Below are 144,179 nucleotides of genomic sequence, written 5' to 3'. Positions count from 1 at the left end.
GACAAAGAAAAGGAAGAGATTTCCAAGTAACGGGAAGTCAGTAGGCAAAACTCAAAGCAGAGCAAGAACAAACGGTCCAAAGCAGCAGCCGAAGCCAGTTTTTAGATGTAGAGACTTAAAGTTCAGAAGGAAGAGCCAAAAAAGATTAAGGTGGTTTCTTCTCACCGTGAGAATCAAAGCAGAGAGGAGGGTCAGGAGAGCAGTTGCTGGTCTGGGTGATGAGCTGGCGATGCCACTCCACTTTTAAACCACGTATGTTTATTACGTTGATTAAAAACACTTTTCAAGTGGCCAGGCATGGTGGCTCATGCCTGTAATCCCAGTACTTTGGGAGGCCGAGGCAAGAGGAGGTCCCTTAAGCCCAGGAGGTCAAGGCTGCAGTGAGCTGTGATCGCTCCGCTGATCTCCAAGTGCAACGTGGACCGATTTCCAAGACACATCGGCGGGTAAGGGAAGTGGCGGCCCAGGCTACACAGCAAGACCCTTCCTCTTAAAGAAACTACTCCAAAAATTGAGCATTAAGACACATCTAAAGTTCCCTTTCCCTTCTCTAAGTTTTTTCTGTTTTTATGCGTGTACATGTGTACCTATGAAAACTCCATGTTACTGTTTTTACTTAACTTTTACACAACGGACATATTTTTAAATTCCAGTGCAGTGACTGGATACAGAAATGTTCCGATTTTGCTCAAAAGCAAAAACTCCCAAACTCTTACCTTCTTCCAGAGCTAAACCGGGCAGTGTAAAATGGCTGCAGGGCCTCACGGAGTTCCCCAAGGCATGGATTTGGGGTGATGCTGGGCACCAACCCCCACTGACCTGCCTCAGGAAGGCAGCAGAGCATGATGCAGAGAGGCACCAGCGTCCCCAGAGAAGGAGCCAAGAGCATCTCTGATCTCCGCGCGTGGCCGTGGGTTGCACAGCACTGACAGGCACGTTGAGCCTCCTTCTCCCACACTGCCCTCCTCCCACTGCTTCCGCCTCCTCCCTGCTCAACAAAAAAGCTTCAACTCAGAGGCAGCTTCTTGCCCACCTTGACTCCACGGAAGTAGCTTTCATCTCTAACAGGCTTCGGGCATGTGGAACGTCATATTATCTGTACCGCTGTGATTCCGTATTATGAAACAGTGGCTGACGAAAACCCTAGTTGGTTATCAAAAGAAATAAAGAAAATACTATTGAGAAGATACAACAAAAGTAAAACAGCAAAAAGGAATCCTCAGCTCTGGCTTTTGAGGATTAAAATGTAATCTTCGGCATCGCTGAGGCACTCATCCACCCGCGTACCCTGTAAGCACAGGGATGACATCCACGGGCTGCTGCTGAGGGCAGGACTGGTGGCCCAGCTGGCCAGTTAGAGCCATGCCCAGGTGCTGAAGGTCAGCAATCCTCACACATTTATGCCAAGGAGGGCAGAGGTGGACCCTGCCTACCAGGTCCCACAGCAAGAAAACAGGTTCCTGTAGGGAGTTGACAGCCACAAGGGACCCAAACCGGCTGTAACTGCAACTTATAAAAGAGTCAAGAACAAAAGGAGAGGAACTAATTAACACGGGGCAATGCCAAGGCCCATCTAACGTTACGTTCACTGGCAGAAAGTGCTGTAGCTCTGAGGACCGGGGCCGTGAGGAATGACTGACTCCGGTTCACAGCTCCCAAGCCGCTCGGGCTTCTTCCACTGGTCATGCATCTGCAATGCGGGCTGCAGCAACTCAGGCACCAGCATCTCCGTTCAGGACAACAGAATTCCTGAATTTCCAGACACTTTGCATAGAAAATACTTTTCCTGGTTTGTCAGCCCCTCTATCAGGTAAATATCTGCTTTGCTTAGTACAGTGTCTCCCCAAACTTCATGGCATGTCCACCTGGAACCTCAGAATGTGACCTTATCCGGAAACTTATTAGGGTCACTGCATATGCAGTTAGCTAAGATAAGGTCCTAATAGAGTCGGATGGTCCCTAAATCCAATGACTGGGGTCCTCACAAGAAGAGGAGAGTGCAGAGTCCCAAACGGGAAAAGGAATCCGGTTGGTGGGACCAAGGAAAAGCAAACAGGAAAGGCAGGTAAGCTCTAAGTCTGCCTTTCTTCATGGTTCAGGATACACATCCCCCCGGGCAATTAACTCACAAGCTTCCTGTGCGCAGCTACCACCAGACCCGTGGCTCACAGAAAAATGCAGGTTAGCTCCCTGCAAGACTGCTGTTGTCAGTACTGCACACAGCTGTCCCCAGCACAGGCGCCGTGCTATACAGTCTCCAGCAAGCCCTTGTCTCCTGGTCGTCAGCTCCCCTTGCTGACCTGCCCAGTGCTTTCTTGCAATGTGTTTTCTTACTTTCTCTAGTAAACCTGCCTTTCTTTACCTACAACTGTCGTGGTAAATCATTGTTACTGCCTGCATGTCACCAGCCCCAGAGAGTTGCTCCCTGCAACAGAGACGACACACACAGTGAAACAGAACACACAGGATAGGTGCCCTGTGACACTGGAGGCAGATGCTGGAGCCATGTGGCCACAAGCCCGGAACTTCCAGGATCTGCAAAAACAGAAACTGGAAGAGGCGAAGAAGGATCTGCCCCCAGAGCCTTCACAAAGAGGATGACCTGTCGCCATCTTGACTTCCTAATTCTGGCTCCAGAACCGTGACAGATGAGCGTCTGTCGCCATAAGCCTAGTTTGCAATGACTTGCTACAGCAGCCACGGGAATTGCATCTGTTTCACACGTGCACAACAGAGAAGGGCTGGGCTTCTACAAAATCGCCACTGAATCTTCATTCAGCAAGTGAACCGTCAGTGGTTTTATAAACACGAGTTTCCAAAGGCAAACATTGTTAGGAAGAGTTGGCAAGCAGGCCCTACCCCTTGGCTTGGGACAGCTGGGGTCGGAAGGCAGGGAGGCTGCCCTCTTCCGGGGACGGGTCCTGACCAGCAAGTCCAGGGCCTCCTGCACTGGAGAGAGGGCAGGACTCACAGCTGTCATTCAAGAATTCCCCATGCTGCTGAGAACACTTACAAGAAAAATATTTTTACCAAATATTTTATTCTTCAGGAAGAGATCCACTTAATAATGGGGAAAATACAGGTTTTAGCCTGTCAAGATTATTTCCTTTGGGCTTCATTATAAATTTCTCTGCCTCATTTGAAGCTCAGAGAACTTGGTATAAAATGACCCTATTTCCCCTCTAAAGTCTATGTGGCCACATCAAAGTTAAAATTACTTTTCCAAAGATCTCATTGCCTTTTTGTTTTTCCTGTGCCGTATTAATAATGTATGGGGTGTGTACATGACTTTCCTTCCAGTTCTCTTTCCTTACTGGAATAGTTTGAAAACAACATGGAAGCCTTTAGGGCAGATGGTCGAAGACAGACACAGAAGTCAGAGCTTACATGAGATCTATGCACATACTTTCCACAGTTCCCATGGGGTGATTGACGGCTCAGCAGCCATGTCTACACACACACATGCGGGCCCGTGCACACACGCAGGTCTGCACGCACATACGCAGGCGGAAGCAGCATCCACACGTTTTCACAGAGCCTTGCTTCCAGCAACAGTGCCCTACTCCAGAGCTGGACAATCACAAGAGCAGGGTAAACACAGAGGCTGGGGGTAGAATCTGGCTCTGCCACTCCTAAAGTATGACCCCGAGAGGACACCCAGCCCACGCCCTGGGCTCAGTGCTGGGAAGTCACCCAGTCTGAGGGCGTGGTGCCCCCACCCTCAGCGAGGCTGAAACCTCATCCCACACATTCCCCAACACACCTTGAGCAAGTGTCTCCTTTCTCTGGAAAATCGCCTCAGACCATTGTCCTTCCAGGGCAAAAGAAGTAAAGTAACACTTACCGAATATTAATTGTGTGCTGGTCAGTGGCCATGGGAAGGACCTGTTTTTTCATTTTAAACGTGGTATAAGACACACAAAACACTAGTCAAGTAATTTTAATTCCAAAGATAAACCATTTCTAACACTCATTTTTCAGAACATCAACCAAACTATCAAATAAGCCCTCGATGGGAGGCTGCAGTGACCAGCTGTCCTGATGGCTAGGAACAGGAAAGGGCCCCTTGGTGTGGTGTTTGTGGCAGTGTGAACGGGCACCCATAAGCGGGGATGTTCTCTTCGGAGAGCATTTTGGCAAGGTCCACCAGTACTGTAAGTGCGCCTAGCCTTGGACCCAGAGATCTCAGTCCTCGGAGTGAATATCACGGAAACAGCTGCCTACAGGCACCAAGACGTGGGCACCATTATGCTGATTGCGTGGTGGTTTGAGATAGCGATAGAAACTGCCACTGGGGGCTTGTTAAACAAATTGTGCTGCATCGTTTACTGGGGATCCAGGCAGCCTGTTAGGACAAGGCTGTAGCTCTCCAAGAGCAAACGTGGGACACTTTTCAAGGCAGGTCGGGTGGATAAGGCAAGCGGCAGAAGACGAACGTGCACTCATGTTCTCGTTAGCTTACCCATGGTGTGTGAGCATGTGCGCCTTTGTGTGCTGCCGTGTGTCTGCAATGACACCCATGGACCATGGACCCTGCTTGCTCTCGGGAGATGCTGAGGTCTGCAATAGGCGGAAGGCTTTATCCTCTGTTCCTAAATTGCAAATGATTGTTTACCAACCTGGTAAAAAAAAAAAAATAACTAAACCATTCATTTGTTTGACAAGTGAGCACATCTAAGTGTGCAAAGTCGTGAACTAGATGAGCCAAAGTGGAGCCCACAGCACTCTGCCCAGGGGAGTGCAGGCTCCTGTCCACGGAAAGCACCTGCAGAGTTGCTGGTTTAGGATTGCTGATTCACTTTGCTTCTTTGGGTGGATTTCATGCTGGAATAGAGAGAGCGGTGGAGGTGACCCACTTCTTTCCCGGGAAAGATGAGAGTGCAGGGCTCCCCACCACATGCATAGGCTTAAAACAACACACACGCTGAGGAGGACCAACACACACGCTGAGGAGGACCTTAAAACAACACACACGCTGAGGAGCACAATGCAGGTGCTGAGGAGGATCAGGGCTGGAGCGCCCCCGCCCCTGAGTATGACAGTGGTGTTGTCTTTCAGAACCAAAAGCCTGCATTTCATCTGTGGCATTATTCGAGTTACCAAAGTTTAAAGGATGGTATTGCTTTGTGTACCAAAACAGTCCCCCCCAGGCCCCACAGAGCTCAGGCATGGGCCAACTGCAGAATTTAGATTCAATTCAGAAAATGAATAAAGGTGAGATCCAGACAATTCCATTCTTCCCTCATTAAATAGGAAAAAAATGCATTGTGGCTTTCTTTGAAATAATACATATTTAGAGGAAAATTGTCACCTGCCATTCATGGGGTCCTATAACTCATTTATATAAAGGTGTGCAGTTTGAATAGTGTACCCCAAAATTTGTGACTGCCTGGAACCTCAGAATGTGGCCTTATTTCAATTATGTTATTTCAAATCTGCAATTCCTGTTGCCTTGGTCCTTAAAAAGCTTGACTGTTCTGCTCTAACAGGTAAATTCATCCGGATCTGGTCTGCTCTCTGCCTGGGGTTTGCAACAGTCCAGCTTCCTCTCCCCCCGAAGCCCCCAGGAACACCCCAGGCCTCTCCCTTCCATGACCAAACTCACCCACCCAGTGACCTGCCTTCTGCTGAACTGCACACTCAGGGACCCTCTTCAGATGGCTCCTTGACAATGGGATTGAGGGGCTGACCTCCATCTGGAGTCCTGAACCCATCAGGAGAGAAAAGGGAGGAAGGAGAGGAAGACAGAAGGTCTGCCTTGTTGCTATTGGAGAAGGTGGCTTGGTCCCCTGCCACAGGGGCTTCCTAATCCCACACACGAGAGGGAGGTGACCCCCACCCAGGCTGCTTCAGCAGCCACAGGCTCCCCTAGGGCCGGCCACAGGCTGGTGCCTTTACTGTCTTCACCCTCCAACAACTGGGCACAGCCTGCAGACCTCATCTGGAGTTGCATTTGGTGCCAAGGGAGGCTCTTGATGAGAAAACCGCCCTCCACAAGCAGAACAAGGGAGGCTCTTGATGAGAAAACCGCCCTCCACAAGCAGAACAAGGGAGGCTCTTGATGAGAAAACCGCCCTCCACAAGTAGAACAAGGGAGGCTCTCGATGAGAAAACCGCCCTCCACAAGCAGAACAAACCTTTTGACATAGAAAGAAAAGCTGTAAAACTGAAACAAGATGAGGAGCCAGTCTCCATCCTAAAGCCCTGCTGCCCCCAGGTGGGGAAATACTTGCGGAATTCGTCTGCATGGCCATGCACAGCCACCTCCACCATCAGAGAGCAAGGGGGGCTGGGAGCCAGGAAAGGGGATGAGCCCATTCTCCTCAAAAAAGAAGCCTAGTCTTGCCTTAGGCGTCTCAGGAAGCCTGCTCTAAGGTCCTGTTTCCACCCTAAACTGTTTTTCTAAATTGGCAAAGAGCAAATGAGAAGCAGGAAGTGCCACTGCACTGTGGTGCCTGGGGGAACCAGCACACAGACAGCCCCACAGACAATGGCGCTGGGAACACTGGGGCTGCAGGAAGAGTGTGCCCAGCCACAGGCCAAAGCCACAGCCACTGGCGGCTGGGTGTCTTTCAGAGGGAGCCTGTGACACATTCAAAGACCGGAGTGACAGCTGGAGCTCATCATGGCTTGGGTAACCATAACTACGCATTCCCCCAAGAAGCAGTCAGCATTTGGACACTTCTTAAATGTTCAGGCCAACTTAAAAGCCAACTTGTTTATCACCGCAACCCCCTGGGCAATTCACCAGGGAAGATTAGATGCATCCCTGGCTTGCCATGCCTGAGACAAAGCACAGAACTCAGACTGCAAAGGAAACTTGGTGCTTGCCAAGTTCAGAAGAAGTGACAGTTTATTAAAAAATATAGGCTATGCCGGGGAAAAGTAATATCGGATTTTATGATTATTTCATATTGGGAATTGTTACATAGTTCCAGGCCTGTTTATTACATAACTACAGATTGCAATAATACATTTTGTAGCTTATAAAGGTCTGAACAAGCAATTTTTACATAGCTACGTTTAATAGGTTGATATTTTTTAAAGGGGGGGAATCTCATGTTAAGAGAGAAAAACAAGCCTTTGAGAGAATAGAAAGTAGAATGTTTTTTTACACGACCTTCTTGTAGTTTGACAGAACCTGTCTTAAGAGTGTCTATGCTGACACTCACGTGTATCAAACAGTTTGCAATTAGATCAGTGGGTCGGGTGCTGGAATTGGTCCTTCCTGGAGCTTTTGTAAAGCCAAGAGGCAAATGCTCAGCTCTCTCTGGATTGCGGAGCTGTGGGATACTTTTAGTGTATTCACAAAAGTTCGTAAGCATCCCCCACAGTCAGTGGCCATGGTGGACATTAGGCACATAATTCTGAGAAACACACACACACACTCACACACACATACACACACACACACACACACGACCCTATCCTTGCAGGGTTTGTAGCTGAGGGAGAGATAAACATCAGTCAGACACATCATGCGCCGTGAGGCAAGCTTACAGCTGAGATCCTTTCCTGAAAGGCAAGTACACGGACCATTAGGAGCCAGAAGAGGCTGTCAATCAGTAACCAGCCAGTTCCAAATTCTGACTGAAATGCGTCCTTGTTGGTGGCGTGGACTAATACGATTCTCCAAACAGGAAAGAGAATTTCCGTAAACAACAACATCTCAGTACAAAATGGTGCTCCAAATCACTAATCCTCTCGTTAGGAGAACCTAAGCCTGTTCGCGGCATTGACAGCAGCAAGAAAAGAGAGAAAAGTCATCTTAAATCTCCCAACAGACCCGCAGGTTCTTATCCTAGAGTCTCCCTAACACATCCACCTCCTCACACAGCCGGCCACCGCCAGTGTGGGCCCCTTCGAGGAAGCCCTTTCGTGGGAGTTAAAATAAATCACTCTCTTGGTTTGAGGAGAGAACGAGATACAAACGAGATCACATCCAATAATACTTTGCCCTGTGCTTTAGTAAGAAAATCAGCCTTGTTTGCGAGGATACCTGTTTTAAGACACATGAACTCGGACCAGAAGACGACACGGGCACTGCTTTTCAACACTTCCGACTGTCAAGGGCTCCTCTTCACAGCCAGGTTTCTTTCAGGAAGAGTAAACGTTCAGTTCATCCAGGCTGGGTGAGCACAGGGGGTCCCTTTGGAATGAACTCCAATAACAAGCGCTGTTTTGGGATGATGCACCAGTCATCACGAACCCTACTTTACCAACTGCTGCCCTCTTCGAGCTGGGGGTGCACCAGGCTCCGAATCCACTCTCACGCCCTCTGACGCGGACTCACTTCGACCTCAGAAAAGCGTCGCGCTCAAGGCTCTGCTGCGGCCACCAACATGCATTCACTTGGGGGGAGGGATGCCTGTGTTTTGTTCAGGTCGGACCTGGCACAGGGAGGCCGGGAGCCTGAGTGAGAGGCCAGCCAGCGCCAGCGCGCTCTGTTTCCAGATCAGACGTCAGACCACACACTCGAGAAGCTCCACGGCTGATTAATGGCCACACCTCCATCATCACCACCTTCCCCTCAAAACAAACACAGCTCTAAACTCAATGCAAAAGGAAGGGTCACCAGGTGTTTGTGACAAGTCACTCTGCAAACCAGGCTGAAAGGCAGTCGGGGCCCATCATTCTGGGGGTTGACGAGGCCACACATCTCAGTGTGTGAGTCAGCCCTGCAGAGAAATTCAGAGGGTGACAGTCAATGTACCGCTGTCTAAAAGTGGGACAGCTGACTGGGAGCAGAGCTTCTCCTCTATTGTGGGTAAAACTGTGCCCCCCAAAAAGATATGCTAAAGTCCTCCCCAGCACCTGTGAATGTAACCCTAATTTGCACACAGAGTTTTTGTTGATGTAATGTCAACTTATGATGAAAATATAATAGAGCTAGTGGGTCCCGAACCCGGTGACTGGAGTCCTGACCGGAAGAGGGAGGTCTGCAAGTGCAGACACACAGGGAAGGGGCCGTATGACAGCGGAGGCAGAGACTGGACTGAGGCAGCCACAGGCCAGCAAAAGCCCGGGATGGCCAGCAGCCACCAGAAACCATGGAGAGGCAAGGACGAAGCACAGCCCTGTCAGTACCTTCATCACAGACTTCTGAGCTCCAGAACTGGGAGAGAATAAAGCTCTTTTGCTGTAAATCACCCAGTACGTGGCCATTTGTTACAACAGCCTCAAGAACTCACCTGTGTGCATGTTTACGTGTATTTCCAAACGTGTGAACAAAGGAATGAAAAAAACAAAAACTCACAACAACAACCATAAAAAAAGCATTCACTATAGAGTGGGGGTGAGGAGACAGAGGAAGGGATGGGGAGGGAAGCCAGCCTTTCTGCATATGCCTGATATGTCTTGAATCTAGAACGATGTAAATGTTTTCTATAAAATACAAAAAATAAAAATGGTCATCTTTAAAAACCAAAAATAAACTGAAACCAAAAAAAACCTTAACGGCATATCAAGTAGGCGGTACCGCCACACGAAGGAAAATTACTGTGAATAAACCTGAAACAGGGTGCCTCGGCTGCACAGCCCCAGGTGGCATGAGAAGGGCTATGGGCCAAAGGGTCTTATCTGTATTAATGATGCCAGCACCCTTGCGGGCTGTTCCCCACCCTCCCTGATGGAAGACCTTACGTTCCTGTCAGCACCCTCATCGCAGGCTCCTGGGCTCCAGAACAGGGAGAGAATAAAGTTCTGTTATTATAAATCACCCGACGTGTGGTCATTTGTTACAACAGCCACAGGGAACTCATGCATCCTCCAAGATCAGGCTCCTCTGTGTCAGGAGTGTTGGCCGTGTGATTTGCGGGCCCTTTCTGCAGGAAGATGAGAAGTTCCCACCCTTTTGCACTCAGGCCTTGTAACGGGATGCAGCCAAAAAAAAAAAAAACGTGGATGGAAGCAATGTTGCCAGAAATGGAACAGCCAAGTTGTGGTTCACCACATGTTTCTTCTTGCCCAGGACCATGGACCATGGTATAGAAACGGTCTTCACCAGCCAGGCCTCTGGGCCTAGCCCAAGAAGCAGGGCCACAGCCAACTCAGATGGACACAGAGCGGGAGCACTAAATGAACTTTGCTGCCGCCACCCACGGAGATTCGAGGGCCATTTGTCCCCACAGCTTTATCGAGCTTGTCTCTACCGATCACGGCTGGGTACACAGTGAGCAGTGTAACTATTATACACAGTTAGGAAGGTCAGCATTGAGCTCTCAGTGCAAAAGAGAAACAAACAGAAAACCAGAGTAATTGAATTTAACACATTTGAACTGTTATTATCAGTATAAGCTCATAAATTTTAATTTATAAAAAGTATGCATTTCCTACCTTCATTCATTGAAAAAGCCTCAAACAATGAAAACCCCACAGCAGTGAGCACCCCAGCGCTCAGAAGACGACCTCTAACTACCACTGCTCTCTACAAAGAACAAAAGCTCCTTAGAGAAATGGCTCCAATCGGGCCTGGAGCAAGAAATGTTCAAGGTAAGTTTGAGAATGTTTCATTGGCCCAAACACACCACACACATGCATTTGCACACATACATGCACACACACGTATGTGTACACACACCCACAGACACGCACACACAGACACACACACACACAATCAGAAGCCACTGGGATTTCATTTACATGATGAGCAGATCAGATAGGACCCTCACCAGCCAAACAAGGAAAGATTTGAACATCAGAAAGATCAGCGTCGATTGTAATGTGGTATCTTGAACTGGATTCCTCAAACAGGGGCAGTGGTGGGAAAACTGGGAATATCGAAAGCAGTGTAACTATTCTGAACTCAGGACTTCGAACTCCTGACCTCAGGTGATTCAGCCGCCTCGGCCCCCCAAACTGGAGAGACTCAAACAAAGCCTGGAGTTTAGTTGGGAGTCACACAGCCATGTGAATTTGCTGAGCTTCACAACGGCCCCATGGTGATGTGAAATGGCAAAGACGAGAGGCTGTGCCAGTGTGCCCAGACTCAGCGCTGCTGTGGAAACCTTTCTGCACACTTGAAATGATCCCAATAACAAGTGTGTTTTTAAAAGTATAAATGACTTGAGTTAAACTACAAGAAATATTTATAAATTCATGGATTCATATGATGCCGAAAAAGACTCATTGACCCCCTTCGAAGACAGCCAGGACACCAGCTCAATCTGAATATGGATATATATTCTCTGTCTCTTTACTCTTTTCGAGTAAGGCGCCTCTCCTGCCTTTTTTATGGGACACTATTTTCAGGGCAATCAAACTGTTAATGAAGGCAGGATTTCCCTTATTAATAGTGTACGACCAGCAAATGCAAAAGGAGTCACAGAAGTAAAACTTCCATGTCACTGCTATAGCCATTCTAGAGCACAGAGGAATGTGGGAATATTTAGAAGAATTACACATGCAATTATTCTTTTGCACCCTCAGAAACCTATCCTGGTGCATGTTAGACTTATACACCAAGCTATTTTATAGAAAAAGACAGGATTTAACTAAAGTGATCATTAATGGAGGACTGGTTAATTATACAATGATACCTTCACAAAACAAAGTGCCGCACAGCTATAAAAAAGAAAAGAGCCATTTCTCTATATAATTCTATGGTGTGATCGCCAGTATGTTATTAGATGGAAAAAGGCAAGATTAACAACAATGCATATAATACGTTCTTTTAGGAAAGAAGACTGTAACATATGTAAATCTATATCTGGATATTTAAAAATAAAGAAAGAATAAATGAAAAGATCATTTTAATGCTAGACTTTGGGAGGACAGAGTAGAGGAGACACGGAGAGAAGCCTGACTCTGAAAATAGATCTCGTTTATAGATATGACTTCAGAAACAGGTACATGTTCTATGTATCTATAAATGAAATTAAATTATAAATCAATCTCTACAATTCAAAGTTGAGGGTCAGGAGCGGTGGTTCACACCTGTAATTCCAACACTGTAATTCCTCAGGGCAGATCATCTGACGTCAGGAGTTTGAGACGAGCCTGGCTTATATGGCAAAACCCCATCTCTATGAAAAATACAAAAGATTAGCCAGGTGTGGTGGCGTGTGCCTGTGATCCCAGCTACCCAAGAGGGTGAGGTGGGAAGATCGCTTGAATATGAGAGGCAGAGGTTGCAGTGAGCTGAGATCATGCCACTGAACTCCAGCCTCGGCGACAGAGCAAGACTCTGTCTTAAAAAAAAAAAAAAAAAAAAGTCGAACCATTTGAAGATAACCGTGTTTTGATTCAGTGGTACCCCCAATTAGAGATAAATTATTTCAAGTCATTTTAAGTCACAGTAAGATAATGACATATCCCTAGAGGGAGAGAGTCTAAGGACAAAATCCACGAGAAACGCTTAGACTGACTTCAGGAATCCCCTCGTTAGTGGCGGTGGCGGGGTTGGAGGGGGAGGGATGAGATGAGAGCTGTGTGCTCCTGGGACCTGTACATGTGTGTGTGCTGTGGATGTCAGCGTGACAGGGAAATGGGTTTCCCGTGGAGAAAGGAGATGCAGCTATGACACTGCAGAGGTGAAGCGAAAACTCTACAGTCTTTAATTTTAATTGAAACCACAAGTATGAATTTATAACTTCTTTTTTTCCCCCCCCCGCCTCAGCCTCTGGAATAGCTGGGACTACAGGCGTGCGCCATGACGCCAAGCTAACTTCTTTTGTGGTATTAGTAGAGACAGGGTTTTGCCATATTGGCCAAGCTGACTTTGAACTCCTGACCTCAGGTGATTCAGGCACCTCGGCCTCCCAAAGTGCTGGGATTACAGGTGTGAGCCACCGCACCTGGCCTATAACTTCTCTATCTCTAAAATCATCTGTGTGTGTCTTTGCCTGGCCACTGAAAAAGTCTAAAAACAGTGAGCAGCTTAGTGGCAGTTAGCATTCCTACTCCCCATTTCCTGTACTGCTGCCTCCCACTAACACCAAGCAGCGTTTCTCAGAGAACGATCTGATTCAGTAAGATGTGCCTGGAACATTTTGTCTCAGCAGAAAGCAAAGTGGGTAAAAAAGATGGGGTTTGTGTCAGATGTACTCAGAATCCAACTGGAAGATGTCCCCTAGGCCACAGATGGAGCAATTTTAGAATCAACAGAGATAACAGTGCGGCAGCTCAAATACATCAAATGGCTCAAATCCATAAGCTCGCAGCAGTGATTTTTTAAACTCAGTGGTCACCTTTGGAGGATGTTAGAAAACCAAGTCATTATTTTGAAAGCTGGTTTAAAAACAAAGAAAGAAGTAAGCATTTGCCCAGCCTTCCCTTTACGGATGGGATCTGGTTCCTGGTACAGATCAGAACTAACAATCAATGAGAAGTTTCTTTTTGTAAAAGTACCACATCTAATAAAGGAAGAAGCAACAATCGTTCATTAGAATATCACCATTTGTCAATCTCTAGTAAATGGACCTGGGCAACGATTACCATGGATTGTGACATCATACCAAAGAGACCACCAGACACTCTCACTCTGACGGAGGTGCACACAGCAACCTGCTGCTAAAAAACACTGAAGTGATTGAGCCTCTAGATCTAATTACTAACTTATAAGAACTGCAGAGAAAACGTAAAACATACACATACAGGCACACACACACTCACACACACACACGCCCCACTACAAAACAAGCAGCCAGCAAAATACACACTGGGAGACTCTACTAATGAAATGGTGTTTTTTCTTTTTCCCAACAATTAAATTACAAGGGGTACGAGAGGGTAAGAAGGAGATGGAGACAGAGGAGAAGAAACAGAACACACAGAAAGAACGAGAAGAAGAAACGTGCAGAGGAAAGAGGCGTATCAGCTGGTTGAAGTGGATTAAATTTATTCAGATCAAACAAAATAAAAGCATGAGACAACCAGGAAAATGTGAACTGTGAGGACGGCATAAAGAATTTAGTGTCGAAATTTTAGGTGCGATCATGGCGTTTGGATTCTATGGAGAGAGAGAAACAAAAAATGAAAGAAGTGGTCACCAGTCACCATTTCACATCCCCGATGACCAAACAGATAAAGGAAAGTTCGAGGAAGATTTTATAACAAGGTTGCTGGTGAATATTGAGTGTCGACTGGATTGAAAGACTCTAACTATTGTTCCTGGGTGTGTCTGTGAGGGTGTTGCCGAAGCAGATTAACATTTGAGCCAGTGGCCTGGGAGGGGCGGACCCACCGTCAACTGGATAAGCACCATCTAATCAGCTGCCAGCATAGAAGCAGGCCGGGAGGGGAGTGACTCAGGGTCACAAGGCGAAGCCCCACAGTAGACCGTGCGAGCTGAGGAGCTATGAAGCCGCTGTCAGCTTCCCTACCTTTGAGGTTTGGGGACTTGGACTGGCTTGATAGCTCCTCAGCTCGCACATGGTCTTCTGTGGGACTTCGCCTTGAGACCCTGTGAGTAAATAAGCTCCCCTTCATATATTCATCTATCCTACTAGTTCAGTCCCTTTAGAAAATGCTGACTGATACCTAAGGTGATCAGGCTGCCAGCATTGAACAGCAGGCCTGCTCTATCTTAACATCCCCAAAGGTGAAACAGCCAAACCCACTCAGTGGAGAGATGGCCGACCCTCACGTCCTGATGCATCCCACATGAGGGTGACCTGATGGAAGACCTTGACTGCAAGTTATTCAGATTCTCGGTGCATTGAACCAAAAACCGAACAAAATGCACAAACAAAGCAACAAAAGAAAGAAGCAAGGAAAGTGCAGATTTACTGAAGTGAACGTACACACCATAGAGTAAGAGCAGGCGGAGCAAGCAGCTCAAGAGCCACAGTTACAGCGTTCTTTCAGGTTTTTATAAAGCTAAAAGAATTTGGTGGCCGGGCATGGTGGCTCATGCCTGTAATCCCAGCACTTTGGGAGGTCAAGGTGGGCAGATCACTTGAGTTAAGGAGTTCAAGACCAGCCTGACCAACATGGTGAAACCCCATTGCTACTAAAAATACAAAAACTTAGCAGGCCTGGTGGTGCATGCCTGTAATCCCAGCTGCTTGGGAGGCTGAGGCAGGAGAATGGCTTGAACCCAGGAGGCAGAGGTTGCAGTGAGCAGAGATCGTGCCATTGCACTCCAGCCTGGGGGACAGAGCAAGACTCTATCTCAAAAACAATTTTAAGAAGGGAATTTGGTAACACCCCTAAGAGCCCTTTAGAGGCCTCCACCTGGTTACATCCTATGAAGGACTGGCCCACAACCAATCAGAGGCTGAGGTGGAGACATGTCTTGTTCTCTCGGGAGTGAGGATGTGGCCTGTGTGTTGCCCAATCTTGCCTAGAACTGTCTGCACCTGCCGTTCTCTTGCTTATGCCTTAACCCTTGGTTACCCTAATTCTCTATATTCCTGCCTCAGGAGGACGTATCGCCCCTGGAAGTCTCCTTTCCACCAGAAGAAAAAAAGGACACTGAATCCAAACTAGACTCTGGTCAACTTCTAGTTTACGGAAAAGAGATGTGACAATGGAACACGCCAAACAGATTCACAAAACACCATTTTCAGAGCGGGAGCCCCGGAAATGCTGCACACACATGTCCCGCCCAGCAAGGGAGTGAGGTGAGCAAAGGGAAGGCGTGATCGTTCTAAAAACACACTTGAGAAATATTTCTGATAAAAGGTGTAGACCTTGCTTGGTTCCTGATTAAAAACAAACCAACTGTAAAACACATTTTTCAAGGAAATCAAGGGAAATTGAACAGAGCCTGAAAATATGTTATATTAAGAAATGTTATTGGTAATTTTGTTGAAGGTGATAATGGAATTATGTTACATTCTTCTTAAGTTTTTTGTGTTTTGAGATGGAGTCTCGCCCTGTAGCCCAGACTGGAATGCAGTGATGCAATCTCGGCTCACTGCAACCTCCGCCTCCTGGGTCTCCGGTTCAAGCAATTCTCCTACCTCAGCCTCCCAATTAGCTGGGATTACAGGCATAAGCCACCATGCCCAGTTAATTTTTGTATTTTTTAGTAGAGACAGGGTTTCACCATGTTGGCCAGTCTGGTCTTGAACTCCTGACCTTGTGATCTGCCCACCTCGGCCTCCCAAAGTTCTGGGATTACACATGTGAGTCACCATGCCCGGCCCTGTTCTTAAGTTCTTATCTGTTAAAGGAAGATATTAAAGTATTTATGGGAAAAATCCTATGATGTTTACAATTTGCTCTAAAATATTCCAGGGGGGTGTGGGGAACTTTTAAAGAATGTACAAGAAAAAAATAGTACAGCAGAGTCCTGGTGGCATAAGGCTGAGCGGCAGGGATGACAGGTGCCTCTGCCTCTCTCTCCTTGGGACCATCCAGGGCAGATGCCACCTGGCTGCCACTTCTGTCCCTCCCCTCCCGGCCGCTGTACTGGAAAGGTCTGCAGCTCAGGACAGGCTGGCTTGACCCCTGCATGACGCCATTCAAGGAGCACAAAGAGCATCCCCTTGACCAAGATGCTTTCCCACAGCCCTGCACTGACCATGTCATTCTGCGGGGTTTGGCGGTATCTTCTGAAGGTGGCTTGGAAAGGCTTCCACCTGGGGCAGCTTAGTTCTTTCAGAGGGTCCCAGTGGCAAGCCGAGAAAATCCCACTGGGGAAAAAAACTTCCACCAGGAAATGTCATAGTCAAGGCAGGTAACAGAATGCCACTCACTCTACAGTCAACACAACCAGAAGGGGCGGCAAGTCCTCCAAAGGAGGCGGGTGCTCCTAGGACTCCAGGGCAGCACCCCCGGGGTTCTCTGGGCCCTGGAATCAGGAAGAGGAGAGCTCCTGGCAACGTGGGGGACACGTCAGCGCTGGAGAAGGAGCCCCCACCGCTGCCTCCCTAGAGGGTCTGCTTTCCCTTCTCCCCTGGAACCCAAAGAGGAGTCCCAGCACCAACAAGGACACAGACCCTGCCCACAACACATCTGTCCAGCCAAGGGCACACAGAACCAGACACAGACCCTGCCCACAACGCATCTGTCCAGCCAAGGGCACGCAGAACTAGATTCAGGTCACCCATCACCACGGCACAGATGCCCATTTCCACGTGACTCTTGTGACCATGAAACACAAATGCAAACGCTCTCTGTCCCTATGAGAGAATCTGACCTCCACACCAGTTAGGTGAGGGGACAACAGGGGGAGGCGCTGGCTTTGCTGCTCTTCCTGCTGGTACAGAACAATGACCCTCAGGTGGCCCCACAGCAGCCTCCTGCTGCCCCACCACTCACCCATGGGGCAGGGTAAGGAAGGGCTGGGTGCACCAGGAGAAGGGGAGGAGGTACATTGCTTTCTTCCCAATACAAATGGTAGTTTAGCATTTCCATCATATCAGAAATGGGGGCATCACAAATAAAATAGGAAGCCAAGCCCAGGTGACCAGACTCAGCTACTGGGGAATAAAAGGCAAGGGCCAGGCTGGGGACTTGCCTGACACGAGGGAAGGACCTCTGTTAGGGACAACGTGTGGCTGCCTGGCCCAGAAGAATGCGGGCCTGGAAATCAGATGCAGTAGGCCATGTCCAGCGCTGAGTTCAAAGGCATCAGCACCCACCCAGCAAATGGGACAGGCCAGAGGTGACCACATGCTTGAGTCAATTTGTACAAGTCCCTGAGCCCCGGAGCCCAGGGGAACAAACCATATTGTTAGGGCACCTGGACCTGCAACACCACTAGCAAGTTCCTAGAGGCTGGAAGGTGCTCGGGAAACACTGGGAAGAAAACAAGCCTGTCTTTCGCAGGGGCTGCCTTGTGTCCCGAGCACAAGTAATACCGCATCACAGGCCAGAGGGCAGGAACATTCTCACCTGTCAGTGAGGCCCAGGGACACCTGTCAAGAGCAGGGGCAGGTGAAATGTCGTGCCCAAGTGACTGCAGACTTCAGGAACGACATGACATGATCTTTTGTAAATATACACAGGTAGGGAGCCCAGGAAGTAACCAGAAGGGACAGTAGCCAAGAAAGAGGCCAGAGGCCAGAGGTTGAGGCTGGAGGCAAAGGACCACAGGATGGAGCATCCTTGCAACAAGTGTGGCCTCAGTGGTGCTCATGGAGCCCTTTCAGATTTCCAGCAAGCAGCCAGGGCCAAAGACACACAGCACCCCAGGCCTGGGGATCCAAGGCCCACTCGGCTCACATGGGGAGTTCCTCCATGCTTCCTGCTGGGGTGGTGGCTGGTCAAGGGGCTGGAGCAGCCCAGCTCTGCGTGCCCCGATGACCCACAGCCCCTGCCACTCAGTCTCACCTGCAGACCATCAGCTCCTGAACGCCAGATGGCACTTTCTCTCTACGTCCCTGTGCCCAGCATAAGACCCTCCACACATGGGGCTGGTAAACACTAAACCGAGCTTCCACATTCTCCTAGGCTGCTTCACACACATGGGTCTCCAAAATTGTAATAATATCATCCACACTTCTTTCTTCACCTGCATCTATCAATTGCCCGGGTTCAAGGTAACCATCAAAAAGGCAGAAAACAAAATAATACAGCACCCTGCAAAGGGAAAGGAGACACCTGACCGTCTCATTTTAGCATGTCCAACCTAGGCCCAACAACAGGGTATGGTAACTCTGTGCATTAAGGCCCAGAACAGTACTGTCAAACCCCGTTTGGACTGAGACGATTCTGGGACTTATTCTTATTTTAGTATTTGCTTTTTTCCAAATTCCACTTGTATTGACTACTAACCAGTAGGAAAATTTTACTTTGTGTAGGTCACTGGTCCCAAACCCGGTGGCAGATGAGAACTGCCCACAGCATGTGGGACACACACCCCAGACCTTCTCATCTAGCTGGTCTGAGACGCTTGTATTGGAATGAGCTCAGCAAGTGCTCTGGAAGCAGCTGGTCCTGAAAGGTGTTTGGGAACTGCTGGGATTGCCGGTGAGAACTGCCCCATTGATGGAATCATATCAGACTTTGCCCTGTGTGAGTGAACATCTGTGGCCAGGGACAGCTGTACCTGTAGTGACATCGGCAAACATTTGAACTTTTATGCTTCCAGGCACTTTGTAGGTACCATCTCATTTAACCTTCATCATAACACCCTTGAGACATTTCTTACTATCTCTTTTTATTATTATTATTAATTATTATTATTATTATTTTGAGACGGAGCTTTGCTCTTATTGCCCAGGCTGGAGTACAATGGTGCGATCTCAGCTTATCGAAATCTTTGCCTCCCGGGTTCAAGCAATTCTCCTGCCTCAGCCTCCCGAGTAGCTGGAATTACAGGCATGCACCACCATGCCTGGCTAATTTTGTATTTTTAGTAGAGATGGGGTTTCTCCCTGTTGGTCAAGCTGGTCTCGAACTCCCAGCCTCAGGTGATCCATCCACCTCAGCCTCCCAAAGTGCTGGGATTACAGGTGTGAACCACTGCACCTGGCTATTATCTCATTTTAATAATGTGCCAACTGAGATCAGAAAAGACAATAAGCGATTCGCCCAAGATCCACGAGCCAGTAAGAAAGGAAGCCACGACCCGAACTCAGCCCAGAAAACCCAGGGCCTGTGGACTTACTAGTATGCAAAGTTAACTTTGAGGGTTTCATATACGCTATAAAAGAACAACTAACTTCATTTAAGAATCATTTGCCAGTGTAATAAAATGTAATGCTCCCTTTCTGCAGTTAGCAAACTTTCCAAATACATTGCTGCTGCCAAACACTTTGGCAAAGAAAAACATATTGTTCCTTTTCCCCTTGAATGTAAAAAGGAGAGAGAGGGAACTCACTTGAGAACGGAATGTATCTGTCAGTTTTTATACCTAACGCATCTTCTACCTCTACTGGAGTGTTCCCAAATTCTTAAGCACTTAAAGAGCATCAAGTCAAAGCCTGCAGAACTCAGGGAGGAGACAGCCCACACATCTGAATGTGGCACCTCCACGGCGCACTTTCCATCTCCCCAAAAAGACAAATCACCGCCGACTTCCCCATGAGGATTTGTTTCCTCTTTCCTGCTTAGAGCCTGGGGCTTTTGCACACCTGCAGGGGGCAGGGGCCACTTCCAGCTCAGCAGCTGCCATCTTCCAAGAAGACAAGAAAGCTTTGCCATCATAAAGGACTCAGAAAATCCTTTTTCAAAATTAACTGCTAAGCACTTCTGCTGCCGGCCACAAAGGATTGACGGCTACAGGAGTTGCCCTCCTGCCATAAACAACTGGAAAACCTGACAAATACATAAAACAACTGTTTTCAAGGGAAAAAGTAGAAAAAAGACAGTGCAACACTGTTGACCCCTGATTGAAAGGAAACAAATGAGGTGAATCCCAGATTAGTGTCTGGGTGGTAAACTGGCTGCTTCCAGGTCACGGTGCAGGTGGGGAGGATCCAAGAGAGCACAGGGGTCTCTGAATTAAGGAGGTCAGAGACTGTGGAGGGTAAAGCTGCTAGAATCTGAGGAGCTGAATCCAAACTGGAGGGAGCTCTGCTGAGACAGACCATCCACAGTCTGCCAAAGGGCTCCCTCGCATCTTTGGCTAAACACAAATCTGACATAGAGCCCCCAGGCTGGGCAAGATCAGCTCCTCAAGAGGAAGAGTGATCAGAATGCCATCAGACCAATAATTCCCAGAGCTCACACAGGGTTGGAAATTGTCCAGCTTTCTGCAGACAGATTGGAGAAACCTCACACACATTCCACTGAGACCCAGAAGTGTAGTTCTTTAAAAGTGGAGCTGAATTAGCTGTGCAGTGAAGCTACCTAGACCTTCTCTAAAACAGCTTAAAACTGAACCTAGAAAGATGACACTAATCCAAAGGTAATTTATATATCTGCCAGAAAAAGTCTACCACTCTCAAAGAAATGAAACAAAACCCTGAACTCAACAATAGAAAATGTCCAGCATCTAAGCAAACAGACACACAAAAAAGCAAGAAAATGTGACCATAATCAGCAGAGAAATCCATCAATAGAAAAAAACACAGAAAAGACAGAGATGATGGAGTTAGCTGATACGTGCATTAATGCAACCACTATAAATCTGCTCTACATGCTAAAACAGGTAAAGAAAATAGGAAGGCAATGGGAAATGAAAGATATTTTTTAAAACCCAAATAAAACTTCTAGACATGAAAAATACAGCACGTGAAATTTTAATAATACACAGAATAAGAATAGTAGATTAGACACTGTAACATGGCAAAACCCCATCTCTACTAAAAAATACAAAAATTATCCAGACATGGTGGCAGGCACCTGTAATCCCAGCTACTCGAGAGTCTGAGGCAGGAGAATTGTTGAAACTGGGAGATGAAGGTTGTAGTGTGCCAAGATCACACAACTGCACTCCAGCCTGGGCAACAGACAAGGACTCCATATCAAAAAAAAAAAAAAAAAAAAGACATCGATGAACTTGATTACACAGCAATAAAAACTATACAAAACGAAGTACAGGAAAAAAATATTAACAGTCTCAGTAACCTGTGGGACAATAGACAATACAAAGTGGTTTAACACATGTGTAATTGGAGTCCAATGAGGAAAGAAGAGAGAAAAGAGACAAAAAATAAATTTGAAAAAATCATAGCCAAAAATTTTCCAAATTAAGAGAAAACTATAAACCCAAAGATTTAAGGAGCTAAACGAATACTGCGTTTGATAAATATAAATAAATAATTAAAATAACACAGGTATATCATAATCGAACTGCTGGAAATGGGTGTTAAAAAGAAAAAGTTCAAAGGAGACAGAGCAAAAACACATACTTTGTGCAAAGGAATAATGGATGATAACAGATGTTGCGAACTGAACGCGAGCCCGGGAATCTCGTCCAACGAGAGGGTCCCAAACCTGGAAGAGAGCGCGCGCCAGAAAAAAGGAGATAGAAAAGAGCGAGGTCTGGAGGGCTACATGCGCTATGCTCATGCAGCAATTTTATTTCTGCAATGTGTTTCATTATATACTTTTCTGAAGTTAAAGTTGTTTACGCCAGATCAACGTACTTAAGTTACAGTAAGCAAGTTACGTCCACTAAGTTACGCCCAGTAAGTAAGTTAAGCCCAGTAAGTAGGTTACACCCAGTAAGTAGGTTACGCCCAATAGGTCAAGGTAAGTGAGTTACAGTCACGCCCAGTAAGTTATGGTAAGTAAGTTACAGTTACACCCAGTAGGTTACGGTAAGTAAGTTACCAAGTGTAAATACGCAAGTTAATATTTTACAATGAAGGTAACAAGGGTCCAAAATGAACACAATGAGACAATAAACCATAAGGAGCCGAAAGTAGACACAATGCCTCCCAAGTCCTCATATCCATAAAGTAATGTCTGTTAATTATTTTGAATAACATATAGTTCCTCTCTCGGTTCCTGCTTTCCCTCAGCTCGACTTCCCCAACTGGGGATCTGTGTCCGGGCTCCAGCTCACCGTATGGTGAGGCCCATTTCCCAGGGGCCTCACACGGGAGCGATCCCCACAGATCCCTCAAACAGAGTTCTCACCAAAAATCATACAAGACAAAGGACAGTGAAATTATATAATTAAATTGCTGAAAGAAAAAAATGTCAACCTAGAATTCTACACCCAGTGAAAATATATTTGAAAAAGTAAGGCAAAATACGGACTTTATGAAAAAAATCTGTGAGAATTAATTGGCTCTACAAAACTTAGAAAACTCTACAAAAAATATAGGCATCTCTTCAGGCAAAAGGAGATGTTCTTACATTATACATAAATCTTAGAGCAAACAAATCCTCATCATCATTATTATCATCATCAGAGAAAAACAAGTAAGCTAATAGTGGAGATAAAATTAAAGATTAAGACTACTCAGTCTAAAAGAAGTACAGAAAAGAGGGTGAAGGAGCAAAGAACAGAAAGATAGAGGAAAAATAGAAAATAAATTAAAACATGGAAAACTTAAACTCAACCATATTGATAATTATGTTAAATGTAAACAGTCTAATCACTTCAATGGAACGCATACATTTTCAGACTTAAAACGGAAAGACCCACCATATGCTGTCTACCATAAATCCCAGAAATGTAAAGTCACCAATAGGTTAAAGATAAAAGACTGAAAAAAAAGACACACCTTAAACTGTAAGAAAAAAAATCTCTAGTGGCTATATTTCTATTCAACAAAGTAGACTTCAAAGAGAAATACTACCAAGAATAAAGAGAAACTCTTAGAAATAAAAACAGGACCAATTCATCCAAAAAATGTAAAAACCATAAGTATTAAACACCTAATAACATATATTATTAGGTGATTATTAGGTGAGATTGAACATATATGTAGTGAAACTAACGGAACTGAAAGGAGAAAATAAATCTATAAGTACTATTGTTTCAGTAACTGGTACAAGGATATAAAAAATTGCTAAGGACATAGAAAACTGAACAACACTAACCCACTAACTAGAACTGACATTTATAGGATACTCTACCCAACAATAGAATTTGCTATGGAACATTTACTAAGATAGATCATAATCTGAGTAATAAAATAAGCTCCATTTACTTTAAAAAATCAAAATATTACATAGTATATTCTCTGGCCACAACAGAATTAAATTAAACATCAATTACAGAAAGCTACTGGAAATAACTTTCAAATACATAAAAAATAAACAGCACACTCTACATATGCAGTGGGTCAGAGGAAAAATCGTGAAGGAATTTAGAAAATACTTTAACTGTATTAAAATAAAAATATGACATTAAAATGTGGTGTGATACAACTAAAGCAATGTTTAAAGAGAAATTTAGAGTAATAAATGCTTATATGAGAAAAAATGAAAGATTTAATGTTAATAAACTAAACTTTCAACTGATAGAAACAAACTAACAAATTGGACTCAGTATGTAGCGGGAAGGGAATAATAAACATCACTGGGAAGCAATGAAACAGAAATAGACAATCAACAGAGAAATCCGATGAAATAATAAAGATAAAACAATGAAACAAAAAGCTGATTCACTAAGAGAAAATCAGTAAACTTGATCAATGCCCAGCCAGACTGATAAGAAAAAAGAGAGAACAAATTAGTGTTATCAAGAATGAAAGAGAAAATATCACTGCAGGCCTGACAGACATGAAAATGACAGGAAGAGAATATAGTAACGGCTCTATTCCCATACATTTGAGGACTCTGATGAAATAAAATTATTATTTGAAAGACATAAACTAGTAGGGCTCACTCAAGGACAAATAGATAACCTGAATAGTTCTTAACCAAAATTGAATTTAATAGCTACAAATGTTCTTAGAAAATTCCAAGCCCAAATATGTTCACTGGTAAACTCTACTAAAGATTTAAGAAAAAATGCCCGTTCTACATAGACTCAAAAAATAGAAGAGAATAAAACACATTTTATGAGGCCAGCATTACTGTGTTACCAAAACCAGGCAGACATTACCAAGAAGAAAAAAATAGACTACGATTCAATATGCTTATGCATACAGACTTAAAAGTCCTTAACAAAATACTGTAAAATAAAATACAGCATTCTGGAAAAAGGATGATAAATCATGATCAACTGGAATTTAAGCCAGAAATATTAGCCTGGTTTAGCATTTATAAACTGAGCAATGCAACGCCTCATAAACAATAAAAAGCAAAACCTCGATGGAGGCAGAAAAATCATTTGATAAGAAATTAACATCCATTGGTAATAAATGAAATCTCTGAGCAAATTAGAAATAAAAGGAAACTTTCTCTGCCTGATAAAGGGCATCTATAGACACCCACAACTAACATCATACTTCATGATGAAAAGTTGATTCTGGGATCAGGGCCAAGGCAAGACTGTCTCCTCTCACCACTTCTATTCCACATTAGAGTGGAAGTCCTAGCCAGTGAAAAGGCTAATAATTAATAATAAAATAATAATAAAAAGGCATACAGATAAAAGGAAGAGATAGAACTGTCTTTATTCACCAACATAATTATCTATATAAAACATTCTGAAGCCAACCAAAAAAGCTACTGGAGAAAATATTGGATTTATGAAGGCCTGAGGATACAAGGAATCCTACAATATATGATCGTATTTCTATTAGCACGGTATCAATGAACAGTGGAAAACTGAAAGCTAAAATAAAATACCATTTACAACTGCAACCAAAAAGAAAACTCACGAAGTCTTTAGAGAGCCAGATATGTTCACAATTTGTACATTAAAATATAAAACACTGCCAACGGAAATTTTAAAAGACTTAAATGAGGACCTGCACCATATTCATGGATCAGAGTACTAAATATAGTTAATAGCTAAATACAGCTTCCCCACATTGATACATGGATTTAATACCATGTATTTTGACTGGTAAGTCAAAATCTTTGCATGTTTCTCTGGTAGAAATTGACAGGCTGATTCTAAAATTTATGTGAGAATAGAAAAGATCAAAAATAGCCAAAACAGTTTGCAAGGACTTTTTAAGTTGAGACTCGTCCTTCCTCATTTCAATAGTTATTGTAAAGCTTTAGTATTGAAGAAAGTGTAACATTAGCAAAAGGGTAGGCAGATAAATACCTAGGAGAATAGGAAACCCAGAAACAGATCCACACGCAAATAGACTTGGTTTTCAGCAAAGGTACAAAGGTAATGCAGAGAAGAGAGGGCAATACTTACAAAAGGTATTGACATCATTGAATATCAACCTGGAAAAAAAGCCCTCGACCCTACCTCACACCTGATACAAAGTAAACTTAAAGGCAATGATAGACCTAAACACAAGAACTAGAACCATGAAACTTCTGGAAGAAAACATGGGAGAGTCCCTGTGATCTTGAGTTAGGTAAAGATTTTTTAAATAAGACACAAAAAGACAACAACATGGATGAATCTCAAAGGCACTAAGTCAAGAAAAAGAAGCCAGACGCAGCGGAATAAATACTGTATAGTTCCATACGAGGTGAACTCTAGGATGACTCCGGTAATCTACAGGCACAGAAAGCAGATGCGTGATTGCCAGGCATGGAGGAGATTGCCTGGGGACTTGTTGCAGTGAAATAAATTTTCGGTATCTTTACTGAGGCTGTGGTTGCATGGATGTGTAAGTAAAAGCGTCAAAACTCATCGAAATGTACATTACAATAGATGTGTTTTACTCTCTGCAACTGTACCTTTGATTTTTTTGGAAATCAGGTATCAAGAATCTGTAAACTTGACCTTTGGGTTGATTCACCAAACCTAACCCCAAGAAAGGTTAGGAGTGTCCAATCCGGTTTTCCTTTGTGGCAAAAGGGTTGATTTCTGAGCTGCCAGTTATAGAGACTTATTTGAACTGAACATAAACCTGTGGTCATTCGATGACCAGCTGCCCGTGAACAACGCTACGGTGCTGGAATTGCTGTAGCTCTTCCCTAAGGATATATAAGTGATTTGTTTAGAGTGAAACCATTTTGTTAACAAAACCCTATTAATGTGGGTCATAAAAGTGGCCATGCTAAGTGCCCTTTACAGGGAAGGTGGGGACAGCCAAGTCTCCGTGAGGACCTGGGTCCCCTTTCCCTCACTGCATGTCTCAGGAGGTTCCCTGCAGGCATGGAAGTCCTGTGTGCATAGCCTCAAGTTGTACTGCCACGGGGCTGGCTCCTGGGGCTGAGCCCAGTGGACACACACCATCCCCACAGCACCCAGCCCTGCTAAAACCAGGACACGTTTATTATGCCCATTGAAAACTGAGGCACGAAGATTCTGAGGAGTCTTCTGAGTGGCATATGCAGCACTTGACCAGGTTCCTCAAGTCCTAGTCCGGGGTTTTTACTCCGTGCCAGGGTTTACTCCATGCCGGGGTTTACTCCCCGTCTCCACTGCCTCCCCACCAAAGCGGCCGTGTCATCACATCATCCTTCTTCAGCTAAGACTCAATCCTACAGTTCTCTGTGACCTTTTCCATAAATCACCTTATTTCTTAACCAGTCAACAACCCCACACACACTCCTTCCAGAAGCTGAAGCCCCCTCCCCTGCAGCCACATCTCACCTCTGCAGCTGGGATCTCAGTAACCAGCCGGCCCGCCTCCCACCACCCCAGGTGCAGACAGATCAGGTCATTTCATGAGCAGAATCTCAGCTGTCTCTTCTGTATTTCATGCTATAAATCAAACTTAATTCTGGAGAATTTTTCCTTAAGGCTGGCGATATTTACCCTTTAAAATGAAGTTTTCCCTACTACCCATCAAGGATAAGCTGATACTCCCAGACACACAAAGGAATCTCTGAGGAACGAAAACATCAACGGAGCAAAGGACCCCACTTCAGACAAATCCAGGAGGCCGCTGCAAGCCCATCTCCATCACTGCGGAGTATCCGGGGCTTCCTGAAAGAAGACTGTGGAAATGCAATATACTCAAAAGGCACGTGGCTGCTGCCTGGGGTTCCCCACAGGCAGAATTCATTTAAAAAAAAAAAAAAAGCTTTACAAATTGTGGTATTCAATCACCTTCTCATGCTTGAAGGAAAACCCTGTATGGATGGCTGTGCGACCTCAGCTGTTTTGCCTTTTCTGATGGGAGGCTCACTACACCCACGGCAGCATCAACAATTTTGGTCCACACAACCCACTGAAAAATTGTTTCCTGACTTCATGCAGAAATGACTCCACGTGGCCTCCCAGCTTTGGTTCTGAATTGAGGTTTCAGTCCAGGCCGGGGCTAGGGAGAGGGAGGTGGGGCAGAAGAGAGGAGGAGGCGCCAAGGGGAGGTTTGGTCAGAACTCTGTCCAAATCACAGTGTCCAAGACCACAGAGGCCTGGGCACCTGTCATGCCTGTAGGGGTTGGGGGGTGGGCAGCTGAGGTGGGGGCACTCTAGCAGTGAATGCCCACAGTGACAGAAAGAATTCAGGGCCCATGACCTGTGCCCCCGGCATCACTCCATGATTCTGTTACCATACCATGGAAAAGAGGACTTCGTGGAGGTAATTATGGTTACTAACCAGGTCATCTTATAATAGTGAGGTTGTCTCAGAAAATCAGGGTGAATTCAATCACATGAGCCTTGAAAAGCAAAACAGAAGAGTGAAAGAGGAAATCAGAGAGAATCGAAGTGCAAGAAGGTCCTGTCCCATCCTGGCAGACTTGGAAAGAAGGAGAAGAAACTGAATTCCGCCAACAGTGAGCAAGCTGGAAAGAGGACCTCGAGCCCCGGGTGGACGGCGGCCCCAGCCAGCACCTGCTTTCAGCCCAGTGGGGCCCTGGGAAAAGAGTCTAGCTTTGCCATACTGGAATTCTGATTTACAGAACATGGGATGATAAACGTGTGTTACTTAGGCTGTTAAAATTGTGGTAATTACAGCAGCTAGAGGAAACAAATGCACTCACTCTTGGAAAGTTCCAACCAGAGCAGAGGACTCCAGGCAGGGACTGAAGGCCATGGACGGTGGGCAGGTCCAGACCCCGGAAAAGCAGCTGGCACCAGCTGGGCAGAGTTCCTGGCGCAAGGTCCCGCTGGGGGTACTGAGTCTGGCACAATGTGCTAATCCCCCCAGAGGTAGGAGTGTGAACCCAAGCAGATGCCCAGCCATGGGGGCAAAGCCTCTTGGCAGGATGGGTCAGCTGCAGGTCCATAACCCACCCCAGGAGCAGTGCGAGGACAGGAAACTCATTGCAAACAGTACCACTGGCCAGGGCTGGGCAGGGTGGCGCCGACGGTGGGAGGTGGGCCTGGCAGTAGCAGCAGGGTGCACTTGAAGGCACGGCTCACCTGGCTCCCAGCACTGCCTGTCACTAGCAGGCCTGCAGGAGTCATCACTCACCAGCTCACAGCAGGCCAGGGAGTAGCCGGCAGTGCGAAGGAGGCCCAGGCAGGCTCTGGGGCCACTCTGCGGGCTCTGTGCATTTGCCTGCTTGGCACCATAATGGCAGTGGTACTGACCTCCACTTCCCCCACTTCTCTGACAACGTCGGGAATGGTCTTCCTGGGTTTGCATCTGGGGACATAGCGGAGCACAGAAAATATTACATACGCAAGCACCTAACTACGCACCAGATAAAGGTACAGCTGGCAGGGTCCGATGGGCACAAGGGGGTGGCCCCTGAGTGGCCAGGTCACCGAGTGGCCTGCCTGGACAGGAAGTTGGGAAATGGAGAAAGCCAGGGAAGAATGAGGGGATGGGAAGATGCAGCTTGCCAGCTGCCCTCCCGCCAGCTGCGCACGGACTCCCCTCGCTCTCCCTCAAGCCATCCTTGTTCTCACGGGGTCCTCTTGTTTGCAAAATGCCTGTTTGTTTTAGGAAATCTTTAAAATATAAACAAACCCCAGCAACCACAATCACCTGCATGCTGTCACCCAGAAACAACCACAGTTCCTATCGCAGAGTGTTCCAGGATTTCATCCCACACTACCCATCTGCATTTTTATATTGCTCACCTTGGATCACAATGATTTAATGTTCTGTATTTTTACTTAACATTTATCTGTGTTGCACCACATTCCTTGCATTAAATGAGCTTACTTTCTCATCCAGAGCCTTCTGGAGCTCCAGTCAGCGAGGCAAGCTCCAGAGTTCTTGTCTAGAGTCAGACCCCATTCCCCGCAGGCGAACTCCAGAGCATCTTTTCTCCGTAAGCCCTCTGTCCTGCAGGAAGTGCAAAGCCTCATTTACAAAGTCTTAGCAGGATGAGGCAGCCCCACGTCCATGGCCCACCCCAGGAGCCTCATTTACAAGGCCTTACCAAAATCCCAGCCCTGCAGCTTCTGGGAACCTACTAGACCAACCCCTGCTCTGCCTGGGGTCACCGTGGGTGGGACAGCAGCAAGCATGCCAGCCAGAGGAGGAGGTGGCCACCATGGGCTGGAGCCCCAAGGGCGCCACCTGAACACACCCCGCGTCAGGTCACGTCCAGGCGTCACCATAATCTGTGGGTGAGATGCCCCTGTCCTTTCTGCACGGGCTCTCTCTGCCTCCCTGCCCTATTCGGACTGATTTTATAGGACATTGTACGAGTGACCACTGCTGGGTGTGAGCCAGGAAAAACTGGCCCTTGGAACGCACACATGTTTTTACAGTGCTTCCTTCACATTTGATTTCTATTTGTCTAAAATGACCTGTAATAAAATGAAAACGTGCATTGTGAAGCCTCGAGATTGTTCACCCTTATGGTATTTCAGGCAGCAGCAAATATCCACAGACCTTGTTACCTGAAGCCTGGACCCAGCGCTCAGTGGAGTTGCCTATAAAAATTAACGACACACAAACAGAACCTGCACAGACTCGGGAAAGGACAGAGCAGCAGGTAGCATGAGACACAGTGTCACTGACTTCTGTGTTTTAAAGATGCCTCTCGGCCTCCAGGGCCAGGAGAAGATGGGAGCCTGCACAGCCAGAGCCATGGGAGGCTGCCAAGGACTGAAAGTCAGCCCCGCCGGGTGCAGAGTCTCCCGCCACCCTTTCGGGCACACGCCTTCTATGCCAACACCCTCCTTCCCTTCCAAGCCCAGTCTCGGTGCTGACATTTGGCATCGCCATTCCTGGGACCTGCCTTCCTGCTGGTACCAACTCCGCTCCCACCCACAGCCAGCCCTGAGAACCAGCTCTGCCAGGCACAGAGGAGAGAAGGCCTGCCCCATAGGGTGGCACGAGGATCAAGGCAATGGCGGGGGACAGCACTTGGCATAGTGCCTTGTACACAGTAAACACTGACCAGCCTCATTACTGCCATCCTTGCTGCAAGCCAGGACAGCCCTGGGCTGGACCTCATCGCGGCCTCCACCATCCTCCCTGTCTCTTTCCCTTGCCCGTGGCAGCTGGCATCTTCCTAAAGCATCAACTTTAGGAATTCCAAGTCCTGTCTGCCAGGCTGGGCTCCAAAACCGCCTCTGCCTCTCCCTGCACATCTCTCACCACCCTGTGACCACTGGCATCAGCAGCTCTGAGCTCCCACTGGGATGAGGGGAGGGAGGCCCGGAAGTGTCCAGTGGGGCTGCAGCATCTAAAAGACAAGCATCACATCCAGCTGGAGCAGCATTCGTATGCAGACTGTGTTCCTAGAGAAATTTTACAACAAACCTCTGATGTCACGTTAATTTTAAAAGCTCTTTTGTTTATATTACAGCAACCTGCCTGCTCGGCGAAGAGGTTCCTGCTCCTACATGAGAAATGTGTTACAAATTACAACAGAAAACATGGTTCCCAGCCACGAGGAAAACACCGTGTGACCCCCAAATAGGGGAAGATACGCTGACATTGTAAAAGCTGAACAGAGAAATGAAGAAAGGAAAAAAAGCAGTTTATGCATACAGACTAATTTATGTCTGTTGTGTACGTGTGAGGCCCCCAAATCCGCTGGCTCCTCTGCAGAATGAGCGCCTCCACTGCGGGCTGCCAGCATCTCCGGCCCAGAGGCCAAGAGGACAGCTTGTGGACGTTGCTGACGCTGAACCTGGCAGAGATGTAGGCTTTCATTGACTTTATATTTCAATTATGGCCACTTCCAGTTACATAAGCTTTAAAAGCAGTGGCCCGGCAGCCTCCTCTAAAACGAGCTGTGATGGTTTCCTCTAGTCTCCAACCTCAGTAGCTTCGCGGCTCAGATAGGCATGTGCCGGCCATGGGAGCCAGAAAACTTCCCTTTACCCCAAACAACTAGCAAAGCAGGATTCCTGTCCCCTGTATGCACATCAGGAAGCTGAGCCCCAGGGTGAGCAGGGGCCAGGTCACTGAGACGGCAGAGCCAGGCCTGGCCTGCAGAAGGGCCTGGCTAAAAGTCCTTAAGAACAGGAGGCCAAGTGGCCCTGGGTGCAGGAAAAGCCTGGAGTGGAGTCAGAGCCAGGCCGGGATGCAAAAATCTGCGTCGCAGGGGGAACTGCACAAATCAGTGTGGTCAGTGGAAATACAGATGCCCATGATTCGACACCCAGGGCCTGTGCACGCGTCACCTCACGTGGAAGCAGGGACTCGGCAGCGGTGGCTGAGCTGGGAGAGGGTCCTGCATCATCTGGGGGCCCAGTGCGATCACAAAGGCCTCCTCACAGCGGACCAGGAGAGTCGGGGCCAGAGACCCGATGACAGCAGAGGCAGAGGGTTGGGGCCAGCCCCACGCTGAACCTAAGGCCTCCAAGAGCTGACACTGCAAGGAACAGACACCGCTCCAAGCCTCAGGGAGCACAGCCTTGCTGCCCCAGTCTGGATTGCTGCCTCTTTTTCAGTAAGAGCTGTGCTGTCTGACACTACTCGGTGTGTGGATATTTGTCCCAGCAGCTCCAGCAGGCTCCCATGGGCATCAGTGCCGTCTTTGGGGTGTTTTGCTGGAACCCCATTGGGCACAGAAGGGAGAGCTAAGCTTCCCCTTGCCTCTCCAAAAGATACCAGGTCAGCCCCCTCACCCAGGCAGATCTCAGACTAGTCTCCAACCTCAGAGGCACAGAAACAGAGCTTCCCAGGGGTAGAAGCTTCCAGCTTTGCTGGGACTCAGACTGTGGCCACATGGAGACAGGTGACCCCCCCAGGCTAAGAGGATTCAGGGTCTGGGAAGCAGGCAAAATGAACCCATTGGGCAGTCAGTCGCACCCGGGGTTGGCTGTGGGGCTCCCAGGGAGAGCTTGGAGGGGTGCCTCTTTATTCAGGTGGGGGCAGGTAGAACCTCTGGGCTGTGGGGGCACAGCCACAGTCACTAAGGAGCAGGTTCCCTGGAGGACACAATTGGGGTAAGGGCTGGATAAAGGGCTGGGTAAAGGGCACCTGCCCTGCCCACCCTTCAGTGGAGTCTGGCTGAGCCTCTGCAGCTCCACTCCCAAGCCCATGGGAGAGAAATTTGCAAAGCCTCCCTTCCCATTTTGAGAAGTGAGATGCCCATCCCCAACCCTCACCTTAAAGATTGAAGCCTCTCATCTTCCCTGATGATCTTGGACAGATGGATAGCGTCCTTTCCAGGTACGGGCATTGAGCAGGGTGGGGCTGGGGTGCAGTCTGTCTATTCCTATCACCTCCTTGGAGTTAACCCTGAAAACCCTGCTGTGGGGATTTCAGGGAGATTGGAGGAGGGAGAGCTGTGGGGTTGGCTCAGAGCAGAATGTCATGGAACACACAGCCCCCAGCAGAAGCCCCACCCTGCCTGGGGACAAGTGAGTGGACACAGCTGTGGGAGTGTCCCAGGTGGGCTGATCTGTCTGCCTCAGCACAGCCACCCACACAGGACCCTCAGCCACCTCTCAGCTCTCACTGCTCTTCTCATCGCTCCCCTCCAGGAATGTTGAGGACTAAAATGTTCTTGACCCCCACACCTATTCTTCTGAAATGTGCATTTTAGAGAAGGCCCTGGGGAAGTGATGACAAAATCCCAATACCCGGTCTCCAGTGGGGGAGGTTAAGTCCTCACATCTGAGAAACAGGGGCTGTGGGACGTGGGGACGGGAGCCTTCTGTCCACTTCCTGATGGCCATCTCCCCACAAGGACTGAACTGTGACCTTTTTTCCTTGCTCAAATACCTTTCTAAGAAGTCTGGGGAAAGTCACCCTTACGAGCCACACAATCGTGTTAAATGGGTCTCTTCGGCCCAGTACATCATGGCCTGCTCCAGCCCGAATCTGGCCTGGCCTCACATGACACACAGCAGACTCCCGAAACTTAACTCAAGCACTTCTTTCTACTGACCCAGCTTTAGACAAAGCTCAGCTTTCAACCAAACCCACCTGACTTGTAAGTCTCCACTTCAAGATGTCCCAGCTTTGAAGACAGATATATGCCAAACCAGTGTGTATCTCCCATGTATTGATTTGTGATTTTACCTGCAATTCCTGTCTTCCAAAAAGGTATGAAACCAAGATGTAACCCAATGGCCTCGGAAGCTCTTTCTCAGGACCTCTTGAGTCTGTGTTTCCCCAGGCCGTGATCATTCATATGGCTCAGAATAAACATCTTTACATATTTTGGCAGAGTTTGGCTTTTCCATTGTTACTTCATACTCTTTCCTCCTTCCCATCTCCCCACACCGACCCCCTCCTGTTCCCAATTGGGGGACCCCAAAATGCCCTTCACTGACCTCCCATACCCACACTGTACCCCTGGCCCCGCCCCTAATCCGGGATGACATAGCCAGAAAGTCAGCCCAAGTACGGGGTTCCCCTCAGCCAAGACCTTGGAAGCAGAAACATCCAGCAGTAATCGGCTTTGGAGGTTTCTATCCAAACAGAAAAAATGAGCCTTCCTAGTGGGGCAATATTAGCTCAGCACCAAACAAAAAATCACCCTCAGACTGTAAATGAATGCTTTGCTCTCAGGGCTGCATTCCTGTCTGGGTCTAAATAAATAACAAGGGCATTAATAGAAAACACAGCTATTTACCTTCAAGAATAGAATTTCAAATCCCACAAAACGGTTGCTGGTGTTTCAAGCTTTGATGAGAAAAGAATAAGTTTGCACCAAATTGTATTTTCAGTATGTTAATTAAACCAATAAAGAGTAACTATATTTGAGTTTTCTGATCTAATAATAAAATGATGTGCCTGGCTGACTATTTAAAGTGCTTGATGGAATATTTTACATGCTTTATTTGCATACTGAATAAATGCAAGACTAACATTTCAAGTTTAAGTAAACTGTTCAGAATTCCATGGACAAAAGCTCTATACAATTGCAAATGACACCCCCCTGTAATTAACTCTTGTTGCTTAGAAAATCAAGGCTATAAAAGTCTATTTAATCAAACTTCCCACCATGTGCTTTTTTTAAAAATTACACTTAGAAATCTATGCACTGAGATTGTCATTTCAACCATAGTGAGATCATCTGACTAACTTGTATAGGAGAATCACAAATTGAAAAGAAGACAATTAGCAAAACTGAATTCTGAAACTAACATAAAAACATCAGAGACCATTAGGTTTGATTAACGAGCACTACTTGTTACAAACCCGCCATTTCTAAACTTGCACTAACACCGGCTCCATGATACGCTTTGCCCATAAATCAGTGGGAATATGAAAAGCACAAACCACACAGAACCAACCGTATTTCATGTCTTCTGTGTCTTAGACTCACTAAGCTTAAAAATCACCATACAATAAAGTTTTCATTCCCTGAAGCTGGAGAGAAAACAGTGGTTCAAATTTCCATTGCTGCACAATGAATCATCCCCAAAATCTGGGGGCTTAAGACGAAAACAGGACTTTATGATTAACTCTCATGCTGGAGATCGACGGGGCTCAGCTGCGTGGTTTTATTCTGGGAAGCTCATTCAGCCACCTCTCTGGAGGCTGATGCTGGCTGTCAGCCAGAACATCCACACATGGCCTCTCTGTTATCATCTCTGTCTCCTCGCAGCATAACCGGGCCCCAAGAGCAAGTAAAACAGTGAAACAGCAAAGAACTAAGGTACCTAACATCATTTTTGTATAAAGGGACTTTATCCATTGATTTTTATTACTAAGTTTGGGACTAAAGGGCAATTACATATACAACTATGTTTTGTTAAAGATTCATAGGAGCAATGTGGCCTGACTACGGGCAAAGTTCCCAGCCTCCTTAGACCCTGGTTTCCACCCAGATGTCAACCCCCTCCCGTTCCTCCACTTCTCCTGTCCTTAACATAACAGGAGCCTACAATTTGTACTGGCCTACAACGGTACTTTCGGACGCTAGTTCACTACCTTCTCAGTTTCCCTGGCTCTCCAAATAAACCTGCTTTTCCTCCCACCAACCGTTGTCTCTCGAGTCTGCCTTTCCAGAGGCAAGTGGCTGAACTTGGGTTCAGTTACATCCTGAGCAACCTGAGATGGAAGACGTAACGCTTTTTATGACATAGTCCCCCAAGTCACATAATGTCACTTTCCCTGGAGACACAGTCCCATCCAGATTCAAGGAGACGGAACCCAGACCCTGCCTCCCCAGTGGAGAGTCAACCCACATTGTAAGCGAAGCAGGCAGGAGGGAGACCAGTTCTAGTCCCTTCAGGTCATGCACTGCCTGCCCCAGCCCCTGCCCCGGCTCCAGGCCTGCGTCACCACTCCAGTCCAGTTCCTCCTGCGCATCCTACAGGCTGCTCTAACTCCATTTATAAGTGTTATGGGCTTAACTTTGTCCCCCCAAATTTTACATGTCAAAACCCTAGCCCCGAGTACCTCGAATTGGGACTGCATTTGGAAACAGGATCTTTAAAAAGACGGTCAAAACTAGATGAGTTCATTAGGGTGAGCCCCTAGTCCAATAAGACTTCCATCCTTCAGAACTCGGGGGAAGAAATCTCCACGGCTGAAGGCACCCAGGCTGCAGTCCTGTGCTGAAGTCACCCAGGCTGTGGTCCTGTGTTGAAGTCACCCAGGCTGCGGTCCTGTGCTGAAGTCACCCAGGCTGTGGTCCTATGCTGAAGTCACCCAGGCTGTGGTCCTGTGCTGAAGTCACCCAGGCCATGGTCCTGTGCTGAAGTCACCCAGGCTGCAGTCCTGTGTTGAAGTCACCCAGTCTGTGGTCCTGTGCTGAAATCACCCAGGCTGCGGTCCTGTGCTGAAGTCACCCAGGCTGTGGTCCTATGCTGAAGTCACCCAGGCTGTGGTCCTGTGCTGAAGTCACCCAGGCTGTGGTCCTGTGCTGAAGTCACCCAGGCTGTGGTCCTCTGTTGAAGTCACCCAGGCTGTGGTCCTCTGTTGAAGTCACCCAGGCTGTGGTCCTGTGTTGAAGTCACCCAGGCTCTGGTCCTGTGTTGAAGTCACCCAGGCTGTGGTCCTGTGTTGAAGTCACCCAGGCTGTGGTCCTGTGTTGAAATCACCAAGGCTGCGGTCCTGTGTTGAAGTCACCCAGGCTGCGGTCCTGTGCTGAAGTCACCCAGGCTGCGGTCCTATGCTGAAGTCACCCAGGCTGTGGTCCTGTGCTGAAGTCACCCAGGCTGTGGTCCTGTGCTGAAGTCACCCAGGCTGTGGTCCTGTGTTGAAGTCACCCAGTCTGTGGTCCTCTGTTGAAGTCACCCAGGCTGTGGTCCTGTGTTGAAGTCACCCAGGCTGTGGTCCTCTGTTGAAGTCACCCAGGCTGTGGTCCTCTGTTGAAGTCACCCAGGCTGTGGTCCTCTGTTGAAGTCACCCAGGCTGTGGTCCTCTGTTGAAGTCACCCAGTCTGTGGTCCTCTGTTGAAGTCACCCAGGCTGTGGTCCTGTGCTATGGCAGCCCCAGGAAACTCCTACCCCAAGCCAAACCCATCTCCCCACCATTGACCACCTTAGAGAATGGACATGTCTCTTAGCAAGAGCCTTAGAGTCCTTCCAGATGACACTTGTTCCCTCCCACAGGTACTTAGCCACCCACTCCTGCCACAGACTGCCCACGCCGTAACTGAGCCCATCTTCCTTCCTCCCCTGCTGTCACAGCTCTGATCCCTAAGTGGACAGCTACAGCCCCTGCCCCAGATAGTCAGCCTGCACCTCCAATCCTCCAGAGCCAGGGTGGCCTTTCTGAAAGACACAGCCAATAGGTCACTCCTCTAATTAAAATGTCCCCATGGCTTCCCACTGCCTTTGCAAACTTCTCAATGCCCAACCCTGACACCCCGGCCAGGACAGACAGTGATATGTGGTGCATATGGGTATGAACATCAGAGCCCAGTTGCCAGCTCAGATACCAGCCCTACCTTCACCAGCAGTGAGCCCTTCTGTGGGTAACTACCCCTGTGCCTGCCTCGGTTTCCTCAGCAGAACTATGAGGCTCATCCCACCCATGCAGAGAGTTGCTGGGCCATTAAGTAGCACATGGAGAGTGATGGTGCCATATGCTGGCTGTCGTCACTGATGGTCTCACTGCTGGCTCCTCTTGTGTCATTCCCTCGGGAGAATCAGCTCCTTCACACCACATCACTGTGGTCACCTCCTGTGTCCATTCTGATTCCTTCAAAGGCCAGTCCATGGGAGAGGCCTTCCAGGCTCCTCTGGAGGGGCAAACCCCCACAGCCCTGCACAACCCTCTGCTCACTCAGGACCAGGAAGCCAAGCGGGGCAGTGTTGTGAGGGGTGTCCTCTCCAACTCAACGCTCTTCTTTTCTGCCTCAGAATGTCCCCCAAAGATCTGGAAGCCCCCATAGTTCATGCAAGTCACAGTCCCAGACTGGACTCACTTATCCCAGAGAACTTAAGACTTTTTTTCACATGGAAACCTGTCCAATGTTTATAGCAGCTTTATTCATTACTGCCAGAAACTGGTGGCAAGCAAGATGTCCTTCAGTCTGGGAACGGGTAAACACTGGCACATCCATGCCACGGAATACTGCCGGGGCTCCAAAGGGCCAGGCTATGAGCTCATGCAGCAACAGGGCAGGTCTAAGTGGAAAGAGCCAGCCCAGCAAGGCTCCGTCCTCATCATGTAGATCCCACCCATGTGGCATCAGGAGGGGATGGGAAGCACGTCTGTGCTGGCAAAGGGCAGCGTGGCTACTGCAAAGAGAACCTAGGGCAGAATTCCAAGGGCACAGAACTCTGTGCAGAACTCGCTCGGTGGAGGCACAACTCTAGGCAGTTCTCAAAACACACAACCCTGTGCATCTCGAAGAGTGAAGGTTCACACACACAGGCATTACAACAAAATCTGGCAGATCTTCTGTCTGCCAGCCTAGAAGACAGAAGGTCCAGGAAGGAATGCAAACTGGGGCAAGTGAGGAAAATTCCTTTTTTTTTTTTTGAGACAGAGTCTACCTCTGTCATCCAGGTTGGAGTGCAACGGCACGATCTCGGCTCACTGCAAACCTCCGCCGCCTGGGTTCAAGCCTCAACCTCCTAAGTAGCTGGGATTACAGGAGTGCACCACCATGCAGAGCTAATTTTTTTTGTATTTTTAATAGAGACGGGGACTCACCATGTTGGCCAGGCTAGTCTCACACTCCTGACCTCATGATCTGCCCACCTCTGACTCCCAGAGTGCTGGGATTACAGGCGTGATCCGCCACGGCTGGCCCTATAGGGGAAACTCTTGAAAGCTCACAGCAGAAGCTGTCGGAGGAAGTGCAGCAGGCCTAAGGCGCTTTTGAAAATGGTGTTTTGACTGGAAGCTGTAAGGCTGCAGAGAAAAGCAGCCACAGATAACCTCCTTGGAGAAGTTGTTTCCTGGGAGCTGGGCTGAAAAATCTCAATCTGCTTTACGTGTATGTGACGTGGAATAAACAAGTAAAAGAATGGTGGGTGGTGGCAGCCAGGTCCTCACTGGCAGAGAGGACAGTGACAGATAAGCACGGAGAGTGCCGGGATGGGCCGTGCACCCCTGGATTAGAGGTGAAACATCCGCACGGACTCAGGTTGTTCTCACTCTAGACACAGAGGGCACCTAGAGGCTACAGCAGCCGACACACATGCTGTTTTCTAAATGCCATTCTTCAATCACAGGAGCTGGGACTGCTTGGAGAAATGGCTGATTCTCGGGTCAGGACGGAGAAGATCTAAGATGGGCATGGAGCCTCTTCTGGTGCCAGAAAGCAAGAAAGTGCTTTAAAGAACACAAGGATGGAGACAGCAAAGGGCCAGGAGCCGATCTGAAGACCACCCATCCAACAGCCAAAGCTGGAACAATGTGAGCAACAAAATAAATAACACAGGACTGAATCATAACCAAAAGTAGCAAATAAATATGCATGAGTCCCTAGTGATATAAATAAATGCATGATAAATGGATGAATAAATAAATAAATGGGAAGAAGAGAGATCCTCTTTACAGAAGAATTGTTAATAATTTACGCAGCTGTTTTCCTCTCCAGGGAGTGGAGCTTACCTCCCCTCTCGACTCTGAGCAACGGCTGAGCTCAATCGCTTGCTTCCAAAGGATAGATTCTGCCTCGGGAGGAAGTGACCGGACAGTGGAGAAACCTGGGCAACGCGACCTTGAATAAGTGTCAAGGTCACTATCCCCAGGGATGAGTCATGTTGAGAGTACAGACCCTCTGGCATTTCACCTCCATGATGAAGGAGGTGATGAAGAGGACATTTCACCTCCGTGATCTTCTTCCAAAAAACAAAACAAAACAACGAAAAATGGAGGGAGAGTCTGTGAATCCATGGCCAGTGCTCAGAACTACTGAGCTCAGTGAAGACAAGCAAAGTCTGATGAACTGTGACAGACCAGAGGAAACTGAATTGGATCCTGGAAGAAAAAACCAGCTAGTGAAACCCAGATTAAACCTGGAGCACAGCTCATCAGAATGTGCCAACATCCCGGAAGAAGATGTAACATCAGGGGAAACAGGGAAAGAGGCACATGATACTTTCAGTACCATCTTTGCAACCTTTCTGTAAATGTAAGATTATTCCAAAATGAAAAGTTTACTTTGAAAAAGCATACACGTTTTAGCATACTTGGGAGGTTTTCCAAGTCTGGTTTTGTTGAGAACCACTCCCACTTCCTTCCCTAACAATAACCAAAAAATAACTCTCGGTTCCCCCACTCAGCCCCCACTCAGCCCCCACTCAGCCCTGCCCGCCCCCACTCAGCCCCCACTCAGCCCCCACTCAGCCAGCCCCCACTCAGCCCCCACTCAGCCCCCACTCAGCCAGCCCCCACTCAGCCCCCACTCAGGCCCCACTCAGCCCCCACTCAGCCCCCACTCAGCCAGCCCCCACTCAGCCCTACCCGCCCCTCCCCAGGTTCACACAAGGAACTGGTGCCGACATTATTCAATAAAGCAACCTGGTAGACTGCTTAGTTTTGTGTTTGTTTTAATCCAAATGATTAAATAAGCTGCATTTTTTTAAAAAAGCGGGGGTGGGGGGGGAGGGGGTGGCCAAACACGGTGGCTCATGCCTATAATCCCAACACTTTGGGAGGCCGAGGCAGGCAGATCACGAGGTCAAGAGATTGAGACCATCCTGGCCAACAGGGTGAAACCCCATCTCCACTAAAAATACAAAAATTAGCTGGGCGTGGTGGCGCGTGCCTGTAGTCCCATCTACTCAGGAGGCTGAGGCGGGAGAACCCCTTGAACCTGGGAAATGGAGGTTGCAGTGAGCAGAGATCACACCACGGCACTCCAGCCTGGCTACAGAGCAAGACTCCGTCTCAAAAAAAGAAAAAGGTAGGTTTTGATAGCGCATTAGACTCCCCCGTGCTCTGGAATCTTTGTAAATGGATGGCTACAGCAGTTTCCCAGGAAGACAGGGAGGGGTAAACAGTTCCCTGTAGGTGCTGCCCTGTTGCATAATGAGACCATGGTGATTTTGCAGTCACATGGGACACAGGACCCAGGGGACAGGGAGAATCAGAGCAAGTTGGAGACAATTATATAATTGGCACTCTAGTGTCTTTTTGAAAAGACATAAAATGTAAATTACCTGGTTGCAAATTACACTTTGACTATTTATAAAATGTGTGACTTTGAGTGCTTCGCTGTAATTCTCCATGAAACGAGGACACCAGTACCGGCAGCAGCAGCAGGCCTGACTCACAGATGAGTGGCTTTGGGCTTTTAGAGAATGGCCAGAGAGCGCCCCTCCAGGGTGAGAGGATTCCAGGAAATTGTTGGATACATAATCCTTTTGTATGAAATCTGGATGCCAGCCACCTGGGTCTGGCCTTTCAGAGGACAGAAGGCCACACAAGCATCTCCAGGTGCCTGGGGCAGGGCTGCAGACCCTGCCAGAGAAGACCGCCTGGGTCCGGTCAAAACCACATCGCTGGGTGGACAGCACATCCTACCCTGGCCCCTGGCAGAGCAAGCCCTGATCAGGTGTTAGCTACACCGTAACACAGCACAAGCAACAGGAACATTTCCATGGCACCGTGAACTAACCGTGATGGCCGAATGAGCTGAGATCTGTGAGTCGCTGTGCCAGTCAGGACCCACAGGGGACAGAACTCACCCTACAAGGTCCAGAGGAAGAGTCACTAATCAAAGCACAACTGTGTTACGAGAGAAACTTGGGACTGTAACATCCTCCCCCTAAACTGGAAAGATGCTCAGAAACCAAAGAATGACGGGACAAGTCCAGCCTGGTGAGTAGACACGTTGTTTATGGGATTTACCTTTGGGGCACTCCTGGGTGACAGCAGGACTGCTCTGGAGACCAGCACTGCCTTCCATCTCTAAGCTGCTTTTAAACTAATTTTCTGGCTCTTTGCCTCCTGTGTTTGAATGACGAGACTGTTTTTCTTGGTAGGTTCTCAGATCCTCTCTAGGCTGTTTGGTTTCTCAGGGACACCTGCTCCTGGGCCGGGCACCATGACCTTGATCACTGTGGGGCCTTCAGGGTTCAGGCAGTGGACATCGCCCTTACATAACCCGGTGGGAGACCTGTCACACCACGGACTGGGATGGAGACAACCCCAGAGGCTGGCCACTGCCTCCCAAGGCAGAAAAGCCAAGAGCCAAAGGAAGAGCATGTCCAGCAGTGCAGGGAAATCCAGCCGTGAGAAGGAAGGGCTGCCAGGGGAGGCTGGCACCGCAGCACAGGGGGGCAGGTAAAAACACACCCCACACTCTCCTCCTGCCCCCATCATCCAGCTGGCCTCCACATAAACTCTGAGCCCAACCTAAACCCCTCCAGTGACAGACCAGAGCCCAGGAGATGCCATCCTCAGAGGCTGGGCTTCAGGGGCCCCAAGGAGGGCAGAGAGAAGTGGAGAAGTATGGGCAGGGGGCTTGGGAATGACTCCTGCAGGCTTTGTGTGTGGGGCATGAAGACTCTGGACTGCCAGGGATGCAGAGCAGTGGCGAATGGGGGAGTCCATCCCCGCCTTATGTGAATGTATGAGTCAAACTCACACCAAAAGCGAAGGGGGCCGCCACATGTGCTGGGATCCCAGGGGAACCTTGGCTTCTTCACACCTTTCTCCAGCTCCATATTCTCACCCGAGATTTATCATATTCTACATTCAGAAAAAAATTGTTTCTAAAATGTAATACAAAACATACACACATACACGCAGACATCGTAGATGGAACCATAAGCAACTGCTATTGTCATAGGTCAACATGGTTGAATCTTCAGCTTAACATACACATACATATGCATTTACACACAGTTACCTACACACACACTCACACACACATACATATGCATTTACACACAGTTACCTACACACACACATACATATGCATTTACACAGTTACCTACACACACACTCACACACACATACATATGCATTTACACACAGTTACCTACACACACACTCACACACACATACATATGCATTTACACACAGTTACCTACACACACACATACATATGCATTTACACACAGTTACCTACACACACACTCACACACACATACATATGCATTTACACACAGTTACCTACACACACACATACATATGCATTTACACACAGTTACCTACACACACACTCACACACACATACATATGCATTTACACACAGTTACCTACACACACACATACATATGCATTTACACACAGTTACCTACACACACACTCACACACACATACATATGCATTTACACACAGTTACCTACACACACACATACATATGCATTTACACAGTTACCTACACACACATACATATGCATTTACACACAGTTACCTACACACACTCACACACACATACATATGCATTTACACACAGTTACCTACACACACTCATACATATGCATTTACACAGTTACCTACACACACTCACACACACATACATATGCATTTACACACAGTTACCTATACAGACACACTCACGCACACACGTGTTAGACACACACATCCTAAAATCAAGATGGAGCAACAAACGCCAACTGGTGCGTGGGGGTTGGTGAGACAATTAGCTGAGTCTCGTGTCTGTGCCCATGCCTTCATTGACTTGGGATGCTCAGGCCGACCCTCAAACCGTGAGCCCCTCTGTGCCATCAGAGCTTGAACTCCACGGGGCTGACCAGGACCAGTCTTCCGTTCACCTGCCAGCATCTGTGATGCCTCCGGACTCAGCCTAACAGAGGCATCCTCCTCCTCCAGTGCAGGGATGCTTTTCTGCTGTGACTATTGGCCGCAGGACCGAGTTTTACCCAAATGTGTGCCTTGTGACCACCATCATCCTGAGCACAGGGATGGGCTGGGGCTGCGATGGGGACACCACTGTGTTCCTTGCACTAACAGGCTTTGGGAGGGGGCCCCTTCCATTCACTGCACCCCCACCTGTGTGGTCACAGCTGATGAGGGCTGGCAGCCCAGCCAGAGTTACTGGAAACATCACATAATTAAAAAGATACACCTTGTGATGGGGAGCGTGCTACACAGCCGTGATTCTGCAGGAGGTTCATGGCAGGGTACTTTCTCAGCCCAGAACAAATGTCTTCCTGGTCACACATTGTCAGGGAGCGCAGTTTCCCTGCTTGAAGATACGTGCTTGCTGTGGAAAGTTCCCTGCAGAGGTGATAGATGGCCATCCCCATCAGGCCCTGCTACAGGGAATGTGTCTTAAATCAACGCCCATCAGGTCTGCCCATTCACCATTTGAGAGACGCCTCTCAAAGACCCGCAAACGTTCTGTCTGAGTGCCTCGGGTCCACGGGTCCCAACGGCAGCAGAAAGCCCTTGGCCCTTGCACCTGCTCTCAGCCTTTCACCAACAAGCACATGGCAGAAACTCCGGGTCAGCCCTACATGCAGAAATCCCTCCACGCCCAGGGTCCCCTCGGGCCTCAGGCTGGCAGGGCCAGCATCAGCCATGGGTCTTCCAGAGGACAACTGTGTCTCCCTGTCTGGGGTGCTCTTCATGGACATGTGTTTATTCTCTGTGTCTCTCTAACCTTTGTTGCAGCCCTTCAATCTCTTAAAACTATAGACAAATTGAATTTTCACAGAGTTTGAGCAATTTTAAAAAACATTTGCAAATGAGGCAGCCTGCAGAATCACAGCAGATTCAGAGAAACTCCAAGGATGCCTTGTGGCCAGAGCAAATTTATAGACAAAAAGGAAAAGCGACACACAGAAAATAAAAGTAACGCACAGACACGGCCGGGTTGGTTACAGCGTGGCGTTCACCTTATTTGGACACAGTTTGAACAGTGGGCTGCTGTACATGGTTGACATGTGGCTGCTGGGATTGCCTGGGACCCAGCGATGGTTACAGAAGCCCACTCCCAGGTGAGGTTTTCGGTCTGTCTACCTACTAAGCCAGGTTACAGTTCATCCACGAGGACTCCGCAAGTACAGAAGCAGAGAGCCTGTCTCAGGCCGTCTGCACTTTAACACGTCCTTCCCAAGCACACTTTTTAAGAACGTAAACTAACGTGAGGCCCAAGACTGACTCGAGGGCTGCAGGTCAAGCAGTCAGCCTCACGTTGGAGCCTAGAGACCATCGGCTCGGACACCTCCCAGCTGTGTGACCTCGAGCAAGGAACTGCACCTCTGTGGCCTCAGTGTCCTCACCTGCAAAAGGCAGTTAGTGCTCGGCCTGCCTCCCAGGCTGTTTTGAGGCTTGGCCCAGTGCCAGGCCTGAGTGAGACCTCAGAGAGCACCTGCTGTCACTACCGCTCCTCCAGGCCCCCAGCACAGGACTCGCCTGAACACACCGCGGGCTGGCCAGTGAGCGGAATGTGAGCGGCCCTGACCCTATTCACAGTGCTGCATGACCCTAGACAGGCCACCTGTCCACGATGGGCCTCAGCTTTCCCATCAGCAAAATCGAGGGCTTGTGTCAAATCATTTGCAAAGTCCTGCTCAGCCTTCACTTTCCTGTCAGTCAGCTTGAGTTGGATCTGGTTTTGTCTCTGCATCTACAGCTTGGTTACAAAAAAAAAAAAAAATTTTCAAAAATGAGCAAAATCCAGATACCACAATTCATCTGTCGATCAAAGTCATAGGCCCAGATCAGATGGAAAATTCCAGTGCTCTAGGGCAAGCCACAGCTTCCCAGGCCAGGGAGGGGACCTCAGTCAAGTCCCGGTGTGGCCAAAAACAAGCGCCACCATGGGCATCCACAGCTTTAGCCACTCTAGACGAAACCCCACAGCAACCGCTCCCTTGGGAAGTGCCCTCCATAGAGGCTTCTGGGACAGAGAGCCCCCAACCCAAAGTGGCCCTCCTCTCAGCCAGGCCCTGGCCTCATGGCCCGAAAGCAGGAGCAGCAGGCCTGGTCACCATCTGAGCGCCAGCGCAGCACCCAGAGCAGTCCTGCCAGGTCTCAGGGGCCACAGAAGAGCCGGCCAAGAAAGCTGCTGGCGTCTACACTGTGTCCTCCCACCCGCCTGGACAAAGGCTTGCTGTAGGCACCGCAAAACAAACACAAGACAGAAATGTGCAGCATGTGCAGGCAGACTGTTTCAGACCCGCGCAGTATGGCCACCAAGCACCCCTCCTCCACTGTCATCGCAGGGAGACTGTTTCAGACCCACGCAGTGTGGCCACCAAGCACCCCTCCTCCACAGGCATCGCAGGGAGACTGTTTCAGACCCGAGCAGTGTGGCCACCAAGCACCCTCCTCCACAGTCATCACAGACACTGTTTCAGACCCGTGCAGTGTGGCCACCAAGCACCCTCCTCCACAGTCATCGCAGACACTGTTTCAGACCCGTGCAGTGTGGCCACCAAGCACCCTCCTCCACAGTCATCGCAGACACTGTTTCAGACCCGTGCAGTGTGGCCACCAAGCACCCTCCTCCACAGTCATCGCAGGGAGACTGTTTCAGACCCGCGCAGTGTGGCCACCAAGCACCCTCCTCCACAGTCATCGCAGGGAGACTGTTTCAGACCCGCGCAGTGTGGCCACCAAGCACCCCTCCTCCACAGGCATCGCAGGGAGACTGTTTCAGACCCGCGCAGTGTGGCCACCAAGCACCCCTCCTCCACAGGCATCGCAGGGAGACTGTTTCAGACCCGAGCAGTGTGGCCACCAAGCACCCTCCTCCACAGTCATCGCAGACAGACTGTTTCAGACCCGCGCAGTGTGGCCACCAAGCACCCTCCTCCACAGTCATCGCAGGGAGACTGTTTCAGACCCGCGCAGTGTGGCCACCAAGCACCCTCCTCCACAGTCATCGCAGGGAGACTGTTTCAGACCCGCGCAGTGTGGCCACCAAGCACCCTCCTCCACAGTCATCGCAGGGAGACTGTTTCAGACCCGCGCAGTGTGGCCACCAAGTACCCTACTCCACTGTCATCACAGACAGACTGTTTCAGACCCGCGCAGTGTGGCCACCAAGCACCCTCCTCCACTGTCATCGCAGACAGACTGTTTCAGACCTGTGCAGTGTGGCCACCAAGCACCCTCCTCCACAGTCATCGCAGGCAGACTGTTTCAGACCCGCGCAGTGTGGCCACCAAGCACCCTCCTCCACAGTCATCTCAGGGAGACTGTTTCAGACCCGCGCAGTGTGGCCACCAAGCACCCTCCTCCACAGTCATCTCAGGGAGACTGTTTCAGACCCGCGCAGTGTGGCCACCAAGCACCCTCCTCCACAGTCATCTCAGGGAGACTGTTTCAGACCCGCGCAGTGTGGCCACCAAGCACCCTCCTCCACAGTCATCGCAGGGAGACTGTTTCAGACCCGTGCAGTGTGGCCACCAAGCACCCTCCTCCACAGTCATCGCAGACACTGTTTCAGACCCGCGCAGTGTGGCCACCAAGCACCCTCCTCCACTGTCATCGCAGACAGACTGTTTCAGACCCGCGCAGTGTGGCCACCAAGCACCCTCCTCCACAGGCATCGTGTGCTACGGCCGGGAGTGGGAAATGCTACCGTTGCTGTTGAAGTGTACAGCAGCTCCTCAGAAAATTAAAAACCGCAAGGCACCATGAGTCATGCCTGCAACCCCAGCACTTTGGGTGGATTATCTGACCTCAGGAGTTTGAGAGCAGCCTGGGAAACATAGTGAGACTTTGTCTCTACAAAAAAAAAAAATTTAAGCAAAAAATTAGCCAGACCTGCTGGTGCAAACCTGTGGTCCCAGTGACTTAGAAGGCTGAGGTGTGAGCATTGCCTGAACCTAGGAGGCCAAGGCTGCTGTGATCACAACACTGCATTCAGTCTGGGTGACAGAGAGAGACACTTTCACAAAAAATAATAATAATAATTAAAAACACAACCACCTTATGATCCAGCCATTCCACTTCTGAATATATACTCAAAGAAATGAAAAACAGAGCCTTGAAGAGACATTTGCACAGCCGTGTTCCTCACAGCACTATTCACAGTAGCCCACATGTGGAAACAACCTAAGTGTCTATCAGTGGAGAAATGGATACACAGAACGTGGTACATCCATAGGATGGAATCGTGTTCAGCCTTAACAAGGAAAGAAATTATTACAAAAATTAGCTGGGTGTGGTGGCGCGTGCCTGTAGTCCCAGCTATTCAGGAGGCGGAGGCAGGAGAACTGCTTGAACCCAGGAGGCAGAAGTTGCAGTGAGCCGAGATCGTGACACTGCAATCCAGACAGAGCAAGACTCTGTCTCAAAAGAAAAAAAAAAAAGGAAATTCTAATACATGCTACAACTTGGATGAACTTTGAAGACATTATGCTAAGTCAAATGAGCCTGTCACAAGAGACAAATGTCTTATGATTCCACTCATCTGAGGCCCTAGAGTCATCAAATTCATAGACAAAAAGTAGAGTGTGGCTGCCAGAGACAAAGGGAGGGGCACGGGGAGCCACAGGGAGGGGCGCGGGGAGCCACAGGGAGGGGCGCAGGGAGCCACAGGGAGGGGCGGAGGGGCGCGGGGAGCCACGGGGAGGGGCGCGGGGAACCACAGGGAGGGGCGGAGGGGCACAGGGAGCCACGGGGAGGGGCACGGGGAGCCACAGGGAGGGGCGGAGGGGCGCAGGGAGCCACGGGGAGGGGCGCGGGGAGCCATGTTGAATGGGAACAGAGCTCCAACCAGGGAAGAAGGAAGCATTCTGGAGGTGGAGGACGGTGATGGCTGCTCAGCGTTGTGGGTGTGTTGATGCCATATGCAACTGTACATTTAAAATTCATTAAAGTGGTACATGTTGCATCATGTAAACTTTACCACAATAAATAAAAGAAAATCGAAAAGAAAAAAGAGAAGAGACAGGCACGCAGGAGGAACGGAGATGCTGGGAAACAGTGAACCTGGAAGAGGAGGCACAGTGGGGCAGGGCACAGGGCAGCCGGAGGGAGAGCCCAGCAGCTGCGGGTCCAGAGAACCACAAAAGCACCCCCAGAGAAGAGCTGGCACTGGGCAACATTCTTCAATTCCCACAGAGAAAGCTTGGTGCCAGGTGCAACCATGCCAGTCCAGCAAGGACGTTCCCCTCCCCATCCCCAGAGTGAAGGGCTGAAAGCTGCAGCCAGCAAGGGGTGATGACAGGGCAGCCACCCAGGCACCAGCACCTCCCTCCCTTCAGCATAACACCATCTTCTGCCTAAGAGCTCCAGAATGTGCTTCCCCAGCACCCGCCCATCACAGCGCTCAAAAAAAGGGGGGGTTCTAAGCTGGGCATGGTGGCTCACACCTGTAATGCCAGCGCTTTGGGAGGGAGAGGCAGGAGGATTACCTGAGGTCAGGAGTTCGAGACCAGCCTGCCCAACATGGTGAAATCTCATGTCTACTAAAAATATAAAAAATGAGCCGGGCGTGGTGGTGGGTTCCTATAATCCCAGCTACTCGGGAGACTGAGGCAGGAGAATCGCTTGAATCCGAGAAGCAGAGGTTGCAGTGAGCCAAGATCGCACCACTGCACTGCAGCCTGGGCGACAAAGCAAGACTCTGGCTCAAAAAAAGGGGGGATGAATTCTAGAAAATGATACCTACTGCACGTTATTTCTGCCTTGCAATTTTAAAACCTACATTTGTATTATAGAACATTTTAAAACACACAGAAAAAATGGAAGTTGTAACTACACTACCCAGAAATGCCCCTCCAACACTTTGGTGAATGGTGTGTATACACTTCCGCAGACTCAGCGGTGTACACACATATGTGTAGGCACCCACAGACATATTCACGTGTACTATTTTTATTTCTCATCTTTAACCAAAATGAGATTTACTGTGTCTGCTCTTTTGATTTAGAGCTTTTCCCAAATGACTAACTCTTCCTTTTTTGAATGTTGTATTCTAATGACCGCATAATACGCCGCTATAAGGCTCAGCTGTGTTTCATTTGGACTAATGCATAATGGAGAACACTCGGGCTATTTCCAGTTTCCGATTCCAACACTGCAGAGCTGTGCACCCTCTCAGCCGAGCCTAGAGGACATTCAGAATTCATTCCTAGCTGAGAAATCCATAGCTCAAAGGGCACTTGCATGCCCCTGGATGTATGTCACCCTCCAGAAAAGCCACGCCAAGTCCTACTCCAGAGGCAGTGTGTGACAAAGTCGGAAAGGAAATCAACTTTGACTCAATTAAATTGGCTAAATAAACCCATACGAAGCAAGGGAACAAAATGAAGGCAGCCAGGACAGGATGCAACACCCCAGGGCCTGTGGGGATTCCCAAGGTTGTCTGTCCAAAAACTCACTGGATTTTGCTGTCAACTTGGAACTGATGTTCAGTGCAAACAGGCTGCAACTAACTGAGGAAGCAACTTCCAGTGAAGAGCCTGTGCCCCTGCTGGGCTCCCCCACCAGCCAAGGCCACAGCTGGCCAGGCCAGGCTAGGACACCCAGGAGGGCCAGGCCAGCCATTCACCTCTTGGGTTCTCTTGACCTCCGGGGAATCTGGAGCTGGTTTTTGTAGAGCCATCGGTGAGCGGGACCAGTCCTGCGACCCCAGCCTACAGGGGCACATCAAAGGCCCCACCCCCCAGCCTACTTCTGTGGTGCTGACAACATTGATTCTGTGTCAGAAGTTACCAGGATTCTGTTTCAATGGATGATCTTGCAGCTGACCCCTGGAATATATTATTAATGAACGCCACATCTCCAACAGCTGGTACAGCCCTCTCAGGGCAGTGCACATCTCCTGGGCCCCAGGGCACAGAACCAGAAGCCCAGAAGGCCCAAGGAGGCAGCAGTCTCCAGTTGTGTCCAGCACCACCATCATCAGGCCCTAACCCAAAACACCCATCCCCAGCTACTGCATGTGTACCTCCTGGGCTGAGGCCCTAGCGGTGAAACGCATGCACAGCAAGGGCTCCACCCCAGAAGGAGCACATACAGTAGCTGGGGATGGGGCCCAGGAACCTGCGTTTTCCACAAAGCCCCTACTAAACCAGGTGGCCCCTGAGTTGGAGTCCCCACCTTCGGGGGCACTGCTGCATGTCAGCTTTCTCTCTGGTTTTCTTCTCTTTTTCCTTTTTTTCTTTTTCAAATTCAGCTGGCTAAAACATCAACCAGTATTTTTGAAATATGTGCACTATATACCAAGGGCCAGCGACAATAGGACTGCTAGATGGACACACTATATACCGAGGACCAGCGGCAATAGGACTCTTAGATGGACACACTATATACTGAGGACCAGAGGTGACAGGACTCTTAGATGGACACACTATATACTGAGGACCAGCGGCGACAGGACTGTTAGATGGACACACTATATACTGAGGGCTTTGAATTCAGTCCTGTTTTGGGGTCTCCGTTCTAACCTCCGCCTGTTTCCTTGACATGCACAGTAAAACCCAAGGAGGAATCCACCACATGGAACATTGTGTCCCAGAAAGTCCTTCAGGAAAACAGCTGCTGGGAGGGCGAGAAACTGGACTTCACTCCCCATCCCGAGGCCCTGCACAGACCCTCCTGGTGACCTCCGTAGCAGAGGGAGTTCATCTAAGCCACAGAGCATGAACCAGAGGAGGTCAGGGACGAACAGGGTCCTATGCCTTTGTTTGAGTTTTACAATTGCATGGTATGCCTTTCATTCGGAGTCAATTCAGAATTCGCAAAAGGACATGGGTCTATAGACTTAGGAAAGGCCCCCGAGACTCCCCTGTAATCTCACCGGCCGTTCCAAGCCACACTGGGCCTGAGACCCTGCAGGCTGAGGGTCCGGGTGCTGGAGAGGCGCCTCCCTCCCCAGGCCTGTCCCAGGCCCAGCGGCATCCCGCAAGCTCAGGAGGCTTAGCGGGAGCAAGGGTTCTGGTGGGAATGGAGTGAACTCACAGGTGAGCAGCCCTAGCCCCAAAGGCTGAGTTCCTGACTCCGTCCACCCACAGTCTAAAGCAAGCGGTGACACAGCCCCGGGCGGTGAGACCTCGCGAGTTCTTTAGCTGTTTCCCCCCTTCACTTACCAGTCAGAATGGGCCGTGATGCCAAGTTTTCTTTTTCTTGAGCCTAGGCTGCCTGTGACAAGGCCCAAGTCACAGACGGGGTGGCTTAGGGTCTCGTGTTCCCTCTCCCCTTTGCCTCACCCCTTTCTTCCTTTCAAGGATCCAAATTCCACTCAATCTGACCACGCTTCCTGAGCCCTCGCTGCTCAGCGCCCCAGAGAAAGTCCAGGCCAGTAACCAAGTTCCCCTCCAGCTTCCCCCAGCGTTGGGGAAAATTTTCAGGCAGACAAGCTCTGACTGTACCAGATGTCCCAGCAGGACCTGCTAATACGAATCCATTAGTGAATATTTACTAGAAGTTTTCAAGTACATGCCCTTAATTTTGCCAGTTAAGTTCCCAACTGCTATGGTAATGGGCACTGTAAAATCCTAGGGCAATAAAAGCCATTAGATTTACCACAGCTGGGAAAGGCCCGGGGTGGGGGCGGGGCTGTTCAGGTCAGGACTCATTCTCACATTTGTTTATTCCAAAGAGCGATGTCTGTTTCTGTGTCCAGCCCTGTGCTGGGTGCTGGGGACTAGCGGGGGACGATGGGAGATCAGTGAGCCCCGTCCTGCCACAGGAGGTCAGAGCAGGAGAATGAGGGGACTGTGAATGCCCCTGGGTGCTGGAGGCTGTCTGGAGGCAGGGTCCCCAGTGGGAGGGAAGGTGGGCCTGATGGGAACGTCCCGCCCCCCCCACCTGGGAACCCTGTCCATCAGGCACAGCAGATGCTGGCTGGGGCCCCTGGAAATGCTTCATTTCTGGCAACAAACAAAATACTGAACTTCTTCACTATGCTCGTCTTTGCACCAATGCAGACGTAAAATACAATTTTTAATGTTTTTGTAGAGGAAGGGCCCAGGAACGTCATCAGGAGGCCCTGGGAAGGGTCCAGGCAGGGGTGCGAGGAGAACTCTGATGCAGCCCAGACCACGGAGCTCCCCCACCTGCCCCCACCATGCCTCCTGAGAGACACGGGGAGTCTCCTCCGGAGACACGCCTCCCGAGAGACATGGAGCATGTCTCCAGCAGAGAGAACAGTGTGAGAGGGCGGACACTCCCTCAGCGGCGCCCCCAAGGAGGAAGAGCCGTCCAGAGCAGGGAGCTAGTTCTGACCTGGGAGAGTGTTGGAGGAAGCAGCCCCTCCCACTACTTGCATCCTGGGGTCTCCAGGGCTACCGACCAGCCCCAACAGCACATCACCCACAGACTGGTGTGTTTACACAAAGCAGGCAGCCCCAGGGCTGAGTGGCCCCCAGGGCTGTGTGTGGCTGCAGGCAGGGTGATCACCCTTGCACCCTCATCCCTCCAGACACACACATCAGCCAGCAGCCTTGGAAGAGAATCGGCCTCCCCAGGGACCAGCAGCTCTACAGAAAATACCCCAGCTCACCCACTCCAGGCCAAGGGCTGGAACAAAAGGGGAGGGAATGGTCCACACAGGCACCATTGAGGGTGGGGTCCCCACCTTGTTACACCCAAAGTCAAGCCAAGCCCATTAAGGGGAATTAGGCCCAGCCTTGTCAAGGACCAAGCTCTGGAAGTCAGGCTGGCTGCGCTGCAGGACGGTCAGCACCTGGAGCCCCACCCCAGGTTGAGGCAATCCATTGGATGAAGGACAAGCACCTGTGGGAAGGGCTTGCAGGAGTAAGGGGCGGCGGAGGCTGACACCGGAGTTTCTCGTCCCACCTCAGTCACTGCTAGGGTTTTCCTTTGCCTACGAAATAAAGTCCTCTTGTTTCATCATGGGGTTGAAAATCAAAGAAAAATGGCCCGTGTGCGTCTCAATCAATTTAGAGGTTTCGTTTGCCAAGGAAAAAGGCACAAAACCACAGGGCCGTGCTTTTTCCAAAGAGGGTCTGGAGACGCCAGCCTTCAAAGGGGAAACTGGGCAGCGGGGGAAGGAGGAAACAAAGATAATGGGCTTGCTTTTGAGGCTTTGATCAGCGTTCACTGCATCCATATTTTACCTGGAAAAGAGTGGGTAGAGGAGCAGTCAACTGTGCATTTGTCTGGCGCTCAGTGAAACTGCATTTTTACATAAGATAAACAGAGGAGCCGTCAGATGTACATTTGTCTCGGGTGAGTAGAGGGATGACTTCTAGTCCATCTTTGTCCCTACTGTGCAGATAAGCTGTTCATTTACACTGTCAGGGCGAAATTCAACAGAAGTTTGTTTTAGGGTAAAGATCTCGGGGACTGAAAGGAGCTTCCTTGTGAGGAGCCCCCACGGGGAGGTAGGCGGCCTCCATCTTTGCAGCTATTTAGGAACAAACTGGGAGGCGGTTTTGCACGGTCTGGTTCCCAGGCTTGACTTTTTTCTTTGGCACAGTGAGTTCGGGGTTCTGAGATTCTAGCTTTCCTTGCACAGGGTTCACATCCTCAGCCCAAATTATCTTCCCTGCCTAACAAACTTCACCTTGTTCTCTTCCTCCGGTTCCCAAACGCTGGATGTTCACCTACACTCTCAATGCCACATGCATCTTGGTTGAGGTGGTGAATCGAACGGTGGCCCCAAAGGGACACGTCCACATCCTACCCCCAGAATCTATGACTATGACCTTATTTGGAAATAGGGTCTCTGTAGATGTCATGAAGGGTCTCAAGGAGGAATCATCTCAGATTACTGGGTGGGTCTGCAATCCAATAACAGGTGTCCTTTTAAGAGACAGAAGAGCAGACACTGTACAGAGGGCCCCATGAAGACGGAAATGGAGGTTGCACTTCTCCTGCCAGGGCCAAGGATCGGCTGGAGCTCCGGCTGTGGGAAGTGGGGAAGGACCCTCCCCTGGGCCTCCGGAAGGGGCACAGCCCTGCAGACACCTTGACTTCAGACTTCTGGCTTGCAGAGCTGTGAGAGAATAAATTGCCATTATTTTAAACCACCCAATTGTGATAACTTGTCATGGCAGCCCCAGGAAACGAATACAGTTGACAAACATGCAGCGCGGCCCGGGTGAAGCCAATACCTGTCATTAGACTCCCGCCGAGACAGGCACACCTGGGGAGGGAAATACCAGGAAGAAGGTACTCACTCCCGCACCGACCCCTGAGCAAGTCGGGAAAGGAAGGAGGCCTATTAAAAGCAGGAGGTTGCAAAGCCCATGGTCTTGGGGGGGGGGGGCAAATTCCAGGGCCTCTTTCTGCAACCCACATGCCAAACATTCAGAATTGCTTGTTCCAGGGAAGCACTGTCATGGACTTGGGGTGTTGTTTTTAAAACAGCTATAGAATTGCAGAACAACACACATTTTAAGGTAACCTAAAATCACTGGGCCTGGTTTTGTGAAATCTGTACAGGCTGCTAGTGAAGAGGGGCTGGGTCCAGGTGGCTGGCCCCCGAACTCTGGGTTTGGACCCCTGATGGCTCCGCACTGACCATCCCCACAGGCCACAGACCATGTGGCCTGCAGAACATCTGGGAACACTCAGGCAGGTGCCTTGAGCTAAACAATCCTCTCTAAGAAACACACACAGAGTCTTCTGGGATTGCCATCCATTTCAGGCTGTATTACTTTGGGGATTTTTTTTTCAGAGCAACAAATTTGTATTTTCTAAAGATGTGAAAAATTTCAAACAAAAGCAATGATGAAATATACATGAACATTGCCGTACATGGCTTTTCAGTTGGGAAAATGTCCTCATACTTCCAAGAGCTGTTTCACAGGGTTGTGTGCTGAGAACCATATGATTAGGTTATAGTACAAGAGAAACAACATTCACAGAAAGCACGAATCCAATAACCACATCAGGATCGGGAAACAGCCTTGTACTAACCAACAAGGAAATGCGAGAGCTGGACCCTGGGCACAAAACGAGGAATCGGTGACCCTGCACTGAAATCACTGCCTGAGCCAGGCACTGAAGCTCAAGCCTGGCTGGAGGACATTGTGCTGCCCAGGAGGACACATGCCCCCTGCTTCACGGGGGACACCTCTGAGCACCTCCCTGTCTTGTTGCAGCCATGTCACAGTTCAACCCTCACTCTGCCCCGACTGCTCCCATGCCTCTCACAGGCATCGCTCCTGAGCCTTCTCAATAAACACCCTATGCAAATCTTCATCTCTGAGTCTTCTTCCCAGGAATCAGGCCTGTCCTAGATGAATAATGCACATTCCAGTTTCAGGGATTCTGTTTTCTCCTCAGTCTTCCTTGAGATTCTGAACTCTCCCTCCTTAAAGTTGTTTTCACATTGTACTGTTATTTCCATTTCCTTGGGTTTCCCTTTTCCCACCTGTACTGTCTCCTGATTGTTTCTCAGGGCTGTGAGTTTCCTCTTGTGATTGGCAGTTTTTGTTTGCAGTATCTCACGTGGACATTGCTCCTCTCAGCTGACTCTGTGGTCGCCTCGGCCTGGCCCCACAGGTTGCATGGTTAACAGCAGCTCCTCCGATAAGCATTTGAGGCTTGGAAAGCCTGGCTGGCCACTCCATCTGGCCCCCAGTCCCTTGAACCCACTGCTTCAGCCTCTGCTCACCCCCATAGGCCTTCTTGTGCCTGGGCCTGCAGTCTGCCCTTGCTTTTAAATGTGGTTCTTTCTTCTTTTTTAAAACAGTTTACTTATCATACCCTGTGTTAGGAGCAGAGGGGAGAGGATGACTCCTGGCTGCACTCCCTCACCTGGGCTCAGAAGTCCAGCCCAGTCTTCAACAGACAGATCTCCATGTTAAAAGCTTCACCTGCACTTAGAGTCAAAGTCACCCTGCCTCCTCTAAGTTGTGGCCATCAGTCTTACTTCTGCCCTCCGAAGCCGCCTGGAAAAATTTCCGCTCCTCCTGCATGTGAAGTCCTTCCAACAGGTGTTGGCTGATGGTGTTCCCCATGCCTTTCCTCGATGAAACATCCCCATTCTGCCCAAAGCACGGGCAGAATGAAACCTTTCATCCACGTGGAATCCTTCCCTAGATGCACTTCCATTTGTCAATTAATATTTAATTCTCTTAATGTAATTGTCTTCATATAATTCTCAGTACAGGCATTTCTATCTCTACTGGAAGACTCTCAATTTCATTGCCAGAATATTTCCATGTGCAAAGAGTTGTGCACCCCAGCCTAGAAACACCCCACACCGTCCCCAAGAGATGGCCCACCTGCCCTCATCGGGGTATCCCAGAGATGGGACATGCTGACTCACCAGCCAAGTCTCAGGCCACTGGACAGACACTGAGCATATTGGTTTTTTTCTTGTTTTTTGTTTTCTTTTTTTTTTTTTTTATTGAGACGGAGTCTCACTGTCACCCAGGCTGGAGTGCAGTGGTGTGATCTCGGATCACTGCAACCTCAGCCTCCCAAGTAGCTGGAACTACAGGCACGCGCCACCACACCCGGCTAATTTTTGTATTTTTAGTAGAGACGGGTTTCACCATGTTGGCCAGGCTGGTCTCAAACTTCTGACCTCGTGATCTGCCCACCTCGGCCTCCCAAATGCTGGGATTACAGGCGTGAGCCACTGCTCCTGGCCTGGTTTTGAAGTCTTCCTCCAATCTGATGATGAACATACAAGAACATCTGTTAGGACATTCCTTCTCAGTGAAAAGTGAGGGCAGGAGAGGGGTGGGGAGCAGGCACCTGAACACCCATCAGGTAAAGATATGGGGAAACACAGCGAGGTAGATCACGCCATGGCAAAGAGCAAATCCAAAAATGCTGACAATGTCTCTCTAGGGACACAAACATGTCCACTGCATGCTGCTGCCCTGAGAGAGAGAGAGGGGGGGAGAGAGAGAGAGAGAGAGAGAGAGCGGGGAGAGAGAGAGAGAGAGAGAGAGAGAGAGAGAGAGAGAGAGAGAGAGAGTGAGAGTGTGTGTGCAGGCGTTTTTATACATATGTCTTTGTGTTTGTAAATACATAGAAAAAAAGATCTCAAGTCTAGATTCTAGATGAAGCCTGCCCACAGCTGGAGATCCTTTCTCCCTGCAGAAGACCAGAGTGGGCAGAGCAGAGAGTGCAGCTTTCCATTCGTTTTATACATAATTACCTCGGTATTGTCTGAACTTCAATGAGCATGCATTACCTTTGGAATTTATAAAGAAAAAGGAAAACATATTCTCCAAGGCCACATCCCAATGAATAACAGTTCTAATAGCACAGTGAGTGCCTGCCGTCTGCAGACCTGAGCTGAAGGCACCACGTGCCCGCACCTGCTGCCCACCCCACCGCGCAGCCTGCAGCAGGAACCACTGTTCCCTTCAGCAGAAGGAAAAGCGAGGCCACGTGGTTCACCCAGGCTACACAGCACAAGGCGTGCAGGGCCGGGACTGGCATCCCAAGAATCCAACCAGGAGCCCATACACCCGATCTCTGCTTCCCGTGACCCCAGGACTCCCTGCCTGCTGAGGGCCTCTTCAACCTGAACTTGAGCAGAATCCAACCAGGAGCCCATACGCCCGACCTCTGCTTCCCGTGACCCCAGGACTCCCTGCCTGCTGAGGGCCTCTTCAACCTGAACTTGAGCAGAATCCAACCAGGAGCCCATACGCCCGACCTCTGCTTCCCGTGACCCCAGGACTCCCTGCCTGCTGAGGGCCTCTTCAACCTGAACTGGAGCAGACAGCTTTTAACCAATGCACAAGAGGCCTGGAGTGTCCTGCACAGCAGCCCCCTCCTCAAGTGGCACCCGCACACCCAGCTCGCACATGGGCCCTCGGGGCCCTGGTGACAGCCTCACACATCTGTGTTCAGGGAACTCAGCACAGGGCCCCACAGCAAACACATGAGAAACCCACATTCTGTAATAGAATGTTCTAAAATTAATTCCACAAATGCCTTGACAAACATTCTGTATGAAGCTCAGCACATGAATATCCTGCTGTTTCTGAATATGCACCTTGGTCATGTGACTTTGATCAAGATTCTCAGATTCTTCGCTTCTCAGATGTCTCCCAAACATAATGAAGGACACCTCCCAAGGTTGTCCTGAGGAGCCCTTGAGAAGTAAAGCTATGGGAGGACATGGCCCGAGGAAGCGTTTCAATAGCCCGCATAGGGTTCATGGTTGTCGTTCAGCTGGCCCCTTGTTGAGAGCTGGGGGTGGCAGGTGCTGGGACCTCATGAAGCGTCATTGCCATTTAGTGACATGAACCTGAAGCCTCACTCCCCCAAAGCAGACCCCAGGCCTCACAGAGGGCAGCGCTAAGTGACATTCCCCATGTTTGATGACTGTGACACCAAAATGCGAAGGCCAGGCATGTTCCATGTGACAGTCCCTCTTGTCTTAAACATGGCCACAACAGCCTGCCTACCCTGATGTAGTGCAGAAATCAACCTTGGACGAGCACCCCCCTAGGCAGAATGGAGAACCCTGGACCCTCCTGTAGAAAGAAATAGGGAGGGCCCCGCCCCAGCCTCAGCAGGTAGCATAGGGAGAGCCCCGCCCCAGCCTCAGCAGGTGGCATAGGGAGGGCCCCGCCCCAGCCTCAGCATGTGGCATAGAGAGAGCCCCGCCCCAGCCTCAGCAGGTGGCATAGGGAGGGCCCCGCCCCAGCCTCAGCATGTGGCATAGAGAGGGCCCCGCCCCGGCCTCAGCAGGTGGCATAGGGAAGGCCCCGCCGCGGCCTCAGCAGGTGGCATAGAGAGGGCCCCGCCCCAGCCTCAGCAGGTGGCATAGGGAGGGCCCCGCCCCAGCCTCAGCAGGTGGCATAGAGAGGGCCCCGCCCCGGCCTCAGCAGGCGGTCATTCCACCTACTCCTCTCATAACCACCTCTCCAAGCACATCCCAGCCCAGGCACCTCTCAGGTGAACGTAAATGCTGCTCTGCACGGAAGATTCCTGACTCCGGTCCAGGCACCGCATCTGCTTGCTGAGGTAATTAACAGAATGAGAGTAATGAAGCAGACAAAAGAAGCGAACGCCACTCACTATGGCAGCAGCGAGAGGAAAACAGAGCCCCTTGAAGTTCTGAATCGGACTCAAGTGAACCTACTTATCAGCGTCTCATTTAATACCCCCATTCCTTTGGAAAATAAATTTCCATAATTCTTTCCTCAATTAGACCAATAAACTGTTACTTAAGTGTCTTTCTCTTAAAAGTTTTTCTAACTCCTCACTCTCAGCTCCTAAAGCCAAATGCCCACATTCAGAAACTTGGTGAGGCAGGGATGGAGATTTTAAATTCTCTCTGTCCTCAGTCCCCTCCTCCCTCCTCCCCTCCTCCCCTCCTCCCCTCCTCCCCTCCTCCCCTCCTCCCCTCCTCCCCATCCGGGTCTCCTCCTCCCCTTTCTTCCCTCTCCTTGGACCAAGGCTGGGCCTGGCTGAGGCACTCAAGAGGCACTCAAGAGGCCCTGGTGGGAGAAGGCCGGTGTGAGGCCCAGGCCCTCTACTGACCAGCAGAGCCACTGACCACTGCCCGGCGGAGCATGAGTACCCCAAAAAAGTGGGAGGATGCACACGGGCTGCTGTGAGAGCCCAGGGAGGCCACAGGTGAGAAATACCTGTAGTGCATTCAAACCAAACTCATGTTGCAAACACCCAAAGTGTTCCTGGGACCAGCACGCTGCTCTGCCTCACCCAGTCCCCCTCCCACCACCCCAGGGCTCAGGGAGGCCTGGGCTCTAAGGGAAGCCGTCAGCACGTGGGGCTCAGATCAGCAGACCTGGGCTCCACCGCCTGCTACCTGCCATCGCACCTGTCCTTACCTCTCTGAATCTTCATTTCCTGTCCGCACACCAGGAGTCCTGGGCATCCCTAGTCATCCTCAGTTCTGCTGTGACACTAAAGTGCACACAAACTGCCAGCTTGGTGCCCGGAACGCCCAAGCCGTGAAGTGGCCCCAGACTAAGTCTGCGCACCCTGAAACGCAGACGCTCCTCTCACCTAAGTGCCCGGAGGAGGCAGGGTCAGCCGGGGACTTGTCTGCTGGAAGCATCCAGACCCTCAGCTGTTGACAGAGAAAGGCCGAGCAACCCGCACTTGATGAGGAGGCTTTAACTGCTAACTTTGATGCATCTTTCCAATACCCTAAACCCCTGATGAAGATGTGCACAAGAGGAACAGACGCAATTAGAAAGAGAGGCTCTTGTTTCATTCTATTCAGAATCGGCTTTATTGTACTTATTTATAAAACCTGCACATTTTCAAAGTCAAGGAACACAGAAAGGGAAACACGCTGTGCCAGAGGACATCACATGCCCTTATCTTTGCAGGAAAATGAGGACAAACGCATGAGATCAATCTCATTGCCCACTGAGTAGTGAACCTCCACAAGAAACAGAAAGATGTCCCAAGTTTGTCTTTACAACAAGTGCCCTCATAAGCTCCTTCACAAACACTTCGTGACCTTCAGCAACTTGGCAAAGTCTCCTGTCCAGGATTTCCGATTGAAATAACAGGACTTAGGATGCTGTAATGTCAGACTCCCAACGTGCTCTCATGCCTTGGCTGCCAGGGTCAGAAGGCCGGGCAGCTCAGGAGCACCGTGCCCAAGCATCTTCATCTGGGGCTGGCTGGGGCAGGACCCACCATGCCCAACCTGCTGTGCCCTGCCCACTAGGACTTTGCAGCACAGCACAGTGCATTCTGGATGCCACCAGGAGGGCCTATGTGATTGCCCCTGCCAAGAGCCCAGGGTAGTCAACAGACCATGCCCATGGCACCCAACTTAGAAGAAAGGATGCCTCATGCTCTACCCACTGCCCACTATCCACAGTGGTGTGGAGGGCACTGCCACCCTGAACACAAGTGAGGTAACCATTCAAAAAAATCAATGAACCCCTGAGCCAGAACAGGCACTCTGGACTTCCAGCCCCTGCAGCACACAGAGACCCTTTAGCTGACCACCAGGTCTGAGACAGCTGAGCAAGCCCATGGGCACAGGGCACAGGCCTTGCCTCTGCCCACCAGGGCAGAAGACAGCGGCTGAGCCAGTGCACAGAACTCAGAGGGTGAAGTGACACTCTGCCCTTCAGAGCACCAGACATGAGACAGAATCACACATGCAGGAGCCACTTCATTACCAGCCTGGTACCTGCAAGCCCCAGGGGCCCCAGGAGGAGAAGAGGAGACAGAAGGAGAGAAGTGGGGAGGGAGGGTGACGGTGGCCAGTCTTTGAATCGACCAAGCAAAGAGAAAGAACAGCCTGAAGAGGTTTCCCTAGTGCCGCCTCACACATGGGGCATTACAGGCCTAGGCTCGGGGTCTCCAGAGGACTGAGGGGAAAACTCACGGAACCCCAGCAGTCGCAGGCAGACAGGCCAGGCAGGTTGGGCTGACTGCCGACAGAGCCACCCCCGGGGACTCGGGGATAACTGAGCTCATCCCCTCTTCTGCCTGGGGGTGGGAGTGGCATCTTCCAGGGGCTCTGGCTGATCCCTTCCTCTGACAGACCCAAGAGCCACTGCAGCCAGGCCGGGACCAGCGTCCAGCCCCTCCCCGGTGCCCCGTGACCACCACCTGCTGGGTCCCTCTGTTTCCTCACCTGGGAAACAGGAAGCTGACCCGCCACCCACGGTGCTGCATTCTCTGAGTCTAAAACAAGAGAATATGGAAAGGTCTTGGTGCATCATCGTCAGGGCGACATTGTTACAACGAGGCACTGGAACAGAAAACAAAACCCACTGGTGCATGCTCCCGGCACGCCACTGCTGCAGACCAGGCCTGCAAGCCCTCCCGGAAGCTGACCTAGAAATGCGCCACCTAGACCTAGACCAACAATCTGCACCTGCAGCTGAGTGCACGAGACCTGACATTCCCGGGCAGCAAAAACAAAGCCAGGGCCAGAGGGGAACTGGGTAGTGCCGGCTTCAGATGTGTGTGCAGGAGTGAGAGACAGAGCTGCATGAAGCCTGCACCCGCTACGGTCACCTGCCCTCCGTGGAGAGGACACTGGGAGGAAAATCCCCAGCAGTGGAAGAAGACATCAAGGAACTTACTGTGTTTCTCCTGGCAGGGGTTCCAGGCAGAGGAAAATGCTTTCTGTGAAAATTCAGAACCATGGCCCTGCTGTAAGTGTGGGATTTAAATCCACACCTCTACAGGGCCTGGGAAACCCCACAGAGGAGAGTGAAGTCGGAGTACCCCAGGCAGGTGGTGGCCTCAGGTACTTGGCAGAGGCAACATGTAAAGGGCTCATCCTAAACCCAGGCTTCACACCCTGTCACAGACGAAGCGAGCTACCTTGAAACTGCCAAACGCACAAGGAAACAGACACAGCGAGTGAGTCAGGGAAACAGATCATAGAATCTGGTCTCCAGGAACCCCGGAGAATGGAGTCATGAAATATGAATATAAACTCCATATATTTACGATCTGTAAACCAATAAGGGATGTGCTGGGAGGCCGGGCGTGGTGCTTCACGCCTGTAATCCCAGCACTGTGGGAGGCCGAGGTGGACGGATCTCCTGAGGTCAGGAGTTCGAGACCAGCCTGGCCAACATGGTGAAACCCGCCCCCATCTCTACTATAAATACAAAAAAGAATTAGCTGGGCATGGTGCACACACCTGTAATCCCAGCTACTTGGGAGGCTGAGGCAGGAGAATTGCTTGAACCCAGTGAGCTGAGATCACACCACTGCACTCCAGCCAGGGCGACAGAGTAAGACTCCGTCTCAAAAACAAGAAAAGAGCTGTGCTGGCGGAAGGGCTCAGGCTGGCGCAGAGTCAGCAGAGGGCAGCAGAGGGCAGCAGAGGGCAGCAGACTCCCTCTTCCCGGAGAGCAGCGCTTCCCAGACTCTCCACTTCTGGATTCCAGGTCAGGGGGCCACCTCCAGGCTGTCCTCATTTCTAAACTCTTCCGTGACAGCGGGAAGGAATGTGGGCATGAGGATGGCCCTGATGGCAGAGGCAACTTCTTGCCCTGATCCCAGCTGCCCAGGGGAGTCGCACAGAAGCGGCCCCGCGGGAGGTCCAGAGCCCACATCAGTCGCAGCCACGTCCTTGTCCACCTGCCCGGATGAGGTCTCCCAGCCTTTCCATGGGCCACTCTATCTGCTGCTCCCAAGGTGGAACTGGAAGTATGATAAAAAGGACAACAAGTCATCAAGAAAAGGCCAAGCAAGATGTGGAAAAATCACATAGAGCTTTTAGAAGTGAAAAATACAATGATTAAAATTAGAAGTGTCATGATGGGCCAAGTCAGAGACTGGGCCCAGTGAAGGGAATCGGCGAGCTACAAGGTCAGCCTGAGAACGTTTCCCAGAGAGAACAAGAGACGCAAAATACAACACGGAGAGCAGAATGCGGAGGCCGACCGTAAATCCAACGGAAGTCTCAGAAGAAGAGAACCGGGGAGAGAAGATAGCTAACATTTCCCAGAACAGATGACACATGAATTCTCAAATGCGGGAACTACCTCATGTCCCAAACAGAGCAGGTTTTTTTAAATTCACAATTAGACACATACTGACATTGCTGAACACCAAAGACAATGAGAAGATCTTACAAACAGCCAGAGAAGAAAGCTCACCCACCCAGGAATGACAGTTACGACCACCGACTTCCCCACGGCAGCTCTGAAGGTATAAAAGAAGAGTCTCAAATGGCTCAAGAAAATAACCAGCAGTCCACGTTTTCACATACAGCTATGTCACAGTTCCAGAAGGAAGGGCCGGTAAAGCTGTATTGATGCAAACGACACTGAGGAAAATGGTGCCAGCAGATTCTCACTATGGAACTTCTAAAAGATTAATTCAGGAACACGGAAAGTGATCCAGGAGGAAGGTCCGAGCTGTAAGAAGGAATGAGATGTTCTCAGAAAGGTAAGTGTGTTGATAAATGTAAGCAAATGTCGCCTGAGTAAAACAATAAAAATGACTAACATGAGACATTTAAAGGCAAGTGGAGACAGAGGATGGCAGAGGCGAAGAGAGGGCTAGCCGGACCCTCCAGCACCTGGAGGGTGGAGGAGCTCCCACTGCACACGGCCACGCATCACTCGCCTGCCAGCTGAGTGTGGTGGGGGCGGGGGGGACTGTTTTCTTCCAATATTTCAGAACACATTTTTAAAAGAAATAGAGATCACATGAAGGAAAAGAATAAAAAGAAAGGAAAAAGCCACCGTGGACATGAATGAGAAAGATCTCAGGCAGCCACAGAAAGAGCAGGACAGCAGACGCCCGGTTGCTCTCACACCTGCCCTCCCCAAGGAAAAGGCACCACCAAGATCCAGCGCCATCTTTCCTCCGTTCTCGGGCCAGCCAAGGGGTGCCCAGGGCAGAAGGATGGAGAGACAGACCAGGGTTTCCCCGTGCAATGGAGCAGCACTCAGACCTGAACTTCAGCTGGTCCCGAGGCATCTGCTGTGTGGAGGCAGCTCCACAGTGCCAGGCTCAGCAAAGGAGGCTGCATGCCGGGGTATCCCAGTCAGGAAGACCCGCAGAGGCAGGAATGCACTCCCAGCTTCCGGGAAGCGGCGGCTTGGTGGGCATGGGCTTCTCTTTGGGGTGACGAAAGGCCTTGGAACTAGACAAAAGCGGTGGCTGTACAACACTGTAAATGTACAAGAAGCCCCCAACTTGCTTGCTTTAAAATGGTGAGCTTTATGTTATGTGAATTTTACTTCCACTGGGGGGATAAAATCGAAGGCCCTGAGGGGAGTCCACTTGGGGAGGTGGAGAGTGGTGGGTTCTTCAGCCCCTCCACTTCTAGGATTCTGGGATGCCGCTTGTCAAGAAAACCTGGCATCAGATCCTTAAGGCAGGGGCTGGAGAAACCCTCCCATCAAGGAAACCGCCCTGGGCTCTTCCAGCAGCAGCCCCACCTGAGACTGAATGATGGCGGCAGGCTCTGGTGGAAAAGGTTTTGAGGTGAAAAGGGCGGAAGGAGGCAGGAGGTTCGTGATGAGGAAACGGGGAACAGGTGCTCCCCTCCCCCCAGTCACTGACCCCAGGTAAACAGGCCTCGTGCTGGAAGTCTTAGGAAACCTATTTTTGGGTATTTGCTGTGTTTAAATGTTTCCCTCCTGACACAGAAATTCTATCAGGGTGCCAGCAGCAAGGCAGGGGCCAAGACCCAGGGAAAGTCCCCGGGGAAACTAAGGCAGGGGCATGGTCTGTGAGACGAGGGCCATCAGCTGTGAAGATGCCTAGTCACAGGCATGCTGGTACCTGTCACCCTCCCTTGCACTGTCAGGGCTGGCGAGGGCCTGGGGCAGACAGAGCCTGAGAATGCCCATCCTGGCAGCCTGGGCTGGTGGGGGCAGGCAGGCAGTGTGGGGCAGGTGGGCAGAGATGGACAAGCCGGGAGGGCAGGGATGGACGGAGGACAGCCAGGGCTGATGAGAATGGACAGGGGCAGGCGGAGGCGGGAGGGGCAGGCAGGCCTTTCTCGAGCCAATCTTCTGCAGCTTAAAGAAAAAAAAAAAAACTACATCTGCTGAATATTTTTGTACAATTCATACAATAAGAGCATTAAAAATAACCAGTGGGAATTACTTTGACTTTCAAGAAGCCCTCTTAAAAGGCGACTGAGCTGAGAAGGTCCTCATGGGAGGTTAACAGTAAGATCTTCCATATATTAAACACTGATTAAGCATTAGTAATGAATGGGAATTCTCAGTTCTCTATTGGAAACAGGTTAACTGCAGAGTTTGAAGAAATCAGAGGAGGTCAGGTGTTTCTTCCCTGCTACCATTAGCAATGGGCCACAGCCACCAGCAGCATGTGACAGTTTGTCAGTGACGACAAAACTGACAGAGGACTCCCAAGGGACCTCAGGGCACTGCACAGCAGCGAGGGTACACCTGGCACCACAGCACCATGTGGGCTGTGTGGGCACCGTGTGGGCCATTCAGGCTGTGTGGGCTGTGCAGGGGCTGTGTGGGCACCGTGTGGGCTGTGCAGGGGCTGTGTGGGCACCGTGTGGGCTGTGCAGGCACCACATGGGCTGTGCGCTCTGTGTGGCTACCGTGTGGGCTGTGTGGATTGTGAGGGTACCATGCGGGTTGTGTAAGCTATGTGGGCTCTATGTAGGCTGTGTGGGCTGTGCGGGCACCGTGTGGGCTGTGCGGGCACCATGCAGGCTGTACGTTGTGTGGGCACCACGTGGGCTGTGCTCTCTCTGTGGGCACTGTGTGAGCTGTGCGCTCTGTGTGGGCACTGTGGGCTGTGTGGGCATCACGGGGGCTGTGCTTTCTGTGTGGGCACTGCAGGCTGTGTGGGCATCATGTGGGATGTGCACTCTGTGTGGGGACTGTGTGGGCTAAGCAGGCCTCATGTGAGCTGTGAACTCTGTGTGGGCACCATAAGGGTTGTGCGCTCTGTGTGGGCACTGTGAGGGCTGTGCGGGCATCATGCAGGCTGTGCGCTGTGTGGGCACCATGTGGGCTGTGCGGGCACCATGCGGGCTGTGTGCTCTGTGTGGGCACCATGTGGGCTGTGCGGGCACTGTGCAGGCTGTGCAGGCACCATGCAGGCTGTGTGGGCACCATGTGGGCTGTGTGGGCTGTGCAGGCACCATGCAGGCTGTGTGGGCACCATGCGGGCTGTGCGGGCACTGTGCAGGCTGTGTGGGCACCGTGCGGGCTGTGTGGGTACCATGCGGGCTGTGTGGGCACTGTGCAGGCTGTGTGGGCACCATGCGGGCTGTGTGGGCACTGTGCAGGCTGTGCAGGCACCATGCAGGCTGTGTGGGCACCATGTGGGCTGTGCGGGCACTGTGCAGGCTGTGCGGGCACTGTGCAGGCTGTGCAGGCACCATGCAGGCTGTGTGGGCACCATGTGGGCTGTGTGGGCTGTGCAGGCACTATGTGGGCCGTGTGGGCACCATGTGGGCTGTGTGGGCTGTGCAGGCACTATGTGGGCTGTGTGGGCACCATGTGGGCTGTGTGGGCTGTGCAGGCACCATGCGGGCTGTGTGGGCACCATGTGGGCTGTGTGGGCTGTGCAGGCACTATGTGGGCTGTGTGGGCTGTGCAGGCACCATGCGGGCTGTGTGGGCACCATGTGGGCTGTGTGGGCAGTGCAGGCACTGTGTGGGCTGTGTGGGCTGTGCAGGCACCATGTGGGCTGTGTGGGCTGTGCAGGCACCATGTGGGCTGTGTGGGCACCATGTGGGCTGTGTGGGCTGTGCAGGCACCATGTGGGCTGTGTGGGCACCATGTGGGCTGTGTGGGCTGTGTGGGCACTGTGCAGGCTGTGTGGGCACCATGCGGGCTGTGTGGGCACCATGTGGGCTGTGTGGGCTGTGCAGGCACCATGCGGGCTGTGTGGGCACCATGTGGGCTGTGTGGGCTGTGCAGGCACTATGTGGGCTGTGTGGGCTGTGCAGGCACCATGCGGGCTGTGTGGGCACCATGTGGGCTGTGTGGGCAGTGCAGGCACTGTGTGGGCTGTGTGGGCTGTGCAGGCACCATGTGGGCTGTGTGGGCTGTGCAGGCACCATGTGGGCTGTGTGGGCACCATGTGGGCTGTGTGGGCTGTGCAGGCACCATGTGGGCTGTGTGGGCACCATGTGGGCTGTGTGGGCTGTGTGGGCACTGTGCAGGCTGTGTGGGCACCATGCGGGCTGTGTGGGCACCATGCGGGCTGTGTGGGCACCATGTGGGCTGTGTGGGCTGTGCAGGTACCATGCAGGCTGTGTGGGCACCATGCGGGCTGTGCGGGCACCATGTGGGCTGTGTGGGCTGTGCAGGCACTATGTGGGCTGTCTGCTCTGTGTGAACCCACCTTCCTCCAGGGCTGGTGCCAGCTGCCTGATGAAATCCAGCTTCCAGATCCTGTCTTGGTGTCTGCCTCTGGAGGCCACTCCCAGGGACACTGACTCTGGCATGGAAATTAGCCCAGGGCTTTATCAAGGACACGGTAGGACAAACAGGGTAGCAGTGTGGGGGGAGGGGGAGGCAGCAAGGAGCTGGGGCAGCCCACTGTGGGTGGCCCACCAAGGCCCCACCTTCCTCTTTCAGAGCAGCCAGGCTGGGTCTCTGCACCCCTAGATGACTCATCTCGGGGTGCAGACACCTCAGGCAGGGCGGGGCAGTTCTGCAGCCTCATGAGTAATGGTGCCCCCCATGGACTAAGGTGAGCTCGCCAAGCAGGAACGAGCAGTCACCACCCCTGCATTTTGAGACCTAGATGAAAACACTCACATGACCTCACCAAGCTTCCTGCCAGCGCCATTCCTAAGTGTCGGTGTTCGTCCTCACTGCTGTCAGCAGCAGGAGGTGGCAGTGCTGTCCCTGTTTGCTGAAGGAAACACAGGGATGAATGGGCAAGGACACACCCAAGGCCCTGAGACCTGAGGCCTGACCTGCTTGCCACGGACGCGCTCCACCTCCTGCACGCGCTGCTGTGAGAATCAGTAATAGCACCAGTCAATACGTTCCCAGGTTTATGGGAGACACAGGATTAATGCTAAAACGAAACAGACCAAGGCATATGGATTTTCAAATGTTTTAAATTGTGGTAAAATGCACAGAACATACGTGTTTCCAACTTAACCATTTCAAGTGCGCAGCTCAGTGGCATTCAGGTCATCCGCGTTTTCAACCCTTGCCACCACCCCCCTCTAGAACCGCTTCATCTTCCCAAATGGAAACTGTCCCCGTCAAACACCTGCTCCCCGTTCTCCCTCCCCGGCCCCAGCAGCCACCCTTCTATTTCCTATGAGTCTAACTCCTCTGGGACCTCATGGAGGTGCAATTGAACAGTATCTGTCCTTCCTGACTGTCTGGTTTTCCAGAGCAGAGTCCTCAGGTGCACCCACGTTGCAGCCTGGGTCAGAGCTTAATTTTTTTAAGACTGAATAACACAGCATTGTGTGTGGGCATGCACATATTTAAAAACAGAAAGCAGTCCTCAGCCTTCAAGGTTGCCACAAGGCCAGAGCTCCCCCCACCTTCCCACACCCCCCAACTCCCAGCCCATAGGAAAGGCTGGTGAGGGCACAGGGCCTCAGGCCAGGACAGCTGTGACCTTCGGCTGTAGATGATCCTCCCCCTTCCCCCTCCTCCTCCCCCACCTCTCCCCCGAGACACCGTCCTCTGGGACCACCGCACACATGGCCCTGAGAGCAGCCTTCAAACTAATAAAAGCAAAAGAGGTTCTAGGTTGCTCCTGATGAAATGTGGACCCCTGACATCTGTTGGAAGGAGCAGCTCATTCCGAAAGGTGGCACTAACTTCCTGTTATCCTTGCAGAAAGAACTGCATCGCCCTTGGGCTGGTCCTGGCATTGCCCATACCCAGTGTGCCACTGACAGGTGGGGACAACGGAAATGATGACTGGGCCCCTCTCTGGCCCTGTTGCCATGGCCAGGCCCTGGGCCTTCCCCAAGGTGGGTGCTGCCAGCTGCAGAAGCTGTAAGACCCCCAGACAGACACGGTGTGAAAAGCGGCTTCCGAGGCCACAGCCAGGAGGCATTGTGGGAGCAGGGGCAACGCTCGATGCCCAGGTCTTTTCATATTTGAAAAAGCCGAAAACCCATAACCCCACGCCCCTGCAGAGCACCATCTGAGAAAACTCTGGAGTAAGGCCATCTACAAAGCAATGGACTCCAAATTAGACACAGTGCCGGCCCCTGCCTGCCTCCGAGGCTGCCCCTGCCCCACGAAGTTATGGTGAACATGGCTAAGGGCTGGGGTGCGGCACAGGTGGCTTCCCTGCACCAACCCCTACTGCCCGAGGCTGCCTTGCCACTCACTGTTTTGGGGCAAATCTTATTCCTTCAGTAACACAGGAGATTTCTGAAAGCGGGGAATGTCCTATCTTTTTCTTTCTTGTTTTTCAGAGACGGGGTCCTACCACATTGCCCAGGCTGATCTCGAACTCCTGGGCTCAAGGAATCCTCCTGCCTCTGATTCCCAAAATGCTGGGCATTACAGGCATGGGTCACTGCATCCAGCAGGTCTTATCTTTCTTTTCACTCCCTGAAACTCACATGGAACATGCTAGAATGAAATAAATTCAATTGCCAGATTCTGCACTTTCCCCTGCAGCTGCAGATATTCTGAGGAAAGGGGCACTGACTGGGATGGCAAATCAGAAGGCCATGGGGAACAGTTTCTGCCCAGCTCTGCCAGCAGCTCCCTGGAGGGCCTGGACAAGCCACCCGCCTTCTCTGGCCTCAGTTTCCCCACATGGGTCACCTCTCATCTAAGACCCTCAGATACTCCATCTCCTGAGTGGCAGGAGCGCTGGCCGCCCCATGCGTGGATGGCCTCCTTCCTTTCGGGCAGCACATCATCCGGGGAGCCAGGCCCTGCCCTGCAGGGCTGAATCGGCACCATCCCAGATGGTCACGGGGTCCCCTGCCCTTCCGCCAGAGATGGAGTCGGGGCAGTCACCCCAGATGGCCAAAGTCAAGGGAAGGCTGCAGGTACCCAGGGTGGCTGGTCTACCTGCCTTTCTGCCTGGAGTGCAGCTTCAGGAAGAGCAGAAGCCTGAAGGATCACTGACGCCTCCAGACTGATGAGCAAGGTGACGCAGGAGCTGGGAGGACCCAGGCCCCAGGAGTAGGCACACTGAGGCCAGAAGCTCTCCCACGTCGGTGTTCCCCCACACGCTCCATGCTACCTGGCATGCATCGCTCAGCACTGCCCCGGCTGGTCCCCCTAAGATGTTTGAAGAGGCTCCACCCCACCACCCCTCCCATCTGTGGATGCGACTGCACAGGGCCCACTGCACAGGTAAGTCCTGGCAGGAACACAGCAGCCCTCTTCTCTCTGGGCACAGACACTCCCCAAGGGCAATTGAAAGCAGAAATCTGCTGGAATGGGGTGAAGGGGTCTGTAGGGGGTGTGAAAACATGAGTTCACACCTCAGCCAGCCATCCTGAGATACACAGATACCTTCGAATCGGACCTCACTCTAGGTACAAAGCAGGTAGAATGTGATCACGGCAGTGTTCCGACTTTCCACCTTCAGGGATGCCTTGTAAGTCCCTCTGGGCATGGTGAGATTTTTATAAGGCTCTCAAGTCTCCCTTTTAAGTGAAGTAAAGGCTAAAAACCAGTGCCTTTTACAAGCAGAGCTTTAAGACCTGAAGCCACCACCTGCTTTTGGTGCAGTCTTTCAGGAAAAGGAGGGCCTTCGGTGGCCGCCTGGTGATAGCACACTGGGCAGAGGAAGAAAGGGGCCAGCCAGGGCCACCTGGAGCCCATGGAGTCAGGACCCCTGGAACCTGGTCCTGGGGCAGCAGTGCATCGTTGCAGCCTGGGTGTCCAGGAACTCATGATTAAAAGGTAAAGGATGTGTTAGGAGTGATGAGACTTTTATACACATGTTTATGAAAAGAGCATCGGGGACCATGTCCCTCTAGTGAAAGGGCATTTCCATTAACTCGCCCGACTCTGTAATGCACAATGCACTTACAAGTAATGAAACCAAATTGCTTTCAGTGTTCTGCAGCTCAGACTTTTCACTGAGACCCAGTGAGCTTTTTATCGGAATATCATCTTACTGAGTGCCTCTTTAGAGGAAGTTGCCACAGTAAATCCAGGTGTGCTGTGAAACCTCTAGATGAAATTTTCTTTCCCTACCTGTAGCTTAGGGATGAAACAGAATATGTTTCTCAAAAAGATCCAACACATTTGCCACTGGTCAAAAATTTGGTGTCTTTTTCACAATTTGTATTTTTACCTATATTCGAAATCAGTTATATTTTGGCACAGGGAGCCAAATATGTTGTTGGCAAAAAAAAAATTTTCTTTGAGAAGGAATCTTGCTGTTGCCCAGGCTGGAGTGCAGTGGCATGATCTCGGCTCACTGCAACCTCCACCTCCCAGGTTCAAGTGATTCTCTTACCTCAGCCTCCCGAGTAGCTGGGACTACAGACACATGCCACCTCTCCTGGCTAATTTTTGTATTTTTAGTTGAGATGGGGTTTCACCATGTTGACCAGGCTGGTCTTGAACTCCTAACCTCAGGTGATCTGCCCACCTCAAAGCACTGGGATTATAGGCATGAGTCACCACACCCAACCCGAGCAAAATTCTTAATGAGCAGCTTGTCACTATGTTGTTGACTTTTGTGCTTAGGGGGAAGGATATGCCACCATACTTGGATTTAAAGGACAACCACAGAATCTGGCACCTCAGCCAGGTGATTCTCCCCCACCAGGTGATGCTCCACCTCCATCACATGATGTTCCCCACCCAGGTAATGCTCCCCCACCAGGCGATGCTCACCGCCAGGTGATGCTCCCCCACCAGGCAATGCTCCCCCCCAGGTGATGCTCCCCCACCAGGTGATGCTCCCCGACCAGGTGATGCTCCCCCCCAGGTGATGCTCCCCCACCAGGCAATGCTCCCCTCCAAGGTGATGCTCCCCCACCAGGCAATGCTCCCCTCCAAGGTGATGCTCCCCCATCAGGCAATGTTCCCCACACAGGTGATGTTCCCCCCCAAGGTGATGCTTCCCCTACCAGGTGATGCTCCCCCCTCAGGTGATGCTGCCCCCCATGATGCTCCCCCACCAGATGTTGCTCTCCCCGAGGTGATGCTCCCCCTCAAGTGATGGTCCCCCACCAGGCGATGTTCCCCTCCAAGTGGTGCTCCCCTCCAAGGTGATGCTCCCCCATCAGGCAATGTTCCCCACACAGGTGATGCTCCCCCCCATGATGCTCCCCCACCAGATGACGCTCTCCCCAAGGTGATGCTCCCCCTCAAGTGATGGTCCCCCGCCAGGCGATGCTCCCCCCCAGGTGGTGCTCCCCACCAGGTGATGGTCCCCCGCCAGGCGATGCTCCCCCCCAGGTGGTGCTCCCCACCAGGTGATGGTCCCCTGCCAGGCGATGCTCCCCTCCAGGTGGTGCTCCCCACCAGGTGATGGTCCCCCGCCAGGCGATGCTCCCCTCCAGGTGGTGCTCCCCCCTAGGTGATGCTCCCCCGCCAGGCGATGCTCCCCTCCAGGTGGTGCTCCCCACCAGGCCATGCTCCCCTCCAAGGTGGTGCTCCCCCACCAGGTGATGCTCCTCCCCAAGGTGATGCTCCCCCTCAAGTGATGGTCCCCCGCCAGGCGATGCTCCCCCCCAGGTGGGGCTCCCCCCAGGTGATGCTCCCCCGCCAGGCGATGCTCCCCTCCAGGTGGTGCTCCCCCCTAGGTGATGCTCCCCCGCCAGGCGATGCTCCCCTCCAGGTGGTGCTCCCCGCCAGGCGATGCTCCCCTCCAGGTGGTGCTCCCCGCCAGGTGATGCTCCCCCCCAGGTGATGCTCCCCCACCAGGCAATGCTCCCCCCTAGGTGATGTTCCCCCCCCAGGCAATGCTCCCCCGCCAGGCGATGCTCCCCCCCAGGCGGTGCTCCCCCCCAGGTGGTGCTCCCCCCCAGGTGATGGTCCCCCGCCAGGCGATGCTCCCCTCCAGGTGGTGCTCCCCCCCAGGTGATGTTCCCCCCCAGGTGGTGCTCCCCCCCAGGTGGTGCTCCCCACCAGGCGATGCTCCCCCCCAGGTGGTGCTCCCCACCAGGCCATGCTCCTGTGTGGTTTCTACTCTGCAGAACAGCTACTCAGTTGAGCTGGAAGATCACTCCCCATTATGGCTGTTAGTGGAGAAGGTGGTAGCAGCATTATCCCTCTCCAACAGAATAATTTTTATGTCAAGCATCTCTGCCATAAGCAGTAGAAGAAATCAGTCCCCAGTTTGTATCCTAATAAAGGAAAGCTTTTCTCTGCTCACACTGTGATGAGGCCCTGCCCAGAGAAGAATGCTCCATTGAACCCCCCATTCAAGGCTGACCTAGAGGACTGGAGGCAGACAAGGAATGTGAGGGACAAGGAATGTCCCCTCCCTTGGAGAGGGGCAGCCTGTCAGCCCTGACTGGTGCTCAGTCCACACCATGATGCTGCTACTGGGAGAGCTGGAATGCTCTGCAGGTCATGGGTTGATAGCGGCCAGGCTGGATGCCCACCACGGCCTGTGTCAGGCGAGCTCAGGCCTTGGTGCCACACTCTGGCCTGCTGTGTGGTGCCATGGATGCCACAGGCTCCTGGAGTGGAGGACAGCCACTCCCAGATAGTGGCTACACAACATGCTCCCTGCAACATTCTGCAGCTGAGGGTGCTGTGTGAGCATCCCTGGAGTCTCTCCTAGGCAGCAGAGCCATCCACGCTCTGTCAGGGGTGGACACTCCAGGCCTGGACCCCTGCCCTGGCGCCCATCTGGGCTCAGGTCCTGGCACTCCACAACATTGTAGGGGTCACCAGCAGGATGCTGGAAACGGGCAAGCATCTTCTCACATACATGTATGCACACGTAAAAACACACTTGTGCGTATGTGTTTTTACGCACATGCACACACATCCATACACCCACGAGTTTACACACCCACGCACATGCATGGGCACCCACACACACATGCGCTCCGGTGCTGCTCATCTCCCCGCAGCTTAGCTGTGCTGGTGAGGAGAGCGGCCACCAGGCTTCTCTCCCTGCAGCCTGACACTTCCCCAATGCACCTTCGCAGCCCCGACTAAGAGGCGAAGCCGCTCCCCACCCCTGGACACTGGACATGGCACTAGCTGCAGCCTGGGCTCCAGAGGCTCACACATGCCCACTTGCCATCCTGGACCCTGTGAGCTCCCTGAGGACAAGCCCAAGCCAGCTGGGGGGAGGAGGAGAGGCCTCATGGAGCCCAGCTGAGCTGTCAAGCTGGGGCTGTCCCCGAGCAGCCAAGCCAGTGTGAGTGCCCTGCCAAGCACAGTCCCCAGGCCTAAGCTGGCAGCAGACAGGAGCAGAGAACCAGGGCAGGGGTTCAGATCATGGTTACTATGGCAATGGGTGCGTGATACAGGGGGTGGGGACGGCAAACCCCTATTGACATGAGAGTATAGTGAACACCGAGCACACCCAGAAAGAAGCAAGCCTTACTAAATGCCTGGACTGTGCAGGGTGCTGCCCACTCCCCTGCTCCGCAAAGCAGAACCCCGGTGTGAGGGTCAGGTAGGCCCCACCTGTCCCATGCAGCTTTTTAACAGGGGCCTGATGAAGTGCACAGAGAGCTTCTGAGAAGACCCGGCCTGATGGGCAGTGGGAACCTGGCTCCCTGTCCTTTCCCACCCTTCGGGCCTGATGCAAACAGGATGCAGGTGCCTGTGGGGCTCCTGGCACTGACCCATGGTACCCTGGGCCAGAAATGGCTTCAAGGACCATCCCTTGGGTCCAGCCAGCCACCTGGGGTCCTTCTCAACATTTGGCCTTGGCCTCCTCCTCCAGTCCATGTCAGGTCACTAGAGCTGCAGTCCTTGCACCCTCTGTCCGGTGGTCAGCAGCCACCACCCACATGGCCTGCCCGCACCTGGGTTTCTGGCCTGCACAGTTCCTCCTGCTGAAGTGGCCCAGGCCAATGTATTTCCAGCAGTATTTCCGTTTCCATCAGCCCTACCCTGCCCAGGAGGGGCTCCCAATCACTCTAAGGAGCAGCCCCACACTTACGATGGACCTTCATCCACTGCAGGCCCCTAGTGCCAGCTGCATGGGGTCCCCTGAGTGACCAAGTGACTTGGCAGGGATGCTGGATGTGCACAAGCAGATGGCATCCGGAGCCTCCATGGAGCCAGCACTGGGGAGCAAGGGGACATGGCAGGATGAGACCTGTACCCAGGAGGGAGCGACGAGGGACCACTGAAGCCAGAGTGCCACCGAGGAGCCAGCATGACTCAGGGACCCCAGCAGAGCCTCTCCACAGACCCATCCCCAGCCTTCCCTGTCCTGGAAGGCACCACGTTCCCAGCTCACCCACAATGGCCAGAAGGCAGGGGCTGAGCCTGCCAGTTACCTGAGAAATGATGGAAATGGACAAGCCTCAGATCACCCTCCTCACTTTAAATCTGTACCAGGGAAGGATTCAGAACACATATTCTGTCGGCCTGGAGGCGCCCGGCTGGGAGGTCTGGGAGAATTGCAGAGCCTCTGTCTGTGTCTCTCTCTCTTGCTCCCTCTTGCTCTCTAGCAGCATGCCACATCTGACTCAAAGCCCAGTGGTGACAGCCAACGGAGGCTAAGGCTCTGTGGAGACAAAATCTCTGGGTACGCCAGTGGTCACCCTGCCGCTCTGTCCCTGCTGGACCCACACACAGCTCGGCCCAACCAACACCTGGCCATTTTCCAGGGGGTGCTTCCAGGATCCCTGGGGCTCCTCCATCGTCTGCCTGCCTGCCCAGTCACTAGCCTGGGACCTCCAGGGGCCAGCAGGGCAGCGGGCGTGGGCAGGAGAGGAGGTGAGAAAAGTCACAGGTCCCCATCCTGTCCCCCAGCACAGCCCCAAACAGGCTCGGGAGAAACTGAGGCAGGGAGCAGTGAGCTGAGTCACCGAGCACCCACTCTGCTCTGAGCACCGCTCTATACCCCAGGGATGCAGGAGGGAGGCAAGGGCAGCCAGACATCCTAGTGGGAGGAAGAGACAGACAGTGAAGTAGAGATATACAGAGACATTGAGGCAGAGATACAGAGACAGAGACACAGAGAATGAGAGAGAAAGAGACAGAGAGAGGGGCAGTGAGGCTCCTGAGAAACCCTTCCCATAGTCAGAGAGAGAGCCTGGTGGGAAGGGGGCTTCAGAGGGGCAGGAGTGTGAAGGAGGCAGTTGAAGGGGGGTGCCAGGCAGCATCCAGACGTGGGTGAGGAGGGCCTAAGAGAGCCGCGCAGAGCGAGTGCACCTGCTGTCACTCAGGGGCCACTTCTACCACCATTGTGGGGAGCCCTGCAGACCCAGCCTGGGAGGGCCTGGGAGAGGCCCCTGCAGGCTGGAGGACGTGTGACCTGCAGTGTCATTTGAAAAGACCCATCCCCGACCTGGGAGAGCTGGGTGGAAGGGGAGGTGGCTGTGGGCGAAGGGCAGGAGGGAGCCTTCAGTGATGGCTGTTCCCCGTCTGGCTGTGGGTGCTTGGGGTGGAACTGTCTAGAAGTCTACGTGCCCACACACGCGCAGACGGGCACACACAGAACTGAAGTCAGAACGAGGCTGGTGGTATACCGGCAGCCATCCCGCCTGTGCTCCCACATTCCGATTTTGCAAGATGCCCCCGCTGCGGGGAACAGGGCAGGGTTCACCGGGTCTCCCAGTGCCATCCCTCCCCATTGCCTGTGAACCCACAGCTCTCTCAAAATGTATTTTAAACTCCCACCACGGGCACATGGAGAAGAGGACATAACAGCCCACATGGATGCCTGGAAATGAGGCAGCTCCACAGACCAGGACCTGGGCAGGAAGGGCATGTGGAAAAGGGGTCAGGGCAACACTGGGACCCATGGGGACTGTGGGAAGAGGGAGTGGGGCTTCAGAGAAGCAGGCACGGGGTGGCTGCCAGGGGCTCTCACAGGCAGGAAGAGACAGGGAAACAGATTTCCACCAGGGCGCCCAGTCCCAGGGCTGTGTCGCCCTAGACTCCGGCTGAATTCCCTCCAAATAGCAATGCTTTGTGTGGAAATTAACCAAACTTACAAATTTGACAAGTCATTTGAGTTTGGGAACAATGCTAGTTTGCCAAAATGACTCTTCCCTCTTTAATTAAAATCTTTTATTAACTGCCAAGCTAATACCTTCCCCCAAGACAGACGAGATAATGAGCTCACATCCATCAGCCCAGGAGGGCAGCCGTCCACAGAGGCTGGGGTGGGCTCAGGAGAGGAGCACCAGCCCCACAGGCACCCCTCACTCTCCCGCAGGGACAGCCCCAAACGCAGGCAGGAGTCCCATTCAGGACACATGTCAGGCCTACCAGAAGGTCCCTGCCAGGATCAGGGTGGCCCAGCCAGTGGCCTCCAGCCCAGCACTTTGCAGGTTCCAATGTCCCCCACCACTGCTACTGCCACACACCTGGTGAGGCTACAGGGCCACCTGGAGGGCAGAGCCCTGTCCCAGTGGGTCCCACCATGCTCTTTTGGTCACTGAGTAGGGCAGGTTTTGGAGGCCAACAGGAACCACCCCTGGACACCAGAAGCCTCTGTAAGGACCTCAGCCAGTAGCAGTCAGGGCACCAGGCAGGGACAAAGACCCAACACGGCCCAGTGCAGACCCAGCCCTCCCCGACACAGGGGCAGGCTCTGAAAGGGGCTGTCCACCAGCCTGGTTCATCCCTCAGTGATGGTCCAAACTCCATCTTTATTTCCCTTCATTAGAAACACTTCAAACACAGACAAGAATAGGGATCCAGCCAACAAGAACCCAAGCGTACGCCTATAGCTGCTGCCTTCTACCACACCCTCCGAACGCCTGTACAATACCCGTTAAGTCCACACTGATAGAACGATCGAATAGCCGGGCGCGGTGGCTCACGCCTGTAATCCCAGCACTTTGGGAGGCAGAGGCGGGAGGATCACGAGGTCAAGAGATCGAGACCATCCTGGCCAACATGGTGAAACCCTGTCTCTACTAAAAGTACAAAAACTTAGCTGGGCGTGGTGGTGCGTGCCTGTAATCCCAGCTACTCAGGAGGCTGAGGCAGGAGAATTACTTGAAACCAGAAAACGAAAGTTGCAGTGAGCTGGGATCGCACCACTGTACTCCAGCCTGGCAATAGAGTGAGATTCTGTCTCAAAAAAAAAAAAAGAATGATCAAATAGATTGGAAAATGGAGAGAAGGTTGTGTGCAGTGGCTCACGTCTGTAATCCCAGCACTTTGGGAGGCCAAGGAGGGAAGATCGCTTGAGCTCAGGAGTTCAAGTCCAGCCTGGGCAACATGGCAAAACCCCATCTCTACAAAAAAAATACAAAAAAATTTGCCAGGTGTGATGACGGCTGTGGTCCCAGCTACTCAGGAGGCTGAGGTGGGAGGATCGTGTGAGCCCAGGAGGTAGAGGCTGTAGTGAGCTGTGTTCACACCACTGCACTCTAGCCTGGGTGACAGAGACCCTGTCTCCAAAAGAAAAAAAAAAATGGAGAAAAGAGACGAATACGCAGAAGTCTCCACGTAGACCTCAGTAATTCACGGGATACTCCCTCTCAGGGACACTCATTCAGTGCGGGCTGCACATGGAATTGCCAACCCACCCTAGAGAAGGAGGGAGGAGGAGGCACTGTGCGGGAGACGCGGGAGGGGACCAAGGTCAGTGTCGTCAGCAGCCTCGACCCTCGACGTGACAGAAGGAGGGTGGCGCTTTGCCTGTATGGGCTTCCCGGCAAAACAGCACTGCCCCAACCTGACCGGGAGAAAACCCCAGTCGAGAAACGGTCTTCAAAATACCAAAATACTCTTCACACCGTCAAGGTCACCAGAGACGAGGAGGGTGGGAGAAATGCTGCAGCCAGGGAGCCTGGGGTGGCGGCGGAGACCCGGTAAGGCGGGGTCCCGGGACAGAAGGGGACGTCCGCTCTATGGACTCCAGCTAATAGTACCTGTCACTATCTGGTCATTCGTTATAACAAATGCACGACACTCGTGCAAGATGTTCACGGGGGGGGGGGCGGGGGCCGGGGGCAGCAGGGGTGTAATAAGAACTCCGGACTACCTGCTCAATTTTTCTGTAAATCTCAAACTGTTCTAAAAATAAAGCCCATTGATGTCCTAAAAACCCAAACCTCAACTGTCCCCAAGGTCCCTTGGCTCCCGTCGAAGGGACACAGAAGGTTCACTGGGGCTAAGGAATAAAACACTCGCGGGGAGGGCCGACCCCGGTGGGGCGGAGGCCAGGCCCTGCGGCTGCAGCCCGCCCGGGCTTGGGGACGGGGCAAGGAGCCCGGATGGGCCGGGGCCGGGGCCGGGGCCGGGGCCGGGGCCGGGGCCAGCTCCGCTCCCTTCTCTCCGTCTCGAGTCGCAGCCCAGGCAGGACGGACAGGGTGTCCCCTGCACAGCCGCGCGCCCCGGGCCAGGATGCAGCAGCACCCACCCCGAGGAGGCTCGACCCCCAGCCAGGCTGCCCCCGGGACTCCGGGGACGGGCGGGCAGGGCTCGGAGGTTCCGCCCTGCTTCCCCCCCACCCCACCCCCGCCGCTGCTCCCAGCACGACCGCCCCCAGGGCTCGTGCGCGGCCCCGTTTCCCGGTCGCGCTGGAAAAGGCTCAGCAGCCACAGGCAGCGGGGCAGGGCTCTGGGCCAGACCCGGGGGTTCCAGTCCCGGCCACGCGGCACCGCGGACTCCGCTCCGCTCCTGCAGGTACACGCGGGACTTGCAGGTAACGCCCGGGCTGGGCCCAGCACCAGGTGACCCCGGCACAGGTGTGCATGCGCTCGCGCCGAGAACCTTCCAGGCGCTTCACGTGCCGAGGAGGCCCGGGCAGGTCAGTGCCGGCCGCGCGCCCTGGACCCCGTGCACCGTGGGGGTCGCGCGCTCCGGGATCCGGGCTGACTCCTGCGCGCTCCGCGGTCCTCGCGCGCCCCCTGGCGCCTGGAGACCGCCCCTGCAAACGGCGCTGCCCGACTGGAACGCGGCGCACAGCGCCCTCGCGTGGACCCGCGCCGCCACCGCCCGCCACGGAGGTCTGCAGCCGACGTGGCCTCCCTGGGACTTGCCGGACCTGGATGCTGCAGCAGCAACCAGGGGACGAAGGCACCCTGGGCCATTTTGCATACGTAGAAACGGAGGCTTTGAAGTCCTGGAGCGGGTGCATTGACTCCGCCTATGACAGAAGATTCAGTTCGTGCCCCGGCCTTGTCCCCCCGGTCACACCAGGCTGCAGTGGCAGCAAAGCTCTCAACTGGCGGGCCCCTGGGCATCACCAGCGGTTGCTGACCCCAGGGTGTCCCTGCAGCCCCCACGTCCAGGGCACCCCGGGGGATCCAGGCCAGGCAGTGCTCGCGATCAGCTTCTGCCATGGCGTCTGATTCCAGGGCTGGTTCCTGCACGCGCTCCCCCCACCCCCCGCACCCAGTGGCATCACCTGGACCCTGGCACCAGGGGCTGCACACCTCCCCAGCAGCGCAGGGCAGCCGCCTCCAGAAGAGACGTGCACCGGCCGCCCCCAGGAGCACACGCCCGGAGCCTGCGCAGCCCCTCCCGGCGTGGACCCCTGACCCCACCCGTGTGTTCCAGGGCCCGGGAATGGGGACAGAAACAGTGGGAAGCGAGGGGGGCACGCGTGGGCGGGGCGATCTGTCCCATGAAGCTGCCAAGGCCCCAGACTTTCTAAATTCACAAGGCAGCCTTCCCGGCCACTGGCAGGTGTATTTGTCAAGGTAAGAGGACAGGACACATTTTAACGTTTGTTCGCTTTACTTAAAACTTCCAGTGTTGGCATACGGCATGGGAGGGTCTCAATCTGAACTGCTGCTCCCAAGGTGCCCAGGGTGACCTCACCCTCTGAAGACCCAGGTAATGGAGCCGCTGTAAGGCCCCGACACTCCCACCTGTGTCAGACCTGCCTTCAGAGAGAATCCGTCCCCCTGCCCCAGGCCTAAACATAGGGCTTCTGTGGTCCGGGAGAAGCAGATCTGGAGCTGGGTTTGAACCCTGCTGAGCCACTCGCCCCTTGGGTGAGAGCTTTGGCAAATTCCTGAGCTTTTCCCAGGGGCAAAAACAACACCCAAAGGCCATGGTGCTGGAGGAGGGGTGTCTAAATAGGCACTGTGCTTCGGGTAGGGCAGAGCCTTCACTGAGGGCTGCTCTTGTGATGCCAGTGTTTTCTCCTTCCTGCAGAGCTGATCACCCTCTCTGCCTACCACTAGGACCAGTATGGGAACAGCCCAGCACTCCTCCCTCCACTCACTGCTGTCCCTGGTCACCCACAGGAACCCATGTCTCCCTCCCAAGCCACAGGAACCAATTCCCTGACTCCTCACACTTTGTGTGGGTTAAGAGCGCAAACTGCAGCCAGGAGACCAGGCTCCAATCCCAGGTCCACCAGGTACTATGACCACAAGCAGTCTGCTCCACCCAATCCCAGGTCCACCAGGTACTATGGCCACAAGCAGTTTGCTTCACCCAAGCCTCAATTTCCCCATGGGTCAAATGGGACTGATGACGCCTACCTCATCCGGTTGTGGTGAGAACTCAATGACAACATGAGTCATCCATTCAGGACAGCACCTGTTTGCTGTGGTGGTTTCAGCATTGGGTGGAGTGTGTCCCCACAGGAATGCATATAGAATAAGGGGTCACAGGTAACTGGGTGTGTGAATTTCTCTAGTGAGCAGTTCAAAGCAAGTTCAAAGAGAAGATTCATGGTTAAGCTGAGTGTCCCTTTAACAGAATCTCCAAGAAAGGAGAACCCGGGGGTCAGGGCTCGAGCTCCCCAACCTCCTCCAGCCACACTCCTTGAAGCATGGCTGGCTTCCCAGGCTTGCCACCTGTGTGGTCCCGTGGGGCCCTGCACTCAGACAGACCACACTCCGTTTCGGTTGCATGTTCTGCTGTCACCATCTCAAAATTCTTAATAATTTTATCTTTAACTTGTGCCATTAGTGCAGAGGGACCACAGAGCATGCATGTGAGCAGAGAACTGGCTGCTCCTTGCCACCCGGCTAACACACAGGGTTCACAATGTGCCAGAAGCAGCGTTCCACTGGGCCACAGTGTCGGGGGTGATGAGACTCTCGGCGAGGGCAACGTCGCCATGTAACCGGCTATGACGGGAAAGCTGGAGCTGACAGTTCTGGCGCCATGCATTCCAATCACCCCAGAACTTGCTTCCAGCCCAGAACGAGAGCAACTGCATTCTAGGAAACATGGATGACCGAGGAAGCCTGTATATCCTCTCTGCCTTGTCTCCTGCTCTACTAGCCAACTACTCACACCGAAGATGGCACAGAAGGCGGGCAATGAGAGGGCAGCCCACAGCTCCTTCTTAGCCCAAAGGCAGCACTTGCTGGGAGAATGTGCATGGATCAAGAGCATTTCCTTGTGTGCGGCGCCTCCATCATCCTGGCAGAAGCTGAGATACACAGATGGGCCAGCTCAGGTATCCCACACACAAGCTAAATGCTCTTACATTTATATTTGAAATTCCCACTGCATGGTGTAAAGAAAAGCAGAAACATTCATGTAATAAATTAAATACCTGATTTTTTTTTACTTAGAATATTAAGTAGCAAATCAAAAACACCCAGGGGAGAAGGTTTTATATCTTAGCACCTTCAAGGGTACTTTTTGCCTGCTTTCTAAACAAACCCTAAAGTTTATGCACCTGCTCGCAAGCCCTACCCAGCAACACAGGAGGCTCCTTCCCTGGGCGGACCAGGGAACAGCAGAGTGCCGCAGCCCTGACGGGAACCCAGGGCTCCAGGGCTTAGCTGCAGGAGGAGGGCAGAACCTACCGTCACCCCAGAGCATGACTAGTGGGATGTCCTCTTCAACAGGAATATGTGTTCTTACATTTAAGTTTGTGAAATTACACACGCTTCCTACACCTTAGTGCATGGGGTTTTCAGGGATGAAGACAATGCTGGCATGGAGGCTGGCCTGGAAAATCCAGCACGCTACCCGTGGGCCACCACCTGCCATCTCGGCCTCTCGGCTCAGGACTGTCCCTGCCAGGTCTGCTCTTGCTTCTCACCAGCAACTTTGGACAGCCAAGCATGCTGCAGCGTGGAACACGCTCCTCCCCACCAGGAGCCTTTGATTCTAGGACAAGACTCCCGACATGAGGAGACCCGCAGATGCCCCCTACCTGCACCCACCAAGAGCAAATGCCCTGGCCTGCCTCCAGACCTAAAGGTAAAATGGAGGGATATGTTGGGGCTCAGAAAATGCTCCCCTAAGGCCTGGGATTTTGACACACTGAGTACTAGGAACTGTAGGACACCGGAAGGGCTCAGAAGCAAGGGCTCTCCGCCCTCTCTGGCCACTTCGCTTGCCCCCCACCACACCTCCCCTCAAGGCAGGCCACAGAAAGTAGAATCCCTCTTCCCCAGTGCAGGTCATAGAAACCAGAACCCTCTCCCGCAAAGCCAGCCTCAAAACCTAGAAATACGACTCTACCCTCCCCTGGCCTTTGTGCAGGAGCGTAACCAAGCAGCTGCACTTCAAATGCATTTGGAACTTTTCCCTTTTTTCTTTAATCTTGACATGTAACCTTACAGCAAACAGCAAGAGCCTTTTCCTTTAATCCTAAAATAAACTCCATACCCTCCCTTTCTCGCCGACACCCTCTTCAGGTGTGTGTATCCCTGTGCTAGCCTCTAATTACCTGCTTACCTCGAAGTTTAGGGGCTAATCTTGAGACAGAGCAAGCCTGGAAACCCAGCTGCAAAATCCCAGAGCTGACCTCAAGGCGGCCAGTCCAATCTGGCCACCGTTGAGATGACGCCAGCCTGCACTCCAGGGGGACTGAGGCCCAGGGCAGCCCCCGGAACAAGACACACATTGTACTCAGCATGACCCCTGCACGCCTCCCATCTCAAGCCCCGCCGGGTGCCCCTGTTTAAACCCTTGCCTTCTCCCCCAAAATTCAAAGTTGTTACTTGGGGTGCGAATCCGGCCAGCTCTCCATGACTAGTTCTGGTTAATAGTCACTTTCTACCAGACCTCGCTCTTGTTAACTGGACTCTAACTGGCGAGCAGCTGGACCTGCATTCCACTACAGGAGCTGGCCACAGAGGCATCCTCCACACTCCTTTATCTGAAAAGTAGATCCCAGACCCTCATCCCAGAAGGGCCCTGCCCAATACCTGGAAGGAAGGAACATTACACAGGGCCAAGGTTTCCCCATGCATTCAACGATCAGATTCTTCCTTTCATCCGGTCACATTTCTGCACGGTCACCCACTCTCAGATCTGAGTATGAACATGCAGTTTCTCTTGGGTCTTTATTTCTAAAGTCTCCTGTGTCACCTAAGTCTTTAAATAAATTTTATGCTTTTCCTTGTTAATCTATTGTAGGAGTGTTGGCTGTGCCCCTGGTGATGGGTGAGGAAAGGTATCCTCTTTTCTGCCCTTACAGAGACACGTGATAGGGCTCTCTGAGGGCATCCAAGCTCCTTCTGGCTTTTCTCTATTATACTGGGGCTTGTCCTTTTACGCACAGAACACCAGTCAAGAGCATAAAACTCCACTCTAATTCCTTTATAAATTACTACACATGCCTTCTCCCTGAATAGATGGCTCCCATATCCAGGTTATAAGCTTGGGCTCAATGACAGGGCTAGTGGGTAGGGAACTCGCTCCTGGGGACAGCAGGCTGGGAGATGAGGGGCCAAGAAACTCTTACCTCACCTTGGGCCACATGACAACCCCGAACCAGGGCAGGCTCTCTCTCTAGGAGTTCATATAGAAATCTTTAACTTCCTCAAATAAAACTTGATTTTCTGGGAAGAGATTAAATACAATTAACATTGTACCACTGACAACCATTTAGATGAATAACCATGGGGGAGAACAGGAGTCCTGGCACTTAATTTTTTATTTTTATTTTTTCCCAGAGAGGTTCTCATTTTGTCACCCACGCTGAAGTGCAGTGGCACAATCACTGTAGCCTTGACCTCCCCGACTCAAGCAATCCCACCTCAGCTCCCCAAGTAGCTGGGACTACAGGAGCACACCGTTTTTATTTTTTGTAGAGATGGGTTTTGCCATGTTGCTCAGGCTGGTCTCAAACTCCTGAGCTCAAGCAATCTGTCTGCCTCTGCCTCCCAAAGTGCTGCGATTACAGGCATGAGCCACTGTGCCCAGCCTGGCACTTAATTTGTAAAAGTCACACCATTCCTAACAGGAAGGTAAACATACAAGGTCACTTCAGAAGCCCCAGACTTTGGCAACTTCAGTCACTGGCACGCAGCGTGCTACCTCAGGGTGGCACAAGGCTTCAAGCACAGTATGGGCTCCGCACTGGATCCTTGTTCAAATCCTAGCTCCCAGCCCTAGAACCTACAACGTGGCCTCAATGCACCAGGACCCCTTCCTAAGGGATTCTGCTGCCTCCAGTGAGTCAGTGCATGTGCCCAGCCCATGAGCTGCCTGAGCTGTTCTGAATCTGAATGTCTCTAAATAGCAGACAAAGCTGTATGAAAAAAGGCCCCAAGACTCTGAAACCAGAATGGGATGCCAGTTATAAAAGCTTGTTTTTAAAGTTACACATCCTGGTGAATGAGGCATCAGGAAGCTAGTGCAGCTTGTGTCTGATTCGGAAAAGTGGACACCTTTCCTCACCCATCACAAGGGGCATAGCTGACACTCCTGTAACAAAAGAGATAAACAGGAGAAAAGCATAAGATGTATTTAATTAAAGTCTTAAATGTGACATGGGAGCCTTCAGAAATGAAGACCCAAAGACCCAAGAGAAACTGTCCATGTTTTCTTTTTTTTTTTTTTTGAGATGGTTTCGCTCTTGTTACCCAGGCTGGAGTGCAATGGCGTGATCTTGGTTCACCGCAACCTCCACCTCCTGGGTTCAAGCAATTCTCCTGCCTCAGCCTCCAGAGTAGCTGGGATTACAGGCACGCGCCACCATGCCCAGCTAATTTTTGTATCTTTAGGAGAGACGGGGTTTCACCATGTTGACCAGATGGTCTCGATCTCTTGACCTCGTGATCCACCGCCTCGGCCTCCAAAAGCGCTGGGATTACAGGCTTGAGCCACCGCACCCGGCCCAGAAACTATCCATGTTTACGTTGATTGATCAGTGGACAGCCGTGAGGAAATGTGACTGGACAAAAGGAAGGATCTAGGTCCTCAAACTCAACATCTGAAATGTGTATAAAGCAAGAATTCACTGGGTCTGGTGGCTCACACCTGTAATCCCCACATTTCGGGATGCCAAGGAGGGCAGATCCCGAGATCAGGAGTTCAAGACCAGCCTGACCAACATGAAGAAACCCCGTCTCTACTAAAAATACAAAACTTAGCCATGGTGGCACACGCCTGTAATCCCAGCTACTTAGGAGGCTGAGGCAGAACTGCTTGAACCCAGGAGGCAGAGGTTGCAGTGAGCTGAGACTGTGCCATCACACTCCAGCCTCGGCAACAGAGTGAGACTCCTGTCTTAAAAAAAAAAAAAAATCAAATCAAATTGTTTTTATTTGGAAAGGTTTGAATTTTAAAAGTAGCAATTGTGAAATTAAGAAAACTCATTTTAGGTCGGGCATGATGACTCATGCCTGTAATCCCAACACTTTGGAAGGCTGAGGTGGGAGGATCACTGGAGTCCAGGAGAGTGAGACCAGCCTGGGCAACACTGGGACTTCACCTTTACAAAACACACACACACACACACAGCCGGGCACAGTGGTGCCTGCCTGTCATCCCAGCTACTGAGGAGCCTGATGTGGGAGGATCTGGAGCCGGGGAGGTCAAGGACACAGCAAGCCATGATTGCACCACTGCACTCAAGCCTGAGTGACAGAGGAGACCCTATCTTAAGCTTGTAATGTTTAATTTGACTGTCGAGATAGGTCTTATTTGTATAATTCTTTTCAATAAGGCAGGTAATGATTGCAAAGTGTTTAAAATGTATTAAAGTTGTTTCAGATATTACACTTCTCTTTTTTTTTTTTCCTTTTAAGACGGAGTTTTGCTGTTGTTACCCAGACTGGAGTGCAATGGCACAAACTCAGCTCACCACAACCTCCGCCTCCTGGGTTTAAGCAATTCTCCTGCCTCAGCCTCCTGAGTAGCTGGGACTACAGGCATGCACCACCATGCCCAGCTAATTTTTATATTTTTAGTAGAGACGGGGTTTCACCTTGTTGACCAGGATGGTGACCTCATGATCCACCCGCCTCGGCCTCCCAAAGTGCTGGGATTATAGGCATGAGCCACCGCACCCGGCTAAACATTTTTTAAGTTATTAAATGAGATTTTCTAATTATTAAAATATGCTATTTTTAAAAATTAGTCTACTCCTCAGTAGACTTAGACATTTTTGTAAAGAATGGAAATGGCAAATAATTTTTTTCTTTCCTTCTTAAGTTAATGATAAATCCAGAGGGACCAAGGGGGACTTCCTGATGGTTCTACAAGGCTCAGTGTTCAACCAAAAAAGGCAAAAACATGTAAGTCACACATAGGCAAAGCCAACCAAACCCGCCAGGTCCCGGTAGTTCAACAAAGAGCATTTATATTATGATAGCAAGTTTCAACACATTCATCAACAAGGCAGTCTCAAAACAGTCAGTCAACCCCCAGAGTTTAAAAAGTAGAGCCCTGAGGAAGGGCTGCTCGGCTGTACCCTCTAATGTGGCTAATGCTCTCTAACCCCCAGAAAAGGGGCAGACTTAAGCCCGAGCCAGAATCCTGGCAATTCACCAGTTTCTCATCACAGCTGGAAAGGTAGCTACATCCCACACAGCTCTGAAAGGGAGGCCTCCGGGGAGGGGTAAGCCTCAGGTTTGGGAGTCCCAGACCCTGGATGCAAGCCCCAGCTCCAAGCCTGTAGCTATGCCCTTGAGAGAGCTGCTTTCTCCCCTCACCTGCAAAGGAGAATTCCACAAACTATCTAGGCCTCTTTCACTGGTTTTTGTTTTTCTTTCCATTTTTTATTACAAAGCAAAATCAAGAGTTTTTATTAAAAAAAAAAAAAGTTCATTCCTGCAGGCTTATTTCCACTAAACAGATACCAATTCCCTAAGAAGCCTTCCTACAAGGAAGCACAAACATGCAAGTCAAGCGGAGTTAACTTAGTATGAGGGCCTGTCTGGTTCCTATTCTAGAAGGGAAATTCTGACATGTGAGGTTTGGTTTCTAAGTTATCAGGCAGATGGAGAGCCTCCCACAGCACCAGCTCTATCCTAAGCACCACACAGCTTCAACCCATCAGATGCCACACGGAGCTCCACTACAGACTCAACAGAGCAGGCAGAGGAAGGGAGGGCAGGCAGAGCTGGTCACAGGCTCTGGCCAGGGTCCACGCTCCCCAATGCGCAGTGGTGCTTCTAGGGACAGAAATATGTCCAGACATGAAAACCCTCCATACAAAACCTGCCTGGAGGGTCCCTCCCGCCACAAGCACCCCACAAAGCCTCACGTGTGGGACAAGATCCAAATGACACATTGTCACCTTTCCTTGCGAACTGAATAGATTTCTCCAATTCAGAAAATAACTTTGTCTCTAGAATTTGAGATTCAGAGAGGATTTCAATTCCAATACAACAAGGGCAGGCTCAAGTATACACCCATTCACAAACTCTCTTTTGTTAGAAAATTCAATAAGGGAAGTTCAGTTGGGCTCAAGAATCTTACTTGACTTCCTAAAATACACTAATAAAATCAGATTAAGAATAGCCATCAATCCCCTTGCATGAACAAGATCTCTTGATTATTCCCCCATGTCTGGCCAGAAACAACTGGAAAATAGAAATATGCTGCACTGTCACCCCAACCTACCTGGAGTCAATGGAGCCAATGACAATCAGAATTTAAGAGGATAAATTCATATAGGACAGTGGCAACTCCACAAAAACTCTCAATACTCATCCTGACTCAGACCAGGATGGCTCAACAAAGGATGACGTCCCTGCTGTCTTCCGTCCTGCAGGAGTCAGCCAAAGGGAAAGGGGTCTCCCTAACGTGCACTGGCCAAGTAACATTATCAGAGCCATGGCCTCCGGGCCAGAGCAGTGTTTCCCAAATTGTAGGTAGCCATTTGTGTTAAAAGTTGTGCATTCTGCACACACTGGTATTTACAATGCATAATTAAGAAAACCCACTGGTGTATGTTTTTCTTGTATACCAATAATTAAGCCACTATTGTTGGCACTGTGTTTTTCTATTTGAACACTGAAGGAGTGAAAGTACTTCCCACATGTATGAATTTACTACTAAAACCTTGGCAAAAAAAGAAAAAAAATTGTCTAAAATGTGTGGGTGAAACCTGTTAAGCAAGTGTGTTTCTAGCCCCCCCAACTCCACCCCCTGAAAGCTGGACATCAACTGTATACCCTAAGTTGCTTAAGGGGATTTCACTATTATATAAAGTCAACAAAAAGGAAGTAGTTGTATACATGTAACACTGTATACAGACGGGAGGGGAGATAACGAATATTAAAGAAACATTCTCGTCTTCCTCTACCTTTTGTCCCCTGATACCTAGTCTACTTTTTAAATTTTCAGACTTCACTGCTTTTTGAATTCCTAATTCTAATTTTCACATTATTAAGGGAAAAGCATATATAATAAAGGTTTTAGTTATTCCCATGCACAGTATGAAAACAAAAGTTGTACATTTTATTTGTATGAGCATTAGGAAAAAAACTGGCTTATTGAATCTGTGATGGCAAAGATATTCTTGCTTAGGATAAAGTTAAAAGCTGACTTAGAAAATATACTAGGACAGAAAAAGCAGTATGCAAATGATGTGAGTCTGAGATAAATATACAAAAAAAGTATGGAGTGCTCCTCCATGACAAACATCCCTGCAGCCAATGGCTTCATAACACTTCAGTTAAATTCTACTTCTGTCTGCATTCTACAAGTTTTACTTACACAATGATTTTCATGTAAAACAGAAACAAGGAAGTTCTCATGGACCAATGCACTAAATTTAGAGCCTAACTACACACAATGCCAAGAAAACCCACCATCACGGGCATCCTAACTCCTAGCAGAAGGCAAGGCCACATCCAGCTTTATAACTTGTACAGACCACCCTGTGTAACACACAGTATAAATCAGTGCTCTACTCTTTACACAATCAAAACAGAAGAAAACAGCCTGAGCTCGAGACATCAGCAGTGCGCAGGTGGTGGGCTAATCTTACCTAGGAATAGATTCACTCGGTCCTCTGTATTCTTCTAAATTACTGACTTCTGCTTCCCTTTCCTTGTTGCCACCAGACAGTACCAGCGTCTTAACTACCCAGACAACAGGGTGGGGTAATATAATGAAGGGAATGTGCCACAAGCACAAAAAAACTCAGGACCATGAGGTGAATTTAGCCATCCTATTTAAAGCCTGAACTGTGGAAGCCTAGTGGAGCAACTATTTCTCAAGTATGTTAGATTCAGGATGAAAAATTGTGTTAAAATGTTCAAGAACTTCAAACTGCTCTCAACAAGGACCAAAGGACTGTGAGGACCAAATCAACATTTATTGTAAGTATGTGGGCCAAGTGCAGTGGCGAATGCCTGTAAATTCCAGCACTTTAGGAGGCTGGGGCAGGAGATCTCGTCTCTACAAGAAATAAAAAAATTAGGTGGGCACGGCGGTGCATGCCTGGTGGTCCCAGCTACTCAGGAGGCTGAGGCCAGAGGGTCACTTGGTCCCGAGAAGTCTAGGCTGCAGTAAGCCATGATCCCGCCACTGCCCTCCAGCCTGGAAGACAGAGCCAGATCCTGTCTCAATAAGATAGACGAGAGAGAGAGAGAGAGAGAGAGAGAGAGAGAGAGAGAGAGAGAGAGAGAGAGAGAGAGATAGACAGACAGATTGATAGATAGATAGATAGATAGATAGATAGATGATAGATAGATAGATAGATAGATAGATAGACAGACAGATAGATAGACAGATAGATAGATAGAGGCTTACAACAAATGATAGCACTTTCTGTTCTTTTTGTCATGACTACCCATTCTTCTAGGCCTTATGAAAAAACTGCTTGCTGGGCCGGGCGTGGTGGCTCACGCCTGTAATCCCAGCACTTTAGGAGGCCAAGGCAGGTGGATCAGGAGGTCAAGAGATCGAGACCATCCCGGTCAACATGGTGAAACCCCGTCTCTACTAAAAATACAAAAAATTAGCTGGGCAGGGTGGCACGTGCCTGTAATCCCAGCTACTCAGGAGGCTGAGGCAGAAGAATTGCCTGAACCCAGGAGGCGGAGGCTGCGGTGAGCTGAGATCGCGCCATTGCACTCCAGCCTGGGTAACAAGAGCGAAACTCCGTCTCAAAAAAAAGAAAGAAAAAAGTGCTTACTGTACCATATCCAATGAGAAATCATTTTCCTCTTGGGTTTCTTGAGAATTCACTACTAGGGCCTTGTGAAAGGAGTCTCTGAACCTGCAAACATCCCATGCTGCCTGTGCAGTTTAACCAGTGCGGAGCTCAGCAATGACATCAGAAAAAATGCCAGTTGTTTTTCCAAAGCTGTAAAGAGATCTTTCACCAGCAAGGGGAGCCATTGTGTAGGCGCAGGAGTTGTTCTAAATACTGCTGTGTACTGCAGCCCGCCACCGTTCTCCATTTTCTGAAGACTGCCTTTCTTAACTGCTAGAAGGCACTCATGTACTAAGAAAAAGAGATTTAAGGTGGGTTAACTATAGTATATAGTAGCTGTAAAGACACACTTTTTTCATACAATTATTGTTAATAATTTGAATTTGTTTATTGCATTCTATTTTTGGTGGGAAAAAAATGTAACATACATTTTATTTAGCACGACATTGTGAAATACACAAAACATGTAACTGAGTCAGCAGGATTTTTCTATTCCTAGTCCATCTCTGAGGACTAAATCATGAACTGCTCCCAATGTTATTAAATATGTCTTGCAATAGTTGGGCACCAAGTTTAAGATTAATTTTCTCCTCTCAGTATAGGCAGCAATTCACCATTTTCTTTCAGTTCCTAAAAATAAAAAACAATAATAATATGTATATGCATATATAAAAAGATGAAAACATCTAAAAATCACAGCTTATATGTAAATCTGAGGACCAAAAGAAACACCTATTGGATTAAAACTCGTCTTTTAACACTCTCAAGCTAAATAATGCCATAAAAATTAACAAGGTATTCTTGGCCGGGTGAAGTGGCTCACACCTGTAATCCCAGCACTTTGGGAGGCCGAGGCGGGCAGATAACCTGAGGTCAGGAGTTCAAGAGCAGCCTGGCCAACATGGTGAAACCCTGTCTCTACTAAAAGTATAAAAATTAGTCAGGCATGGTGATAGGCGCCTGTAATCCTAGCTACAGAGGCTGAGGCAGGGACAATCTCTTGAACCCAGGAGACGGAGGTTGCAGTGAGCCGAGATCATGCCATTGCACTCCAGCCTGGGCTACTGTGAGACTCCATCTCATAAATTAAAGTAAAGTAAAAGTTAGGTCGGGCGCGGTGGCTCAAGCCTGTAATCCCAGCACTTTGGGAGGCCGAGGCGGGTGGATCACGAGGTCAAGAGATCGAGACCATCCCGGTCAACATGGTGAAACCCCGTCTCTACTAAAAATACAAAAAATTAGCTGGGCATGGTGGTGCGTGCCTGTAATCCCAGCTACTCAGGAGACCAAGGCAGTGGAACTGCCTGAACCCAGGAGGCGGAGGTTGCGGTGAGCCGAGATCGCACCATTGCACTCCAGCCTGGGTGACAAGAGCGAAACTCCATCTCAAGAATAAAAAAAAAAGTAAGTAAGTTAATGTATCCTAAAACCAACAGATTATTTAGTATTAAGAAATGCAGCAAATGGAGCTAATGAACCCCTATTTAAACTATAGCAATAAAGAAGGAAAATAAATCAAGAGACTTTCAAGGCTGAAGAATGAAGCAATTTGGCTAGGTGCAGTGCCTCACGCCTCTAATCCCAGCACTTTAAGAGGCCAAGGGGGCAGATCACTTAAAGTGAGGAGTTTGAGACCAGCCTGGCCAACGTGATGAAACCCCGTCTCTACTAAAAATACAAAAACTGGCTGGGCGAGCATGGTGGCATGTACCTGTACTCCCAGTTACTTGGGAGACTGAGGATTGCTTGAACCCAGGAGGTGGAGGTTTCAGTGAGCCAAGATTGCGTCACTGCACTCCAGCCTGGGTGACAGAGTAAGACTATGCCTCAAAAAAATAAGTAATGTGATGTTAAAAGCCCATTTAAATATGATGCTTGTTCCCTCCCACTCTGCCACTCACAGAGAGGAAACAGCCTTTGCAATTGAAACCCAACCTGGGAAACATTTCTGTCTCAGGAAAAGCTATAGTACCAGTAACATGGAAAGGCAGAAACTATTAAAAAGACCTAACAATTCAGAAACAGACACGGTATCAAAAGACCTTGACTGGAACTGCAGCACAGGCTCTACGCAGGCTCCATGCTCCTTGTGCCTATTTTCCAGATTTAAAATCTGGAGTGTAGACACCAAGGTTGAAACGGGACAAGTGATAAATAAGATTTTCTGGTTTAAAACAAACATTTAATATGATATAACATTTCGGGTTATTGCTGAGCTGCATAAACATCCATCAATAAAACCATTACAACCCACACGACCTCCTCTCTGGATTAAAATCAAATAGGAATGATGCTGTTACACCAAACCCAGACCGCTTTCAGTAATGTCTAGGGATCTTCTTCCTACTTAGCAAGCAGACACCCTGCCGCTCCAAGGGACCCATCAGGACTTTTCAGAGGACACACTCAAGAAGGCAGAGGACCAAGCAGCTCAGTGGGAAAGGGCGGGTGGCCCTCAGGAAGAATCTGGACGCAATGGCTTACTGGTTATGGGATGGTGGACAACTCATCTGACCTCTCCATGTCTCTGTTTCCTCATCTACTGACTGAGAAGAATTCTGCTCTCTGAGGCTGCTTGGGACATTACATGAAGCAGCCTCTTAAAAGCACCAAAGCAGTGTGCCTGGCATATTGAGGGTGCTTCAAAAAGGCAATCCTCACCAGCCTCACTGCTGTTAATGTGAGCTGGCAGGTGGAACAGCTAGACCTAACCAACTCTTTTAAATCTCTCTCAACAAACTGTCTTAAGTCCAAACATGCTGTAACAGCAGTAGTGAACGGTTTACACTTCAGAGGCAAGAATAATTCACAATTTTCTCAGGACACTAGATTGACCAAGTAACTAAGTCATTAGTTATTCACTCATTCAACGAAACAAATGCTCATTGCTCCAAAGAGGCCACCCAGATTAGACCGTTTCAAATATCTTTTAACTGAACTAACCATGAACTACTGCATTCTGCATCAAAATGGCATCGTAAGAGCTAGTCCACATATCTTCTCAAGGAAAAATGTTAACAATATCACACATTTCAAATGTATATGTTCTTAGCAGGTAAACATAAAAAAAATCATATAACACTCTGTTATATAACTAAAAAGAAGTTACCCACGCAGCTTAGCTTTAGAATTAAATGAGATTTATTGATTGTATCTTCCCAAGAGTTACCAATGGCTAAGGTACAGGCTATAAAACATTCAGACAAGAACAGGCTCAAGAGTATTTGGGGTTTGAGTACTGTTTGTGTCTTACAAAAATACAATTATATACAGAGAGAGAGAGACAGAGAGAGGGAGGGGGACAAATGCAGATCTGTTTTAACTGCTTCAGGGCTATTCAAGAGCTATACTATTAAACATTTTTTCCTCCAGCAGAGAGGCCATTCCCCAGGAAAAATGTCTCACTGGCTAGTTTAACAAGTATGATATCAAACCTAGAACTCCACAGGAAACAAAAGCTGCACAGAGGCAACCACAGAACAAAAACAGCCTCTGCAATCAATGGAGCTCAAGCTTTGTTTCTATGAAACATGTTGGTCCAAAAAAGTGCTGATGTTATTTCAGTGGTAGGCCAGTGCCTTCACTTTACAAAAGCATGTGTTAAAAACTTTTACTCTGGCTGGGCATGGTGGTCATGCCTGTAATCCCAGCACTTCGGGAGGCTGAGGTGGGTAGATCACCTGAGGTCAGCGGTTTTACCATGGCCAACATGGTGAAACCCCATTTCTACTAAAAATAGAAAAACTAGCCAGGCAAAGTGGCAGGAGCCTGTAATCCCGCCTACTCAGAAGGCCGAGGCAGGAGAAACACTTGAACCTGGGAGGCGGAGGCTGCAGTGAGCCGAGATCATGCCACTGCACTCCAGCTGGGTGACAAGAGTGAAACTCTGTCTCCAAAAACAAAAACAAAAAACCTTATTTTACAACATAATTAGAAGCAGTACCACTTTCTATTTGTTTTCTACATAAAAAGTCAAAGATCTGATCTCAGAGAAAATTCTCTAATGGATCAAGGCAAGAGGAAGGCCTGAGGGTAGTCAGCAACCCACCTTTTGGGGCAATTTTGTTCATGTTCCCAAGCAGAACCTGGCATTCCTGCCCAGCATTCGTCTAGCTCCTCTCTATACCCATTTGGCTACCACCCTCCTCCTTGACACCACCATGCCCACAGTGGGCCTGGGGTGCAGTGAAGGGTTTGTGGGTAGATATTAAAGCTACAGTTTCTGTTTCTTGTTTTGGGCTAATCAAGAGAGCTATGGAGTACACAGGTGCTAGTTGGTGAGCCTGCCCTAAATTCTAGTCATTAAATATAAGCTAAGTCACATCCATTTAAAACACAATCAAAGTTTACTTAAAGCAAGAAGTAAATTAAAGGCATTTATCCATCTAACAACCATTTACTGAACTCCTAAAATAAACAAAGCATCAGGAAGGACTTGAGGTATTTAAGAAATGGTGTCTTCTCTAAAAGACTTATAGTCTAACAGATAACAGATTTCCAAATATCTGAAAACCAAAAAAGGACCTACATTTCCGGGGGCAGTGATCCTCAGTCTCTGTGGCACGGATGGGCACCACTGGGCCACAGGCCTCGCACTACTGTCACTCCACACACCCAAGGGCAGGGGAGTAAGGCAAGAAAAAAATACTTTGTTGGCCAGGAGCTGAAGCAGGATCTAACAGGGTGACAGGGAAGACCACCCCATGGAAGGAGGCGCAATGGCTATTCAGGTGTGGAAGTTAAGAACACGCTGCCACGTGCAAACAGTGAGAACAGCAGGATTCTGAGGCACACAGAGATGGTGATACTGGTCCAGAAATGCCTGAGAGTCAGGCTGGAAAGAGGAGTCAAAAACAACTCTCAAGTTTCCATTCAGGAAATAACCTTTACACATACCAAAATCTTTTCTGTTCTGTGGAATAGCGAAAGAGTTAGCCTTACCTTCACGATATCCAATCCTCCCACAAGCTCCCCTTTCACATAGAGCTGAGGGTATGTTGGCCAATTTGAGTAAGCTTTTAATCCCTGCCGAACCTAAAGAAACAACAGGAATTCTGAAACCATCCCATCAGACCCTTATGATTCAAGCTAAGGCAAGGGTGAAACATCAAACACAAAACTTACTTCTTCATCCTCCAATATATCGAATGTTTCATATTCAACACTGCAAAAAAGAGAAGACATTTTAACAGGAAATACAGTTGAATAAAAATTGTAAAACCTCTATGCATTTGATGTTTTTTAAACAATCAAGAAAACTACTTCATTGCTAACAAAATGTACTATAAACCAATGGAAATGATTTTACTTCTTAATCTGCCAAGTACTACACAGAATTAGTCATTCCAACATATGACTTTACCTGGACTTTTCTCCAGTCAATACTGAGCAAACTTTTTCTTATAGAGTGTGACAGTAGCCTTTTCAGGCTTTACAGGCCAGACAGTCTCTGCTGCAAGGACTCAGTTCTGCTGGACAGCACAAAAGCAGCCACTGACAACGTTTAAATGAAGGGATGTGGCTGAGTGCCAATATAACTTTATTTACAAAAATGGGCAGCCAACTGCAACCTGCCAACCCCTGGGCCAGACTGACACGCCCATCGCACAAGCCTTCATTAACTGAACACTCTCACCCACTTTTCGTATCTGCCCCACCCCAGGCTGCTACTTCTTAACCTCCTGGAAGCTGCTCGTGGAGCAGGATGGAGTAGTGCCTGTGGATGGAAGCTGTAGGGGCTCGGCAGCCAGATGACAGCCACACTGCCAGCTCCCTCCACCTTAGCAAGACATGCTTTCCAAACTTAAATCAACTCATGTCAAAGACAGTGCTGTTTTCAATGTACAAAAGACCAATGAAAGCTTTGTGGCTTTAAGCTGTACAATGAACATTATATGTACAAAGAATGAAAAATCACTACATGAATATCCAATTGTATCTACTCAGAGCGATTTCACTGTTAGACAGTCAGGGATTAGCAAGCATGTATGCCTACATCCTTGCAGGGTGACTAACGGTACAGGTGCAATTTCCAAAGGTGGCGAAAGAAAATGCTACAGGTGCTGGGTGCGGTGGCTCACACCTGTAATCCCAGCACTTTGGGAGGCCGAGGCGGGTGGATCACAAGGTCAAGAGATCGAGACCATCCTGGTCAACATGGTGAAACCCCGTCTCTACTAAACATACAAAAAATTAGCTGGGCATGGTGGCACGTGCCTATAATCCCAGCTACTCAGGAGGCTGAGGCAGGAGAATTGCCTGAACCCTGGAGGCGGAGGTTGCGGTGAGCCGAGATCATGCCATTGCACTCCAGCCTGGGTAACAAGAGCGAAAGGGAGGGAGGGAAGGAAGGACGGAAGGACGGACGGAAGGAAGGAAGGAAGGAAGGAAGGAAGGAAGGAAGGAAGGAAGGAAGGAAAATGCTACAGGTAAAAAACTAGACTTTCCATAAAACTGAAACCATCATAGGGAAATCTTGTTTATTTAGTAAACAAGTTCCCAAGGAAACTGTCTGTGGGTGCAAGGAACAGTCAAAAAACTTAAATAACCAGATAAATCAGAAGCAATTACCAAAAAAAAAAAGGAATTCTTAAAAAAAAAGACCCAATGTAAACCTAATTTCTTTTTAAAAAACCCAATGTAAGTCTTCGCTCAAGCTGAACTAACTAAAGGTGGCAAATCTCCTAACATTGTGATAAAAACAATGAGTTATAGAACTATTCATAAAGGATACAGGAAGCACTGGGCCCAAGTATATGTATGGGGAGTCCTAACAGCCAATACATTTCCTAAAAGTCCCTTTCTTTTTTTTTTTGAGACGGAGTTTCACTGTTGTTACCCAGGCTGGAGTGCAATGGCATGATCTCGGCTCACCGCAACCTCCACCTCCTGGGTTCAGCCAATTTTCCTGCCTCAGCCTCCTGAGTAGCTGGGATTACAGGCACGCGCCACCATGCCCAGCTAATTTTTTGTATGTTTAGTAGAGACGGGGTTTCACCTTGTTGACCAGGATGGTCTCGATCTCTTGATCTCGTGATCCACCCGCCTCGGCCTCCCAAAGTGCTGGGATTACAGGCTTGAGCCACCGCGCCCGGCCTAACGGTCCCTTTCAAATCTCAATGTATACTTGGTTCTCAGCCCCTCATGCATGTGTATTTTGGCTACTAAAGGAAAAGGTAAGAAATGAGAAAAAGTAAAAAAGAGCTTTCTCCACATACTTATGACTCCCAGCAAGAGCATGGTCTGCTCAAATTAAAAGAAGCTGAGGACCTGAACGGCCTCACTCATCCTACAGCCAATCATACTTAGCACGTCCAGAGCTGGGAGGTCATTCTCTCCCAAGGCAGCCACTTGCTCTGGGACAACAGGGTGCTTTCAATACAATGAAGATTAGACAGATAAAGGCAAGAAAGCCTGTTAGGACTCCCCATACAAGAACCAAGATGTTCCACCAAAAACACAGGCTGGGTCAGGCCCACTGTGTTGGCTCAGAAGACACTTGTGCCCTGAGGAAGCTGGTCCTGCTCTGGAGGATGAACTGTGTGTATCTCACTGTAGACCATAGCAGAGGGTTGACAAAGAAAGGGGGAAATAAAAAATGACCAAAAGCAAGCCAGCCTCTACTGTATGGCCCAGGCCAGGGATGAAGAGCAGGCTTGAAGTTACAATAAACTGACTGTGCTTGCCTCTATAAAATGTCACAATAATCTGAAGAAATCAACCATAACTTTTTATTTTTTTTAGACAGAATCTCATTCTGTCACTCAGGTTGGAGTACAGTAGCACAGTCTTGGCTCACTGAAACCTCTGCCTCCCAAGCTCAAGTGATTTTCCCGCCTTAGCCTCATGAATAGCTGGGATTACAGGCATTCACCACCACACCCAGCTAATTTTTTATTTTTAATAGGATAGGGTTTTACCATGTTGGCCAGGCTGGTCTCAAACTCCTGACCTCAAGTGATCTGCCTGATCTAACTGTAGCTAAAAACTACAGTTACAATACATGATTTTTAAAAGATGCAATCATGACATGAAATAATGAGAAACAAACAAAAGTATCTGACAACCCTGTGCTAAATATTTAACACAGAATATGTGCTAAGTATCTCCAAATAAGGGGTTTTGTTTTTAACCACAAAAATCAATAGCAATTTTTTTTTTTTTTTTTTTTTTTTTTTGAGACAGAGTCTCACTGTGTCGCCAGGTGCCAGGCTAGAGTGCAGTAGTGGGCTCTCGGCTCACTGCAACCTCCTCCTCCTGGTTTCAAGCAGTTCTCCTGCCTCAGCCTCCGGAGTAGCTGGGACTACAGGCGCGCGACATCACACCCAGCTAATTTTCGTATTTTTTAGTAGAGATGGGGTTTCAACATGGTCTCGATCTCTTGACCTCGTGATCCGGTCACGACCCCACCTCGGCCTCCCAAAGTGCTATGATTACAGGCGTGAGCTAATGCACCCGGCCTAATGGCAATGTTCTTACCTGACAGCTTCACCACTGAGCACATCAAAACTAGGAGCAACTGCAATCTAACCCGCGCTACCTCGCAGATCCAGGTCGGACGAATTCTGTATTGTTTAGCAATTATGATAACTGAGAAAAATTTAAAACTACCTATATTATCCCTGAAAGAGCTTCATGCATGGTGAACTCAGTTATTCACTTTCCTCTGGGAAAGCAGACAAAACAGTTATTCCAAAGACTGCCTAAGGACCTCCTTTATGTTACTAATACTATGACACTGGCCAGGAAATACCATTTTGGTCTAAGTTAAGACATTCACAAAACAATACAGCAAAATATAATGAAAGATACAAATATTTGTGGATAGATATAGATATTACAACTGAAAAGCATCAATGGCAGAACTGAAAAGTTGGAATATTTGGTTTTTTTTGAGACAGGGTCTTGCTCTGCCACCCAGGCTGAGTCCAGTGGTGCAATCGCGGCTCACTGCAGCCTCATCCTCTAAGACTCCAGTGATCCTCCCACCTCAGTCTCTCAAGTAGCTGGGGCCACAGATGGACGCAACCATGCCTGGCTAATTTTTTTATTTTTTGTGGAGATGAGGTCTCACTATGTTGTCCAGACTGGTCTTGAACAGCTGGACTCAAGCAATCCTCCTGCTTCAGCCTCCCAAAGTCCTAGGATTATAGGCGTGAGCCGCTACACCTGGCCAGGTTGGATTTTTTTTAATACACCATTTGAAAACAATATTTACATACCCAGTACTATTTAGTATTTCCAGAATTTGTTTGCTGAATCCACATTTTGCTTCCTAGATGAAAAAAAAAAAAATTGCGAAGATTATATTTTTTATATGACCCAAGCAGAATGGTTAGACCTAATACTCTGTCAACCAGCACAGCACTTGTCCAGGGTAGCTGCCACTACTTTTACTTAGCTCCCAGGGCTTCTTCTCATCCCCTCTTCAAGTACAAACCCAACTACACATCAAGCCAGGCACACGTGACCCACAGACTTTGGTTTGTAACCACTTAAGATGACATGTGTTCCAACAGTTTATAATCTTTGTGGTCAAAAAGTTCCTCTTAGTGAAACCTAGGTTTTCTACAGAAATGTCAGTTCATTCTTTACTTCACTCACACAAAATGATCTTAACTCACTTAGTCTTTTTGCAATGATTATGACAATCATTTTCCCATTTCCAACTGGACCCTGACTCCCATCTTTTTCTTTTCTTTTTTGTTCTTTGAGACAGAATCTCGCTCTGTCACCCAGGCTGAAGTGCAGCAGCACAATCTCAGCTCACCGCAACCTCCGTCTCCCAAGTTCAAGCAATTCTCCTGCCTCAGCCTCCCGAGTAGCTGGGACCTCAAGCGCGAGCCACCATACCCTGCTAATTTTTTGTATTTTTAGGAGAGACGAGGTTTCACCATGTCAGCCAGGATGGTCTCCATCTCTTGACCTGGTGATATGCCCGCCTCAGCCTCCCAAATTACTGGGATTACAGTGGTAAGCCACTGCGTCCAGCCTCATTTTATTTTTACATTACAGAATACTAACTTTTTTGAGGTTATGAAAATCATAAGCTTTTTTTATGCCACAGGACTCCAAATTCCAGCACTCTTGTAGAAAAGATATGGTACCATGTAAACAGTTTAATAGCCGTAATAATACTGTTTCCAAAATGCATTAATACTTTCTAGGCTTCCAGAAAAAAAAAAAAAAAGTTTTGAGAATAAATATCCGCCTAAACAATCACCAAGAATAAGAAAAAACTGTCACTTTATCATTACTAGAAATTATTAACGTGCTCTAATAATCTAGGCTTTAACCTAATGATCCCAAATATGCAGAAATGCATATTAACATGTTCTTTGTTACAGTTACTTTCATTACTGAATTACATTAACTGATTAGTTATGTTAACTAATTAGCTTCATTATAATTAGTTATATTAACTTACACACTAGTTACGGCAACCAGAGCCTGCCCTGTGAAGCACTGTGTCCCTTTACCAATGAGGAAGGTTCAGTTCTCCATGCGCTACCTGCCCAGTGCAACCTGGCTAACAAGTGACGTCTTTCCGTTATTCCAGCGGCCTCACCCTTCAGAGCTTTAGTGTCTTTATCTCTGACACAGGCCAGACTCTGTCCAAACCTGCCTACTTCAACAACTGACTGAGAATGAAGTAGAGGTTCAATTGCTATGAAAACTACAAAATTAGATATAAATGTGTATGGCTGGTTTCTGGAAATTACCACTCTGATCTCAATCTGAAAGAAAATTACTTTTGCTCAATCTATTAGTGGAAGTAATCTATCAAACTTGATATTCAAAATGATGCACAATCCATATGCACTTTCGTCAAAAAACTACAAGAACCATCCCATTACAAATGAGAATTGCTCATCATTTCACTCATTCATCAAACACACACACAGCACACCTGCTACACAGCCAGGGTTTGCTCCTCCACTGTCACAGAAGGACAATCATGGGGTGCAAACTCAAGCACTGGACATTCAGGAAGTCCAGTGACTCAGCTGCACACTCCAGCAGTCCACACACTCAAACAAAAGGTAATGAAATAACAATTCACGCAACCAGTGAAGTGTTACCAGTGTTGACCAGGCTAGCTGACACAGTTCGGCAGCAGAAAGAAACGCACCCCACTGAGATGCTGATGATAAAGTCCCGCAAAATGTAGATTGCTTTGTTTGCGCCCCGTAAGCACCAATTAAGGCCTGGATAACTTCCTGATACCGCTACAGCTTCATTAGCTAAAGCTAGGAAAAAAGGTTTAACTGTCCCCTTGTTGCAGATGTTAACATCGAAAGAAATTACAAATAAAACCATTTTTAAGTTCTTTACCTGTTTGTTTCCTTTCATAAAGAGCATCACAGAAGCTTTATTTGTCAGCACTTTGAGCCTGAAGAGAGAAAATTGATATAAAATGGCTCAGCTCAATTATGCAACAGCACTTTTCCTCTGCTTCGTGAGTAACATGCATATTTGAGGGATGGCAGCATGACAGTTCACAGCTTTGAGTGGTATTAAACAAGCAAATGCATTGACATTTTCCTTGATTTCATTCTCTCCCTAAGCCACTGTAAAACACAGTATGGCTTTTAAGGCAATGAATGTTCCTTCAAGTTGCAATTTAAGCCCATCAACTCACAGTAATAAAAAAATAATAATAACCAATTCAGTAAGGAATTGTTCAGTAAGGGGCTTATATATTAAGCCCATCCAAAACTTCCAGAACTAGATCTTGTGTACACCATCTTCCAACACGATGCTGCATAGCACTGTACACGTGTAAAGCTCACAGGGTCAGACTGCAGGGTGACAGTGTTAAATAAACCTCAGAACATCAGCTAATGCCAGCTACTAAACTCAAATGCTCTCAACACTATGTTTTATATTTTATATAGTCTTTCAAACATCATAATCTAACGTGCCGTCAGGAATTTTACTTCTCTGTATACAGCCACAAGTTCAGTCACAAATCTCAGGAAAGTCAGTGTTGGGACAACGGGTCACCAAAGAACCTAAGCCCCATAGGGTCATGCCACCATGTTCTCCCGACTCATGGCTCAAAAATCTCCTTATAAGCGCATCCCAAATGAAATGCGTATATCACACTTACATTGCCAACCGAGTAGCGTTCGCTCAGGTTCAGAAAAACATAAACAGATACAGGAGTACAACAGTGACCTGACAACCCAACTAACCCAGCCACCTGGACACAGGGAACCACAGGTCACAATGTACTGCCAAAATACATGTCACAAGTCCACAAACTCCACTTCCTGCACTCTGCTGCTCCCTCAGAGCTCTTCAAATTATTACTCGAAATATGCTGGTTTTTACTTTTGACATAATTCTAGCCAGTTACCTTTTGGTGTCTGAAAGCACAGGAGATTTAGAAGCAGCAATTAGGAAAATGGAGGTCTGACGGACACAAGGCCATAAGCAGCAGCAAGTGTACTCAGCAGAGAAGGAAAATCAGCTGAACAGCAAACACAAGCTTATAAAAAGCACAGTTGTCCTTGAAGACCACAGGGCCTCAATGGGCCAAGGGCATCACCAGGCGACAGCCAAGAACCACACATGAAGACAACCAGAGTCAATAAAGGGATGAGGAGCATCACTTTCTCATGAAGAAGACAAGAAATGGTGCAAACCACAGGACAGAATGCGGCACTCAAAGATCAGCCTGACATATGGGGAATGGAATGTGGTTTATAGAAATTATTAATTAAGGACAGACAAATGAGACATTTATTACTATTAAACACTTTCAGAAATTCTCAAGATGTTACACGGCAAAAAAAAAAAAATTACCAAAGGAAGATTTACAAATCACTGATTGCTGACAGACCAAATTCCTTTTTAAAGTTCTACATTAATTCACATTTACTGCAATAAAAATCCCATTAAGTCGTCTTACACACCAAAGTCCAACATTTCTGTAAGAAAACGTCTCTAAAAGCCAAGTGAGATCCCTGATAGAACAAACATAGGTTTCACAGCTCCAAAACCTGCTCGTGTAAGTTCCCGTGGTCTGGAAAGGCCATGAGAAGTGTCCAAAGCTTACTGCAGGTGGATTAGCTTTTCACTCTCACCTCTTGTCAGTGCCCTGGCACTGGGGCAACACCCGCAGCAGTCACCAAGGCTGCACCCAGGAAAACATGAGTGCGCTGAGGTTACGCGAAGGAGCAGTGATAAGCTCTGAAATGCAGACAGGTAAGCAAAATCTGGTTGTTCCACAGAAACAATGACATTCCTATAAAAGCAAAGAGCAACCTCCACATGATCACTAAGTTGGTGCTCAAATTTCTCCAATCCAAATTACAGCTGCCCAAGTTTGCATGGCTAGTTTGATGGCAAACAACAAAATCATGACCTCTGGCATACAGATACCAAATCCTTGATTTCTACACAGAAAGAGCAACGCAAAACCTGAGGACTTTAAAGTATTTTTAACATATTAAATGATAGGCTATTTGAAACTTTCTAAAGCACTTACCTTTCCTCTAATTTGGGGGCTTTGGGACAAATTTTATCTAGTTCTTCAGATGCTTCTAGCTCCTAAAATAAGCACACATGTCAGTTTTAAGAAAAAAGTTATTATAATATAAATCTCCTTGGTCATACCATAACATAGAATACTGATCAATCAACTAATCAGAAATACTGTGTATTCACTGCAGGTTCTTATTAGTAAATATAGATTCATAAAAATTTGTACCCTAAATGTATCACAAAATTTTAAACAGTGTGCTTTAAATGGAACTTCTTTACAAGGCACAGACTTCTCAATTCTGACCTTAATTATATCAAGTCCTCCTATGAGCTCTCCAGAAACATAGAGCTGAGGATAGGTAGGCCAATTGGAATAGGTTTTGAGCCCCTGTCGAACCTCTTCATCTGAGAAGATATCAAAACTGCTAAACTGAATATTATGTTTGTGAAGAATTTCCACCATCTGCTTGCTGAAACCTGTACACAAAAAAAGAAAATAAAGCACTTAGCTTCTCTCTCTCTCTCTCTCTCAAAACACATACACATGATAATACATTAGTTCAGCATACATATTATCTACTGGACATACAGAGACACCTGCTTCTTATTTTGCCGGTGATTTAATTAGCACGGCTGACGAGTATACACAAAGAGAAAATATATTCCTGGATCCCCTTATTTGACCTTGAACCATATCACACATTCAGATATGACTTAACTTTTTGACACAACTATGAGTATTAAAAAAAAAAAAAGTGGTGTATTTATTAAAGCTCCTCTTCATTATCATGGACATTTTTTTTTTTTTTTTTTTTTTTTTTGGTCACAAGAGAAACAGCACTAGCCAAAAAGCAGAGACCTGGGAGTGATGGTACACATCTTGAGCCCTGACGTCTGAGGCTGGAGTGAGCTCTGAGACTGCTACTGCACTCCAGCCTGCAGTCTGAGTAAACAGCAATACCCTAGCTTTAAAAAAAAAAAAAACAGAAATCTGAATCCCTGACACCGGCTCCCTCCACCCACCAAGGTGACACATGATGAGGCCATGGCCTCCACTCAGCACTTTCCTAGCAATCAGGAGACTGACCTGACACTCTGGACAGTCCCTCCCAGCCTTCCTATTGTGAATCTATGAGAATCAACTCTGGGCAGAGGAAAAACAATTCTACAGTTGTTATTTTAACTACTACTTGACTATACTGAAAACCCAATGCTGTTTCGTTTCTACTGCCATTTAACTACCTCCTGTGTACCCACTTCAGTAGTGCTCTATCTTCACTATCTCTAAGCAGGATAAATTAAAAATCATGAAGGATGTGTTCTCCTGTTGTCTAAAATAGGCACAGTACATTGAATTTTAAAGCTATCTTCTCTGTTACATATGAACCATCAATAGATTGACGGTATTCTTTCTCTTCTCATGTCATAACTTGACAGTTTCTTTTTTAAAACTATTTACATTCCCTAAAGTATGTAATGTAATTTTTTTACTACACCATAGTGGCAATTTTATGTTCCATGATTTTATTATACTTTTGTGACACATTTTTATTCTGTACTTTCTTGACATCATCTTATTATGACATTAGAACTGAAGAATAAGAGTGTGAATATCAGTCTTTTCTAAACCTATTAGTCTAGTCTGAAAAAAAAAAGTATTTTTCTTTCCATAAGCTAATTCTTCTCCATTGTTCCCAATACTTCGTATGGCTCTACTCTTTCACGTCTCATTCTTCTTCTCAAACACAGTTGTAATTCACTGGAAAAGAACCTATTCTTCAGATTCAAAATTTCTATAAGACTTAGCAGGGCCAGCAATTATTTTGAAATACAATGAATCCATAAAATTCAATATAAGATTAATTGCAAGAATGGGCTTTACCTGATGTCACCCAAAATCACATTTACTATTAAAACATGGATCTACAACTGAGCTGTAAACATTTTCCAAATCTGCAGTTTATTGAGATGAAGCACTAGTGTTTATTTATAAGTTGCTTTTCCTACATCTAAAGTGTTAAGTTCATGTACAGCCTGAAGTAAAACACTGATTCTAAAATTTTTTTAATTCATCTGGGAGTTCATTAGTAAACAGCTAACGGCTGATTGCTGATGGTTATTCTGTTGCCAATATATTAACTTATTTTTACTGGAACTGGCTGAGAAAAAAGCTTTATTTTAGCTTTAGGCAATTACATGCAGACTAGAAAGATTGACTGGTAGTGTTTCATTTTTAAGGGTTAAAGTGGCAGACTAGAAATGTTATGCTTAAGGATAGCAAGAAGGCTTTATTCTGGTAACAAAATATTTACACACTTTCTTTTTAAGAAAAACGCATGCATGCAATAAAAACATTTAAAAATAGAAAAGTAATGTTTAACTACCACCGAATCCCCATTTCCATTCCCAGTCATTTCTACTCATGACATGCATAGGTGCCTAACTCCACATCTCATCACTACCTAACAATAAACCCTAAAAAACATCTCTGAATCCTGCTGATTTTGTGGCTGATTTAAAAGTAAGAGCCTGGCTGGATACCTCTCACTGCAGGAGGAATATCTCCTCTGTGACTATGCTTCAAATGCCTTTTGCTTTCCTACAAGCTTTGTTAACTGAAATAGTTGTAAAAACTCCCAAATAGTTAACCTGCTCAAGGATTTAAGATTCTGTTTAAAATGACATACACCTCAGTGCTCCTGGAAACACTTCCTAAAACATTTTCCTGTCTTAATGAGGAGCACAGAATAAGGACAATTCAATTCTTTTCGACTGAGACCCCAACCACATGTCAGGCTCATAACACACCATACAATTCTGCAGGTAGAGTCCACGTGGAAAATAAATAGATGGAGATGACCTGTGCAGAAGCTGCGCTGAATCCAACAGGGCTCCAGGAGAGACCCTAAAAATAGCTTTCAAGGTTTTCTAGATATACGATTTAAATGTTATTCGTTCATGTTTTTCTGATTAGCAGAAAGCAAGGTGGGGACCAGCTAATCAAAAAACAAATACTGTTATACTCCGCAGTGGGAGTCCAGCAGTGTTACCAGAGGTAGCACCTTCAAAGCTAATTTGGTGCAAAATAAGAAAAGAGCAGCCACATGAGTGTTCACCAGATTAGATGGCCAGTGCTTCTATAAAGGGGGCTTTGCTTACACCCTTCTCTAAAATGCCAACGGAAGGGCAAAAACAATGCTCTACTAAGCAGGCTTGGAAAGGAACAGCAAAGGGTTGAAGTGACTTATAGTCCCTTAAGAAAACAGTTTAAAAATATTTTCCAATTAATCCTAAGTAGGTGTTTTATTAAAAAACAGCAACATCCTTAAATGATCTCTTTACTGTACATGACAGAAAGACAATGTAACAGCAAATATCAGGAAGCAGAAAAGCTCATTGAAAATGTAGTTAACACAAAATATATAGAAAGCAAGTACTTTAAAAGAAGAAAGTGTAACTGTTAAATCATATGTAACTGAAAATCTTTCTTTATTCTGTCTTTTATTAATTGAGTATCTATAATCCATGTTGTCAGACGGCTCTGAAACGTTTTTGTTTTGTTTCTGTTTTTTGAGACAGAGTTTCACTGTTGCCCAGGCTGGAGTGCAATGGTACTATTTCGGCTCACTGCAACCTCAGCCTCCCAGGTTCAAGTGATTCTCCTACCTCAGCTTCCCAAGCGGCTGGGACTACAGGTGTGCGCCACCACGCCCAGCTAATTTTTGTATTTTTAGTAGAGACAGGGTTTCGCTATGTTGGCCAGGTTGGCCTCGAACTCATGACATCCAGCAATCCACCCATCTCAACCTCCTGAAGTCCTTGGATTACAGGCATGAGCCACCACACCTGGCCCTGATATGTTTCAAAGCTTTTTTTTATTCTAGTATTTGTACAGTCTTCCAAATGCCACTTTGTTAATATAAAAATGTCTAGAAGTAAATTCTAAATTCAGTTTAATAAAGTAAAAGGGAAGCAGAAAAACTATAATTTCTAAGTTTCTCTCTAATTTACTTGAATAATCATACAATATCTGCACTGAAAAGGCCCCCCAAGATTGGCTCCACCCTCAGCAGCACTAGAAGGAATTAAAGGCACCAGGAGGGTAGCTGACTTGTCCCCAAAGCTGCTAAGGCTGCAGGGTTGGCCTGAGGCTCACCTGGCATGACATCCAGTCTAGCATACTGCCCAGGTTATCCTTCTCCTCTGAGCACCTTCCCCAAGCTTCCCCAAGCTTGCCCTTTCATTAGGTTTATCATTCAGAAAACACTGAGACTACTACTGTTCAACTCCAAAGGAGAGAATACTGCAGAGATTCCACTGCAGGTATTCTTCACCCACATTTCACAGCCAGTTCTACCGTACCTGCCATCTGAGAGAAGGTGGTAAATACAATCCACTCAACTGAAGTGGTAAGTTCCCGTTATTAGGCTACCACATAAAGTAAAAGAAATGAGTCTCATGTTTCATAGAAGAAGGTGAATCTGAACCATTTGGGACCCCCATTAAAAGCAAAATAACAAACACGACAGAGACTATCTGTTCCTACCTTTAGTTTAGTACAGACCAAGTTAGCTTTACAATACATAAATAGTAGGCAAAATACTGGCAAGGAAATTTTTTAGGCAGAACTAAGAGATACTTTTAAGACAGAATTCATCATGAAACTTTATTTTTAAAACTACACATTATCATAACCTAATATGTAATTTAATAACCCCACAGGGAAGAATTTAGAATTAAATTCACACTGGAAGCTTGGCTATCTTTGTAAAGTCACAGTGGACATGCTGTAATCATATCAAGAGCATACTCAATGTTACTGCCCCTATCTTAATAAATTCCCTCCTGTGTAGTTGATACAAATTCTCTTAGAGTCTCGACAGCATCATCAAATGGTATTAAATGCTCAATTACGCAGCATACTAATGTACTAGGCACAGTAAAAAGAAAATAACCCAGTACCGGAGGGGTCAAATAACTCTAAAACTTACTTAAGGACAAAATTACAAGCATTCATGTGTACAGAAAAGAAGAGTGACTACAAGCCAAGAAGCTGGCACCTTTCCATTACTAGCAGCTATAAACTGGAAATGACAGCAAAGGGGGAAAGAGAATCATTCGACAGTGATGGCACAGGGAAGGCAAAAGCACACAGGGTGGACACAAAAACAGGATGAAAATTCTGCAAATGTTTTAATTGCTGAAACTAAACTAGGTGAAAAATAGGAGGCTGGCAAGAAAGAAAAGGCAACTGCTAACAGCAAAGCAGCCAGTAACAGGCACAAGGCCTGCTAACGGGGACAGTGATACGGTACCTGAAACCTAATCCTAACTGCGTATCAGGTGACCTTGGGCAAGTCACCTCTATCTTTGAGTCTGAGGACATATGTATAAAACAAAATTCTGAATTAGACGAGTTCTGAGGCTCCTTTTGGTTCCAACATTGAGTCTATAATGCAAACTAATTCTTATCACCTAATCAGAATCTCCTTGGAAATTATAACCTTTCTGATTTTCTAAGGGTATGCGAACACAAGTATAAGATGTATGGTGTAGCTTGTAAAGAGGATGCCCATCTCAACCACACCCTATTCTGGGAAAGCACCCATTTTGTTTAGATTATCTTAAAGGCAGCTTCTTACCACAGCGTGGTTCTTGAGGAGTTCCTTTCATAAACAGCATGCAGGGGGCAGCACGAGTCAATTTCTTCAAGCGCAGGTTGAGATCTTCTTTAAGATGTTCATTAGCGCTGGGTGGGAAGGAGCCACTAGATGCATGTCGCTGAACTTTTTTGGTCAACTCTGGAGCATGTGCACCATCTAATCGGTCGATTTTCTGAGAATTCTAAAGTTTAAAGAGTTATTTAGAGTATGTGCAGCATTCCAAACAGTTACATAGTTCAAATTTTTAAAGGAAACAACAGTATTACCGGAGATGTGAAAAAAGAAACCCTCATTGCCAATTGCCTGCACTGCAACTCAATTTTAGAAATACATAATAATTTTTTTCTTTTCTTGGATAAACACTGAGAAAACACTGCAACATCTCAAAGTCAAATCAGGTCAGTCTAACCAAATACAAAAAAGACTGCCCCTACACTGGCTGGGATGAATCTATTAGGTATAAATGAGGTATTTGGGGAACTACCATAACACCCCCGGGTGCCCGGAAGCTCAGATTTGCACCTGCTTCCTAGAGTCATTCATCAAACCAGAACCAGCCAGAGGTTCCATTATGTCCAGGCACAGGCTCTAAACAACCAATTCAACCAACTCAGGTAGCACTGCGGTTCCACAGCCACATATCTGGATTTTGATCAAGTAGCTAATTCTGGCTGCTGGCACTACACAGTCCATGCCACTTTCCTAAGATGTTGGCAAGCAGCTGACATGGTCTTCTTTCTCAGCATTGGGGTAAAAATTGAGACTATCAGAAGAAAGGCAAAGGGCCAGAAACAGCCAAATAACCTAATATTCGGGGATTAGACAGAGGGTAAAGAAACAAACAGGTAGCCCCACGGCACCCTATAAATGGATGATCTCTTGAGCCACCTTTATACGTACCTTGAAAAACAGAAACGTGGGAACAGAGCTAATTTCATATTTTTCAGATACTTCAGGAACACCTTCAGCTTCCAACTTTAAAATGAAAGAATTCAAACTTGATTATTACAAGGTCCTTTTTCACTACTTCAATATGTAAATCAGTTTCACATGCATTATCCCTTCAAGTAGCTGGCATTTTTAAAGAGTATGGTACAAAAGTTTATGACACATTTACATTTAAATGAGACTCACTGGGCTGGCATGTCATCCACTGAGTCTGCAGTGTCAAAACAGGTTCAGAGGTTTTTATTTTGTTGCACATTTCAAAAGATGCCTGGAGGCTGTGAATAAAATTTTTGGTGCACTAGTGACCTAGTAAATTTTCAATCATATGCAGCTACTACTATATTGAAATCCATAAATCACTGACCCCAGTTATGTCATGATTACAGTGCTTATTTTCTGCCCACAGCAATTCTTGCTGTTTGCTCTATTGACTAATTTCAAGAGGCAGTACATCATGACTGACAGTTGCAGCCTTCTGCAAATTATGAAGCAAAAAGGACTATTTCTTCAATAAACTATTGATGTCTAATAAATTTTGCTTTTAACTCCTGCAAGGCTGCTGGACACTAGGCAGATACCTTGCTAGGTTACTTGTTTCCAGTCTATTTATAATGCAAATGCCTTTTAAATAAGACGATTGCATTGTATTTGATAATTTCCTTGAGGCCCCTCAACAAGACAGGATGTGATATCTGATGCATTAATTTAAACCTATTTAGTAACACCATTTCCAAATTATTAGAGCACAATTACTGCAAGCTATCTATGTAGATCTTTATAAACGATATACTTTGTGAAATACCAAGATATATCCTTCCCTCATAGGACTGTCAATTTGATATAAACTTCTTGAAACCAATAAAACTCTGTATTCACATTATACCTATAGGAAATAAAATTTATTGATAAATTATATTGTTAAAAGTTTTTAAAGTATATATGCTATAATTTTCCAAGAGTGAAAGATTTCCACTGGGCCTGAAAGACTATTTTTACCCAGAGCCTTACCCGGTCAGGTTATATCTATCCAAATAAAGCTTGCAGACAAAGTGGGAAGCAGAGTTACCTGTCTTTGGTTTTTCTCTTCTATCTGCTACATTCTTGGGCGCTCTTTGACTATCTTAATTTTTAATTTTTTAGAAAACTGCAGAGCTGGGTGCAGTGGCTCATGTCTGTAATTCCAGCACTTTGGGAGGCCTCAGTGGGTGGATCACGAGGTCAAGAGATCGAGACCATCCTGGCCAACATGGTGAAACCCCATCTCTACTAAAATTACAAAAATTAGCTAGACGTGGAGGCACATGCCTGTAGTCCCTGCTACTTGGGAGGCTGAGGCAGAGAATCGCTTGAACCCAGGAGGTGGAGGTTTCAGTGAGCCAAGATTGAGCCACTGCACTCCGGCCAGTTAACAGAGCAAGACTCTGTCTCAAAAAATAAAAAAATACAAGAAGAAGAAAACTCTTTTGCAACAGCATTTTTAACTATTTACATTTTTAAATGTACTTATAGGAAAATTCTATACATTTTAAATCAACAGGCAAATAATCTGAAAAAAAGAACAAAAAGATAAAGCATTCAGAGACAGCTATTTAGAACAGACTCTCAAAAGTTTTAAAGACATTTGTGCTACTTTCTTTCACATACACAACAGCACACTCAGATCAAAAAGTTGATGACTAGGACATGCCTACACTACTACCCTCCAGCTCGTTATTTTCTGTCTTTCAACTAACATACATGGAGTGCCCACTACGCACTGGGCATCGTACAAGAATCAGAAAAGGGCCCTTCCTATAGTACTATTGAATTCTAAGCAAAAAGTAATACAAATCCAAAAAAGGGTAATAATAAGTAGAAGGAAGGTAACATGGTCTTAAACCAGTACAAAACAGGCAGTACCCTGAATCAGAAAAACAACTTCCTATCTTCTTTTAAATCTGGTTTCTTAGCCAAGCATGATGGCAGATGCCTGTAATCCCAGCTACACAGGAGGCTGAGGCAGAAGAATCACTTGAACCCAGGAGGTGGAGGTTACAGTGAGCTGAGATCACACCATTACACTCCAGCCTGGCAGACTGAGCAAAACTCTGTCTCAAAAAAAAAAAAATCTGAATTCTTCTTATATTCCTGCTGGTTTCCAGTGGAGCAGCAATTCTTCTGGAAAGCAAATGACCTCTTACAATTCCTGCTGAAGGCTGAGACTGCCACAACTGCCTCCACTCAGTCAGCTCCCAGAAGGAGATCTTCATAACCCAGAGGCAATGGTAACAGACAAATCTTCAGAAGATGGGAACAGGAATCCCATTTAAGGCAAAAGAGTTCTCCGGAAGATCAAGGGCATCTGAAGTCCTAAACTTCTGCAGTACTAAAATTCATTAGAAATATTTTTGTTGGATTTAATATAACAGTTTTAACAATGAAAATAGAAAATAAATGTATAAATATGTTTAAAGGATCTGCATTCAGAAAAGCTCAAAAGATGATGAAAAATAGCTATCATCCAGGGGCGACCTACTCTGTGCCATAAACCATGAGAAGACCTTAACATGAAACAGCCCAGCCTACAGACAATTTTGAAAGGTGCAAAATTTTACCATGTTATCATCTCAACTTAATAAGTGGTTCAGGAGGAGGTGTGATGGTTGTTTAAGGTTTCAACTTGACTGGGTTAAGAGAGATCCAGACAGCTCTTAAAACATTACTTCTGGACATGGCTGTGAGGGTGTTTCAGGAAGAGACCAGCATTTGAATTAGTAGAGTGACTAAGGAAGATCCATTCTCACCCAGTATGGGGGGACACCATCCAACAGGCTGATGGCCTGAAAAAAACTAGAAAAAAGCAAATTCTTTCTCCCTCGTTCTCTCTCTCCCTCCCTCTCCTCTGCACACATCCCTCCCCCCAACCCCCCACGCCTCCTGCCCCATCTCTCCCTGCTGGAGCTGGGCTATCCACCTTCTCCTGTCTGTGGACATCAGAGCTCTAGGTTCTTCAGCCGTTAGACTGCAGCACTTGCCCCAGAGGCCCCCCAGGTTCTCAGGCCTTTAGACTTGGACTGAGCTATGCCACCGGCTCCCCTAATTCTCCAGTGAGTGGAGGGCAGATAGTGAGACTTCTCAGCCTCCTAAATCCCCTCTCATCTAACTGTACCTACCCTACTAGTTAGTTCTGTTTCTCTCGAGAACCCTAACACAGAAGGTAACTTGGGTAACTTGCTCAACGATACATGGCGAGTAAGTGGCAGAGCCGAGAAAGAAACCAAGTGTGTTTGACTGTAGAATCTGTGCTTTCATCACTAAACCACGGTTCATTTTTCCTACGACTACAATCAGAAAGATTTACATGTCAAAGTAGGATTTATAAACGACTTCAACACCAATCAAACACGAATATTTCCAAAATAAAATTGAGATAAAATGCCTCAAGTGGAAACCAATTGCTTCCTACACCAAGAATCCAAGCTTTGGGACCAGTCCCACCGGCTGTGTCTTTGTAGGACAGAAAGTGCAACAGAGGCAACAGGTAAATCCAGAGGTGGGGAATCCTCTCTCTGTTCTACTTTTATTGACCAGGGGTCATCAGGGACCACTATGATAGTAACAGCAAGTAGCTACAATTTACTCTGGGTCAGACACTGTTCTAAGTGTGCTTCATGTGTAGACTCATTGAATCCTCACAATAAAAGGAACTGTCTTTACCCTCCATTTTACAGAAGAAACTGGAACTTAAAGAGGTTCCATAACTTGGCCTAGCACTGCCATGGTTTGAATGTATATGTCCCTCCTAAATTCATATGCTGGAAATTAACATCCAAGGTGACAGCAATTAAGAAGGGCCTTTGGGAGGTGATTAGGCCATGAAGCCTCTGCCCTCATGTTGGGAATAGTGCCATGATAAAAGGGTTTGAGGCTGGCGAGTCCCTTTTTGCTCTTCTTCTCCTGCTACCCTGTGAGGAACACAGCAACAAGGTGCCATCCTGGGAGCAGAGAGCAAGCCCTTGCCAGACACTGAATCTGCTGGTGCTTTGATCTTGGACTTCATAGCCTCTAGAACTGTGAGCAATAAATCTGTTACTTAAAAATTGCTCAGTCTAGTCTGGGCGCAGTGGTTCACACCTGTAATCCCAGCACTTTGGGAGGCCGAGGTGGGCAGATTACAAAGTCAAGAGATCGAGACCATCCTGGCCAACATGGTGAAACCCCGTCTCTACTAAAAAATACAAAACTTAGCTGGGCATGGTGGCGCGCACCTGTAGTTCCAACTACTCAGGAGGCTGAGGCATGAGAATTGCTTGAACTCAGGAGGCAGAGGTTGCAGTAAGATGAGATGGCACCACTGCACTCCAGCCTGGCACCTGGCAACAGAGCGAGATTCTGTCTCAAAAAAAAAATTACTCAGTCTAGCCAGGCATAGTGGTTCACACCTCTAATCTCAGCACTTTGGGAAGCTGAGGCGGGCAGATCACCTGAGGTCGGGAGTTTGAGACCAGTCTGACGAACATGGAGAAACCCCATCTCTATAAAAATACAAAATTAGCCGAGCGTAGTGATGCATGCCTGTAATCCCAGCTACTCAGGAAGCTGAGGCAGGAGAATCGCTTGAACTGGGAGGTGGAGGGTGCACTGAGCCGAGATCACACCATTGCACTCCAGCCTTGGCAACAAGAACAAACCTCCGTCTCAAAAAAAAAAAAAAAAAAAATTACTCAGTCTAAGGTATTCTGTTACAGCAGTACAAATGGACTAGGACAATTACACACCTGTTGAGTGATGTAGGCAGACAGTGTGTGTGTGCAGCCAAGCACCTCCCTACACCATATGTTCCACTTCAGGCCTGCTGCCCTTTCCTCCTTTCACTGACCCTTCAGTACCCTTCAGTAACAGTGACCACACCACCTTCCTGCAACACCTCCCACATGGCTCTCCATGTTTCCTCTGCCCTCCCTAGATGCTCAGAATCAGTGTCTGTTTCCTTCACCTCGGGCAGCCTCTGAACACCAGCATGTGCCAGCCTTGTTCTGAGTCTCTTCTATGCCTGTCCACACTCATTCTCCTGGCGTGGGTTCATCCAACCCTATGGCTCTCAATGTCCCTGCTCTGACAACTCCCAAGTTCTTCCCAGCCCAGTCTTCTCCCCTTGCCTCCAGACTACACGCTCAATATCTGCACTCAGAGCTCTATCAAACACTTCTCACTAAACCTGCACCTTCTGAAGGCATCTCTAGCTCACAAAATCCATCCAGTTGCTCAAATCAAAAAGGAGCCAACCTTGATTAATCCATTTCTCTCTCACTCACAAATATTCCATCAACAGGTGTTCTGGGCTCCCCTCCAAAATATAAGCCCACTCAGACCATGACATCATTTCATCTCTCACCTGGCCTAGTAGCCTCCTAAACAGGGTACCTGTTTGTATTCTGCATCCTTCCCACTTGAAACCATTCTCCTCCCAGCAGCTGTGTAACTGATTTAAGATAGGAATGCAACTGTGTCATAGCTACTGCACTTGGAATAAGATCTGAATGTTATCGGTCCCCACAAGGTCAATGACCCGTACCTGCCTGCCACTCCAACCTCATGTCACACTCTCCCCTCCCTCACCACCCTCCAGCCCCACTAGCCTTCTGCTTGAACACTCTGCACTTTGGTTAAAAGCTCTTCCTAGCTCTCCCAATAGCTGGTTCCTTTTCATTTTTCAGATGTCCCTGCTGGCACAGTGGCTCACACCTGTAATCCCAGCACTTTGGGAGGCCAAGGTGGGAAGAATGCTTGAGCTCAGAAGTTTGAGGGTGTAGTGAGCTCTGATCATGCCATTGTACCCTAGCCTGGGTGAGAGTGAGACCTATCTCTTAAAAAGATCTCTCTTCCTTAGATACACTCTTTCAGCCCAACCTAAATAAAGTAACCCACCTATCCCAGTTCCCATCTTTCACAGCCTATTTATTTCTTTTGTAGAACTTATAACTACCTAAAATTACCTTGATAACATATATGACTACTATCTGCTGTCTGTGACCCTTAGTGTTATGTTCCGTGTCCTCAGTGCCTAGACTACAGTGTGGCATTTACTGTGTGATAAATAAATTTTGACAGAATATTAAAAAAAAGTTGTCACTATACCTAAGCCAAGAATGAGGATGGCCACTTGCCAATGATGGCATTGAGGTGCAAGACTAAGGAGAGAACACTTAAACCTGTTATTCAGGGACATTTGGTTAAACCTCATAAAGAGACTTCCTTCTACTCTGTAATGTGTGATATTAAAAAAAAAAAATAGAATTTCAGCTGGACGTGGTGGCTCATGCCTGTAATCCCAGCACTTTGGGAGGCTGAGGCAGGCAGATCATGAGGTCAGGGGTTTGAGACCAGCCTGCCCAACATGGTGAAACTCCCATGTCTACTAAAAATAAAAAAATTAGTTGGGCATGGTGGCTTACACCTGTAATCCCAGCTACTTAGGAGGCTGGGGCAGGAGGATTACTTGAATCCGGGAAATGGAGGTTGCAGTGAGCCAAGATCAAGACACTGCACTCCAGCCTGGGCAATAGAGTGAGACTCCATCACAACATACACACATATATATACTTATTTTTTCAAAATCAAAATCCTTGTCAGACAGCCAAATATAAATTTCAAAACAGAAATTTAAATTAATAGTTTTGATAACTTCTTTAAAGTTCTGCCAAACTTAGCTCAGAAACAGCTAATAAAACCATGTTAATTGTGGATTTTTAAAATTACCAAGATAGCACAGATAAAAACTGACAGTCTTTTTAAGATTAAACAATTCTACCAGAATTATCTGAGAGGCATTTTTAGAGTTCCTTCCTGGAGAATAAAATCCAACATACGCTAAAGTGCAATGGCGCAATCTTGACTCACTACAACCTCTGCTTCCCAGGTTCAAGTGGTTCTCTTGCCTCGGTCTCCCAAGTAGCTGGGATTACAGTCACATGCCACCAGCCAGATAATATTTGTATTTTTAGTAGAGACAGGGTTTCACCACGTTGGCTAGGCTGGTCTTGAACTCCTGACCTCAGATGATCCGCTTGCCTCAGCCTCCCAAAGTGCTGGGATTACAGGCATGAGCCACCACACCCAGCCAGCTTTTCTTTTGTAGAAATGGTCTTGCTATGTGTGTCAGGCTGGTTTCGAACTCCTGGCCTTAAGCAATCCTCCCACCTCAGCCTCAAGAGGTGTTGGGATTAGAGGTGTGAGCCACAGCGCCCAGCCTGCATGCCTCTCTTGCTGGGAAAGACCAATGATACCTCATTCTACTTCTCTTGCTTACTACTATAATTAGCTACCTTACAAACGCCATGCATATCACCTTTGCCCTTAGTGATGTCTAATGAAAGAAAAACTATGTCATACAGTGAGTTTCTGGAAAGTGATGACTCCTGGAGGAATGACCAATCTTATGCTGTCGTCATCCTCATGAGTGGCAGGTGCAGTCAAGCTCAGGTATCCCCCACCACCCAAAAGCACCTCCAACCTTTGGCTCACAGAGATACTTAAGCACTTGAGCAACGTAAAATCTCACTGCCAAGTCTGGTACCAAGGCGAGAAGTAATTCTATAGTCACTTTAAATAAATCATTCAGATAGCAGCAAAGAACAATGTGTTGCCTAAACCAGTAACATGATACACATAAATGCAGACTTAGAACAATTACCATCATCTTGATTAATCTTGTGATTGAAATGTTTAATCATTCATTTCGCTTGTAATCATTATCTTTTATCAGTGACCAAACATGCAGTTTTAATGTCCCCTTCTATTATTTATATTGGACATTTTAGGGTTACAATCTAAAGTTACATTATACATTTCATTGGAATTTTAAATAAGTCCTTAAATTTTAAAAAGCTAACCACTATATTCACATCTGCCTATTTGCATAAAGAAACACTAGAAGGATTCATACAAAATTCATACAAGCAGTTACTTATGTGGTGGGACACAAGGGTGACAAGGAAGGAATGGGGTGAGCCTCCTGAATGGACACCTCTCTATTGTGTTTGGAATTTTGAGTCATCTGAGTATAATACCTATTCAAAGCAAACTTACCTATACAGAAACTGCCTGAACATTTTATCACCTACTATACAAATGAATTATCCTTCAGAATTCTGTGTTTTTCAGTTTACATAAAAACAGGCATACAGACCAATACAGTTGACGTTATTTTTAACCCCATATACGAGTATATTGGCTAACATGTACTCTGAACTCACCAATTCTTGTTTTAAAAAATAAGACTTTGATTTTTCATTTGTTTTTTAAATCTTAAGGACTCAGGCTCTGGAATACAAGGTGCATCTCCCCTCCCCGTAATTCATTTCTAAGACTCTCCACACATATTTTGGCCTTGTTGCCTAACCCAGTACTAAATGCTGAATAATAACTTTAATATGCTAAATTAATGGAGTTAATTCACAGTCAACTACTGCTTTCCTAGTAGGTATCCACTCAAGAGACAGCAGGAATGTAGGAACACACAAAACCAGAGTGAAAAACACAAGAGGCAAGGAAGATACTGACTGGCTTCCCTCCCCTCTGCATTCTCAACAGGTTAGGAAGGCTTTCACCCTCATCTAAACCAAGATAGCAACTTCCTGTTCCCTATACCCTTTCTTATTTTCCACAGCACACCTAGCTTTTTAACAACATAATTTCTGTTACTATTTTAAATGTCTTAAAACCATAGTTACCCACAGGGAACTAACTCTTCTGCCTGTGCACTCCAAATCTCCAGCCCACAGTTACCTTGATATTTGGTAGTCATGCCCCATACCCAAGGATGGTCGAGGAAAAGTGTACATAAGAAATGCAAAACTGACCAGGCACAGTGGTTCCCAGCACTTTGGGAGGCTGAGGCGGGAGGATCACCTGAGGTCAGGAGTTCAAGACCAGCCTGACCAACGTGGAGAAACCCTGTCTCTAAAAAATACAAAAGTAGCCAGGCATGGTGACACGGGCCTGTGATCCCAGCTACTCAAGAGGCTGAGGCAGGAGAATCGCTTGAACCCAGTTGGTGAAGGTTGCAACAAGCCAAGATTGCACCACTACACTCCACCCTAGACGAGCGAGACTCCGTTTGGAAAAAAAAAAGAGAGAGAGAGAGAGAGAAATGCAAAATCATTTAAAATTTTTAAGAATAATTTGCAAAAATAGGCCTGGCATGGTGGCTCATGCCTATAATCCCAGCACTTTGGGAGGCTGAGGGGGGCGCATCACCTGAGATTGGGAGTTTGAGACCAGCCTGAACAGCATGGAGAAATCCCGTCTCTACTAATAATACAATATTAGCCAGGCATGGTTGCACATGCCTGTAATCCCAGCTACTCAGGAGGCTAAGGCAGGAGAATTGCTTGAACCCAGAAGGCAAAGGTTGCACTGAGCCGAGATCGTGCCATTGCACTCCAGCTTGGGCAACAAGAGCAAAACTCTGTCTCAAAAAAAAAAGAATTTGCTAAAATAACAGATCCCACACCAATTATAGATATGTGGAATTCCACAGCACTCCTTCTTTATACTAGTTAATAAAATCTAATCTTTCATTGGTGTTTTTTGTTTTGTTTTGTTTTGTTTTGTGTGAAGTCTCGCTCGGTCACCCAAACTGGAGTGCAGTGGCACGATCTGGGCTCACCGCAACCTCTGCCTCCTGGGTTCAAACGCTTCTCCTGCCTTGGCCTCCCACATAGCTGCGATTACAGATGCCCACCACCATGCCCAGCTAATTTTTGTATTTTAGTAGAGACAGGGTTTCACTCTCTTGGCCAGTTGGTCTCAAACTCTTGAACTCAGGTGATCCACCCGCCTCAGCCTCCCAAAGTACTGAGATTACAGGCATGAGCTACCACACCCAACCTAATCTAACCCATAAATCATAAATCAGAATTAAATTCATAAAAGACACAACACTGGAATATAAATACCTTCGCAAATGAAACCTGAGGGTGTTCTTTAGCTAACTCTGCCATAACTTCGTTCATCTGTGCACATTGTGGAGCCCATGGTGCCCAGAAATGGACCACAAGGAGGGACCTGGAAATCAATTAAATGCATTGATTTAAAATTATACCAATTTTGGAAACAAACAAATACTGATATAAATTACGAAAAAGGAAAAAAAAAACCTTTAAAAGAATTTTTTCATACTGCTAGAATTTTGCTGTATATAACATTGGAATACAAAAGGGCTCTGCAAGGTCTTGAGACTCTTTCAGATAAATTTTCAAGTCAATGATATTTCAAGTCAAGCCCATATGAAGTAGATCTGAATATTCATCCACCTCAATTAAAAGTCATGTAAATCACTGTTGGTGGGAGTGTAAATTAGTTCGACCATTGTGGAAGGCAGTGTGGTGATACCTTAAGGATCTAGAACCAGAAATACCATTTGACCCAGCAATCCCATTACTGCATATATACCCAAGGGATTATAAATCATTCTACTATAAAGACACATGAACACATATGTTTATTGTAGCACTATTTACAATAGTAAAGAATTGGAACCAACCCAAATGCCCATCAATGATAGACTGGATAAAGAAAATATGGCACATATACACCATAGAATACTATGCAGCCATAAAAAGGAATGAGTTCATGTCCTTTGCAGGGGCATGGAAGAAGCTAGAAGCCACCATTCTCAGCAAACTAACACAGGAACAGAAAAACCGCATGTTCTCACTCATGAGTTGTACAATGAGAACACACAGACACAGAAAGGGGAACATCACAAACTGGGGTCTGTCAGGGGGCTGGAGTAAGGGGAGGGAAAGCATTAGAACAAACACCTAATGCTTGTAGGGCTCAAAACCTAGATGACAGGTTGATAGCTGCAGCAAACCACCATGGCACATGTATACCTATGTAACAAACCTGCATGTTCTGCACATGTACCCCAGAACTTTAAGTAAAAGAAAAAAAAGCCAGGTAAATCAACCATATTCTCAGACCCCTGAGGAAAGTAAAACTGAATTTCTGTATTAAATGGCACAATGTTTGTGAAAAATGGTTGTAGATACATTATTACTAGTAATATAATTATTTACTTTTTAAATGTGGTATAGTGATGAAGAGACATAACCCTGACCATAGAAACAGCAATAAATGTTGAAAATGAAGGCATCCCAGTGGAAAACAAGAAAAAGAACAGAACTGCTTTTCACAAAGACATTCTTTTATACTTTTTAATACTATGCTACAAAAGATATTTCTAGGTTGGGCACAGTGGCTCACGCCTATAATCCCAGCACTTTGGGAGGCCAAGGCGGGTGGATCACTTGAGGTCAGCAGTTCAAGACCAGTCTGGCTAACATGGTGAAACCCCATCTCTGTTAAAAATACAAAACATTAGCCAGGTGCACTGGTGCACACCTGTAATCCCATCTACTCAGGAGGCTGAGGCTCAATCATTTGAGCCCGGGAGGCAGAGGTTGCAGTAAGCTGAGATCACACCACTGCACTGTAGCCTGGGCAGCAGAACAAGACTCCATCTCAAAAAAAAAAAAAGAAAGATTTCTCTAGGCCAGGCAAGGTGGCTCATGCCTGTAATCAGCATTTCGGGAGGCTCAGGTAGGAGGATCATTTGAGCCCAGGAGGTGGAGGTTGCAGTGAGCCATGATTATACCACTACACTCCACTGTGGGCAACAAAGCAAGACCCATTAAAAAAAAAAAAAAAACTCGGAATATTTACAGTATGAACACACAGAATAGTTATAATTTGTATCTATTTTAGTTTATACAAAATGATCTTGGCAAAAACATCTACAGGCATATCCAACTGAAAAATCCTTCAGTTTTATAGAATTCTGTTCAAATATACTACCTCCTAAAGAGCTCTGAAAAATCACGAACAGAGTATGTTCCACAGTGAAAAGAACCAAGGACAACTAACCTGTGGGTAAAGAAAGGAGTAACTGTAAAAATCAATCAAATAACACCAGAGAGAAAGGAATAAGCTTACAATAAAGTGTCAGGAAAGCAGAAGCAAAGAGAAGCATTAGATTTTCAAAGGTAGAGGGGGCAGGATTTGGTGACAGATGAGGCACAATCTACAGCTGGCTCCAAGCTCTGGCTTAGAGGCTGATGGTCAGTGGTGGCACTATGTCTCAAATCATAGTGCAGAAGCAGCCAACCTGAGGGAAGAAGTTTAATGGGCTGTTAGTACAACGTCTAGAGTTCAGGGAAGAAGTCTACACTTGATATGCAGATTTGGGAGTCAAGAAAGGACAGTGCCAGCACCACACTGCAAAGGGATACAGAGGGACACAGAAAAGACCCGGGGTCAGCGACTCAGGGGCTTATCAATATCTAATCAGGCAGATGGAGGAGAAGGAACTCATGTAGTGAAGCAGAGAAGGGGTCCAAGCAGTACTGGAAGATTAAAGGGTCTCACAGAGGTCAGGAGAAGAGCATCAAGAGGGAGTGACGACCATCCAATGCAGCGGGAAAGGCAACTAAGAGAGTTAACCTCAGTGGAATAGCGGAAACACAGGTCAGACTGCAGCCCACTGAGAATGGAAGTGAAGGTGAGGAAGCAGAGAGACACTCTAAGAGATCTTACAGGCAGAGGAAAAGACTAAATCAAGGAGAGGCATTTTTAATGTAAGAAAATTTTCATGTTTTCTCCGCCTGGGGATAGTGCAAATGGAAAGGGAAACGTAGACACAAGACAGCTGAGGACGCTAGGACTTAGAAGGGGCAGGAGAGGGGAAATCCACAGCAGAGAACAGCTTACCTTAGAGAAGAATGGCAGTCTCCTCTAAGTCAGGAGCCAAGGAATTAAGAATGGGTAAGGCTATGAATAAACAGTATGTGTTGGGAGAGGTGGGAGTGGAAGGAGGGCTGGGGAAAAGTCCTGTTTTCTCTCAGGTGGGAAGCAAAGTCAATTGCTGAAACATAGGAAAACAGAGGGCAGAGACCACTGGTAGGACTGGTGAAGGGCACACAAAAGGAAAGCAGGAAGCTCCAAAGAAAGACCCATCTAAGGCAGGGAAGGACACACCGTAGGGGCCCCCCTGCCACTGGGTGTTAATTTGCATCGTGCACAACTCAGCAGCTTCAATGGTTGAGTTGGTGGGTGGGGCCTCAGGTCCAAGGCAAAGACTACACGATTTGAATCAAGCACTGTTTCAACTTCCTCCTGTGCATTCAGCTAGATTACAATTTTCAGTCTTCCTTGCAGTTTTCTGGGGCCCTGGAACTGAATTCTGGCCCTAGAACTAGAGCAAAGGCCTGATCCCCTCAACACCCTCCCTCAGGAGCCTCTGTCCACTATAGCCTCCAGCAGTGAAGAGGATCCAGGGAGTCTCCATGGCCTAAGAATGCTGAGAACAAAAACAGAGGTTTCACAGCGGCCTCATGCGAGAATGCTCACAGCAGCCCTACAGATAATAACCCAAAACTGGAAATTAGCCAAATGTCCATAAATGGGAGAAAGGTATAGATATTCATACAATGGAATATAACTTAGCAGTAAAATGAAACCAACTACAGACACAGGCAATGACACGGATGAAGCTCAAAAATATGTGAGCAAAATATGCCACAGACATGAAAAAGAACTGTATGATTCCACTCACACAAAGTCCAAGAGCACGGAAAACTCATCTACAGTGACAGAAACAGATCAGTAGTTAAGGGAAAGGGGACAGAAAACTTCCTGGGGTTCTACATTCTTCCTGTGAATGGTGGTTACTGGTGTGCACACAATTGTCAAAATTAATCAATCTGATGATTAAGATCTGGGCACTTTGTTATTGCCTTTTGTTGGTGCATTTTGTTAGTTCTTTTTTTTTTTTTTTTTAAGACAGGGTCTTACTCTAATGCCCAGGCTGGAGTGCAGTGGTGTGATCACGGCTCACTACAACCTCAACTTCCTGGGCTCAGGCGATCCTCCCACCTCGGCCTCCCAGACTACAGGCATATGCCACCACACCTAGCTAGTATTTTCTGGGTTTGTTTTGTTTTGTTCTTTGTAACAATGGGGTTTCGCCAGTGAGCAGGCTGGTCTCAAACTCCTGGGCTCAAGCAGTCCACCTGCCTTGGCCTCCCAAAGTGCTGCAATCACAGGTATGAGCCACAGTCCCCAGTCAACAAAAGGACTGCTTAAATCATAATATTCAATGATAAAAAGGATGGCGAAAAGTACTTTCATATCCTGCTGGTAAAAATTAAATTGGGATCTTTCAGAAATTTCTTACAAATAAGGATCAATCCTAAAGAAGTAACTAAGAGACTATTTTCCCATTATTTTACGTAGCAAACAACTACAAAAATCTGATGCTCGACAATACAGTTTTTAAATGGTCATAAGAAATTATAAAGCCATTACAAATCAAATTTTCAAAGAACTTTTAACGCCACAGGAAAATACTCAAAATATACATTTTTCAAAACTTAAAGTAGGTTACCCGACTTTCTAACAGTATGAGCCCAAAAAGTAAAACAGAGAAGAAAGAATGTCATAAAACCTGAATTTAGGCTGGGCGCGGTGGCTTACACCTGTAATTCAAGCACTTTGGAGGTCAAGGCAGGCGGATCACCTGAGGTCGGGAGTTCAAGACCAGCCTGACCAACATGGTGAAACCTCGTCTTAAAAACAAACAAAAAAACCCTGAATTTGGCTGGGTGTGGTGGCTCACGCCTGTAATCCCTGCACTTTGGGAGGCCAAGGCTGGATAGATCATGATGTCAGGAGTTCAAGACCAGCCTGGCCAATATGATGAAACCTCATCTCTACTAAAAACACAAAAATTAGCCAGATATGATGATGCATGCCTATAGTCTCAGCTACTCAGGAGGCTGAGCCAGAAGAATTGCATGAACCTGGGAGGCAAAGGCTGCAGTGAGCCGAGATTGTGCTACTGCACTACAGCTGGGTGACAGAGTGAGACTCTATCTCAAAAAACAACCTGAATTGAAGTTTCAGTTTCATAATTACAAACATGGCTTTGTAGAGTAATAACTTCCACATCTGTAAAACAGCAATACCCAGCACTCTGCAATATTGAAAAGATGAAGCAAAAATATAAAATATTTGAAAACATTAAAACATGGTATTAATGTTAGCAGGTAGTTGACATTATTCAGAATATTCTCCCATTTAGATGCTTAACTTCCATTTCTCAATTAACCAAATAATGTCCAATATTATAAGGACATACTCTATCTGAAACAAATATAATCTTTTGGATTACGTTTAACAGTGTTCTTTCCATCTTCATGAATGGCCCAGTATACCTGCACTGTTGAAAAAAAGCATTAGACAAAAACCATTCAGGCCAGGCGCGGTGGCTCACGCCTGTAATCCCAGCACTTTGGGAGGCGGGTGGATCACGAGGTCAAGAGATCGAGACCATCCTGGTCAACAAGGTGAAACCCCGTCTCTACTAAAAATACAAAAATTAGCTGGGCATGGTGGTGCATGCCTATAGTCCCAACTACTCAGGAGCCTGAGGCAGGAGAATTGCTTGAAGCCAGGAGGTGGAGGTTGCGGTGAGTGGAGATCGTGCCATTGCACTCCAGCCTGGGTAACAACAGCAAAACTCCGTCTCAAAAAAAAAACAAAAAACAAACACACATAAAAAACATTCAAATCCTGACTAACATAATTTTCTACAACATAATAAACTTCACCTCTGCCGGGCACGGTGGCTCACGCCTGTTAATCCCAGCACTTTGGGAGGCCGAGGCGGGTGGATCACAAGGTCCAGAGATTGAGACCATCCTGGTCAACATGGTAAAACCCCGTATCTACCAAAAATACAAAAAATTAGCTGGGCGTGGTGGCGCGTGCGTGCCTATAATCCCAGCTACTCAGGAGGCTGAGGCAGGAGAATTGCCTGAACCCAGGAGGCAGAGGTTGCAGTGAGCCGAGATTGCGCCATTGCACTCCAGCCTGGGTGACAGGAGCGAAACTCCATCTCAAAAAAATAAATAAAAATAAAATAAAAATAAAAAACGAAAAATAAACTTCAGCTCTTTATCAGTAAGTAGTTGTTTTTTCAATTATTATAGTATTCTACTACTTCAGTTATTCATCTGCAGATAATACCAGCTACTACTTATTAAACATATATACTACTGCTTAATTACTCTGCAAATGGATATTAATAACCCCACAGTATAGACCAGCTGAGATTTCAGCAACTTATGTAAATATCTGATTACTTAAAAAAAAATTCCAATGCATGTCAAATTTTAAAATTGGAGACACAAGGATTTGGAAAGTAGATTTAAAAGGATTACATCCACATAAGTAGTAAAACGTGAGCACTTTGTGTCTGTCTTTTGAGACAGGGTCTCACTCTGTCACCCAGGCTGGAGTGCAATGGCAGGATGGTAGCTCACCACAGCCTGGAACTCCTGGGCTGAAACAACCCTCCCACCTCAGCCTCATGAGTAGCTGGCACTACATACAGGTACCCATCACCATGACTGGCTACTTTTATTTTTTTGGAGAGATGGGGTCTCACTATGTGGCCCAGGCTGGTCTCAAACTCCTGGCCTCAAGTCATCCTCCCAAACTGCTGGGATTGCTGGTGTGAGTCACCACAATATTCTTAAATGTTTCCATCTTCACCAAAAAAGTTGCAGAGATTTGCTCCTTCCCCTGAGGCCACACATCATTTCCCATGTGTGCATTTAAACTAGTCACTAAGGAAAGTGTACATTATTTTCTGGGTCATTTCAAGTATGGGCCAGTCGATGTGTTTAAATGTAAATACATCCAAATGGTATTTACATTTAAAATTTTATCCATTTTGGCCACATGCAGTGGCTCACACCTGTAATCCCAGCACATTGGTAGGCTGAGGCAGGCGGATCACCTCAAGTCAGTAGTTCTAGACCAGCCTGGTCAACATGGTGTAACCCCACCTCTACTGAAAATACAAAAATTAGCCAGCTATTATGGCGGGCATCTGTAATCCCAGCTACTCGGGAGCTAAGGCAGAACTGCTTGAACCTGGGAGGCAGAGATTGCCATTGCACTCCAGCCTGGGTGACAGAGCAAGATACCATCTCAAGAAAAAAGAAAAGAAAAAAAACTTTTATCCATTTTGATAGTTTAAGGACTTTTTTTAAAATGAAGCATAAAAACAAACATAAAACACACACCCACAAAACAGTCTTTTCAGGTGATATACATTCAAAACATTTATTTAGGGCAGTTCCAGATAAGAGCTGCTTACTTCAAGAGGCCACTTCTGGTGACTCCTGTGACTGTGCTGACCTGTACTGGATGATTAAGAACTCAGCTTCCAGCAGTGAGTAAACGTTAAGTGTTCCCCCCAACCTCCGCTTTTTTTTTTTTTAACAATTTCCCAGGTAAATGTGAAATGCCTAAGGAGCTGTTTTAAATAACACTTTTAATTTCACCACCCCATAAAGCATTTCTATCCATTAGTAAAGCATTTCTAACCATTAGTAACTCTCATTCCTCCCCATTTCCAAAGGCAACACTCCCATCTCACCTGCACTCCCCATGGCAAAATCATAATACTACCTGTCTCTAATTCAAATTCAGTCAGCAAAATTTCACTCAATTTAGATCAACAGGGCCAGTCATGGGGGCTCAAGCCTATAATACCAATACTTTACAAGGCCGAGGTAGGTGGATCACTTGAGTTGAGGAGTTCCAAAGACCAGCGTGGGCAACAAGGGGAAACCTCATCTCTACAAAAAAATACACGAACTAGCCCAGCATGGTGTTCGCACATGTAATCCCAGATACTCAGGAGGCTGAGGTTGGAGGATCGCTTGAACCTGGGAGGTTGAGGCTGCAGTGAGCCAAGATCACATCACTGCACTCCAGCCTGGGCAACAGAGCAAGAGCCTGTCTCCAAAACAAAATTTACATCAATAAGTATTTTTGGCTGGGCATGGTGGCTCACACCTGTAATCCTAACACTTTGGAGGCTGAAGAGGGCAAATCGCTTGAGTCCAGAAGTTCGAGACCAGCCTGGGCAACATAGCGAGACCTCGTCTCTACAAAAAAATATAAAAATTGGACAGGCACGGTGGTTCTCACCTGTAATCCTAGCTCTGGGAAGCTGAAGTGGGTGGATCGCTTGAGGTCAGGAGTTCGAGACAAGCCTGGCCAAAATGGTAAAACCCAGTCTACTAAAAATACAAAAAATTAGCCGGGTGTGGTGGTGGGCGCCTGTAATCCCTGCTACCTGAGAGTGTGAGGCAGGAGAACTGCTTGAGCCAGGGAAACGGAGGTTGCTGTGAGCCGATACTGCGCCACTGCACTCCAGCCTAGACAACAAAGCGAGGCTCAGTCGCAAAAAAAAAAAAACAAAACACGTAGTGGTGAAAGCAGTGTGGTCCTAGCTACTCAGGAGGCTGAGATGGGATGAGGAGATGGGTGGGATCACTTGAGCCCGGGAGGCAGAGGCTACAGTGAGCGGCGACTGCGCCACTATACTGCAGCCTGGGTGTCAGAGCCAGAGCCCGTCTCAAAAACAACTCCCTACTGAAATAACTAAGGGCCAACATCTCCTGAGTGTTTCCTGCATACCTGGCATGGTATTCATAACGTTTTACGTACATCATCTCATTTAACCCTCACCACAACCCTGAGGTACTAATAGGTGCTATTTCACCGTTGGGAAACTGAGGCTTGGGTACGAAACGTGCCCAGGGGTTACACGGCTAATGAGTGGATCCCGGGCAATCCGACATAAAGTTCCTTTAAAAACCACTACTACAACTAGCGAACGACTGAGTCCCTGGAGTGGTCTACGGTGGGAGGTGGTGCCAATCCCCACGGAGAGGCCACGTGCAGACCTTTCCCTGCAAGCGCGCATGCCGGTGAGCACCGAGCCGTCCGCAGGCTGCCCGTTCAGCGCTTCCAGCACACCCAGAAAACACGTTCTGTGCATTCCCACGGACCTCCCGTGGCCTTCCCCAGGCTCGCCGGCCGGACACCGGGGCCAAAGCCGAGCAGCAACTCTGCCTCCGGCAACAGGTTAAGTCTGAACACCGACTCTGCCCGCTGACCAACAAACTTTCCAGGCTGACTTCAAAAGCCGGCCAGGCCTAGCGAGCGCGGCGGGGCTTCCCAAGCCGCTCTTCCCGCGACAGGGGCGTTCCTGGAGGGAGGCGAAGAGGAAGGGGCCGACGCCGAGCCTGCAGCACCCTCCCGGCGGGCGCAGGAAAGGTGGAGCCCGCAGCCGTGGCTCCCCGCTCCGTGGCGTGGAGGGCCGGGGTCTCGGCGCCGCTCCGTACCCCGCCCCGCTCCGCCCCGCGGCACAGCTGAGTCACCGCCTCTGTCCCGCCGCGGGGCTGCCCAGGCCGGGGCCGGGAAGGTCGCGTCCCTCGGGCTTGGACAGCCGTCGTCGGCGTCGGAGCCGGGGCTGGGGCTGGGGCTGGGGCTGGGGCTGGGGCTGGGGCGAACCTCGCGCCCTGCTCGCTGGCCCGGGGCGGGAAGCCCGCGGCTCCGACCAGTCACCGCCTGAAGCCTGGGGGAGTCCACGGGCGGCGCCGGGCCCGGTCCCCCGAGGCCGAAGCGAGCCGGGCGCCAAGGAGCCGGGCTGGGCGGCCCGCCGTCCCCCGCCGGCCGGGTCCTGCGGCCACTCCTGCCCCGGCTCCTCACTCCTGCCGCTCGCCTCCCCGCTTACTTGGCTTTGAGGCTCAGCAGCTCCTCAAACTGCCCGACTGAGCCGACCTCCTCCACGGCCCCTACAGCCGCCGCAGCCGCCCCCGCCGCCATGCTGCCGCCACCAGACAGGAGCAATCGAGTGCCCGCGGCCGGATGTGGGCGGGGCAGCGGAGCGCAGAACGGCTGCGCGAGGAATCGCCCCGCCCCTGTCTGCACGGAACGCTGCAGAGCCGGAGAGATCCCAGAAGCGGCGGCGGACGGTGGATGCCGCTGGGGGGCTCTGACCCTGCCAGGTCTGGGCACTCCGCTGTGGGCCTCCTGGCTCCCGTGGTTCCTGGCTGTCAGGGTTCCTGGCTCTAGTGACTTCAGGCCGTCAGGGCCCCTGGCTGTGGAGGTTCCTGGCTGTATTGGCTCCTGGCTGTAGGCGCCCTTGGGTATCGAGATTCCTGGCTGTAGAGGCTCCTGGATGTTAGGGTTTTTAGCTATTGTAGGAGTTCCTCGCTATAGTAGGGGCTGCTGGGTGTCGGGGTTCCTGGCTATAGTAGGGGCTGCTGGGTGTCGGGGTTCCTGGCTATAGTAGAGGCTTCTGGGTGTCGGGGTTCCTGGCTATAGTAGGGCCTCCTGGGTGTTGGGGTTCCTGGCTATAGTAGGGGCTGCTGGGTGTCGGGGTTCCTGGCTATAGTAGGGCCTCCTGGGTGTTGGGGTTCCTGGCTCTAAGGGCTCCTGGGTGTCAAGGTTCCTGGCTATACTAGAGGCTCCTGGGTGTCGGGGTTCCCAGCTATAGTAGGGGCTCCTGGCTGTCGGGGTTCCCGGCTATACTAGGGGCTCCTGGGTATTGGGGTTCCCGGCTATACTAGGGGCTCCTGGGTGTCGGGGTTCCCGGCTGTAGTAGGGGCTCCTGGGTGTCGGGGTTCCCAGCTGTAGCAGGGGCTCCTGGGTGTCGGGGTTCCCAGCTGTAGCAGGGGCTCCTGGATGTCGGGGTTCCGGGCTATAGTAGGGGCTCCTGGATGTCAGGGTTCATGGCTCTAGGGGCTCCTGGATGTCAGGGTTCCTGGCTATATTAGGGGCCCCTGGGTGTTGAGGTTCCTGGCTGTAGGGGACCCTGGGTATCGGGGCTCCTGGTGGTAGAGGCTTCTGACTGTTGGGGTTCTTGACTATCAGGGCCCCTTGGTGTTGGGGATCCTGGGTGTCAGGGTTCCTGGCTCTCTGGACACCTGACTCCTGAGACTCCTGGCTTTTGGGGCTCCAGACGTTCCTTCCACCTCCTGTGTCTCCTGGGTGTGTAATAGCGAGAAGGGGCTGGTGGAGGCGTGAGGGTGAGAGGTGAGTGAAAGTGAAGTCAAATGTGTACATTTAGGAAGGTGAAATTATCAAAAATGAAACTGCAAAAAGGTGAGGAAGAACTGAGAGTCCTGGGAACAAAAGTGGTAGGTCTTGAACTTCAACACAGACAGGGTGATTCCAGTTCAGTCCTGGGATCTGAACCTGGGACCCACAGTATGTCTCTCCTCCTCTGCCCCTCCCTGCATGCCACTTCTCATTGCAGCCCCACAGAGCCATCACCCATTGTAACCTCAGAACAGAAGGGACTGGAGTGGCTCCACTGGATTGGGGGCCTGCCTCCAAGATCCCTGCCCTCCTCCTGCCTGGCCTTCTTGGGTGGTTCCTGGTTTTTCTTTCTCCCTTGGGCCTCCTCCGACGTTGGCTCTCCACGTGGTGGACTCTGTACCCCACTCTCCATGCTTCCCACGCACTTTCTGGTTTGTGTCATCTCCACACCTTCAGTGACATCAACCTCCAAGAAAACTTCAACAGCAAGCCCAGAATCCCACCCTGCACCCCAGAGTCCAGCATCCATTCACTTTGAGGAGGGGCCATCTTTTACTGCATGTCCCCAGACCACACTGGGCCTTCCCTCCAAAGTGCCTCTCCTCTTGAGGGCTCCCACCCAGACACTTGGGGCTCCCTCTGGCCAGTCCCCCTGCTGCCAGTGGACTTTGAGGCCAAGCCCCCACGGAGCCTTCCCTACTAACCAGGTGTTCCCAGCCTGCTGTGCATGCTTCTACCATGGCCTGTCTCATGTTCCAGAACTGTGCTCGTCCCCTTCATTGGCCTGTGTTCTCAAAGGACAGGAACTGGTCTGTGTCTCAGGCCTGGAACGCAGTCAGGCACATAGTAGGTGCTCAATCCATGCTAACAGCTGGCAGAGGAGCAGGCTCACTGGATTGCAGAGACTTTGTATGAGGAAAGTAGCAAATCATTCATACTTTTCATATTGACTATATGCTGAAATGAGGATATTTGGATACATTGGGTTTTCTGAAATATATTATTTAAATTGGCCTCTTTTACCTTTGGCTCCTGGGAAATGTGTAATTTCATAGACAACTTTTGTTTGTTTTTGGTTTTGGGGGGTTTTTTTGTTTGTTTTTGAGACAGAGTCTTGCTCTGTTGCCAGGCTGGAGTGCAGTGGTATGATCTCTGCTAACTGCAACCTCCGACTCCTAGGTTCAAGTGATTCCCTTGCCTCAGCCTCTTGAGTATCTGGCACTACAGGCGCGTGCCACCACGCCTGGCTAATTTTTTGTATTTTAGTAATGTCGGGATTTCACCACGTTGGCCAGGATGGTCTCCACCTCCTGACCTCGTGATCCACCCACCTTGACCTCCCAAAGTGCTGGGATTACAGGTGTGAGCCACTGCACCTGGCCATAGGCAACTTTCACTTGTGGCTCTTGGGTTTTCTTGGGCAGTACTACTGTAGTGATTAAAAGTGGCCTTTTGAAGCCTGTCACATGTGTACCTCACCTGGAGAAATACATGGTATTGAACATGGCAAATTATTTTATTTAAAATGCAACGGGAGAATGATGAGGAACCATTTTGTATCTTGCCTGTGGTGGCAGGAACAGAAACTAAACATGATAAAATTGTGTGGAACTTGGCTGCACCCTCCGACTCACGCCTGTGATCCCAACACTTTGGAAAGCCAAGGCAGGAGGATTGCTTGAGCCAAGGAGTTGGAGACCAGCAGGGCAACTTAGGAAGACCTAGTCTCTACCAAAAAAAAAATTAGCCAGGCATGGTGGCTCACACTTGCGGTCCCAGCCGGGTGAGAGGCTGAGGTGAGAAGATCACTGGAGCCTGCCACTGCTACCTCCCACTAGCCTGGGTGACAGAGCGAGACCCTGTCTCAAAACCAAAAATACACACACACGCACACACATGCACACACAGGAACAAGTAAAACTGGGAAAATCTGAAAAAGATCCCTGGATTGTTCATAAATATCAACATCCTGGTTGTAATATTACAGATTTGCAAGGTGGTTATCATTGGAAGAAAGTGTGCACAGGATTTGTATTATTTCTTTTTTTTTTTTTTTCTTTTTGAGATGGAGTTTTGCTGTTATTACCCAGACTGGAGTGTAATGGCACGATCTTGGCTCACTGCAACCTCCGCCTCCTGGTCTCAAGCAATTCTTCTGCCTCAGCCTCCCGAGTAGCTGGGACTACAGGCGCACACCACAATGCCCAGCTAATTTTTGTATTTTTAGTAGAGACAGGTTTTCACCACGTTGACCAGGATGGTCTCGATCTCTTGACCTTGTGATCCACCTGCCTCGGCCTCCCAAAGTGCTGGGATTATAGGCGTGAGCCACCACGCCCAGCGATTTGTATTATTTCTTACAACTGTATGTGAATCTACATTTACTTTTAAATAAAAAGTTTAGTTAAAAACAGCTGAGTATGGTGGCTCAAACCTGTAATCCCAGCACTTTGGGAGGCCGAGGCAGGCGGATCACCTGAGGGTGGGAGTTCGAGACCAGCCTGACCAACATGGAGAAACCTCGTCTCCACTAAAAATGCAAAATTAGCTGGGCGGGGTGGCACGTGCCTGTAATCCCAGCTACTAGCGGGGCTGAGGCAAGATAATCGCTTGAACCCAGGAGGCAGAGGTTGCAGTGAGCCGAGATCGCACCGTTGCACTCCAGCCTGGGCAACAAGAGCAAAATGCCGCCTCAAGAAAAAAGTATGTAAATAAGACTTTAAAGTTTACTATGAAAAGAATGCAATAGGCAGGAAAAAAAGACACCATGTCATAAAACAAGATACATGTTCTGATTATCATTTTTAGGCAGAATTGAACGTAAATGAGACATAAAACTATATCAGTGAGTGGCACTTAGGAAAGTCTCCAGAAGGATGCTCCCCAAATTATTATCAGGCTCAGTCCAGAGAGCGAGAGCAGAGGAGAGCAAAAGGGAGGCCCTCCACTTCCACTTACACACATTTCCTTGTGTCATCTGCATGTTTTCCAATAGCATGGACTGCTTTTGAAATTTAAAAAATAATGAAATTGTAATGCACAAGGGAAATGTGCTATAGTGAATCCTTTTCAAAAAAAGCAGTAATCACCCCTCAAATGTGACTGTTTTATAAATGCTGATTGTTCTTTTAAATGGAATTTGCTGAAAATAGCACAAACCAACTGCAGAGCAGACTTTTTTAAAAATGCTGTGAAAACTTCTGGATAACACTTTCTGCCCTTTTAGAAGTTATTATTGTAGGGGCTGAGAATCACTGACAAAAGGCAGATTAATAGGAGATAAATATACAAATTTACAAATTTATTTGATCACAGTTTTCTCGTGACATAGAGTGAAGACTCAAAGATACAGGGAAAACTGTTCATTTGTGTGGTTAGGTTCAACAAAGTGTGGACAGTTGCGTAGACATATGATTGGACAAAGGCGTCTGCTTTTATGCTAACAACTGACTGGGGCTTTGTAGAGGCTGACGGATGCCCCGCCCCCCAGCCCCCTGCTACCCACCAAGGTCAGTCCCACCAGGTTCTTCAACGCGCCATCAGTGGCAAGCCCTAGGGCCATCACAGCCCTTCAAGCTGTTTGAAGACAAGATTTTAAAGACAGCTGAACACTTTTGTGCTCTGAGCAGGGAGAGAAAGGATTTTGTCATAAGGGTTCCTGCTTTCACAGAATTATTCCAGGGGTCCTGTGTTAGGGTGGTGACTTCACACGCCATAATGGCACTGGTGGCAAGTCCATCTACAGAGAGAAATGTGATGATGAAAACTTCAGCCTGAAGCATACAGGTCTGGGCATGTTGTCCATGGCAAATGCCAGACCCAACACAAACGGCTCCCAGTTTTGCATGTTGTCCATGGCAAATGCCGGACCCAACACAAACGGCTCCCAGTTTTGCATGTTGTCCATGGCAAATGCCGGACCCAACACAAACGGCTCCCAGTTTTGCATCTGCACTGCCGAGACTGAGTGCTTGCATGGCGAGCATGTGGTCTCTGGCAAGGTGAGAGAAGGCATGAGCGCTGTGGAAGTCCGGGAGTGCTTTGAGTCCAGAAATAACATGACCAGCAAGAAGATCACCATCGCCGACTGTGGACAACTCTAATCAATTTGACTTTGTGTTTTATCTTTTAATTTTTTTTTAATTTTTTTTTTTTTTTTTTTTTTTTGAGACGGAGTTTCGCTCTTGTTACCCAGGCTGGAGTGCAATGGCGCAATCTCGGCTCACCGCAACCTCCACCTCCTGGGTTCAGGCAATTCTCCTGCCTCAGCCTCCTGAGTAGCTGGGATTACAGGCACGCGCCACCACGCCCAGCTAATTTTTTGTATTTTTAGTAGAGACGGGGTTTCACCATGTTGACCAGGATGGTCTCAATCTGTTGACCTCGTGATCCACCCGCCTCGGCCTCCCAAAGTGCTGGGATTACAGGCTTGAGCCACCGCGCCCGGCCCGTGTTTTATCTTTTAAAAAGAACGAACTGGGAAAGCCCAGCAAGGCCTGACTGGTGTTCAGGTTCTTCCTGGCCTCTGTGCAGCCTCCTTACTTCTGGGTAGTGGGGCAAGACCCTCTCTAGCATGGGGGTCTCATGACGTATACAGTCAAACAAGGTAGGTCAGATCAGATCTTTTTGGCCAGTTTTTTTGTTTGTGTTTGTTTGTTGTTTGTTTTTGAGAGAGAGTCTTGCTCTGTCACCCAGGCTGGAGTGCAGTGACACAATCTCTGCTCACTACAACCTCTGCCTCCCAGGTTCAAGCGATTCTTCTGCCTCAGCCTCCTGAGCAGCTGGGACTACAGGCATGCACCACCACACCTGCATTTAGCCATGTTCTATTCCTTCTTGGGGTGGTGGCAGGGTTCCCATAGCCTGAAGAACAAAGACGTGGGGCTCTGAGCCTGGGGCTGAGGCTTGGGCCTGAGACCTGAAGCACCAGTGGAGGGTGCTTTCCTAGCAGCAAAAACACTCCACCTCTTGCCTGTGAATTGACTGTATTTTAAAGGGTGTGTGTATGTGTGTGCGTGCGCACGTGCACGTGCATGTGAGAGAGAGAGAGAGAAATTGAGGTGTAATTATTTTGCTGGGTTACGACAACTAACATTTACTGCTCCTAAGCAGGCGAGGAAATGATTTAGCCATGACCTCTTCATGATGCCTCGTTTCCTCCTGCGGCCTGCGGTCCTCAGCCTGCGCAGTGTGGAAGAAGCGGGGTCGGGGCTACAAATAACCCACATGGAGAGGAATGCCCAGTCAGCCTCAGGAAAACTGGGAGGGGAGGTCCCACCTGATCGGGGGCTTTGTAAATCCTACCAAGGGAAGCCGAGAAACACGAAGAGGTGCAGGGAAAGAAGGAAGGAGAAGGTGTTTTAAAGAATAAATCCTGGCATTAAAAAGTGTTGTTTCGAGTAAAATGGCCAACGTTTCCTTTCTTTTAAGAGAGACTCTTAAATTCCAATTACTCCGCCCCCCAAAGACCAGTTGAGAATAACCCCAACTGGAGGGAATTAATTTCCTTAGGAATTTCACTCTTACAAGATTAATGGAGCCCCCTGCAGAGAAACAGTAAAACTGTAAGTACAGTAGATTTGCACCTGAAGGATACATATTTTAATTTCTCTTCTCAAGCTGCGATAACATCTTCTCCAGCTACTATAAAAAGCATAAATGAGCACGCGAACGTCTGCTGAGAACTTGCAACCCCAGGCTCCCGGGGGGCAGCCCCGCGCGGGCCCCCCACGCTGCTCACCCGGGCGCGGGGACCAGGATGTGGGCGCAGGGAAGGCAAGGCCCGCAGCAAACCGCCTCCCCGCGAGCAGGGTCGACCCAGCCCAGAGCAGAGCCCCTGGACCAGATTATCCTAAGTGGACCTCTACCCCACCCCCAGCCCCGCTACCCACCCTGGCACCGCCCTCACTCAGGGACAATTGGCCTGGACCGAGAATATGGGAGCCTGAACAGTGGTCAGCCTCCCACTGGCCCATCTGGAGCCTGCAGCAGGGTTCCTGGCCCCCAAACATGGGGCTTGGGAAGGGTCTCCCCGACTCCACCTTGAGAGCAGCCCGTCCCTTCTCCTTAGCCCAAGCCACACTGGAAATGGGGACCCCCCCCTGCCTCCCTCACCCTAACCAAGGACCGGTCTGGGATGGGGAGTTGGGGATGGGCTGTGAGGACTCTTCTCTCAGCCCTTAGGAGTCCAGAACTTATCTGGAAACACATGAGCCAATTTTCTGTTCCCTTTCTTGCCAGGAACTGCTTTTATTGGAAGAACTCTATGCATATGCCTGCTATAAAGGTTGTTTATGCTGTCATAGCTAGATTTTTATTGGTTGTATTTTTGCTGCAGTTGCTTGAAAAATAATTATTTTCAAAGAAAAGAAGAATTACATATCCAGTAACCTAAATAAGACTCACTGTTTATTAGAGACCTCTGACAGCTCCTCAAAGGGGAAGAAAGATTTCCAAGCAGTGGATGGACAATTTATGTGTAAGTTTATTCGTAAAACACATTTCAAGCCATGCTTCATCTTGGCTCTGTCCATAAAAATGCATTCCATTTCTTTTCGGAAGTATGTCTTATCTGATGGCTTCACAGTCATCTGGTTTCCCCTAAGAAGCTAAGACTGTCTGGATAAGTATGTGCCCAGTAGCCTCATCTAGCTTTGGGTTCAGTGTTGCGGGTTGCTATACAGCAGGGGAAAGTGATTACGTCCCATAAGAAGTTCTCTAGAAAAAATGCATTTATAAGAAATGTAGTTCGCCGGGCGCGGTGGCTCACGCCTATAATCCCAGCACTTTGGGAGGCCGAGGCGGGTGGATCACGAGGTCAAGAGATCGAGACCGTCCTGGTCAATATGGTGAAACCCCGTCTCTACTAAAAATACAAAAAATTAGCTGGGCATGGTGGTGCGTGCCTGTAATCCCAGCTACTCGGGAGGCTGAGGCAGGAGAATTGCCTGAACCCAGGAGGCAGAGGTTGCGGTGAGCCGAGATCGCGCCATTGCACTCCAGCCTGGGCAACAGGAGCGAAACACCATCTGAAAAAGAAAAGAAAAGAAAGAAATGTAGTTCATAAATCCTAACCCAGCTGCTGCAATCTCTAAAAATCATTTAGTTAAAATCATTTTTAAACATGGTTTTAATTGTTTACAATTTATGGGAGGGGGACTCATCTTGGGAGTTGCCTCCCCGTTTTCCACTCCCTGCATAAATTCTAATCTCCCACCTAGGATGAGCCAGGAGTTGGGCACTAATTGTAGCGTCAGATTCCAGGCTGTAGGTGGCATCAGCGCCTCTTCAGGCTGGAGAAGCAGCGGCCTTTGTTCAGTGCCGCCTTTATCCAACCTGAGAAACCACAGCTGAGAATTCACACAAACTGATGCTGTATTTGTGGAGGCTCTGCCGACCCATCCGAAACACGTGCTTTTTCCCTGACCCGCGAACTTTTAACACCTTCTTCTTCCCTTCCCATCTCAGTAGGCTGTGTATTTGAGATCCTGCAAGATTTATCAAGACTGCACTGGCCATATGAAAGCATGTTAACACAGGAGGGCGAGAGGAGAGCCCTCCGCTTGCGGTGACTGGCACACACACTTCCAAAGCATCCTTACCAACCCGAAGGCCCAGCTCCCGAGGCGATGCCCCAGACACGCTGAATTCGATGTGTTGGTCACCGCGGATGCTCACATGCACCTGCACTGTCTCTCCTTTTGTTTTATATGTAAATAGTATTGTGTGCCACTGTGTCCTTACCCTCAGAGTCCAGTTGGAGTTAATTTTCTGCTGTTATTTTTAGTTCTTGTTTCATATCAAAGAAACTAAGGACACAGATAAGCTATCCTTTGTGTGACAAACTTTTTTTTTTTTTTTTTTTTGAGACGATTTCGCTCTGTTGACCAGGCTGGAGTGCAGTGGCGCAATCTCAGCTCACTGCAACCTCCGCCTTCTGGGTTCAAGAGATTCTCCTGGCTCAGCCTCCCAAGTAGCTGGGACTACAGGCGTGTGCCACCATGCCTGGCTAATTTTTTGTATTTTTAGCAGAGACAGGGTTTCATTGTGTTAGCCAGGATGGTCTCTATCTCCCAATCTCATGATCCACCCGCCTGGGCCTTCCAAAGTGCTAGGATTACAGGCATGAGCCACTGTGCCTGGCCTTTTTTTTTTTTTTTTTAAATAGAGACGATGTCTCACTATGTTGCCCAGGCTGACCTCCAGCTCCTGAGCTCAAGTGATCTTCCTCTCTCAGCCTCTCCAAGTGCTGAGATTACAGGTGTGAGCCACTGCACCTGGCCAACAAACTTCTGATTCTTACAGAATCAGATGTAATTCCTTAGAGACCTGAGAAGCTCTACAGTCAGATTCTTTCATGCTGTCTGGCTGTGAGAGCTCTCATCCGAAGGAGGTCCCTTCCCAGAGACTGGGTCCCAACCCACGCTGCCACCTTGGAATGTGCCCTCTCTTCCGCTGACCTTGGCATTCTTTCACGGGCTGCTTTTGCATCGAGGCATGACCTCCTAAAGGGGACCTCTGCAGTAGCCCCTGGCACAAGGCACAGTCGGCTGCTCCTGCCTGTAGAAGGAAATCAGGGTAGAAAGGTCTGGGAAGCACTAAAAACACACACAGCCCTTACAAACACAACTCGGGATACATGCTAATCGTTCTGGGCTTCGAGCTGGGGCCAAAGCACAGCTGCCATAGCTAGTTCCAGCCTGCAGGTAGAACCCTGTGTGGCCACTGATTTAAGTTTCAGCCAAGTCGCATTCCAGGTTGGGTGACTGGAATGCGACTTGGTTGAAACTTAGTTAAATCGGTGGCCACACAGGGTTCGACTTGCCCAGAGTCCTCCAATGTCCACCACACCTGCAGTGGCTTCCTTCCCATTCTCTCTCTCCTCTAGAATACAAGTGGCATTTCCCCCCCAGGTGCAGGAAGATGGAAACGGACTATTGGGTTAATCGTCTAAATTTGTGTTCCTGAGTTTCCTCTGGAGTTGTCCATCCTGGGGCTGCATGTGCACTGGCCCACCACAAATGCCGCCCCTCCCACGGAGAGTGAGATGGGCCGGTCGGGGCAGAACGCCCGCTTCTCACGGCACCCGCTGCTCACGCAGCTCTGGGAGCCCTCCTGCCAGTGTGCCAGAGAGCTACTCTAAATGAAGTTTGAGTTCCATTTCAGGAAGGTGGTGAGATGATAAAATAACCCAGGATGACGTGAACGGTTTTGTATTTGCTTCAAACTCCGAAAGGATTCATGGTTCCCACGCTCTCCAGACTGAATGACCCACTTTGGGTTTCAACGGCGGAATGATTTTTCTGTAAAACAATGGCTGGCTTTAATTTCTTCTTCTAGAACAAACCAAAAGAGAAAAGAAAAAACAAACCACGAATTTTTAAAGGATGCATAGGCCCCAGTTGCCTGAAGGGTTGTATAAAGAGAGAGAGGAATGCAGCAGCAACGTTCTCATAATTTCAGGATAGTCAAGTGGAAGCTTGGTGTTGACTCCGTTCTTACCCTAACTTTCAGGTCGTATCTATTCCTTGGCCATCCTAAGAAATATGCTTTACTTTAATCAGAAGAAACATCTCACTGAAACACTTCCATGTTTCATGACTTTCAGACTTTCCCACCATAACATACACTCTTTCCAGTTCACCTCTGGTTTAAATCACTAGGAAGTGGACATAAAGACATACTGGCCTGTTGTGGTGGCTCACACCGGTAATGCAGGAAGGAAGTCGCCCTCCTACGATGAGAGACTAATGTGTGAGGCCCTAATGAGGAACCCTTTATTCCATGAAACTAAGGGAAAGAGCCGCGCTGAGCCAAAGACTGGCTGACTCTGCACAGACACAACAGGGCAGCTCCGCCGGCCACAAAGCCCATCAGCAGCCAGGTGGCCGGTGAGCAGCAGCTGCCTTGAGGGCTGATGGTAGGAGGTAGAGAGCCCAGAGGCTGAGGCCGAATGAACCAACCGAGGGCTCGGTGCCCTGCTCCCTTCTCCTCAGCCCCTCCACGGGGGAGCACAGTTTGGCACCATTTTCAAAACCACTGTGTTTTACTCCTATTGTCCCAAAGTCCCCGGCCTCCTTCCTGGAGGAATGCTCTCACCAGTTTGGTTGAAATCTTTTTTACTTTGTGCACATTCGATATCACTGTGTCACAGCTAAGAGTGACCAGATGTATTAGTCAGTTTTCACGCTCCTAATAAAGACATACTGGCCGGGTATGGTGGCTCGCACCGGTAATCTCAGCACTTTGGGAGGCCTAGGTGGGCAGATCACCTGAGGTCAGGAGTTTGAGACTAGCCTGAACTACATGGAGAAATCCTGTCTCTACTAAAAATACAAAATTAGCTGGGCATGGTGCCACATGCCTATAATCCCAGCTACTGAGGAGGCTGAAGCAGGAGAATTGCTTGAACCCGGGAGGCAGAAGTTGAGGTGAGCAGAGATTGCACCATTGTACTCCAGCCTGGGCAACAAGAGCAAAACTCTGTCTCAAAAAAAAAAAAGACATGCCCAAGACTGTGTGATTTATAAAGGAAAGAGGTTTAATGTAC

General features: G+C 48.7%; 1 protein-coding gene across 4 annotated transcripts; it reads right to left on the bottom strand.

Moving 5' to 3' along the window:
- Positions 1-60,999: 60,999 nt before the first annotated feature.
- Positions 61,000-132,428, bottom strand: GLRX3 (glutaredoxin 3). 4 transcript variants are annotated; one of them, XM_054243484.2, is made up of 11 exons: positions 132,321-132,428; positions 122,617-122,725; positions 112,631-112,705; positions 111,710-111,911; positions 106,372-106,544; positions 106,072-106,133; positions 103,911-103,968; positions 101,798-101,850; positions 97,701-97,740; positions 97,518-97,610; positions 61,000-63,923 (listed from the first exon to the last, which is right to left on the bottom strand). In XM_054243484.2, exons 1-11 carry the CDS (start codon positions 132,410-132,412, stop codon positions 63,900-63,902), a joined length of 981 nt encoding a protein of 326 aa, XP_054099459.1. In that variant the 5' UTR covers positions 132,413-132,428; the 3' UTR covers positions 61,000-63,899. The 4 variants fall into 4 exon arrangements, with proteins under 4 accessions (XP_054099459.1, XP_002756760.2, XP_078200234.1 ...); XM_002756714.6 differs by lacking the exon at positions 61,000-63,923 and adding an exon at positions 92,943-93,206; XM_035269518.3 differs by lacking the exon at positions 61,000-63,923 and adding an exon at positions 95,700-97,410.
- Positions 132,429-144,179: the final 11,751 nt, after the last annotated feature.

Source organism: Callithrix jacchus, chromosome 12, assembly GCF_049354715.1.
Source record: "Callithrix jacchus isolate 240 chromosome 12, calJac240_pri, whole genome shotgun sequence".
NCBI lineage: Eukaryota > Metazoa > Chordata > Mammalia > Primates > Cebidae > Callithrix > Callithrix jacchus.
Note: the sequence above shows the minus strand (reverse complement) of the source record. Positions and strands in the feature narration are given on the sequence as shown.

Coding starts and splice junctions, on each gene's coding strand:
- GLRX3 (XM_035269518.3), bottom strand. CDS start 132,412: ATGGCGGCGGGGGCGGCTGCGGCGGCTGTAGGGGCCGTGGAGGAGGTC. Junction 112,706..122,616: donor CTCAGGTTTCATTTGCGAAG/GTATTTATATTC, acceptor TTCATTTTAAAG/TTGGAAGCTGAAGGTGTTCC. Junction 106,545..111,709: donor TCCTCAAGAACCACGCTGTG/GTAAGAAGCTGC, acceptor TTTTGTGTACAG/GTTTCAGCAAGCAGATGGTG.